The 144,179-nt window shown below is 35.3% G+C and overlaps 1 protein-coding gene across 1 annotated transcript; it reads right to left on the minus strand.

Annotated features, from left to right (window-relative positions):
* Window positions 1-7,385: 7,385 nt before the first annotated feature.
* On the minus strand, window positions 7,386-102,431 carry HSPA12A (heat shock protein family A (Hsp70) member 12A). The gene is made up of 12 exons (XM_031955925.1): window positions 102,208-102,431; window positions 43,927-44,012; window positions 41,319-41,446; window positions 37,412-37,598; window positions 35,288-35,392; window positions 32,874-32,990; window positions 19,171-19,342; window positions 15,392-15,478; window positions 14,727-14,831; window positions 13,807-14,065; window positions 11,476-11,579; window positions 7,386-9,367 (listed from the first exon to the last, which is right to left on the minus strand). The coding sequence occupies exons 1-12, from the start codon at window positions 102,245-102,247 to the stop codon at window positions 8,730-8,732; spliced, it is 2,028 nt and encodes a 675-aa protein (XP_031811785.1). The 5' UTR covers window positions 102,248-102,431; the 3' UTR covers window positions 7,386-8,729.
* Between the last annotated feature and the right edge of the window lie 41,748 nt (window positions 102,432-144,179).

The following is a 144,179-nucleotide window of genomic DNA, read 5'->3' on the forward strand; positions in this document are numbered from 1 at the left end:
GCCTGGAGAGACTTACACGAACTGATGCTGAGTGAAATGAGCAGGACCAGGAGATCATTATATACTTCAACAACAATACTATATGACGAACAGTTCTGATGGACCTGGCCATCCTCAGCAACGAGATCAACCAAATCATTTCCAGTGGAGCAGTAATGAACTGAACCAGCTACGCCCAAAGAAAGAACTCTGGGAGATGACTAAAAACCATTACATTGAATTCCCAATCCCTATATTTATGCCCACCTGCATTTTTTATTTCCTTCACAAGCTAATTGTACAATATTTCAAGAGTCTGATTCTTTTTGTACAGCAAAATAACGTTTTGGTCATGTATACTTATTGTGTATCTAATTTATATTTTAATATATTTAACATCTACTGGTCATCCTGCCATCTAGGGGAGGGGGTGGGGGGGTAAGAGGTGAAAAATTGGAACAAGAGGTTTGGCAATTGTTAATGCTGTAAAGTTACCCATGCATATATCCTGTAAATAAAAGGCTATTAAAAAAAAGAGAGAGAGAATGAGGGAAAAACAACAATAATAAATAACAACAGATTTCCTCCAAAAAAAAAAAAAAAAAGAAAAGAAAAAGCTTAAAAATAAATCAAGAAGAACAGTAAATTTTAAAAAAAGAAAAAATCATTTCCCCATTTGACAGCTTTCCTTCTTCACTGATTTTGTTCTTGCAAAAGCTTTTCAATTTATATGCTCAGAATTATCAATTGTATTTTTGGTGATCATTTTTATATCTCATTTGGTTAAAAATTCTCTTCTTAGCTGTAACTGAAAAAGGTGTATAATCTTACTCTTCAATTTTTTGTAATCTTTAATATTCTGATCATGTACATATTTGGTATAATTTAATTTATTTACTGATTCTCAGAATTTTCTAAGTAAACCAACCTGTAATCAATAAATAAAAGTTTTGTCTCTTTGATGATTTTTATGCTTTTAATTTCTTTCTCTTATCTTACTGTTTCTAGCATTCTTGACACTACATCAAATAATAGTGAGAAAAGGGACATCCTTGATTTATTCCTATATTACTGGCATTGTGTATTGCCATATTGATTGTAAGATGCTGGTCTAAATCAAATTTCTTTTCTATTTTCATAGTAGTTTTAGTAAAACTGAGAATTCTTTCCCAAACATTTTATGTTCTTAGGTTTATTGGACTCTTTTTGAGTTCAATTATATTTGATTCTTATTTGACCTACTAGTCTGCTTTTGTATTTTTAATGGTAATAAATAATTTTATTTATTACTGCTTTATAGTATAATTTGATGTTTGAAATTATTATTCAGCCTTTATCCCTATTTAAACATTTTTATTCCCTTCAAATTCTAAACCAGTTATTCTTAACCTATTGTGTGTCATGAACCCTTTTGGAAATCTGCCGAAGCTTTATAGACTTTCTCATAAAAAAAGTTTTTAAATACATAATTTTGTTCCATTATTTTAACATGTTATTTTCTTTACTTGATAAAATAATTTGGCAAAAGCCCTCAATATGTAAGTTAACTTTGGGAGTATCACAGTTTTTGTTATATTGCCACAGTCCAAATGTGAAAAATAAAAGTCTCTTCAATTTGCCATTCCTTATTTCTTTAAAGTGTTTTATATGACTGTATTTTTATAACTTCTGAACGTGTGCTGATAATTTGCCTCCAAAATACCTAATGCATCTTGTGTTACTTCTAATGGAATATTTTTCTTATTTCCTTCTAAGCTGCTATTATTTAGAGAGGCTTTGATGTTTTGTGTGAATTTGTTTTGTATTAATGGTATCATTTAAGCTTATCTGCTATGTAAAACAATGTGTCATCAGCAAATAAGAATAGTTTTGTCTCTTTGGTAATAGTTATGCCTTTAATGTTTTTCTTTTCTCTTATTATTATTTCCAGTATTCCTGGCACTTTGCCAAATAATAGTAAATAAAGGACATCCTTGATTGACACCTATATTTACTAGGCAATCTTCATGGTTTTCCCACAGCTAATTTTTGATTATCTATAGACACAAACTTTGAATTTTAAGAGGGCCTTTTCATGATTATACTGTAGAAAGTTTTTTTTAGAAGTTTTGCAATGTGTCAAGATTTTTTTAAATTAACTGTTGATATGATCAGATTGCTTTGGATGGTTTTAGTTTTTTAATATGATTAAGTTAAGGTTTCCTAATTTTGAACCCTCTTTTCATTACAGTATAAATTCAATTTAGAATGAATCATTTTGGGGGCATATTACTGTAGACTTTTTGCTATGATTTGATTTTATTTCTTTATTAATATGCCAGTAAACTAAATAACACGGTATGTAACTGTTTAACATTATATTAATAACATCCACTACTTTTCAAAAACTTTGAGAAAAAATAATTGGTGACATAAATGGATTGGAGGTATTGCAGTATCTAAATAATCTCACCACAGAATCATAGATAACAGAGTTACAAGAGATGAATTCTCAACCTCTGCATGGAAGAAACTGAGAATTGAGGAAGTTAAGTGGTTTGTTCAAGGTTATTTAACCTAGTAAGCATGAGGTAGAATTTGAACTCAGTTCCAATAGCTCTAGAGACAATATTCTTTTCACTGAACCATGATGCTACTCATATTTGGAAAGACATTGGAAGAACAACAGAGGAGATTACAGAAAGAATTAGTGACAAGAAATTATTGGTCAAAAGTCCCCAATTAGCAAGTACCAGTTCTGCTGTAAAATAGCTCTGAGGACATCTAAGATGGTTTTTTCCTTTGTCCAATGAGGAAACTGAGACCCAAAGCATTTAATTTGACTGATGTCATGAAGATGGTGAGTAGAAGACCAAAGATTAAAACCAGGTCCTCTGATTCAAACCTGGTGTTCTTTTCACTATTATCATCTAACCCTTGTAAATATTCAAATATGGATGGACTGGAATATTATGTTTACTAAGAAAAAATTAATGTAGTGAATTCAGAGAAACATGGAAAAGTTTTGTATGAACATATGCAGAGTGAAATCTTGGACCTTATAATTGAGATAAATGCACCTCAGTTTCTCAGCAGAGAGATATGGTATACTGTGAGTACAGAATGGTGCTTATATTGTCAAACACAGTAAGTAGCTTTTTTTGCCCAATTATTTTTCTTGTTTCTTAGGAAAGGTTCCATTCTCCAGGAAAGAGGCATCTCAGTGGTGTGATTTAAAAATATTAAGAGACACAAAAAACACTTTTTAAAAAAGGTACATACCAATTCTGAAAGACTTTCATCACATTCACAGATCATAAGAGTTTCTCAGCAGGGAATGAGTACTAACCCTGAAAATATGTGCTTTTTGCCCGTAATTGTCCAATTTATTTTTCTGGTAAACCAAAGACTTTTTTCATCTTATAGGATTTGGTGGCTATGATTAATAAATACCTATTCCTTCATTGCTAAATCTCATATGTTTGGGAAGAAATTAAAGCAGAAGGTTAAAAAGAGGATAATCTGGCCTAAATTTGCAAAACTATTTAGTCATTATTAGGATGAATACATAAAGTCTTGGTGTTATATATCTTTACTAATCTAAAGGTCTCAGGTACTATTCTACCACAAGATTAATAACCACCAAGATACCAATTGCATCGGCCAAGTAGAAGATTTGTTAAGAGCGAATCTCATTGCCTGACCATAAATTAGAAACCTTGGCTTTGAAGTGAATTACCATTGATAAATGTCTTTAATGATAATTAATGTATATGAAGATCAGTTTCAAATTTGGATCAACAAAAATTCAATGACATTTTGACAAGCACTGTTATATACTATCAATCAAAGGTGAATAGTGACATTGAACAGTTATATGCTCAGAGTGTATTTCTGGTCAGGAAATATCAATGGAGAGTCATATACTGTATCCCAACAGTTCTAAACATCTGCATCCATGGGGAGTCCATGTTTTGACATGTAGGGAACTGAGCTGTTAGTATTGAAGATGGTATTCTCTTTTCCCCTTTCTCTGTGTTTATGTATGTATGTACAATATATGTGTGTATATATCTCTATATATAGAGATATATATACACACATATAGATATAAATATAGCTATAGATATATATAAGGAGGACTGATTTTGATTACAAGGAAGTATTATTTACTTTCACACTTCATTTTGGTTATTTTTTCCCCTTGGAAGGCAGATTGAAGAGATGCGTCCAGCCTTCAAGTACTTTTATGATTAAAAAATCAGAGTTCAAGCTAAAAGTCATTCTAAGAAGCCATCAATTCTACCCTTTTCATTTTGCAAATGAGGAAACTGAGGCTTGAGGGAGTTAAGTATTTTGCCTATGGTCACATTACAGTAAATGGCAGGATTTGAACTCAGGTCTTGCTAACTCTTAGCCCAATACACTAACCATTATACGATCTAGCTGTTTCATTGAAGCAAGAAAAATCTTTAAGGATGTATCTTTGTCTATCTTAAATGCAGTAGGATAAATTGCAAAGTTAATTGTTTTGCTCTAAAATTTAAAAATCTATGATGTCAGTGTTAAAAAAAAAAAAACAAATCTAGTCATATTTTTAAAATCCTGTTTTCTGGACAACATGATCTGGAAAGGGAGATTCACTGGTAACAATATGAACATCATTGGAAATAGAAAGACCTAGGTTTGAATTCTGCCTCAGATACTTAACATGTGATCCTTGGCAAATCACTTAACCTCAGTTTGCCTCAGTTTCCTCATTTATAAAATGAGAATAATAGCACTTACCTCCCAGAATGGCTGTAAAAATAAAATGAGACCTTTGTAAAGAACTTTGCAAACTATGTAAATGGTAGTTATTATTGATATTACTAATTTGACTTTGAAATCCTGGAAAACATCAATAAAGACACATTTTGGGGCATACAAAATCAAGAGCTTTACTTTGCTTTATTAGACATCTGTGAAAGACATAGGAGTTTGCAGATACAGTCCTGATAAGTTGTGAGTTGCTGCCAAGTGAGATTCACATTTCCCTTGTGCACAATGATTGATATTTTATTATATTGTTTAGTACTCCAAGCGGGTAAGAAGTCTTACATTATGCTCAACAACTCTTTCTACCAGTCATCTGCTTAAGCCATTTCTAGCGTGAACCACCAGTGTTTTACAGCCTCCAAGTCTTTACAGCATGAAGTCCAACCTTCCCATATGAACATTATTGACTCCAGTTTATATCGGTGCATACAATTCCTTAACATATTGACAATAAGCAGCCTAATCTGGACCTGGACTCTTAACAGCTAAACTTGACCTAAATATTGAAGAGATAGGGTTTATTTGTAGTCTTTTCTCACAGTCATCACTGCAAAGTTGACTTGAACATTTTATGCCAACTTCCACTCAAGTTGAAATATATCTTAACATTTCCTATCAGTGTTATTTGTATACTCATTCAACAACATTTATTCATGCTTGGTGGGTGCGGAGTGGGGAAGTTGCAAAGAAAATTCTATACTCCCTACCTTCAAGATACTTTAAATTCAATTACCCAGATGACAATCAGAGGGGCAATTCAAAAAGTGGGTCAAGAAGACTCATCTTTTTCAAAACTTTCTATAAGATCAGAATATGTATCATTAAAGTATAGTGATCTAGTTCTAGGAAGTTTCAATATGAATTTTTTAAAACCTACTAGATATATGAAAATTCATAATGAATTTGTCTAATAGGGCTGCATTTCCAGAGTCCAATAGAATTTTAGGTCCTATTCAATCACATTTGCCCACACTACAGTTCATGGGGTTTGTGATCTAATCTACCTGATTTAAAGAGGAATATCTTGAATGCAAGGCAAGAGAATATTGACAACAGGAAAAGGAGAAAGGTCTGGATAAAGGGAAAGTCCCTTCAAAAGGCAATCCCACTTTTGAATAATTTATTCATACTTTGACTGAAGAAAAGATGGAGCAATCCACCTTTCTCTCCCCTCCTTTACATGCTAACACACTGAAAATGCCACTTGCATGGACTGGATTTTTACTTTTTCAGCCAATAAGCAGGGGCTTCAAGGATCATCCAAGTTTCCCACGTTAACCCAGGAGCTGAAAAATAAGTTTTATTTTATATGTAAAGTCAGACTGCCTACAGACATCAGAATGCTAAGCTTTCAAGTATGTAACAGAAGTAGTCATCTGAGATTAGTTCTCATTCTTTTTAAAGAAAATAGTGAAGTGTTTGAAAGAATGTAGGCTGCTGCTGTCTCTGACCTGTGTGCTGATCACTGATGGGTACAATTCACTCACAACAATATTTAGCCCTACCATCTCTCTCATTTCTTTGGTCAGCTTTCCTTCCATAAATATTGCATTGTTTATAATTTTAAAAGCCTGTTATTAACTAGAATGATTGAAATGATATCAGTAACAATTTGGAGTGAAATGCATTCAACAAAAAGCAAAGAGCATTTTTATACAAGAAAGAAGCCTTGTAGAAATAAAGATTCTGTACATTATTCAAATATTGTATGTACATACAATTATATTGTTCGTGGTTAAATTGCAAAGTCTTCCTTATTTGTAAACTGGTTGGTAACACCAAAGAAAAACCTGTAATATTTAGCTTTTTAAGCATAGCAGGCAGCAAGAGTTGAATGCTAGCAAGCATACCTCTATAATTGTAGAAGAAATCTTTATGCTGAGTTATGCGACTAGCATTCTTATTTATTACTAGTATTTCATGTTTCACTTCTATGTAGGAATTCTACAAAAAGATGTTAAAGTGAAAACAAGGACAAAATGTAAAATGTTCAATGAAATTTTGAAATGTCATTTAGAAGATCTATTAGCAATGATAATAGGTTTGTAGTTCTAAATTGCATTTAAATAAAATTTTCTATTCATTCATGAAACCTCCAGCAGCTTTAAAGCTTAATGAATTCCATCAGGTAGAAAATACAGCTTTGAAAAGTCAGATGGATTGTGACTCAGGTTCATACAATCAATCATTTTGGAGGTTTGGTCCTGGATTTTGTATGAGAGTGCCTTTGGAGAAATCATGAAGGAACATGTTAACTTTTTAAAAAAAATTTTAAATCACAAATGTATTTGGTAAGTATTACCAATTTGTCATACGTTTTTGTCCCTAATTCTTTTCTTTCCTTGTTCCTTAGTGTATATACACTAAAGACTAAAGGTAAGGTGAAAACTCAAGTAAGGCAGAGTCTGATCCCAACAAGTCTTCATGATAATGACTTTTTCTCTTTTTTCTTTCTCCCTCCCTTCCTCCCCCTCCCTTTCTTCCCTTCCTTCCTTCCTCCCTTTTTCCCCTTCCTTCTTTCTCCCCCTCCTTCCTTCCTCCCTCCCTCCCTCCGTTCCTTCCTTCCTTCCTTTCTTCCTTCCTTCTTTCCTTCCTTCCTTCTTTCTCTCCTTTCCTCCCTCCCTCCCTCCCTTCTTTTAAAATTTTGTATACCCTGCTTCTAAAAGCCTTTAACCTCCACAGAAAAAGAGACCTAGGGGCCTATTTTATACAGCACCTTTGTATTCAGTCTACAATTTAATCCATCATGTATATATTCAGAAAACCCCCTTCAATAAGGTAGAAAAACATTTTCAACTAAAGAACTTGATGAAACATTTCAAAGGAGAGCTTCAATTCTTACATGTCGCTTACTGTGTACTTATTTTATTCCTTCTCTAAATAGGGAAAATAATGGCCAACACTTTCATGAGAAAGTTTAGACCCCAAAATTTATTTTTTATCAAGTGTTACACACTTTAAAAGTGCTAGGATTAATTAATCCTGTGAAACATCATAAGTATTTTCTACTGAAATTCATCAGGACTCTAATATGAGTTACTTATGTTACTAATATGATGTTATTTAACATCAACATTCAAGTTGTGTATGACAGAGATACCAGCAGCTCACTGGTGTTACCTCTGAATTTTGTTTGGGCATATTAGCAGCTCCATCCATTTACATAAGAGCAAGCTTTGATACCGAATTAGTACAGGGTTTAACATCAGGTCTCCCTTCACCTATGTTATTATTTCTGAATTAGCAGAGTCCATGATATACAGTTTGTTAAATTAAAGACTTTTTGTTCACATGAAATTTAAAATCTTGTGTTGAACTTGGAATATCAGCGCACAGTATAGGCAATCTTTTCTTATTGATTATGAAACACTTCAAGCTTCCAATTAAGCACCACTTAAAAAACATGATGACAAAGAAAGAGAATACCTACCTTTCAAGACATTTTTTTAAATCACAAATATTTATGATAATAGACATCAGAGTATCCCTTGGAATCTGGAATCTCATTAAATCTAAAAAATATTATAATAAAAGTGCTTTAGTTCTACTTAACTTAGATCTGTTAAAAGATAAATGCTGCCAAAAAAAATCTTTTTCATTGTCTGAAGGAGTGTTTGACCACTTCTATTTATGTGAGAAGCAGCTGCCCTTCTCTGACTATCCCTGAATTTGTTTACTTCTATAGATCATACTTCGTTTCCTGACAATCTTATGGTGGCAAAATCCTTACTAAAACATATTTCAGCCCGCCCCTCCAAATTCCCAATGTCTCTTGGTTCTTTCTGTTTCCATCTATCCTGCTGAAATTCAAGGCATCAACCTGCCAAGGTGTGATGGCAAGTGTGAAAAGTAAAGAATGGAGCCCTCAAAACCAAAGCATTGCAGGTAAGTGAGTTAAGGTGAGGGGAGGGAGGAGGAAGGAAACGAGCCATGGAAGGGATGAAGGGTGAGAATTAGTAATTTAAGAAATCTATCCCAACTTTGACACTCTTAGAGGTGGGAATATCAATGGCGATGGCTTTGATTTCAGTGTCCCCAAACTGCATGAATGTTTGGATCTCCCTCCGAGTGGGCAGCGGGGTATCGCTGGTCCCGGTGAGATCCAGGCGGAGAGTGCCACACTTCTTCACCCCGGGATCGGTGATGAAGTTGACGTTGTCTTGTTCAGCACTATAGATGTTGATCACGATGAGCATCTGGGAGGGCTTGGCAGGGGTATAGCTACGTTTCACGGTTTCCCCGAGGGCCACAGACTGATCTGCTGAAATGAATTTATCGAAGACATCGGTGCACCATCGAGTGCCGTCTTTGACCAGCAGTTTGTCTGGTGGGTGCTTCCCTTCCACGTATCGGTTTAGGACTCCTACCCCGTAGGTCAGAGGCGAGCGCCGCACCTTTATGACAGCAGGGTCCAGCCCAAACAGGACCGCTCCTTTGAGGATGGTGAGCCCCACATCCTGAGGAATGATGATTCTGCACTTGTTCCCAAAGGCTGACTGGACTGCCTGCTGCAGGAGAGGAGCCTCTGCAAAGCCACCCACCAGGAAGAGAAATTTGACATCTGTCACCTCAGGCTTCTCAAACAGGTCCCCTGAAAGGGAAAAAACACAGCATGCTGGTTCAAAGAGAGAGAAGATCCTCAGGTGGTCTACCTGAGTAAGGGGAGACTTGATCTCATAAAAACTGAAAATAAAGAATCAGGAGGAATGGAGAACAGTCATTAAAATGTACAAACTAATAGAGTTAGGGAAAAATCTTATCTGCAAAATGATTTTTAAGAAAAAAGATCAAATTTCAGAAGATAAATGATGAAGGGTGTCACATATTCTGCAGAGAGGTGATGGATTCAGGGGAGGAATGAGACATTTTTGAAGATGACAAATGTGCAATTTTATTTTGTTTGACTATGTTAACAAGAATTGTTTTTGTTTTTTTTTTTTTTTTTTTTTTTTCGATGAGTTAATTTAATTTCCTCCACTTGGGTTCAGAGGTCCAAGGTTTGTTGTAAAAAAAAAAAAAAAAAAAAAAGACAAAAAAACCCCAGGCCATTAAAGTGTTTTTGAATATTCAATCAATCAATAAACACTGATTAAGCACCTACTATGTGAAAAGCAGTATTAAGCACTGGGAATACAAAAAGGGGCAAAAGATATCCCCTGTCCTCAAGAAGTTTACAGTCTAATAGTGGAAACAACATGTAAATAAATATATACAAAGCAAATTATCTACAGGAAAAATGAAAAGTAACAGAGAGAAGGTACTAGAATTAAGAAGGGTTGGAAAAGACTTCCTGCAAAAGGTGAGAAGTTAGTTAAGGCTTAAAAGGAAGGGAGAACATAAGTAAATCAGGAAACATAGACAAACCAGACAACTTTGAAAGTTGCATGTTTTTTTTTTTTTTTAAAGAAAAGAAACATAAAATTATATACTTTTAAAAAGATATGCGTACATAATAGTGTTTTTCAGTTTCACATAAAATCTTCCGTTCTACTTTGTCTATGGAAATTAGGATAGAACAAATTAGAAAAACTCAAACTCCTCTGTTAGCCATTCAACATTCTCCCCAAACTAGTACCATCTTTACCTTTCCAGATAAGTGGCAAAATGGCTAGAATGCCAGGCCTTGAGTAACAAAGATCTGAGTTCAAATCCAGATTCAGACACTTAATTATAAGGCCTCAGGCAAATCACTTAATCCCATTTTGCCTTACTTTCTTTATCTATGAAATGGAGATAATACTAGCATCTACCTCCCAGGGTTGTTGTAAAGATCAAATGAGATAATAATGGTAAAGGGGTTAGCACAGTACAGAGTACCTGCTTAATAAATGCTTGTTCCCTCTTTATCTCCCCCCAGGCCAATAAATTTGCAAGTCCAGTCTCTACTTATGGCCATGTACTGAGGATAAAAAAAGAGGGAGGAAAATGAAACCATCTCTGCTCTCAAGGACTTTATAATATAGTAGTGTAATGAAATATATACACAAATATAATTTGAATTAAAAGATGGTTAGCTGTCCAGGAGAAGTACAGCTTACTGAGAGCTTGGGAGAAATCAAGGAAGGCATGGAAGAATGGTGAAGGGAGTAAAACTTCTCTTTCTAATGGATTATAAAGACTTTAAACTCACATTTTCCTACTATGTTAAAGATTGCCACATTTTTTTTCCTACTTAAAATAAACTTAGGAAATAGACAGTAAAAGGATTACAAATGAGGAAAGAGAAATTTAATGACGTCATTGATCAAATGGTCAGTAAATTTCTGATGTGGGATTTGAAAAAAGCTTCCAAATTATATGCCATTTTCTTTCATATATTCTACAATTCGGCCAAACTGACCTTTTGCTATTCTTCACATGAAATATTCTGTATGGGCTATACCTACTTGTTTAAAAATATATATTCTCTCCTCATTTCTGCCTTTTAGAATTCCTACCCTCCTTTAAATCCCAACTCAAGGGCCCCTCCCCACATGAAGCCTTTCCTTATCTAGCTGCTAAAAAAGATCTGAATCTAACTCCAATCTTCTTCAGCTTGAGTACTACATTCTATCCATTGCAATTTCTTTGTCACACTACACTATAAATCTCTCAAAGATCCTGTGTGATATTTATTTCTAACTGGGCTGGTTAGTTTTACTGCACAGGGCAAAAACCAGTCTATTTCCCCTTGTGTTAAATAAATGAATCTCTACTCACGGAGATGATCGATGATGTTGTCAATTGTTGGTTTAAAAAGGGCATTCATTGCATCTGGGCTCATCCTTAGCATTCCCTGGGATGACCATTTCACAAAGTCTACACTGCAGCAACATCATACAGAACAAGAATGAAATCATAAATGTTTATCATATAATAATTTATATTTCTATAATACTTTGCATACATTATCTTGTACCTCATAACTGTGAGATAAGCAGTGCAAGGACATATATGGGTTATAGATGTATGTATATGTGGTTTTATATATATATATATATATGTTCAAATGTATTGTATCTACATCTATATATTTATACACACATATACATGTCACTCAAAAGGTCAAAAGAATGACCAATTCATTTTATGAAGATATTTTCCTTCTTAATCAAATTAATATATGACGAGTTTGAATTTAGGTCCCATTCCTGAGTCATAGTTCAAGGCAGTCAACTACACTGAGTTCCTTGCCACACAAGAAAATTGTCCTTATAAAGTTGTTACTGAGTCTTGAAACATTAGGAATATTTCCAGGCCTCCCAATTTTGTCTTCTCTCTTGCTCTTCTTAACTAAATTTATAATTAAGAATTCCACATAGAAATGCACCATAACTTACCATCAATTACTTTGAGAGAAAAAGATAAAATATCTTAGGCATAGCTAGTCTATGTTTAAGAATCAAGACTTGTACAGTATCTCTATATACAAAGAATCAAGACATGTTTAAGAATCAAGAGAAAAACAAATTATCTTACACATAGCTGGTCTATATTTAAGAATCAAGACATGTATAAGAATCAAGTCAATGGGGAGCATATTTAGTATCATCCTGCATAGAGATATTAAACAGACTACCTAATGACAACACCTTTTATTTATAGAATTGCCCTTATATAATTTATAAATATGTCCCTAATAACCATAAGCACCTGTGAGGTAGACAATCTATTTGCTAGCAGGCCAGCAAATGAGTCTTAAAGAATCACAGATTTGTAAGATGGAAGGGACTTCAATGGCCATCTTGGTCAACCCATATCTGAAAGGAATCCTCACTCAAACATATGCCAGACATAATGGTAATATAGCCTCTGTCTGAAGGCCTTCAAGGAGGGGAAAACATATTACTTCTTAAGGTAGCTCATTCTATTTTCTGATAGCTCTAATTGTTAGGATATCTCTCTGACCTCAAATCTAATAGGTCTTTTTGAAATTTCTACTCTCTGTTTCTGATTCTGCCCTCAGGGGTCTAACCAGTTTATAAAACAGAGAGCAAGTCTAAAGGTAATAGAATGGGGAATGGAGGAATAAATTGTGGTATGTGATTATGATGGAATATTATTGTTCTCTGGGAAATGATGACCAGGATGTTCTCAGAAAAAAAAAAAAAAAAAACAACCTGGAAAGTCCTCCATGAACTCGAGCAAAGTGAAATGTATTGTGTACAAAGTAATAGCAATGTTCTGGGATGTAAATGCCTTTGCTATTATCAACAGTACAATGATCTATGACTACTCTGATGTACTTATGATGATCCCATACATACTCAGAGAAGAAACTGACTGTGTCTAATTACAAATTGAAGCATATGCTCTCATTTTTAAAAAAAACTTCATTTTTCTTGAGGGTGGGAAATCTATGTTTTTTTTCACAACTTGACTTTTGTGGAAATGTTTTGTCTAACTTCACATGTGGTTTCTCAATGAATGCTAACAATAAGGGAGAAAATCTGGAACTCAAAAGTTTTAAAAAACAAATGTAAAAAATTTGTTTTAAATGTAACTGGGGAAAAATATGAAATTTTTTTAAAAAGAAAAAAAAACAAAAGAATGAAATATGGCTTGCCTATTCCTCTTTAGTTAAGTTTTTAAAACTTAAGATAAGTTCACTCTGTACCACAGGATTCCTTTTCCCTTACCTTCCCAGTTGCCTATTATAAACATACTCAGAATCTCTAGGAAATAGAAGCTACCACAAAAGCCTAGCAGGTTGTTGGGGGAAAGTTGCCTAATTTTCTCCCCAAAACAGCAACTTTTTGCCTTTGGGGAAGTCTTAGTCTAGCAAGGATAGAGTTCAACTTAGATGGAAAATTTGGCTAAGTTAGACAGAAAATAGCATCTGTGTATCATTTTCCAGTACTGTATTTCCTTGCTTTTCTCATTCTCTGTCTTATTCATTCACAGCAAGCAGCTTATCTCCATATCCATCATGATTCTTCTGAGGCTGCCACAGAATATTCCCTATCTTATTCCCCTGTCTAATTCTGAATTGTTTTTCAGTAAAGCATTGAATAGCTAATTTATTTGTCTAAAAAGGATCTATTTACTTACTTGCTTTTTCTCAAGGCATGTTCCACACTGTGACCTCGAAACTTCTTATAGTAGTCAATGAAGGAGAAAGGCAGGTTGATATTTAGGGGATTGGTTCTGTCTGGGGCAGCAGCCCGTTTGCGGGACTCAAAAGCAATCATTAAGTCTACCCAGGCTGCTGGACGTTTAATTTTAAATTGTTCAATAAAATCTTCTCCAAATATTTTACACAGAAGCTTTTCAAATTCATAATCTACTCCCAAGGAACCATATGGTCCACCTAAGTAAAAAAAAAATGCCCTTGCAAAGATTAGTGAGCAAACAATAAGCACAATGGATCTTTCTCAATAAGAATTATGATCATCAAGATGCTGTTCTAGAAAACTGTGATCAATAGAACTTTGGATGAGTAAGCAATACTGTCTTTGGTACATTTTTTAAACAAACAAAGCCAGAAGTCTCTTTAATAAACAAATTATAACATCATTCCTTAATTCCCAAGATCATCTCTTGAGATTTCTTCCAGCTCTAAAATTCTGAGACTATGATTTCAGAAAATCGACAACAGTTTTTGTTTTTCAAATGTTCTCATTTAATATAGAAGTGTACTAGAGTCTGTGAACTTTAAATATATATAATATGTGTACATACATATATATATAATCATTCATAAATAGTAAGACCAAGATCCTGAAATGAGAAGTTTTTAGCTCCGTTCATGTAGCCAGTAAGTAATAAATACCTGTTCTAAATAGACATGAGTAATCCCTGCTGTTAATGAGCCTAATCCCACATATTGTCACTCAAATAAATATGAATTTCTTATTGAGGACACATCTGAAAATAAGCTTATTTAAAATATTAGGTAACATTTCATTCTTAGGAGTGTTAAGCTGTAAATGGAGTTTAGAAGATCATTTGCTAAGGGGTAAGTAACTTACCTGTTGACTTGTACAATTCTTTAAGGTGTCCCTCAGGTAATCTGATCTGATGGACAGTGAGATCCACTGTGCCTCCTCCACTGTCCACAACCACATACCTGTCACCTGAAATAAAAAAGAAATGTCCACTTTTCACATGGGTATCATGATTAGAATACACTTGGCAGTTCACTGAAGGGAGATGAGCCTGATAGTCTAGCAGAAATTCATGGGAATATTCATGATTAGCAACAACAGGTTTTATATTTAGTAGCTCATATTTAGATTATTCATGATTAGAGTGTTTTCAATAATATCTACCAAATGGTAGAAGTTGATGGAAAGAAAAGGAAGAGAAAGAACGATTAGAATGCAGCATTATTATTAAGCAGAATCATATGCAATTTCTATACACATTCAGGAAATTTGTTGCTAGGTTAATGCTGCTGAAATGATGTTCTGGATTCATCTGAAGAAATTCAGGTCTTTTATAATTTCCTCTTAATCTCCTGGATTGTTATGTTTTTATAACATGCAGTCATACCCTCCTCCCTTATCTTCTCCCAAAAGACAGTCTATAATCTCAATTTATTTAGTTTTTTTTCTTCTGCAAATGCAAAACAAAGGAATGCATTTTTGTCAGGAGCAGCAAATCAGTAAGAGTAAAGGACATTCAAGGACTCTACCTTCCTCCAATTCAGACCAGATCTCTCCTATGACATTTTCCACCATAAAGGTCCGACTCTGCCGATTACGACGGATGTGTTCCTTAGCTAGTTGTCAATAGAAAGAAAATAACTATGTATAAGAAAGCATGAAAAAGGTGATAAGAGTTCCCTGTACTAAGTATAGACTAGTAGTACAAGAAAGTTTAGAGATGTAACATTTTATGTAACATTTGATCAAAATAAATAAATATAAGAGAATTATAAAACCAGTTCCCTTTAGATAAAGCCATTATTTCCTTCACTCTTATGCTATTTGTCTAATTAAAGCCTTCATCCTTGTTAAAAAGTTTACAGAAATTGGCTTATTTGAATGTTTGGTTGGATATTTTTGAGACTGAAAAATAGCGATTTTCCTGGCATTGTTGTACTGAGTAAACCCAGATAACACTGTCTGTAAATCAGCCCTGCTGTGCCCTCAATTAGGTAACTTCACCTCAATTGGTTATGTCTGGTGAAAGGAAGAATGAATGGGTTTTTCAAGACTAGCTCTGAAATGAAATAAAACTCAAGGGTCACATTGTCTCCTGGTCATTTTCCTGCCACTGACAGACCCATTGTCCACTGCCTTTAACCACTAGGTGGCACATTTAATACTTGACCAGACTCGGGTTTTGTTTCTCAATGAAAACTCAAGGAAAAGACTCAGAGTTCAATATTAGTTCATCTGTTGGGTTATGAACTATAACAACTCCTTATATTTTCATAGAAACACCTCCCTCTCTTATTATTATCTCTAGTGAACTCCAGCAAAACTTTTGAAACAAGTATGGGTAAATATTAAGTTCCCTACCTTATAGATGGAATTAGAGAGTTGGTAATTTGTCAAAGACCATATAGTTGGTTAGTGACATGGCCCCAAATATAATCCAGGTCTCCTGATTATCCATCCAGTGTATTTTTTTCCTGTACCCCAGTGCCTTGCTCTTTCTTTGAAAATCAAGCTTAACTTTTCTTTTAAATTTGAATAAAGCTAGAATAATTAAAAAAGATAATATTTACTGCAATTGTTTTTGTTCAGTCATTTTTAATAATGTTTGATTCTTCAAGACCCCATTGGAATTTTCTTGGAAGAGATACTATAGTGGTTTGTTGTTTCCTTCTCCAGCTCATTTTAGAGATGAGGAAACAGGCAAATAGGGTTAAGTGACTTACCCAAAATCACATCACTAATAAGTATCTGAGGTCAAATTTGAAAAACAGAAGATGAATCTTCTCAACTCTATCCATTGTGCTTTCTATTTATAAAATCCAAATTTAAAGTTGAAAGGGCCCTGAAAGGTCATCAAGTCCAATTGGTTCATTTCAAAAATGAGGAAACTTAAATGCCAATAAACTTAGTTTTATCAGGATCATTGTAAAATAGGTACATTTGGATCCTTAAGTTTCAGGTAATCTTAATCTCTGCTTACATGTTTATAATAAAGAACCAGTGTGATATAAGACAAAATGACTTCTGGGGAAAATAGTATTATGTGAAAATAAATGTTATGAAAATGCCTCTCAAACTCTTAAGATGTCATTTATTGGGTCACTGAAGGTCTCCTGTCTGGAGATGGGAAACATGAAAAGGTGCTCTGAACAAATGTGGTTATTCCAAAATTTAATATACCACAAGGTACAGAAATAGAACCAAGAAGTACAAAGTGAAAGTGAAAAATAAACAGAAAATAGAGGGTTTTTCCTGCTATTTTGTGGATTTATTTTCAGAAGCACTGAATCAAAATTACCTTGATATGGCATGAATTTATGCTAAAGAATAACTTGCTAAAGTGACTAATAAATCAGCAATGTGATTTTTAAGAAATTTAGTGTGGTTTCATAAATATCCAGGCTGTTCATGGCATGTTATTTTGACAATGCATTCATTTCTCCTTATATTTAGAGAAAGAAGCTTCTGGCATGCTTCTTAGCATTTGTCCTTTCATTACTAACTTCTAAACCAGGATTTCTTACTTAATCAGATACCTATTTTGATTAATTTTGACTAAATAATGTTTCAAAATCACATAAATATAAAGATGCTTATATGTATTGTTAAAAGTCTAGAAAAGCCCAGTAAAGATTTGATGTTTGTGATGAAAAACAAATGCTACCAATATTTATAAATTAAATGTACTTTTATGTACTGTGACATTTTTTCATAATGTTAGACATCGGATATAAAATAAAGATGGAGGCAGGACAGGCTCAGCTATCTCTTTGAATAGGGGGCAGCTTTGTTCCACCCTGATCTTATTGGAATTGCTTACACTTTAAGCCCATTATGTATGATACTTGCTGATGGTTTTATCTAGATGTTGCTTAGAATTTTAAAGAAAACTTCATTTATTCCTATGCTTTCTAGTGTTTTTAATAGGAATGGGTGTTGTATTTTTTCAAATACTTTTTTCTGCATCTATTGATATAATCTTATGATTTCTGTTCATTTGGTCAATTGGTTCATTATGCTAACTGTTTTCCTGATATTGAACTAGCTTTGTATTCCTGATATAAATCCTACTTGACCCTAGTGTTTTATCCTGGTGATAAGTTGCTGTAATCTTTGCTAATATTTTATTTAAGATTTTTGCATCAATATTAATTTCAGCTACCTTTTTGAAAAGGAATAAGAATACACTAGAAGTAACTATACTAGGCTAGTTTAGCCAAAGTATGATTGCCCCTTAATCTCCACCAGCAAATTTTTTTTGTTGTTGTTGCTTGAACAAAATTCAGAGTCCTTAAGGAGACTTGGGGGAGCATGGTCAGCCATGATCATGAGAATGTGTTGTGGAAACTCCTCATTATCAGTTCTAACTTCTCTGCTTTCTCCCCCGACCCTTATGAATGCAGTCTGGAATGGAATTGTAGCTTTTAGCATAGGCTTAATTCTTTCCAGTATATGAGAGGAACTTCTGAGATGGACTCAATGGGTTTCCTTTCATTTAAAAATTTAAGATTGTTTACACAAAGTCATTCATTTCCCTGAAACTCTTTCAAATAGTTCTCACATCCACACTAGCTGCTTAAGGAAGGAAACCTTATCAAGCTTTGTAGTCCTCAAGAACCCTTGATGAAGAAAGAGAAACTTTAGGGATAAAAAAAATAAATATCTAATTGACGTGAAGGCAGGTAATTATTAAAAAAAAAAAAAAAAGAATCGTTCATCTCAAACATGGTTCTACATTCCCCATAACTGTATGCTTTGTTTTTCTATTTTAAAAAATGGAAAGAAAACTTGTTGGGTTGGTTTTTCCCTCTAGTTTAACTAGATTTTCCAATAATGTGTGTTATAGGCCAATACTACATAAAAGAGTTCAGTTCATCCTAATAGATGAATTAAAAACAGGCAAATTATGTTAGATTATAAATCAGTTAAAAGACAAGATTAATAGTCAAGTGTAAAATAGAATTTAGAGCTCTCATGGCACTCTGAAGCAGTGTCCATGGAATATTCCTTCCCATTTATGTTATAATAACTATTTTGGAAAATGCTGAAAATGATCCTTTTCTTGACTCATTTGGTCCCTTCCATGGATCCAAAACAGGAAAAAAACAAAAGCATGGAAGCTGATTCAGGTTGACCACTAAGGAAAATGCTTCTTGTTCTAATGGAATATCTTGATTTCAAGAATCCCTTTTTGGATTAATAAATAAAAATAAACAAATAAAGGCAGAGAAAGGCAGACAGAGAGAAGGAAAGAGAGCGCCAGAGGAGAGAGAGAGAGGGAGAGGAAGAGACAGAGAGAGAGAGGTACCCTGTGCAAACCCAGCTCCTACAGTGTCACTGGAGGTGTAACCATTGACAGCTGCTTTGCTGCTCAGGTCTATCATCTGGTGGAGGCGAAGTTTCCTGCAGTAGATGGAGGCTGCTTCAGGTTCCAGGGCAATTATTAGCTGTTCTGAGTTTTCAGGGGTGGCCATCCCTGCCTGAAGAAAAGAGCCAATTAAGGGAATCAGTGGCAACCAACTTCATTGCCTATCTTTGGGATTGACACTGATGCTGGATTGGGGGATGGGGCATACTGCATGCTTTTCCCCCAAGATAGCTTCTTTGGAAACGCCTTAGAAAGCCTCCCTAGTGTGGATGCAGAAAAAGCCTCTGGCAGCGCTGAAATCAGGGTCTTGAGCCAGGCAACTCAAAAGTGGACAAATACATACTATATACGCTTCCTATTTCTTCTTTTTGGCCCGTTCATTACTTGGAGTTTACATATGGAGTGCAACAGATTTTGTGCAAGACACTCTTGTGTTCTTTCAGTCTATGAATTTTAAAGTCCCAGTTAGGTCAAGAATGAAATTTGTAAATGCAGATCGAGTCCACAAACAGTTAAAAAACTTTTGTACTTTAGTGATTTTTGAAAAAACAAAACAGTGAGAGCTTAGAGGTGACATAGTCCAATTTCTAATCTTATATAGCACTTTAAGGTTTATAAAATGCTTTACAAATATTATTTTATGTTGTCTTCACAACTCTCTAGGAATTATGTATCAATATTGTTATTATCCTCATTTTATAGTTAAGAAAAGTGAGGCAGAAATTAAATCTATCCAGGGTCACACAGCTAGTTAAGTCTATGAGTCAGGATATGTGTGACTCCAGGTCTGATGTTCTATCTACTGTACCACCTGGCTGATGAAGAAACCAAGGCTCAAATAGGTTAATAAACTTGCCCAAAGTAACAGATACCAAGTAGCAGAGTGGGGAACCAAAGGTAGTTTTTTCATTTCCAACAATTTCTGAGGGCACAATCTGCATCCTTTTGTTGCTCTGGCATCTTCTTCATATTGAATATTGCCTGGAAAAAAATGGGTCAACTGAAATTGGGGATTTGTTTAATTCAGAAATTTTTGTCGCAATGGACTTTGTTCTGTTATCTCCAGACCTTCCGTGGAAGAAAGTATTTGACCTTTTCATGCCAATAATGAGACGTGAACATGAGCTCCATGGAAGAGAAGAAGCACATCTGAAATATCAAAATTATTTGAAGACTCTTATGGATAATGACTGGATGGAATGATGGAATAAGTATTTCTATAATGTGCCAAGCATCGTGCTAAGTTCTTTAAAAAATATTACTCTTATCTGATCCTCATAACGACACCGACCTTAAAGGGAGCATTTCATAATTACCCTATTTGAGCAGAGGTATTTTCAATTAAAGGTTTTTTCCCTTCCTTGATCCCATAGTCAAACAATCATTTCCTTTTGACCTTCTGTTCCCTTTAGCACTCAGATTAAGGAACTTCTACTTGCATTTTACTTCCACCTTGAAAGAATTATAAATCATTTATCAGTCCTTAAAGTAAATGTAAGGGATTCAAGGACCATCTATAACCAAACATCTCATTCATTTCTCCTCTCTCTCTCTCTCTCTCTCTCTCTCTCTCTCTCTCTCTTTCTCTCTTCTCTCTCTCTGTGTCTCTCCTCACTTTTTCTGTATCTCTGTCTCTGTCCCCCTCTGTCTCTCCCTTCATGTCTGTCTCTGTCTCTCTCTGTCTCTGTCTCTCTCTGTCTCTGTCTCTCTCTGTCTCTCTCTTTCTCTCTCTCCCCTTCTTTCTCTTTCTCTCTCTGTCTCTCTCTCTCCCTCTCTCCTTCTCTCTCTTTCTCTCCCTGTCTCTGTCTCTGTGTGTCTCTCCTCACTTTTTCTGTATCTCTGTCTCTTTGTCTCTCTCCCTCTCTGTCCCCCTCTGTCTCTCCCTTTGTGCCTCTCTCTCTTTCTCTCTCCCTCTCTTGTTTCTTTTTCCTTCTGTCTCTAACTCTCTGTCTTCTCTCTCTCTCTTTCTTCTTCCCTCCCTCCACTATGAGTATCTAAACATAGGGCAAAGCTTTCTAATTGATGTTGTTTACCAGAATTAACTTGTCTGTTGGTGAGTAGAAAAATTAATTGGACCAGTCATTTATTTGTTGTCACTGTTGACATTTTCCTAAACTGCTCCCATTCATAACATTCCAACTTCTGAAAAAAGGATCTGAGAATGATCAAGTTCTATATTAGGCAACTGAATTTTAATGCTCTTTTTCATACACTGCAAACACAAAGAAAGTTCCTATAAATTATTTAAAACTCAAACAGAAAAAAGCTATTTCTATGTTTCCCTTCATGTGAGTTCAAATTTTTTAGAATTCTGTATAAATGAAAGTTAGAGAGAAAAACACTGGGAAATCACTTCATATAAGAATACTCTTGCCATACAAGAAAGAATACTTATGAAAGTGCGTATATTTGCTGTGTGTGTGTGTGTGTGTGTGTGTGTGTGTGTGTGTGAGTGTGTGTGTGTGTGTGTGTGTGTGTGTGTGTGTTGTGTGGAGATGCAACTGGTATATTTTTCTGCCTTCATTTGCTATAGAAATCTGTTAAATGAATATCTCTTTAAAAATTCTATTTTATATCTCAGTAGTAAGTCCCAGGGTCTATTATTTGTAAAGGTTTTTTGAATCAGAAAGTTCTACTTCCTATTCAATCTATATTTTTCAGTCAATGAAGGGCTGAAATATGGTATACCTCCAGAATACAGGGAGAAGGCCCCCTTATACTGGAGTATTAGAAACTGAATACTAGAGTGGTTTGCCATTTTCTTCTTCAGTGTGCCCCTATTTCATGGATGAAGAACTGAGACAAATAGGAGTTAAATGACTAAATGTCTGAGATCAGATCTGAATTATCTATTTCACCACCTAATTACCCCATAGAGATATGTTGAGACATGGTATGTGCCTATCTCATCAAACCCACTAATTTATTTAAATGATGAGTGTATTATAAACGGCGATCCTCACAATTATAATTACCAGATATTATGATCACAATAGAAGGGTGATCTAGTCAAGAAAACAAAAGCAGAGTCAGAATTTGCCTGTGTCATCTCTATGTACCCAGAGAGAAGGAATGCTCATTTTAATGCCTGGTATCAGTTATATAGGAAAAAAATCCTAAAATGGAAAAGAAAAATTCATCATGAAAGTTTTGGTTGATTGAAATATTCTTTAAGTCCAATTAATTCCATTTTCCAATCCAAAATGTGCTTACCTAAATAGGCTCATCCACACAGAGAACAGGACCAGTTACCTTGTTAAGTATTCTAATTCTAAACTAGGTATTCTGGTTTATAAACCAGTTTCTTTGGAGTTTGTTCATTAGTGTGAATTGGTTCTCCAGTATCTGATCATCCCTGAGTGAACAAATGAATTAGAATTTCTGGATCAACAATGCTATTTTATCTGACTCTTTTTGACCCCAAAAACCATGACATGCAAACACTGTTTATGTGGTTTTCTTGGCAAAGATATTGGAGTAGGCTGTGATTTCCTTTTCTAAGAGATTAAAGCAAATGGAGGTAAAATGACTTGCCTAAAATCATATAGCTAATAAGGGTCTGAAGCTGGATTTGAATTCAGGACTTCCTGACTCCAGGTCACAGAGTCACCTAGCTGCTTCCAGAAAGTTGAGGACTCATCAAAGATGCAGAAATCCCATAAAGCTCAGATCAAACAGGGAGACTGGTGCTTTCTCCCTCTGTCCTTATTTTTTAAACTGTAGCACAGTTACTGGGTTATAATTAGAGCTCCTTTCTTCTTATACAGTTTTCTTCCATAGAGATGGAAAGTGGGCTCTTTGTATCATATTTTACATTTTAGCTCTCCTTGCTTAAGATTATAGAAAGCCTGTTCACGAAACCTCCTCTGCGACATCCAGACCTTTCCATTCTTTGCATGATACTTCTTCAAAATGTCTTCAAGCATCCTGGAGTACTGAAATTTAAATAATTGCTTCTATCTAGATGTCTCATCTATTTTAAGATAAAGACTTTCCTGCCAGGAAAATGATGTCTCCATGATTACTGAATATTCATAGGGTATCTGGCACTATTCTTGAGTTTAAAAAAATAAAATTCAAAATTAAAAATTTAAGGAATTAAAAAAACTAGATATTTTTATGTTGAGATATATCCGTCTGCCTTAGATAGCAAGGTATAACAGCATCAGGGTTGTCTCTTCCTTATTCTCAACATTTTGTTATTGAGTCATTTCAGTCTTGCCTGATTCTTTGTGACCCCATTTGAAGTTTTCTTGGCAAAGATAGTGGAATGGTTTGTCACTTTATAGATGAGAACTGAGGCAAACAGGGTTAAGTGGTTTGCCCAGGACAAGGAAGTATCTGAGGCCAAATTTGAACTCAGGATGATGATTCTTCTTTATTCCAAGCCCAACCACTCTGTGTCATTTAGCTACCCACTTAACATTGGGCAGTCCGAGTGTTCAGACTCTTTAATCTCTACAAAGATAAAAATCTCTTCCTCATATAAATTAACTGTGATCCTCAAGTACACAAGACATTAAGAACAGTTAAATTAACAAAATAAACAAAAAAGTATCACAATCATCTATACCAGGGTTATAGATAAGACCAGAATCAGCATATGACAAATACTTAATAAATTGTCACTGGCAACAGTAGGATATTGAGAATGACATGTTGAAACCTCTTTGTAAAAAAAAGGCAGGGGAATAGAGTAAAACCTAACAAATTCTCTCCAAACCATTATTATCAGTGATAAAGTTCTTCACTTTGGCTGAAAGTTAAAAAAAAAAAAAAAAAAATCATTAATTAGGCCTTATCCTTCACCTTCCTCCATCCACTCTGTTGGGCCATCTGACCCTTTACCCCTTCCTCAACATAACAGAAGAGCAGCATGAGGAAGTGGGTGGGGATACTCTGAATTTAGAGTTCCACAGCCTGCCTTTGAATCCCATGCTATTTATTGATTTTGTGCCTTTGGGCAAAGTCACTTTTCTCTGGGTCACAGTATTCTCATTTATAAAATGAAAATTTTGGATCAGCTCTAAATCTATAATCTGGTATAACTCCAAGTTCAAAGTTCTCTTTATTGCTTGGATCCCATCTATTACCATGTCTGGTACATAGCAGGTGCTTTAATATATTTTTATTGACTAATGAACTAACACAACCAAATAAGCCTTTCTGAAAGATTATAGTAGCACCAGCTCCTAACAAACAGGTGATGGACTCAAGATGCAGAATAACATGAATCTTTTCAGACAATATTGTCAGGAATTTGTTGCTTGCCTATGCATATATTTTGCAATGTTTTCTTTTTTCTTCTTTCTTTGTTTTTGAAATTAGAGGAGGGGAGCCAGAGAAAGAAAAAAATAAAATTAATTTTGAAATATTTAATTTTATTTTTAAAAAATTTTAAATTAAAATTTAATTAAATTAATTAACTTTTATTAATATTTATTTAATTAAATTAAATTTAAAATGTTAAAGAAAAAATTTTAAAAGAAAAAGTTACATTTTTTAAAAAGATCATAGTAACATGCAGATAAGAATTTAAAATTACTTTACACATACAGATTATTAAGTCAAAGCTAGATAACCAAAGGTGAACATCCTTTTAGACTCCAAGGAGTCCAGAAAGCAGAGAGCTGATAGAAAGGAAAAAAAAAAACAGCTTTCTGTTCCCTTCACAATTATGTACATCACATTCTCAAGTATAAGTATTCTGTACCAGAAAGTGATATGCCAGTAAAATTAGAAGTCTTGGAGTAGAATCCTAGGTCTGAGAATTATAACCTAACTTTCCTGGACCTAAGATATCTTATGTGTGAAATTAAACTGAAGGAGTGGAGAAAAAAGGAAATGTATTAGTTGTACTTTGAGGCAGACAGATGGCACAGTGGATAGAGCCCTATACTTCAAATTAGGAAGACCTGAATTCAAATCCAGCCTCACACACTTATTAACTGTGTAACCTTAAACAAATCACTTAACCTCTGATTACCTCATTTTCCTCAACTGTAAATAGCAACTAAATCAGAGGGTTGTTGTGAGGATCAATAATTTGTAAAGCCCTTGGCACAGTGCCTAGAATATTTTTGCAGGTGTTGTTCACTCTGTGTGACACCATTTGGGGTTTTCTTGACAAAGACACTGGAGTAGTTTGTTATTTCCTTCGCCAGCTCATTTTTACAGATGAGGAAACTGAGGCAAACAGGGTTAAATGACTTGCCCAGGGGTACCCAGCTAGTTGTGTTTGAGGCCAGATTTTAACTAAGGAAGTTGTCTTTCTTCCTCCAGGTCTATGACCCTATCCACTGTGTCAATTAGCTTTTCCTGACTGGGATATTGTAGGTGCTTAATAAATACCTTTGCCTTCTTTTTCAACATTCTCCCCTTCCAGCTTTAGACTTAGGGTGTAAGAGCTACCCTTCTGTACTTTAGGAAATCATGCAATTTTCTCTTTTCCTCATTCAATATGTATGTCATGTTTTGTTTATTACTCTGGACTATTCCAAGCCAGAAGCCAGCATGCCCTCCTCTCTTTTGCATTAACTATAATTCTTATTCCCTCTTTGAGCTATTAAAAGCCCCCTCTAGTGTTCCCTTCATCAAACAAGACACATTAAGTCTACTTTGAAAATAGATGACTAAAGGATGCTAAGCTCAGTATAAAAATTATGAATTACCCTTGGAATTGTCCAACATCCTAGAATGATAAACCTATAAAAGAGAATGATAGCTACTGTTTCTGGGAGAAACACAGTAAAAACAAATTGAAGCAAAATGTGCTTGGAAAGTGACCCCTCACTAACAAGTTTTATCTTCATTTGTTTGTTAAATTAGAGGTGCTAGAGAAAGATGATAATGGTAACTGGCAGACCCCAACTTGACAGCCCTAAGTGTGAGATACAGAATAATATGCCGGGGGATGAAAATAAATCAGTAGTAATTTGTGAAGAGACCACTATCCACATGTGGAAAACAAAAAGAACATTTGGGAAATGGGTCTTTCAGAGAGGAATAAATACATCAGGTCAATGAACAGCTGCAAATTAACTCAACTATGCCTTGATTTACATATTAACTGAAATGATAGGCAGGAACTCAACGTTTTCATCGACGAAATATTAGCGTAGGAACTGTATTGAATGATCATTGGCACAAATTATCAGTTGGAAGATCTCCCTCCTCTCCCCACTGAAGTCTCAGTAAAACAAAGGAAAGTGAGCTGACTTCAAGCCAACCATGAAAAGTCATACACAGCACTAAATGAGGGGTTGGGGAGAGCTTGCTTTACAAGGCTGTAGCAACACCTTAAAAGGTCTGAGAGCCCTTCCCCAATCCTGTTTTCCTCTATTTGGAGAGCAGAAACTCTGGCAAATTTCAGTAAAAATTCACAACAGCCTAGGATTGTCTCAGCCAGAAAGAAACAGCTACTTAGTTCCTGATGTGTGAAAGGTCAAACTTTTTAAAAACCACAAACAGGCAAGGAAAAAAAAAATACAACAAATTATGTCCCATGGCTGCATTTTTTGGCCAGTTGAAACATCTGCATGTGCTCAAGGGCACTATATGGGAAATGTTCTGCAAACTGAATGAAGTGTAAGAAATGACATTTTGTTGTCTGAAGTAGAGGAATCATAGATTTAGAGCTGGAAGAAACTTAGAGGAAAGGAGATGGCGAGAAATAAGGTGATTTGTCAGTTCATTCCGACTTTCTAAGTCCATTGTCCTACCCAGAACATTCCTTTATCGCAATGGAATACAGCTATCTGAAAAGGGAGCCAAGCAGTTCTCATCAAATCTCAAAGTACACAACAGCAATAAGGAAGAAAAAAGAGAAGAAAAAAAAAAGCTTTCCCCATTAAATTCTTAATTAGGTTTCTTGCCTTCCCTCATACCCTACCCCTTTGGAATTTCATATTATTAAATAGATTTTTAGGGAGTATGGTAGGGGGAATAGGGTGTTCAGAATAATAATTCATATTTCTAGAAATAGCACTTTCAGACTTATAAAGTATTTCAATTACCATGACTCAGTGATTTATAGGAAAATGAATACCCTAAAACTAATTGTCATGCCCATGGTCACAGAGCAGGGATTTTGGACTTGGGATTCATAGCCAGAATTTCTGGCTTCAGGTTTCATCTTCTTTCAATAATACCACCCTATCTCTCATCATATCTCATATTTATGCAGTATTCTGAGTTTTACAAAGTATTTTCCTTCCAGGTTCTCACATGGAGTAAATAACACAAATTATATTTTCTCTATTGTCTATGGATGCAAAGAAAAGAAGGAAGTACAAGACGATCAATTGGTACAAAAATAAGGAGATGCTATTAACATTCCATTGAAAAACACAATGTGAGGAAAAGTGTACTGCTTCAGGATAAACACATTTCCATCACTCATTTTTCAGTTCCACAATGGCCTTAAAATGACCAAAAATTCTATTGAGCAGTATCCTAAGACTTGACATAGAAATATCCAGTTGTCTACGTGATTCAAACTAGTGTCATTTAGGCTGATGTTAACTATTTTTGTTGTTTTTTTTAATCACTGCTACTCTGAAAATCCTCAGCCATTTCTCTGTTGAACTTAAGAACTCCACAAATGTGACCTAGTGACTTTACAAACAGATGTCGGAGCAAAAAAATGTGCTGCCACATGTTTGACTCCTCCAGAAATCTGGGACAGCAAAAAGTTAACACCTTAATAGTTTTTAAAAACTTTTTTTTTTTTTTTTTGTTATTCATGAGTTCTAATTTGGGAAGGAGTAAAGTGGGTGGGGAAACGACGTTCAAAAAGGGCAAGGGAATATTTACAAAGACTGCTCGATTCCCTTCTCTACTTCCCTGAGACCTGCAAATTGCCACAGATTGCCAGTAAATCAATGATGGTTAATGTGTCTAAGGCTGAGGGGGAAAAAAACTCCAAAAAACAACAACAACAACAACAACAAAAAACCCGGCCAGCCAGCAGGAGTTAAGTGTTAGGCTGGCATGCCTTCGAGCTATTGAAAAAAAAGATTGCATTAGCACAAGTTCTGTCTCCCAGTATGTTAATTTTCTTTTTCCTCTGCAGTTAATTCAAAAAAGGAAAGCTGATGCAAAACGTGTCTGTATGGTAGATGAGATCACTGTACAAAGAGGAATCACTAATCCCCATTCTCTACAATACTATTCATTGAAAAGGAGACCAACAGCTAGGGATTGTCTGCACATTCTGTCATCGACAGGACTCACACATAGAGAGCATTTTAGGTCACAATGTTAATTTTTTTTTTTTTTTTTTTACTGGAGATATGTCTTGACGGCATCTTAGTATAATAGGAACTGCCTGCCAATTTTAGTCTTAAAGGGCCTCAAATAGTGATTTGTTTTTCTCTTTTCTTCAGTTTTCTATACTACAATACAGTATACTACAGTCTATATAATAGGAAGCATTCTTGAAGGAACTAAAGAATCCTAATGAGTATTTAGGTTATAGTTATACAGAATTAACTTATTTCATATCTTGGCACTTCACCTCAGAGATTTTCCAAAGCCTAACTGGATCCTCAGTGGGCAGTCTGGATCCATCTCACTTAAATTCGATCTGGCCAGACTGAGGATTCACAGTGTGGCTCTGCCACAGAGCAAGGTTTAATATTGGGTGAGCTGCTTTTCCTCTCTATATTTAGTTTTTCCTGATTTGTAAAATAAGGGACGTAAGCTAGATGATTTCTAAGGTTTATAAGCTTAAGATTCATTTAATAAATGATTTTGCTCAAGTAATCAAAGAAGCTGGGGGAATGAACAATTTCCAAATTATATACTCAGTTTAAGAACATTTCTTTGGCATTGAAATCAGGTAGAGCTGAAAATTTAAAAGCAGCAGACTCAATCATCTGTTCCAAGACAGAATATTTTAGTAAGGACTTGCTATCTTTAAAATGAAGCATATCATTTGGTACAGAAATGGCCTCTTATGGTCAAATTCTCATAGTAACAAGGGATCTAAAAGCTCAGCTGACACTATGTTTAGCCTGTATCTGACAACCAATGCAACAAGTGATGGTTTTTGCCTTTGCTCAAAGACCTCCAGTGAAAAGGGAACTTCTTTCCCCTGAAAACAGATTATAACACCTTTCAATAGCTCTAATTTTTACATTTTTTTCTCCTCATATCATCTAAATCTGCTTTTCTATGCAGCCTCTACCCAATTGTTGTTAAAATAAACCCAGTAAGTCTAATGTATTAGCCCTTCAAAAACTTGAATATTTCTAATTCACATCCATTCCACTCCACCCCCCTCATTTCCAGGCTAATAATCCCCAAATCCTTCAACTGATGCTGAAATAGCATGTTCTACAGTTCCCTTCCCTTCCCTACTAGTCATCATATTTTGGCCTTGCTCTGGCCTTGCTCTAGCCTTTCTAGGCTTTTCCTAAAATATGATGACCAGAATGATACACTATGCTCTTGATCTCAATTTATCCATGACCAGAACAATACAAATAGTGAGCTTGAAGATTTTTTTCAGAGTTAATTGACACCAAGCCTCATTTCCATTTCTCTGGATTTCTGAAGTTGATTCTTAGAATCTAAGTACAAAACTTTATTACTTAAAATTTCAGCTTATTCAAATCAAACCATTACTTTAGCTTCTCACTAACTTTTGGTGGGGAAGAATCTCAGCATTTCTGGCCAGAACAGAAATAACTCTGAACCAACAAAACTCAAAAGATAACCAACAGAGCCTGATTTTTTTTTTTTTTGATTAGTTAATAAACTCCACTCTTTATCTCATTTTTACCTAGCCTTAATAACTGAATGGGCCTTGCCTCAGACAAATGGAGACTTGGGAAAGAACTTAAAAAGTCAGGATGACACAGTGTATCTGGGGCCATCTCCAGTCATCCTGATCTATATCTTACCATTGGATTCAGATGCCTCTGGAGGAGAAAGTGAGGTTCCTGATCTTGTAAAGCCCTTTCTCGCTTAAATTCAATTCACTTGTAAGCCAACATCACCTTTCTGATGTCATTGGTTCTCTTCAGGAAGGAAGGACAAATAACAACAACTACTACTTTCAGTATCCAGAATGTCATCAAGTATGTTAGCTATAATCCCTCGAAGTTTTGGATCATCTGCAAATTTGACAAGCAAGTCATCTCTGACTTGTTCTGAGTCATTCGGTAAAAAAAAACATGTCTAACAATGGAGGGTCAGACATAAAACCTTTGGGCATTTTATTAGATGTGTCACCTTCTAAGGTGAACTTAAACTATTGATGACTACTCTTTGGCATCTGGCCATTCAACCTGTTGCAAATTCACCTAACGATCTTATCCTTTCATTTTATCCACATGCATCCCATACAAGGATGTGTCACTGATTCATGATGAGAGGCTCACCCTCAGGAAGGTCTGAGTTCAGGTCTGGTTTTTTGTTCATTTAATTAAATATCTTGCCAGTTCTTATACAATAAGTGAAAGATAGTATTTTTTTCATAGAGAAGTGACATTCACTTTCATATCACTCTTGATATACTTTTCCCATCATATTGGTAGGATAGAAATCTAATCTAATCTACAAAAAAAAACACTTTTTTTTTTTTTTTTTTTTTTTTTTTTTTTGCTGAAGCAATTGGTATTAAGTGACTTGCCCAGAGTCACACAGCTAGGAAGTGTTAAGTGTCTAAGACTAGATTTGAACTCAGGTCTTCCAAACTTGAGGGATAGTGCTCTATCCCCTGAGCCTCCTAGCTGCCCCCCAAATTTTTTAAAATTAGTTTTTATGGAGCTTTTTCATTTTCTTGAATTGAGACAGACATTTAATTATCCCCATCTCCACAGCAGAATAACTGAATAGTGCTTGCCAATGGTTCTATTGCACACATTGACATCAAATCACACTGCCTGGAATTCAGCCCAAAAAAGACATGTTGAGGAAGCATTCTGAATCAAGGGAGTGTTTCTTATATTTGCCTATAAAATCCGATTCTGTTCTTTAGAAACTATCCCCCATGTACATATGGTAGATGCAAATGGTTGCGAGCAAAAGTTCTTAACCTAGGATTTTGATTTTTAAAAACATTTTTGACAAATGTATTTCAATACAATTGCTATTCTTTGGAATCCTATGTATTTTGTTTCATACATTTAAAAACACAATTCTGAGAATTCACCAAAGGTGCCAAGATAACAAAAACGGTTAAGAAGCCCCACCTTGCTCTCTGTAATGGCATTCTCACTAGAGCTACTACATCTGGAAAGCTCTGCCAGTTTCCTTCCAGATGCATCCATTGTGTTTGGTTTCCTGTTTCTGTTCAATCTAAATGCCACAGAACACCCTCTAAGCCTTCTCTTTAGGATAGGATGTACTTTTCCAGGACTATTGTCCAGAGATAACTTAATGGGAAACAACAGTCATTTACCCATCTGTTCTTACCTAATTTACCAAGGCTAAAAATGGGAAATTACATTTTTTACTGGCTAAAGTTTATAGTTGTCTCATCATCTGGAAAATGAAAGTCAGAAGGATAACTTTTGTTTCCTATGATTTTTACTATTGCTTTCCCAGACAGCCATTTCCTGATTATCCCAGTTCATCAATCCCTACTGTTTCACATACTGGACAGCTTCTTTGGGCAAGAACTCAAATGGCCATGAAAATTGGAGAACTGGAGTTAACAAAGGGGGAGCAATGTAATGCATTCAAAAACATGCCCAGAATCTGAAGTCCTAATGAAATTTAAGGGTGTTTTAAAAACCAAACATTTTTCATCCTAAACTTCAACTGACCATAATAAAAACATTATGATGACAAAGAATATTTTTAATACCTGGAGTACACTCTCCTTTCTGATTTCTGCTTCCTGTCTTCCTAAATCTCGTCCCAGCTAAAATCCCATCCTCCATGTTTTTAGTGTTTTCCCTCTGCTGATTATTTTCATTTGTTTGAAATAGATCTTGTTTGTTGTATTTGCATGCTGTATCCCCCATTAAAGTATGAGAACTCCTTGAGAGTGAGGACTGACTGTCTTTTACTTTTCTTTGTATCCCCAACACTTAGCACAGTTCCTGGCACATAGCAATAGTGCTTAATAAATGTTTATTGACTGACTGACATGTGTTATCATCACTCACATCAGTCTTATTTAGATTACTTTTGCCCTTCTGCTTTTATCCTTATCCTTAGGTCTCACCATCCAGATGTTCCAATTTCACCAGTCTTTTTCATAAGTAGAACCCATCTAATCAGTCTGATACAGAAAGTCTCTAATTCTCTTTTCAGAATTTTGTTCCCAAACCATCTATGGCGAAACATGACTAAAGTAACTGATATAGCTAAAAATAAAAATTTAAAAATTACTATGCACAACAAAAAATTTAACTAAGTATGATTCCTTTTCTGTTGTGTCTGATGATCCAATTGTTAACTTTTTCACATCACTGAAAGTAGCTGGTTGGCTCAGCAGATGTTCAGTTTTGCTTTTGCCTTAGAAAATGATTTACTGCAATAGTTTTTGAAGAGTTCTAGATTCCATGGAGAACATATTGTGTTTTAGATCATTGCTCAGGAAACGTTATAATCACAGATTATAATGTCACTATTTCCAGGATCTGACTTCTCTTTCCCCCTTCCTTCTTCTCATTCCACCACCTTACCTGGTAGGCAGCCTGTCTCATGAACTGCTTGGCAGGCTGTTTCCAAATAGCAGGAACTGTGATGACCCATCTGACATCAGAATTTTCAAACTCAGAGCCCGCTTGATCACTCAGCTCCTAAACCAAAAGAAAACAGTAACATAAAATGAACAAAAGTCATCTCTCTAGAGTATTTTTCTTTTGACCACTACAATCTGAGATAATCTGCCATGAAGACTCATGTTGTACTTGTTTAACAATCTAGCCTGAACCTAACATTAATAACATTACCAAAGACTGATGCCAAAATTTATTTATTTTTGGTAAAATAAGAACATCTGGATGGTGAGACCTAATGATAAGGACAAAAGCAATCTAATAAAATCGAGATAGAAGATGATAACACATGTCAGTCAGGCAATAAGTATGAGTATGGAACTCTCAGCAAGATAAAAATTCACACCACTCAACAATTTACTAAGAAGAATTTCCTGTCAAAAAGGAGAAAGATGGGGGAGAAAAATAATCAAACAAAAGAAAAAAATAGACTTCTTTAGATTCTTTTACAGCATGACTCAGGTGCCATCTCCTATATCAAGCCTATTCCAATGCCCATTGTAATAACACTTTCTCCCTCTTGAAATGAACTTGTATTGATTTGTACATTTGATTTTTCTTCCTTGTGTAATAGAATGCAAGTTCCATCAGGACATCAGGAATATTTTGGTTTTTGTTCTTTTATGCTCAGAGTTTACCATAGTGCCTTGAACATGTCTGTGCCACTGAACTGAACTTTAGGATAAAATTAAGATAATCAAGATGGTCTGGCAATCCATTTGTATGATTGACAGATTGGTTTCATCAAAAGCTAAGGCTGTAGTTGTTCTTAGACATGTTTTATTGCCATATATGTAGACAAATTTGTACAAATATTAACTTATCTCTTCAGTCAATTTTGTTTTCAGCTTCTAGTTGCTATAAAGTACATTTCAAATGATTAATAAACTGGCAAATATTTACTTTCCTGCCAAGTATCTCATATTACTCAATAATTTAAATAGATGTATTATGCTTGTTCTACCTTCCCACTGAATTAATTTACTCTTAATGCTTGGCATTTGCCAATCCTTCCCCCTTAAAAAACATTTTGGAAATGTCTGCATTAAGCCAATATTAAGCTGTCATTAAAGTTCTTCATTTTGTAAAATTTTTCCTTTTATAAAGCCTGCTCTGTGTTTTGAAATCAGGTGAAATATGTGACATGTTTTAGGAGTAGATCCAAGAAAACTGTTATTACCTTATGTTTTATATAAAACTAGTTAAACAGGAAGAGTTTATGGATGTAAAGAAAAAAAATTTCTTAAGCTTCAAGGAAAGCTATTTAGAAATGCCCTTTGTTGGTGTTTTGTGATCATTCAGATATTACACAATTTGGGAAAAAAATAATTGAGCAATAATAAGGTTTATAATCAAATTACCATCATAATTTGGGCCACAATTTTCTACACAGAAAACACGAATGCTTTCTTTACTCTGTTTATTCTCTTTGGATATTGTAAATGCTGACTCAAACCTAGGTTATCATTCACTCACCCGTTGAGCTAATGAATACCTTAGTTTATAAATGTTCAGTCATGCCAAACATTAATCTGTCCTCTTGTTGGTTGACTAACTTCTCTCAACTTAAATTTCCTTAACATTAAAATGACAGAATTATGTCCCTTTCTGTCAATTCCAACTTTAGGTCTCATTTTCCTATGAGTAATATGAATTTCCAGACAAACTAGTCTATTTCTTAAAATATGTCATAAACTTTCTTGTAATGTTGCTTCTATCCAACATAATTTTACTTATCCTTCAAAGCTGAGTTCAAAGATCCACAAAGTGTTCCATGATAAACCCAATTAGGAATGATACTATGAAATACTTTTTTGAATAACTATTATTTATTTATATGCTTTAACTCTTCTACTGGACCATAAGTTGCTTAAAGGTACCTCACAAATGTTTCTTGGATTAATGCAATATTTAAAGTGTACTTCTCCATTATCTCCTGTCCTTCTCCTATTCCCTTCATTTCCAAGTAGCCAATCATTACAATTTTCTCCTTTAGGATGAATCATCAAAGAATCTGAAATGCATGCAACAATTACTTTCATTTGTCCTTATAAAGAAAAGAAGTAAGTAGAGGTAGTTACACTCCTCTTGGAATATTAGCAAAATGATTCACAATGGACAAATTCCTTAATCTTAACATAAAAAAAATACCTAGAATTGATTGGAGCATTTCAGCATTCTAAATTGGTTTAATGTTCTTACAAAAGATGACATGGTTAATCTCAAGCACAGTTCTTTCTAATCTTTAACTTATTTCAGGCCATCATGTACTTTCCTGAAAATACAATGTGGTAGATTATACTAGCATTCAGTCCTACCTTCAGTGCTTGTTCCTTAAAGTACTGTAGGGCATAAGCAAAGATTTCAAGTGCTTTGATTTTCTTCCCATTTGCTGCTGTCAGTTCTGTCTCCATGGTGAGATTCTAGAAAAAGGCAAGAAAATTTTATTGAAAGAATGACATAAAGGAAATATCTGCTTTTTGGGCATTGCAAAATTTATTCTACATGATAAAAACCTCTCAATGTAAAGAAAATGAAATGAGGGGATTCAGGATATGTTTTCTTTTGCTTTCCCTTCTTCCCTCCACATCCTTGTATTGAGGGAATAGATAAATTATTCTTAAAAAGCTGGATATTCTTCAAACTGTGCCTTAGAAATCTTTAGCAACTGCACTTTTTGTCTGGTAGCTTTTGTTGATCTGGATTGTGTCTGTTCTGATTATTTGTATGCCCATCTTTTGCAGATCAAAAGATATTTATAGAAGATTCATATTTCCAGTAGGGGTTGGATACTCTAACCTTTGAGACCCATGACCATTTTAAGAGTCATAATTCCATAACATAAGTCCATAGTGGAAGAGTAGGAAGAGGGGTCTGAGAAAAAGCACCAAAGAGAGCAATAATTAAAAAAGAAATCTCGAAAGGTAGTAATAGTAACATTTTAGCAACAATAAAAAGAAAAATACATATTATATAGTTATATGCTTCCCAGTTACAGTTTTAAAATGTAACTGCACATGTAATCTTCACACTTAATACAACTTGATTCAGCTCTTGGTAAAATCCCAGGGGGTGAGGGGTGGAGACTAGACAAAGAGAACAATAATCCTTAATAATGCAAATATGCTAGAGTATGCCTTCTGTGTGGACATGAGATTTCCATTCAAACTGAGTGACAAATTCAGGAACTGAAATAAAAAGGCAGTTATTTTAAGGCTTGAAGCTGTGTAATTTGTTGAGAACCCAGGGGTAAAAGTAGCATCACTTTCCCTGCCAGAGCTCTAGAGCAACAGGAAGCATTATTAAGTCATAGGAAGCTTTGTTGGCATGTAAAAGGTTTTGTGTCAAATGATGGGGGTGGACAATGGTCATTAAAAAATGATGGTGAAATTCCTTGGAGGATAGGAGTGGAGAGAAACAAAAGAAAGCAGAAATCCTACTTAACAAATGGACTTGTTATAGCTGATAAAATCAGTGGGGATTCATGATTGATTTGAGCTTTCTAATTAATGTTTGCCATTCATGTTTGAAAGAATTTCAATGACTGGCATCCCACATGGCCTGGAGTGTTACATATTACACTCCGAGGTACATTCAGCATCATACCATCACCTCCTACACTGCTGAAATAGTTTGTTTTCTGCGCACTTCAGTCTTTGTGTTTTTAGAAGCACCTTTCTCAACTTTGGTTGGGATGGGAGGGAATGAGGTTGTGATGTCCTCTCATTGACTGAATTCCCTGAAATCAGAGAATCTATTTTTTATGGACTCTAGGAAGAAGAGGAAGGGAATCTTTAAAATTAGCTGTTCTCTCTTTTAAAAATAAAGAAATTGAAATCCAGAGTTATTCAAAGTCACACAGATAGTTAAGCAGCAGTTCTGAATTCAAATCATGATTGATTCTTTCAAATGCCTTATTAATCTCTTTCCACTATTCTCATCACCCTGCTATACATACATGAAAATGAAAACAATATTATTTAATATCAAACAGATATGGGTATTCAAGAGTACTTAGAAGTCATCTGTCATCACTCATTACTGAACCCAGATACTTGACATCAGAATTAACAATCCTGCGCTCACCATTCCCATTTCTGTTCAGAGGATCAGATCATTGGCTCATCTTACTGAATTTAGGACTTGCAATTTATTGTCCTATGGAATCCACTCAATTAGTTGTGTAATCTACTGCCTGTCATTTTTTTTACATGATCTACCCAACATCTCCCATAATAAATTTCCTCTGTGGTATAGAATTTGAAATTCAAGGGAATTAATATTAAATTGAAGGTGAGTATTCTTTCTTTTGTGTTGCTCTTTAAGAAAACCAGATTCATTATGGTTTGAGAAATACTATTTGAAAGAACCAGTAATTCCCTCTTCCTTGGTTTCATTAAAAATTATTAATTCTAATGCATAAAAGAGCTATTATTACTTACACCAGTGGTATGCAGTTTCATTTTGAATTTTTCCAAGTAAAGCCATTGCTTGGCTTCAGTTGGGTCCAGATCATGGTAAAAATCTCTGGCTGCATAGCCAAAGCTATGAAATTTCCTCTCTGGAGTCAATAAAATTGTAGTTGGTGTTTTCTGATTAGACACACCAGGATCTCCACCTTCCCATCGCCTAGGAAATAAAGGAAGACACATTTTAACCTTTTGGCTATCAAATTTAATATCACATTTTCAAAAAAAGGGATAATTTTTGTCAAATAAATTCTCATTACTATTGGCTTCTATTATAGGCCTAAGTTCATCTACTTTAGGTAAAAATTAAAATAAGTGGGAGTGGTTTCCCAAACATTTCATAATATACTTCTGATCTATGAGTCCCTGTTCCTTAAAAGCAGGGACCATGCCTTATTACAGAACTAGAATGAACAATCCAACTCCCTTCCTGCCCTTTTTTTTAAACAAATGGAGAAACAGAACACTATAGAAATGAAGCTAATTTCCCCAGAGTTACACATTTTACTATCTGTATGACTTTACAGGAGCTGGCTCTTATAGCAGAAGTAGACCTAAAATCCACAATTTCTCACTTCCAAGCTAATGTTCTCTTTACTACATAAGCTCTAGTCTATAAGTGCTAATAATATACATGCTAATGTGCTTTGGTACTTGCATCCCCACAAAAAGCCCAAAGTAACTGCTCAAAATATAATTGCTAATGTTTGTAAAGCTATCAATTGTCTATTGTTAATCAACTGTCTCTAATGCTATCACCTCAAAGACTTAAACATACATTAAGTCAAGAAACTGGAGACACTAAGAGCTAAAACAAAACAGTTTTGCCCTCAGGGAACTTCCATTCTGCCCATTTCCCAAGCAATATGCTTTTTGCTAGGAATAATGAAAAACAGCAAACTGAACTTAATAAAAATCCAACTGATTTAAGGAGATTCTTAGAGAATCAGGCCACTAATATTTATAAACAAATATTATTTAAACTGTCTATTTTTCACCCCACAATTCCAGAGCCTTAGCATTAGAAGAGACATCAGAAACCATCTAATTCAACTCAAACCTGAATAAAAATTTCTCTACATATTATGTAGAGAAATTTATTTTGTATTTAGAGAAATGTATTTAGCATACTTGCTAACGAAGTACCAGTCTATCATTTTTGCTCAAAAACTGTTAAGTGAGGGGAACACAACTCCTTCTGAGGAAATCTATATCACTACTTGACAGCTTAATTCTTGGGAAATTTTGAGCCTAAAATTGCCATTCTGTACTTCCTACTTTTTATTACTAATTCTGTTCTCTCAAGTCACACAAAACAAGTTTAATCCTTTTCCCACATACAGCTATAAAATACTTTAACTTTAACATCATATTCCCTGCAAAACATCCCTTCTCTACGCTAAATATCCCCAGTTTCTTTGAACGATTCCTTCATAGACTGACAAACATTTGCTGAAATTGAACTGATCCTTTTAAAAATTTTGAAAAACAGACATCACTCTTTGTAGCATATTCAAAGTCCACAACTTATTAAAACAGCTTTCCATAAATGATTCAGACTAAAAATCTCTTTAGCTTTAGAGGTTGAAATGCTAATATGCTATTTAGCAAATGGTAGCGCTGGTGTGGGAGTCTGGGTGCATTTAATTGAAGCATTGTACATCTGTGATGCAATGCAGTGCAGTCTGGGAGGCTGTTGCCTTATGCTGTTGCCATAAATTTTTTGGCTCTCTGTATGAAAGTATATGCATTTCATCAAAGGAAACATAAGTAGGAAACAACAGAGAAGATGCATGAGACTAGATTGCAAGAGCAAAACATGAGAAAATGTAAACTGTTTGGATTATTAATAGGTTTTGTTTCTTTTTTTAAGCAAGGTTCAGCTGTAGATTGATAGCAGTCTGTTCTCATTTTCTTTCTTTCTTCCCATCTACAATTCTTTCCCTCCCCTAATTTTCCTAAAGCATTTTGTCTGGCATTTTTCTTTGACCCATGATATCTTAGCTTTTATTTAACTTATCTCCATGTGAGAGATATCCCCATGTAATCAACTAAGTTCTCTAAGATCAGGGACTATGTCATTTTTAGAGTTTAGCATTACCTACCTAGTGAATGCTTATTAATAAAATGTTTGCAAATGACTTTTCCTGTTGCTCTTCCTTTTCATGTGCTACATTAACAGTTATCAATTACATTAAGAAATGCAATTAACATTATTACATTAACAAATTAACAAATTTTACATTAACAAATATCACATCCCATTCTCCAATCATTTTTACATCAACTGAATACTAGTTGCCCCAAGATGTCATTCTCACTTTTACCTTTATTATTCAATATGTTCATTACCAAAAATATTTCTTGTTGGAATAAAATTCAGTTATAGACTTATCTCCAAGGTGAATAAATCTAGAAAAATAACACTGTGGAGCCAAAAATGGCCAAGAACATGTTTTAGACTTTTTCTTCTTAAAGCAATTTATGTTATTTCCCTCTCAGTGTCCTGTCCTCTGTTTTAGTGTATACTGTGAAAATAATACTTTGTTTTAAAACAAGTACCACCTGGAAAATTAAAAATATTTATCCCAACTTTAATAGAAATTAACTTAAGTAGAGTTCCCTCTCTACACAGTTTCTAGTTTTCCATTCATGTTGTAAACATGTAAGTAGTAAAACTAATATAACATTTGTTTAGCTAATTTGACTGTTTTCTTAGCAATATAGCATCACTTGTTATAACCTAGATTCTCCTTGAAAACAGGATTTTCACTTTTCTGGGCAAATTATGTTAACCAACATTTATTTGATTGTTTAAAGTGCAAGGCAGTTTGTATGCATTATCTCATTTGAGCTTCACAATGACTTGGATATACTGTGAAGAAAGTAAGAAAACAAGTGTTTATTAAATACTTGTCTCCATTTTATAGAAACTGAAACCCAGAGAGGTTTTAACTTGCACAAAATTATAGATCTTGTAAGTATCTGATATGGGTTTTGAACCCAGGTCTTCCTCTTTCCAAATCTAAGATTTCATTCAAAATTTCACCTTGGAAAGTGCTATTTTGTAATCTAGATAATATATGCCATCCTACTAAATTACATTTACTATTATAAGGAAAAAGAATATTAGTCAACATCAGAACAATCTAGAATTTGAGAAAATATCCATTTCATTAATATATCTCTAAAATTTCATTCAGGAAGACATAGCTAAGTTGAAAAGCAGTGTGACATAGTACATAGAGATTTTTCTTTAGAGCAAGGAACACTAGGTTTCAACATTTGCTTTAGATACATACTGGCTGCCTATAACCAGCATTTTACACCATCATCACCATCATCAACAGCAGAATCACCACTAGCATTTATATAATGTTACATGTGTGTGTTTATGTATATGTAGGTATGTATATTTATAGCTATGTCTGTATCTTTTATATTTACAAGGCTTAGCACAGTGTCTGGCATATAGTAAATAATTAATAAATGCTTGTTTCTTTCTTTCCTTCATACTAAATCATCTTTACTCTTTTTTCTCCTCTCATACAGCAGAGTCTGTTTTCAATAATGACAAAATAGGCTGAGGAGGAGATGAGAGGAAAGTGATAGTTATACACTTTAGTTTAACAAAGTTAAAATGAGAACACATTTCACTGATTATAGACGTTTTCTTTAGATTTAAGTCCAAGGCCAGTTCACTGCTTCTATTACTTCCGTGTATTTATTTAATATCCCAACCCATTTCCCAACTGGCCATCATACGCTGTCTTTTGTATGTGCTCAGGGCCATTAGAAGTGCCTTTCCAATTACTCTGAGTGACTTGTCATTATCCAGTCACTTTAGAAAGGTGTGACGAGACGGCACCCAAGTTCATACCTCATGACATGAATGCATTCTGGCTCCTTTGTGAAGCTGTAGGCATAGCCACTGGACGTAGTGCCAAAATCGATAGCAACGACCACGAGAAATGACTGCTCTTCAGAGACGTTTGCATCTGAGTCATTCTGGAAAGAAAGAGAGGGAGAGACCACTTGGCTGAGGAATGCTCCTTGCTACATGCTCTGCATTTCTTAAGGGTCCATTCTTTGCTAGGAAGGCTGCTCTGGGAACACTACAAGGAAAGATCAGGATGGGTCAGCAAAATCTAACTCCCATTAAGTATTCTTACTAGCCCCACACCAGGGGTAGTGACCTGGTCTAATGGATCTTCAGCACGAGTCAAGTATAAAGCTTAAGAAGGGTCAGCCAAAGAATAGTAAATGAGGATATTTTGCCAGAGTTAATTAGGAGAGCTGGCTTTCTGGCTTACTCCAATTAAAAGCTCCACTTGAGTATGGCTAATTATCAAAATGCTTGAAATAAAGATTAATTTCCAAATAGTTTTAAATTTCCTTTTCTATGAACATTTTAATTTATACATACATATCCCTTTTACCTGCTAAATCTTATTGAATTCCACAGAAGACAGAATTCAAGATATTGAAAGTATTAATATCTTGCATCTCTCCAGTACTTTATAATTCCTAGTATGTATGTATGTATATTCATATGTATGTGTATATATACATGCACATATCTATGTGCATAGATACATATGTATTGTGAGTATACTGTGTAATGTAAGATATGCATATACATTCGTATATACATATCAGATATGTACATTCATTTGTATATATATATATGTACATTCATATATAATATGCATATATATGGAAATATATATGTGCATGGATATACTTGTGATATACTTACCTTATAAGGTATGTGCATTATATACATATGTGTATATATGTATGCAAAATATATGTGTGTATATATACACATATTGTGTCTATGTAAATGCATGTGTACATATGCATATCATATATACCATACATATTTAATTGTGTGTGTATTAGATACATTAATGCCAGAGAACAATATATAGCAGTTGTCTATATATCGCACACATATACATATGGATGTAAACATGTGTATATATATATATATATATATATATATATATATACACATACACACATAAACATACATGGACACATGCTATTTATTGCTCCTGTCAGGTGAACTGGCTTTTTTGTCTCTATTTGACAAATCAGAAAGCCAAGGCATGAACTGGGTTGTTAAGACATTGCATTAATAATAATACCAAAACTGAACTTCACTGTTTCCCATCATTAACCAAAGCGTTTAAGGACAAATATAATAGAAAGAGGAAATTACTGAAAAGGTCAAAATAAATTCTTGTCCAAGTTCTTTCACTAACTAGCTATGCAACCCTGTTCAAAATGTTTTCACTTTTTTGCCACTCAGTTTCTTTCTTTTTTTTTTTTTTTTTTTTTTTTTTTATAAATTTAGGAAATTAGACCAGAACTTGAAGTCCCTTCCAGTTTTGTTCCTAGCATTTAAAAAAATTATCCTTTTCTCAGGTTCTTAATAATATAATCATTCCTTTTTTTTTATATCTGTCATATGTCTACAAAACCTTCAAAAAAGGGGTTATTGAAAAGATTTTTATTGCCTATTACAGCACAAAATCAATGGAGAATTCAGAAAAGACATAATTTGCTGTCACTATCATTGAAAATAGATCACTGAATCCTACCAGCAATATATTTTGACCATGATACAATCTCTCCCTACTATTTCCCCACAAAATATGCAAGTAACTGCAATTGACAGTCACAACTAAAAAAGATGGAACCTTAACTGGACATCCAGCTAGGTACTTTTTGTCAGTTGCCCAGGGATACTGTTGAATGTAGGGCAGGGGTATTAAGAGGACTTTGTAATTTAACTGGTCCAATTTTGTTCATATATTTCACCTGGGTTCAAGAAGACCTGGGTTCAAACCCTGTTACTAAAACACACTTACTCCTTGACTCCAGGAAGACCTGGGTTCAAGCCCTGTTACTAAAACCCACTGTTACTCCTAGACTCCAGGAAGACCATTTAACTTCTCAGTGATTTGGGCCGCTACCAAAGACTATAAATTGCAAAGAAGTTGCCAATCTGTATTGGTAGAGGGAATTTCTTCACTTGGGAGTGCCTTCTACCAATGAAATTACAGGTCCAGTGCCTATCTCAATCCCTGTTGGCCAAATAAATGTGTGCAGGAAAATCAAAAATCTTCTCTGAGGGCTTTAGGTCTATGGAAATTATGAATTTTTTTTTAAATTAGGCAGCAAGGATCAGAGACATTCTAGACACCTAAAAGATATAGAATGTTCATATGCACAAATTATTTGCAATATCCCACATACTATAAATGTGACTTTTGACTTTTTGAAGTCCCTCCAAAAAAATAAAGCAAAAGGGTTAGGTGCTAATACTTAGAATTAGAAAGTTATAGTGTTTTACATTTTTGAAAGATCCTAGAGTTCAGTTAGTCCAATCCTTTCATTTTAGAAATAAAGAAATGAAATCATAGAGAAGTGAAAGATATAGAAAACAATCATTTAATGAGAAAGAGGGCATTTCTTACCACAATATGGGAAGGAGATAGTGGTGTTATCCCTGTATCTCCCAGACTTCTTGCAGGAGATGAGTATGTTGATGTAGGGGCTGTCTCTGAAAAAGAAAATATTTTCCTTAAAATAGCCACCAATTTTCTTACAAACATATGCTCTATTTTTTTATTTTAAATAACTCATTCTTGTCATTGTTGATGCAGAATGTGTGCCAAGAACCTTCTAATTCCACCTCAATATTCACTGAAGAGAGGAAGTTAGTTGTGAACAGTAATTCTTAGAGTAACTCTCTCCCATAGGGTCTTCCCTAGTCCTTCTTTATAGTCTTGAATTAGCCCAGAAAGGTAATTTGACCCCAAATGGTTAACTCCACCTCCCTCATACATATTTTCTAATGGTTTTCTGAGATTCAAAAACCCACAGCAGACAGACCCAGCAGGAAGGAAGTATACTTATGCTAATAGTTTAAAATTAGAGTTTGGAAGTTCCCAGGGGCACAGGGCCATAACAAAAGATACAAGATCAAACAACACTACTTTCAATAGTTAAGGCAGCAGCTACCCTCATTTTGACAATTACACAGTAGCAAGTTGCAATTATTCTGCCATTGGTGTTTACTCTAAAACTTTCCCAGAACTCAATTCTTTTTGGTTTTTCTAGGCTCCACACACAAGGAGAATACACATTTCCATGAACAGGGCTGTTTGGGGTTAGATCCTGCTGGGAAGTTCAAAAAGTGTCATTTGTGTCCAAGGAAAGAATACTTTGACACCACATAATACTGAGAATGCCCTGGAAGCAAAAGATTAGGCTGCAATGAGGGAAGGGGGAGAGGCAAAAAACAACAACAACAACAAAAACTCCTTTCTTTTTGCTACTGGCTGCTTTGGGATGGAGTAAGGAGGGAGGAATAGTACATGGTCTCTAAGATGGGTGAAAGCAGGCAATTTGCCAAAACACAAATTAACAAAATACTTCTTGATAAATAAAACAAAAGTGTTTGAATCACTACAGAACCTCACATCTGCCTTTAGCAATTCATCCAAATTAATCAGATTTCCAAATGGATTGGAGAATTTTACTGCCTCTTTTTTAAATGATCATTTTCTTTAAATTAAGCCTGGAGAGTTCAACAACTTTTCCTGCAGAGTAGATGAGGAAATGAGTGATAAAACAGAGATTGTGAAAAGCATTGATAAGCAGATAATGAATCATAAAGAAGGATTTGTGCTATCTCAAATGGGACCCGTTATATCATTACCACTTTACATGTTTATAGCTTCTTGACTAATGTAGAGGCTTAGTTTAGGGCAGAGTATAGGATCAGATAATGAATGATAGATAAAATTTAACTTCTTTGGAGAGAAGACATTCCCAAATTCTAATCTTAGTGACTAACACTCTAAGAAGCCAACTGTACAAAGAGGCTGATCTAGTGTTCCACTAAAAAAAAATTTTTTTTCTCATTGTATCCTGCACCTAAGCTCTCAAACAAAGAGCAAAAAGTCAATAAGAAAATGGCAAGGTGAAAAATGTGTCGCTGTCCAAGGTAGTCAACCAGATGGTCCTTATACCTGCTGGAGATGAGAGTAAGCACCGCCAGGAAAACCCAATTCCTAGGAAGAAAGATGCCATCCAAATACTCAGTGTATCTCAGCCCACCTGCTGCAAGGAAGGATGGAGGCCATTTGTCCAGATTTGAACAGAAGAATCTAAGAGGAAAGTAGGTGACTAATTGCCCAGAAAATTAGGGATTGGCAATTAACAAAGAAGCCATTATCAGGCTTCACGCCATCCATCCTACTGTCTGCTTCTTTCTAATTATCTTTTCACTCTAACCTCCATGGAAGGTCATGGCACTGACAGATGAATAACATATGTTTTAAAAAATGCTGCATGAATATCTTCTTTCCCTAATGAGAGGCTGTACACTCCTTGAGGGCAGGGACTATATCCAACATTTTTTTTTTTAAATTTATTTTTGTCCCACAATGCATAGCATACACTGAAGACTGAGGAGGCATTGGCAAATTTCTGATTGAGGGATTGACTAGTCAGCCAGGGCTAGAAGCAACTTCATGAAATTCCTTCAGTGAAAATCAAATCCAAAAGACTTGGGAAAATATCTGTTTTTTTTTTTTAATATGATTGCCATTTTTTCCCTCATTACAAGGATTTGGAACACAAAAGTGGAATTTACAAACACTAAATTATTTTCATTTGCTGATTTTCGTTGAATAGATAATAGAAAAATATATGTTGTGTTTGTCATGTATATGCTTAATAGGCAAATTATGGCTGAAATCAGGCAGATAGGAAATATAGTGGATAGAGCATCAGACCTGGAATTGGGAGGATATGACAATTCTTCCACATTTGTCAGAGGAATCTGACAACTTGCCTCAGTTGTCAACTTGCCTCAGACAACTTGATATTTGCTATCTGTGTGATGCTGGGCAAGTTACTTAACCCCAACAGCCTTTCAAAAAGCCAAAAACAAATTTAAAAATGGCTAAAATTCATAGTTGTTGATCTTTGGAGAAGAAAAGAACAAGCAGAAATGAAATGAGTAGAACCAAGAAAACATTGTACACAGAAACAAGATTAAGCAATGATTATCTGTGATGGACTTGGCTCTTTTCAACAATAAGATGACTCAAGACAATTTCAACAGACTTGTGATGGAGAGATCCATCTGCATCTAGAGAGAGGACTATGGGTACTAAATGTAAATTACAACATAATATTTTCACCTGTTTTGTTGTTGGTTTGCTTTTTTTTTCTTTCCCATTTTTCCTCCATTTGATTTGATTTTTCTTATGCAGCATGATAAATATGGAAATGTGTTTAGAAGAATTGCAATGTTTAACCTATATTGGATTACTTGCTATCTAGGGGAGGAGAGTGGGGGGAAAGGAGGGAGAAAATTTTACAAGGTTGAATGATGAAAATTATCTTTGTATGTATTTTCAAAATAAAAAGCTATTATCAAAATAAAGAAAAGAGAAAAGAACAAGCAGGATATTTCAATTATGACTCTGAACTCTTATTGTTAAGGCTAATCATTTATTAATTTACCGCCCTATATTTTGAGTAAAAGAATCAGAATAAGAGTATTGTTTTAGTTGGAATCCCCACTGAGAAGCCAAAGATAAAAATCCATAAAATTCGATTCACATGCATTTTAAATTTATTCATAACATAGAAGTTGTGAATCTATGAGCCAGAATTTTTAAAAAATAGCTGACATTTATATACATACCTTATTTCATTTGGTCCTTACAATAATTCTGTGAGTTGGATATTATTTATCAATTAATCAATAAACATTTATTAAGTGCCTGTACCAAGCATTATGCTAGACTCTGGGATACAAATGTATCTAAGTATAAAATCCTTATTCATCAGAAGCTTATCATCTTCATTTTACATGTGAGGATACTGAGATAGAGAGATTAATAGCAAGTAGATGTCAGAAATTATCTCAAAGCAAGCTTTCCTTTCTTCAAGTCTAGCTCCTTTCCACTATGCCATATTAACTCTGAAAATGTCCAGTAGTGGTATAGTTGAGTCTTAGATTTAGGAAAAATATGCCTACATGTAGTCTTGACTTTGACACTTACTAGTGTGTGACCATGGACAATCAACACTTCAGAGCATCCCTAATTGTCTTATTTGAGAAAATCAAATGAGGTAATAAATTAATCAACAAGAATTCAATAACTTTTACTATGTTCTGTGCACAATGCTAGCACTAGAAAGGAGTCTACAACCTAATAGAGAAAATATAGTGTACCCAGGGACACAAACAAGCTATATATAAAATGAATGGAAGATAATTTTAGTTTAGGGAATATGAAAAGCCTTCTGCAGAGGATGATGTTTGAGCTGAGTCTTAAAGAAAGAAAGGGATTCTAAAAGACTAGTGCAAAGGCATGGAGATGAGTGATGAAGCATCATGTGAAAAGTAATGGCAAATTGGCCAGTATGATTGACCCAGAAAATATGTAGAGGAGAGAAAAGTCTAAAAATATGGAAAGATATAAAGGCACTTGTGGTGAAGAGCCCTTAAATGCCAAAAAAGACTATGTACTTGTTCATAAAGGTAAAGATGAGCCATTGAGATTTATTGAACAAGGGTGGGAGTGTGTGTGAGTCTGACAGGGTCAAACCTAAAATTTAGGAAACTCACCTTATAAAGTATACAATAAAATATAATGTGCTGAAATTATTAATATAACAGAAATATAAACAGAACCATGATTAATGGACTTTCTAACTATTCTTTCTTCCCATACATATATACTTCATGTTGAATATGTATCACCTCTGCCAGGTAAATTGAATATGTATTATTAGAATGCATATGTGACTCTCAAAGGTGAGGAGAACAGGAGAATGTTATGATTACTTTAGGTTACAGTAGTCTATTCCATTCTAACAATGTTGGATTTCCTTGTAACGTATTTCCCCCCAAAAGTTAACCTTTCATTTTCCCTTCAGCTGAGATGGGTTCTTCCAATGTTCATCCCTATCATTTAGCCTGAATAAGATGTCACTCTATGAAGCCTTCTCTAATTCTTCAATATGGATATAATCTCTTCATCTGAGTTCACAATGCTTTATTTTATGCATTGATTTCTAGTTGATCCTGTAGGTAATAGGGAACCACTGGGGTTTATTGAGTATAAAATTAGCCAATTGGTAATGGAGATGTACATAGTGGTCATATGCAGGCTACAGCACAAACAAGGACTTATGTAGAAACATTATAAAGGATTCAATAAAAAAAATTAGATTAAAAAAATAGGTTAGTCATGGAATGAGAGTGAAAGAAAACCAATGGATGGATGCCATGCTACATGAGCCTTACACATATTAAGTGTTTATTAAATATTTTCTGCCTGTCTCTTTATCTCTGGATCTCCATCTCTATCTCACTGTTCCTGCCCCTTTATTTTTCTGTGTTTATAAATCAAAAAATTGTAGGCATAGATGGGTGGCAATCTGCTAGCTACATGATTGGAAAGAATCCCCACAAAAAATTTATTTTGATTTAAATTTTTTTATTTTCAGTTCCACTCTCTCCCACTCAAAAATGTGAAAAGGTTTTTCACCCTTTCAACCCATTGAGAATGCAAGCAATAAAATACCCAATATACATATGAAGTCATGGAAAACATATTTTCACATTAGTCATATTCTGGGCAAGGAGGAGACAAGAAAAATAAAGAAAGGAAAAATATGCTTCAATTTTATTCTGAGACCATCAGGTCTCTATCTGGAAATTCTTTAGAATTGTGATAGTTCATTATGTTGATTAAAGTTACTAAGTCTTTCACAGAGAAATACTATATTAATGATATCAGACCCCTTGAAGCATTGGAAGTTGTATAGATTCTATTATTGTCCACTGGAATATAAGATCCTTCAGGTCAAGAATTCTTTGAAAAATATCTTTCTCACTCCTTCAGCTCTAAGCACAGTGTTTTTGCACATGGTTTCTTATAACAGATTCTGAGTGAATGGATGAATGGAATTTATTTATAACCTTCAAATTTATAGGTTGATATGGAAACAACCCTCAGTAGAAAGGGGGAATTTTATGTCCAAATGTCATCATGATGAAATAAATACAAAACACATATTAATGTTTTTCTCCTTCTAGACATTAGCCAAAATATTTGAAAATTACTAATGTTAAACTATTTGGGTAGATTAAATTTATTTTCTTATGCTCCTCTGAGCTTTCTTCTTTGAAAATATATTAAATCAAGGGCATATGGAGGTTAGAATTAACATTTTTAACAGAGAAAATAAAAATGTTTTATTACCCAATAAGAGTATTCATATCTTATTAAACTAATTTGATCATTACTGTAAGCTGAACTTGCATTTCAGTAAATAATTTATAGGGTTTTAAAATCAGTCTAGTTGGAGAAGGGAGCAAATGGAAATTTTATTGGCATGAACCAAGAAAAGACTTTTCTTAATGCAAAGAACATGGAGACTATAAAATGACTTCTCTCCAAATGTTAAATATTAGTAGATGGGATGATCATTTCTTATTCTATAAAACTATAGCTTCAAAAGTAAGGCCAGAGGTCAAGAACAACATTAAGCCCTTCCTGATACTTCCATCATTTTTTGATTATTGATTGCTCTAACAGTTCCAGTAATGGGTATCAGTGAAAATGAACCAACTACAGCTCTATATCCCGAGGGAACACAGAATGCTGAGTCACCAAAACCTCACTTAACCTCTCTAGATCTTAATTTTGTCATATATAAAATGAGGGGTTTGATTTAAATAACTTTTAAAGTACAATCCAGATCTAAATCTTTGATCCTATGAGCCAGTAATTTAGGAGAGGAGAGATTTTTTTGGAAGAATAAAATTTCTCATTGATACTTCAATGAAATGATATTTCATCGCCCTTTCTGTTTCCTATCTCCAGTCCTGTTTAGGCAGGCAAGTTTTCAACTACTGTAAACAGATGTATTTGCTAGGTATCTATTGTCAATAAAAAGAAAAAGTTCCTACATCACTAATACCACTGACTGAAAGTTTCATTGTTGAACATTCAATCATTTCTTATTAAGTTCAGTTTAACTTGGCAAACATTTGCAAAATATCTACTGTGAACAGAACACTGAGCTAGGTGCTAAATGAAACATAAAGTTTTCATAAGATACGGTTTCTGACTCAATTCATTCAACAAACATTCATTTTAGACCTACTATGCACAAGGCAATGGGGAAGCAAAGAAAGAAATGAAACACTTCCTACTATTAGCGAACTTGTATTCTTCTGGGAGGGAGGGGAACATATAGAGCATATATAAAAGCCGAAATAGGAAATAATGATGAATGCATTAGGTAAGTACAAACAAAATGTTATGTAAAATTGATGAACAAATAAAAAGAAAAGAGGGAAGATATTAACCATGTTGCCTTAATTAAGAGAATATTTGTATACATAATAGAGTCCAAATGGGAATTGTGCCCATATCCAACATATCCAACCCAATTGTGGAGAACAATTTAAGACAAGTTTGAACCAGCCAGAAAGACAGATCCCGTGGAACAATATTCATGGATTCAAAAAACATTTCAAGCTCTCAAATATTCCTTGGCTAAATTAGCATAAGCCTAGAATATGTTTAGGTAAGCAGGTTTCTGAATATAGACCTGGTACAGTCATTTTAGAAAATAATAATACAAAGATAAATTTTGGACATCATCATAGTCCAAGTCTCCCTTCATCAAAAAGGAATAGAAGGATTATCTTAAAGTCACAGAAGAATGCCACACCAATATCAATGAAGGCATATGCCTGTGCTTAATATCAAAGCCCATCTGCTATGTTCCTGTTCAGCTTCTTAGAGAAAAGGAATGCATACTTTAAAGTCTATTACATTTTAAAGATTAAAAAAATCCTGAATTTCCTTCTGGGTGGTTTGCCATAATTTCCAACTCTTTCAATGAGAGAGAAATCTCAATTAAGTAGCATTTAAAAAAGATATTTATAAATTTCCTCTACTTATCAGGAGAACATTTTATACAGTAGCAGTAATATTGCAAAACTACATTCAACAAAAAATTAGGGGAAAATAGACCAAAAAGTAATTGGAAACTAAACAATCTCATCTTAAAGAATGATTGGGTGAAGCAGCAAATTATAGATACAATTAATAATTTCACTCAAGATAATGACAATGATGAGACATCATACCAAAATTTGTGGGATGCAGCCAAAGCGGTAATAAGGGGGAATTTTATATCCTTAGAGGCTTACTTGAATAAAACAGAGAAATAAAAGATTAATGAATTGGGCTTGCAACTAAAAAAACTAAAAAAAGACCAAATTAAAAACCCCAATCAAATACTAAATTGGAAATTCTAAAATTAAAAGGAGAAATTAAAAATATTGAAAGTAAAAAAACTATTGAACTAATTAATAAAACTAAGAGTTGGTTCTATGAAAAAGCCAATAAAATAGATAAGCCTTTGGTAAATCTGATTAGAAAAAGGAGGGAGGAAAATGAAATTAGTAGTCTTAAAAATGAAAAGGGAGAACTTTCCACCAATGAAGAGGAAATTAGAGAAATAATAAGGAGTTATTTTGCTCAACTTTATGCCAATAAATTTGATAACCTAAGTGAAATGGATGACTACCTCCAAAAATATAGACTTCCCAGACTAACAGAGGAGGAAGTAAATTGCTTGAATAGTCCCATTTCAGAAAAAGAAATACAACAGGCATTTAAACAACTCCCTAAGAAAAAATCAGCAGGACCAGATGGATTTACATGTGAATTTTACCAAACATTTAAAGAACAATTGGCCCCAATGCTATATAAATTATTTGATAAAATAGGGAATGAAGGAGTCCACCAAATCCTTCTATGACCAGACATGGTACTGATACCTAAACCAGGTAGGCTTGAAACAGAGAAAGAAAATTATAGACCAATCTCCCTAATGAATATTGATGCTAAAATCTTAAATAAGATATTAGCAAAAAGACTACAGAAAATCATCTCCAAGATAATACACTATGATCAAGTAGGATTTATACCAGGAAATGTAGGGCTTGGTTCAATATTAGGAAAACTATCAATATAATTGGCCATGTTAATAACCAAATTAACAAAACCATATGATCATCTCAATAGATGCAGAAAAGCATTTGATAAAATCCAACATCCATTCCTATTAAAAACACTTGAGAGTATAGGAATAAATGGACTTTCCTTAAAATAATCAGCAGCATCTATTTAAAACCATCAGTAAGCATCATATGTAATGGAGACAAACTGCAACCATTCCCTAATAAGATCTGAGGAAACAAGGTTGCCTACTATCACTGTTACTATTTAATATTGTATTAGAAACGCTAGCTATAGCAATAAGAGCTGAGAAAGAGATTAAAGGAATAAGAATAGGCAATGAGGAAACCAAATTATCACTCTTTGGCGATGACATGATGGTATACTTAGAGAACCCCAGAGATTCTGCTAAAAATTATTAGAAATAATCCACAACTTTAGTAAAGTTTGGTTATAAAATAAACCCACATAAGTCATCAGCATTCTTATATATCACTAACAAAATCCAACAGTCAGAGTTACAAAGAGAATTCCATTTAAAGTAACTACTGATAATATAAAATATTTAGGAATCTATCTGCCAAGGGAAAATCAGAAACTTTATGAGCAAAATTACAGACCACTTTTCACACAAATTAAGTCTGATCTAACCAATTGAAAATATTAAATGCTCTTGGATAGGCGAGCAAATATAATAAAGATGACAATATTACCTAAACTAATCTATTTATTTAGCCTATAACAATCAGAATCCAAAAACTATTTTAATGACCTAGAAAAATAACAACAAAGTTCATATGGAAAACAAAAGGTCAAGAATTTCAAGGAATTAATGAAAAAAAATCAAATGAAGGTGGCTTATGTACCAGATCTAAAATTATATTATAGAGCAGCAGTTACCAAAACTATTTGGTATTGGCTAAGGAATAGATTAGTTGATCAGTGGAATAGATTAGGTCTAAGGATAAAACAGTCAACAAATATAGCAACCTAGTCTTTGACAAACCCAAAGATCCCAGCTTTGGGATAAGAACTTACTGTTTGATAAAATTGCTGGGAAAATTGGAAACTAATATGGCAGAAACTAGGCATTGATCCATACCTAACATCGTATACCAAGATAAGGTCAAATGGGTTCATGCCCTAGGCATAAAGAATGAAATTATTAATAAATTAGAGGAACACAGGATAGTTTACCTCTCAGACCTGTGGAAGGGGAAGGTCTTTATGACCAAAGCAGAACTAGAGATCATTACTGATCACAAAATAGAAAATTTAATTATACTAAACTGAAAAGTTTTGTACAAACAAAACTAATGCAGACAAGATTAGAAGGGAAGCACAAACTGGGAAAATATTTTTACAGTCAAAGGTTCTGATAAAGGCCTCATTTCCAAAATATATAGAGAATTAACTCTAATTATAAAAATCAAGCCATTCTCCAATTGAAAATGGTCAAAGGATATGAACAGACAATTCTCAGATGAAGAAATTGAAACTATTTCTAGTCATATGAAAAGATGCTCCAAGTCATTATTAATCAGAGAAATGCAAATTAAGACAACTCTAAGATACCACTGCACACCTGTCAGATTTGCTAAGATGACAGGAAAAAATAATGATGATTGTTGGAGGATGCGGAAAACTGGGACATTGATGCATTGTTGGTGGAGTTGTGAACGAATCCAACCATTTTGGAGAGTAGTTTGGAGCTATGCTCAAAAGTTATCAAACTGTGCATACCCTTTGATCCAGCAGTGTTACTACTGGGCTTATATCCCAAAGAGATTATAAAGAAGGAAAGGGACCTGTATGTGCCGAATGTTTGTGGCAGCCCTTTTCAGTAGTGGCTAAAACTGAAACTGAATGGATGTCCATCAGATGGAGAATGGCTGAATAAATTGTGGTATATGAATATTATGGAATATTACTGTTCTGTAAGAAATGACCAACAGGATAATTTCAGAAAGGCCTGGAGAGACTTAACGAACTGATGCTGAGTGAAATGAGCAGGACCAGGAGATCATTATATACTTCAACAACAATACTTATATGATGACCAGTTCTGATGGACCAGACCATCCTCAGCAACGAGATCAACCAAATCATTTCTAATGGAGCAGTAATGAACTGAACTAGCTATGCCCAGAAAAAGAACTCTGGAGATGACTAAAACCATTACATTGAATTCTAATCCCTATATTTATGCACACCTGCATTTTTGATTTCCTTCACAAGCTAATTGTACAATATTTCAGAGTCTGATTCTTTTTGTACAGCAAAATAACGTTTTGGTCATGTATACTTATTATGTATCTAATTTATATTTTAATATATTTAACATCTACTGGTCATCCTGCATCTAGGAGGGTGGGGGGTAAGAGGTGAAAAATTGGAACAAGAGGTTTGGCAATTGTTAATGCTGTAAAGTTACCCATGTATATATCCTGTAAATAAAAGGCTATTAAATTAAAAAAAAAGAAAAATTTAGCTAATTTTTCTGATTAAGATAATGAATGATCCAGGATAATTCCAAAGGACCCATGATGAAAAATGTTATCCATCTCCAGAGAGAAGTAGTGATCTCTGAGTACAGATTAAAGCATAGTTATTTACTCAATTTTTTTGTGGAGAGAGAGAGAGAGAGAGAGAGAGAGAGAGAGAGAGAGAGAGAGAGAGAGAGAGAGAGAGAGAAAGAGAGAGAGAGAGAGAGAGAAGAGAAGAGAAGAAGAGAAGACAAGAAGAGGAGAGATACAGAAGGATAGGAGAGAGAGAGAGAGGGAGAGGGAAAGCAAGAGGGAGGGGGGAGATTTTTTTTAATTGAATGCTTAAATTTTTTTTATTCTTAATTTGAATGTATGTAAGTATGTCTCTTTAAACAAATCTCCTCCTCAATCCTTGCCTTATTATTAATGTTGGGGAAAATACCTAAAACCTGATGTCAAATTTCACTCTATGACCTTTTGTTCTAGATGAGCATTTGTTTTCCTCCTGCCTAATAGCAGGCAGAATGTGGTCTTGTACAAGGCCACAGGTTGCTAGCTATGAAAATTTTCATTTTAATCACTTTGGGACAAGTTCAGCATATTTACCTATGGATAACTGTTGGATGGAATGCAAATCTGACCTATATCATCAATGAGTTAGAATCTCTTAATAAAACACTAAATAAAGGACATTTTTGGAAATGAATCATTGCTCCTCACTCATCCCATATTCCCATGCCTGGACTATACCTGTCTCACAGGATGAATACCTACATTTAAGAGAGCTTAATCACTGTCATCTGCAAGAATAATCCCCATAAATACAGTATTCTCCTCAAAGTATCTTGTATTTAATTACTTTTCATATATTTGTATTTATTTCCTTCATATTTATGCTATATATACATATGTGTATATTTTATACAAATATATACATATACAAATATATAAAATGTATGGTCTCTCCCATTGGAATGCATGTTCCTTGGAATTGTTTCTTCTTTTTTTTTTTTTTTAATTTGTAATCCTAATACAAAGCACAATGCCTGGCACATAACAGGAGTTTAACATTTGAATGACTAATTGATATCAATTGCTCTTCAATTACAGTTCATAATAGAGGAGCAGACTCTTCAGCATCCCCACTAGCTTCTCTTTTCACTCTTTCTCACTCCGTAGAGTCAATCAGTCGCCAGGTTTGTTGATTCTACTTCTACAATATCTTTCATGTTCATTCCTTTCTCTGCACCCATAGAGTCACAACTTCAATTTAGGGTCTCCTCACTCCTTGCCTGGACTGTGATGGCTTAGCCTCCCATATGACCTTCCTGTCTCAAGCTTCTCCTCTTTCTAAGCCATCTTCCCCATTAAAGGGATTCGAGGCAGGGAAACCAATTAGAAGAAAGGAAAAGCAGAGAATTCGTGCATGTTAAGAATTAAAAAGAAAATAAAACTCTGAAGATGTCTAAAAGTTCATAGGATCCTAGATTTGGAGTTCACTGAGTCCAATACCTTACATTTACAGATGAGAGAAAAGGACTAGAGAGGTTGAGTCATTTTTTTTTCTAAACTTCAGGCAGTGACATGATCACTCCTTGCTCAATACATTCCAGTGACTCCCTATTGCCTCCAGGAGCAACTACTAGCATCCAAAGTCCTTTATAACACAGCCTCCTCCTATCTTTCAAGTCCTCAAATATTCCAAATTAGAAATAAGCTTAGAATATGTTTAGGTAGGAAGTTTCTGAAAATAGACATGGTATGGTCATTTAAAAAAATAATAATACAAAGATATTTTTGGTCCTCATTACAGTGAGCCCAAGCCTCCTTTGATCAAAAAGGATCAGAAGGGCTATCTTGAAGTCACAAAAGTCACAGCAATGTTTTTCCGGTCTTTTCACACTTTATTCCCCAATTTGTACTCTTCAATCCAGTGACATTGAGCTCCTGACTTTTCCAAGAACCAGACATTCTATTGCCCCCACATTCTCTTAACTGTCCCTCAGATCTGGAACATTATGACTTTTCTGTTCGGACCACTAACCCTCCCTGATTTCCTTCAAGTCCCAACTAAAATCTAAAGGAAGGCTTTAACAACCCTTCTTAATTCCAATACCTCCCCTCGATTATTTCCCAATTATTCTATACATAGTTTGCTGTAGAGAGCAGCTATGTGGCAAAGTAGATAGTTTGCCAAGCCTGGAATCAGAAAGATTCATCCTGAATTCAAATATGGCCTCAGCAGCAGTTACCAAAACCATTTGGTATTGGCTAAGGAATAGATTAGTTGATCAGTGGAACAGGTTAGGTTCAAGGGATAAAACAGTCAACAACTATAGCAACCTAGTCTTTGACAAACCCAAAAGATCCCAGCTTTTGGGATAAGAACTTACTGTTTGATAAAAATTGCTGGGAAAATTGGAAACTAATATGGCAGAAACTAGGCATTGATCCACACTTAACACCATACACCAAGATAAGTCAAAAGGGGTTCATGACCTAGGCATAAAGAATGAAATTATTAATAAATTAGAGGAACACAGGATAGTTTATCTCTCAGACCTGTGGAAGGGGAAGGACTTATGACCAAAGAAGAACTAGAGATCATTACTGATCACAAAATAGAAAATTTTGATTATACTCAAACTGAAAAGTTTTGTACAAACAAAACTAATGCAGACAAGATTAGAAGGAAGCAATAAACTGAGAAAATATTTTTACAGTCAAAGGTTCTGATAAAGGCCTCATTTCCAAAATATATAGAGAATTAACTCTAATTTATAAAAAATCAAGCCATTCTCCAATTGAAAAATGGTCAAAGGATATGAACAGACAATTTTCAGATGAAGAAATTGAAACTATTTCTAGTCATATGAAAAGATGCTCCAAGTCATTATTAATCAGAGAAATGCAAATTAAGACAACTCTAAGATACTACTACACCCCTGTCAGATTGGCTAAGATGACAGGAAAAAATAATGATGATTGTTGGAGGGATGCGGAAAACTGGGACATTGATGCATTGTTAGGTCGAGCTGTGAAACGAATCCAACCATTCTGGAGAGAGTAGTTTGAACTATGCTCAAAAAGTTATCAAACTATGCATACCCTTTGATCCAGCAGTGTTACTACTGGGCTTATATCCCAAAGAGATTATAAAGAAGGGAAAGGGACCTCTATGTGCACGAATGTTTGTGGCAGCCCTTCCTTTTTGTAGTGGCAAGAAACTGGAAACTGAGTGGATGCCCATCAGTTGGAGAATGGCTGAATAAATTGTGGTATATGAATATTATGAAATATTATTGTTCTGTAAGAAATGACCAACAGGATGATTTCAGAAAGGCCTGGAGAGACTTACACAAACTGAGGCTGAGTGAAACGAGCAGGACCAGGAGATCATTATATACTTCAACAGCAATACTATATGATGACCATTATTAAATTCTGATGGACCTGGCCATCCTCAGCAATGAGATCAACCAAATCATTTCCAATGGAGCAGTAATGAACTGAACCAGCTACGCCCAGAGAAAGAACTCTGGGAGATGACTAAAAACCATTACATTGAATTCCCAATCCCTATATTTATGCCCACCTGCATTTTTGATTTCCTTCACAAGCTAATTGTACAATATTTCAGAGTCTGATTCTTTTTGTACAGCAAAATAATGGTCTGGTCACGTATGCTTATTGTATATCTAATTTATATTTTAATATATTTAACATCTACTGGTTATCCTGCCATCTGGGCGAGGGGGTGGGGGGTAAGAGATGAAAAATTGGAACAAGAGGTTTGGCAATTGTTAATGCTGTAAAGTTACCCATGCATAAAACCTGTAAACAAAAGGCTATTAAAAAAAATATGGCCTCAGCAAATAAGTGACTGAGATGTCACTTAAACTTGTTTGCCTCCAGTTCATCTGTAAAAAATTCTGTAGAAGAAAATGGTAAATCCTTCTAGTAGCTTTGCAAAGAAAACCATAAATGGGTTCAGAAAGAGTAGAATATAACAGAAAACAATACATTCAAGTCCAACTGTCTCCACCACACAAAGTTGTATGGCCAAAAACATATTAATAAGGCACCAAAGAGTGTCATTATTTCTCATAATTAAGAAAATTAAGGCAAAGAGAATCAAGTGATTTGCCTAGAATCACACAGCTAGGTAAGTTTCTGAGGCCAGATTTGAACTCAGATCTTTCTGACTCCAAGCCAATCACTTTATCTACTAAATTATTAGTTGTCTCTGCCTTAACTCACTCTCCAACTCAATAAATTTCTATAGCTCCTTATTATCTCTAGAACCAATCCAAACTCTTCTGTTTGATATTTGAACACCTTTGGAACCTGGTTCCACCCTCTCTTTCCAGTCTTCTTCATTTTTCTTTTCACAGTTTCACTTTTCACAATGTTCTTGTCATCCCTGAACAAAATATTCCATCTTTCATCTTTATACATCAGCCTAGGCTGATCCTCATGACTTTCTCACCTCTGCATCTTGAAGAAATCTTCAAAGATCATTGAATCCAGTCTCCTATCTGATATTGGAATCCTCTTCACAATCCTATCCAGTCTCTTCTTGAGTACTTCTAGTGATGGGAAGCCCACTAGGTCAGAGTATATTCTATTTTGCCACAGAAAAGCCCTGATTTTTATTAAGCTCTTTCTTATCTTGATCTGAGAGAAGCCTTCTCTCTCTCTCTTCTGTACTCAAAAGGACATGTTCATTTTGCTCCTTGTAACCGACTGGGCCTGACTCAGACTGGTACCCTTGTAGTTTACATCCAAAATTAGAGCAAAATGGAACATTTATAATCCTCCTCATAGTTAACAAAATCAATTTAGTTATCCATAGCAGGGGAAGAATGCTCAACACACCAAGCACTGACTATGTCTGTTGTTTATAGACTTAATTTCTATGAATCTACAGTTTGCCTATAGAGTGGGAGGGGACTGGAAAAGGAGATATAATCTGTCTTTGGTTCTGGTTAGAATGACACAGTGATGAAATGTAGTAATCTAGTTAGGTAAAAAGGGCTGAAGGGGAGGAGAAGTGTGAAAGGCTAGTAGGGACAGGGAAAGAAAATATAATATAAAATGGGAAGCATCAAGAGAGAAAAGGACATGCCATTGGGGAAACAAATAGACCATAATCTCAGTCCCAGTATTTAGCTTGTCTCTCTAAAATTTAGTATTATATAAGTCAAGCTGTTAATCTGAACAAGGCAAAGTATGTAAAAGATCATCTTGAAGTTGACTTTTGGCCAGCTTCAGAAGGTTCTTAATGTTTATAAATATCCCTCACAGAGGCCTAATTCTCAGGCTTGTGAAAGTGAAATTTGGTCTGATCAGTCTGGAGTAAAGGTTAGGATAGATGGAAAGAGATTTCTGATATAGTATCTGCTGTATGGATTTGGGCACAGTTTCTCAATGTTGTTCAGTAGAAGTCTCAGGCTGAAACCTCAGGGTAGTATTCCCGTCCTTTCAGCCCTGCCTATTTTGTATTCATATAATCAAGAAACCACATGAATTCCCCAAACCTTATTCCCCTAAACTGATCAAATCTCAAAGACAATATTAATAATAGCAAAGAAAAAACTAAAATAATTTTGAAAAGAGTAGGAACTACAGTAGTTTAAAATTTTTTTTCCACCCGTACCCCTCCAAGTCTACAAAGAACACAACTTTCTTATTTGAAAATCATCATTTCATAAATCCAAGGAAACTAAATCTGACTAATGTCTGAAAACTAGGGCACCTTCAGCAAAAGCTATGGCTCTTTACCAAAACAAACAGCAGCAGTCTCATCTATGGCCAAGGGTCAGCAAATGCATTTTCTCTGAAACTTAGTTTCCTGAATTTTTTACATTGAAAATAAAATATCCTTTGGTCAGAAACTTGGCATACCAAGCCTTTCATGAAAAGAAAAATCTTGGTGATAGAAAACTTTAAAGGAAACTCTTGTCAGTAGAATATAGTTTGAAAGTTTGAACTCTGTCTTGATGTTTTTATGTGATATTCTGGCAATTCTAGGGTAATTTTTTTCAGAGGAAAAATAATGAAAAGAAACTTGGAAGCCATGAGATTTTCTTCAGAACTTTTCTGATGGTTAATTTTATGTTTATTTGGAGTTTGCCCTAATTCTACCTGCCTGGTATTATAAATGAAGAACTTTTTTAGAAAAAAAAATAAAATCATCAAAACTTTTCTTCTAATAGTAAGAGATACCACACTTATTCTAGACTCCAATAAAATTATTTTAATGTTTCATAATTTTAATTATGAATATTCTGTTCATACTTTTTTTTTTTTAACAATACAACCAATGGTATTAAGGACAAAGTCAAAGGGTCAATCTCTGTACAGGCCAGTTAGCGTCACAAAGAGAAAAACATGCTATGTCATTGATATATGCCATCTGTTAAGAGGGAGAGGATGGTGAATTTGGATGGATAGCTTAATGTATCTTACGCATGCTTCCCCAAAAGCTCAAAACAAACAGAAATCTAAGCAAAACACAGAAGAGGTAACCAACATTGTGAAGGAATTAGAAGCTATGAAATTTGGGAAATCACTTGATCGAACTGGGGATGTTGATCTTAGGAAAGAAAAGATTTGGAAGAAACCAGCCTAGAGAGATCTCCAAGCATCTGAAAAATGTCACAGACAATAAAATAAATATGTTTTTCTTGGCTTCAGAAAATAGAGATTAAAACAATTTGTTGAAAGCCAGATGACAGCAAGGAAACATATCCAAGGAATTTTAAAGTGGGATGAGCCGCCTCTGTAGGTAATGAAGTTCTCATCAATTGAGGTCTTTAAGCAGAAGCTAGGTCATCACTGGTATTTCAAATAACATAAAAGGGCTCTATTCTCAGTCAAGAATGTGGTAACCCCTAGATTATGGCTGAGAATCCTTCCAACTCTGGGAGGCTACAATTTTAGAAGTGTATAAAGTCAAGGGCAAATTGGTATGGAGGGTACAATTCCACTTCTTATGAGATATCTGCTTGATCTTGGTAGAAAAATCAGTACTTGTTAATGTTAAGACTAAGTGCATAAATGTTTAAAATGCCCCTGGACAAAATGTTCTTCATATAGAAAAAAAACAGCCCTCCTCCAACCAGATTTTAGTAACTTATTGGCAATTTTTAGCAAAATGAGCAAATTCCTAGAACCAAATAATGTTCAAAATAGACAGAAGCTCAGGAATCATCTAATATAGAGATTAGCAAACTATAGCCCACAGGCCAAATCTGACCCACTATTTTTTAATATGTCTCAAAAGCTGACAATGGCTTCACCTTTTAAAAGAGTTTAAATATTTTAAATGATTTTAATCTAAAAAATAAAAATCATTCTTAGATAAAAGATTGTACAAGAACAATAGAGCAGATTTAGCTTATTGTTAACAGAGGGATGACTTCTGATAATCTAACTTCTTCATTTTACAGGGAAAAATTGAGCTCTCAAAATGGAAAGCTAATTTTCCAAGGATACACAGCTAGTTGGTGGTACATTAGACCAAGCTGAACCTAGAACCTGAGTGTCCTGATGACTGTTTTTCTCACAGCATCTAATTAAAAAATGCTCCTGGAAACTCCACTGGAGTGAGGGAGGTGGACAGACCACATCCATATGTTTCACTAACACATATATTTTATTTTATTTATTTTATTTTTTATTATTATGGAATATTATTGTTCTGTAAGAATAACACATATTTTAAAGAACACAATTGTTTTTCATAGATCTTCATAAAGAAGGTTTAAACACATCCATGTATCTAGTCAGCCACATTAAATAACTTCGCTTCCCCTCAAGAAGGGAGCCTGCCCCTATCAATTTAGCAACCCTCCACAGCAGCTCTTTGCTGCTTGCCAAGAGGTGAAATACAATGGTGAATCCAGCTGTGGGTCACAGGGATCACAGGATCACAGCTTCAGAGGAGGGAGGGGACTCAGAGACCATGTAGTCAAAGCCCCTCAGTTTATACGAGGAGCTCACAGAGCTACAGAAAATGATAGTGACTTGTCCAAAATGATGTAGGTCTTTAGTGACAGAGGCAGAATTTGAACATGGATATTCCAAAGTCGTGACAAAGTCAAGGTCTTTCCCATTACCTCTCTCACTCTAAGTACAGTATTTTTCTAAATACTTATATTTTTATAAACATCAAGATATTTGGTATTATGTCAGCAAGATGTCCAGTCCATTGATGGGATTTTAACTTTCAGATAGATGGGCTGAGTTTGTATACCCAGCTCTAGCTAGCCCTGTTATCCTGGTTACTATTGAAGGCAAGATAGCTTATGGCAGGCAAATTGAATGAATATTTGTTGGTACCTGCAGATTTCCCTGAATATAGCATTTTCTTGGCACATCCTAAGGAATCCCATAAGAAAATGGCTTATAAGTTTACAATTATAAATAATGGCTCTCAATCTGGAATAATGGCTATTAACATTTTAATACTTTATCTGTTCCTTTTTATATTCTAAATTGAGATGGAAAGATGTATCTGGACTGTTTGATTTTCATTCTTTGCAACAAGGCATGAACCTGAGAAATTACTGCTTCTAAAGAAAAAGAAAAAAAAGCTGAAAGTATACATTCAAAGATGGCAAATTTATTCATTCATTCATCAATCTTTTATTAAACCCCTACTAGGTAAATCATTATGTTAGATGCCTGGAATATAAAACCAAAACAAAAATAATTTTGGACCTCAGGGAGCTTACATTCTAATGTAAGGAATGCTAAATTACTATGGAGCCCTTATCTTCTTCTCCTCCTCCCTCCCCATCTCCAATCATAATCAAATCAATTCTATTATTGTACCCAGATGGAGTGTGCCAATCTACTCCCTTTCCTCACCTTTCATTTAACTTTTCAGAGGGATTCTTCCCAACCACCATTATCCACATGAGTTCTTTCTCTCATTAGAACATAAGCTCCTTGAAGGTAGAGCTAGTTTTTGCTTTTGTATTTGTATCCTCAACACAGCACAGTGGGAAGCGAAATAGTAAGTACTTCATGGGCATAGGGGATAGTGATAGATAGGACCTGAAAGGCCAGCCCTTCTACATATGCTTATGAATACCCCCAAAGGAAAGTGATGTGTCCAAGTCATAGGCAATGAGCAGCAGAAGCAGAATCTGGGCCCATACACTCTGATCCCAAATCCAGTGGTCATTCCACTATACTATTCTACTTCTAGCATAATACATGTCAACAGAAAATAATTTTATGATCATTTTAGTCAAAGGCACCTAGAACTCACCTGCTACCTACATATCTTCAGTTTCCTCCACTATAAAATGAGAGAGCTAGAATTAGCTAACCTCTTTCACCTCTAAATTTATGATCTTAGAAACTTGGTGGGCTGAGGAAGAGAAGTACAGGAACAGCTTCACACAGGTGTGGCTTCTGATTCTCGAAGGAAGGTAAAGATTTTGAGAGATGGGAATGGAGAGCAGCCTTCCAAATAAGGGGGACAGATGTGCAAAGGCAAGGAGACCAGAAATGTAGTGTTGTATCAAGGGAATGGCTAATAGGCCAGAATGGAGATTATAGGAAAGGAGGTAATAGAAAACAAAACTTTTAGAATAGGTGCCATCCAGATGGCGATATAAACAGGGCGACTTCAAATAGTGGGCTAAAGAATATGCATTTCATGCTAAAATTAGGAAACAATGAACAATTGGGAGACAGGCTATTATTAACAAGGTCAAACCAATGCACTAGGAATATTATTTTGGCAATTTTGGCATTATTGTGTGGAAAATGGATTGGAGAGTGAAAAGTCTAGAAGCTAGGAAACCAATTATGAAGCTGTTACAATAAACTAAGCCAGAGGTGATAAGGGTCAGAACCATGACAGAGACCATGTAAATGGAGAGAATGAAATAGATAAAGAGGGATAATGGGGAGGGGGATAAATTCAATAAGATTTGGCAAATGATTGGATGTAGGAAGTGAGGGAAAAAATAACTCCAAGAACATGAACTCTGGTAATAGGAAGGATGTCATTACCTTCAATAGAGAGAAATTTGAATAAGGGGCATGATGTAAGGGAAAGAACATCAGATTTAGAGTCACAGAACTTAATTCAAATGATGGCTTTTCATTTACAGTTTTGTGAAATTGGACAAGTCTGGGCCCAGGATCCTTACTAGTAAAATGAAGGAATTGGTCACCCTCACTTAATCTTTTGGCTAAGTCTATGATCTTACAAACCAGAATACATATAAGAGTTTTCAAGGGAAGCAGCTACATACTGAGGGAGCTGTCCAGAGTTGAACTGGTTCCACCAAAGCATGAGGTAAAGTCCCAGTGACTTGAAAGCAGTAGCTCTTCCATTTCCTTTACTAGGAAGGCATAGCAATTTTCTTTTACTTTGGATCCTTTCATTTCACTCTTTTAACTTCATTTCCCATTCCAGAGAAATAAATAGGAGCCAAAATCCTATGACTAGAACCATGGGGAGAGATGAGAGGTAAGGGACTAGGCAAGCCAAGTAAGAGGAAAGATAACTTTATCAATTCCTGCCTGTAAATGGGAAAGTAGATGGTATCAGAGCAACAAAGCACAAGTAACAAAGCAGGCAGGCAAATTATATGGATGGTATGATTGGCAGCTTTCTACAGGGCTCTTAGAAATGGGGGAAACATAAGGGTAGCTAGGTAGTGCAGTGGATAGAGCATCAGCCCTGAAGTCAGGAGGACCTGAGTTCAAATGTGACTCAGACACTTACTACTTTCTAGCTGTGTGACCCTGAGCAAGTCAGTTAACCCCAATTGCCTCAGCTAAAAGAAAAAGAAATGGGGAAACATATATTTTGGGTCTCAGAAGTCATCATATTCAGAAGTGTCAAACACACAGTTCACTGACTATATTGTGTCCCACAAAACTTTTGAATGAGATCCAAACCAGATCAAAATGTAATAAGAAATATTAACAAAATAAATAAAAATATAATAAAATATAGATAATATTAATATATAGTTTTCTAAGTTAATATGCACTTGTAGGGAACTTTACATTACAGATTATTGGCCTTCATTTCTATTTAATACTACTACTCATTTTAAAGGCCCAGAAGCCCTAAGGCACAGAGAGGTTGAGTCATTCACTCAAAATCACACATGTAGCAAATGGTAGAGCTGAGATTTGAACCCAGATTCTCTTGTTTTAATACAACAAGTAGGTCACACAGTAGTTTTAGGCCTGCTGTCCAGAAGACTAATCTTCCTGAGTTAAATCTGGTCTTGGACACTTACTAGCTGTGTAACCTGGATAAGTCACTTAACCATGTTTTCCTTAGTTTCTTCATCTTTAAAATGATCTGGAGAAGGAAATGACAAACTCTACCACCCTGCTGTCCAAACTACCATAGGACCAACAGGTGTAATGTTTCTGGGGACCTCACTTCCTCACAGAACTATTTATGTTAGATTTTTTGAAAAGGACCTCAGAACATTTTCTAGTTCTTTCCTTTCATTTAAGATTAGGAAGTTGAGAACTGAAAGATCAAAGGACTTGTACAATGTCATACAGAAGTTTAGCAGCAAAGCCAAGACTAGAACCCAGGTTTTCTGATTACTAATTCAATATCCATTCTATTAAAAACAAGATTTTTTTATCCAGAGTACTTCACGACCTGGTTTTTATTAAATCTGGGTCATGGATTATATAAGCCTCTTGCTCTCATCTATTCCTCTTTTGTGCCTAACTAATACATCTAAATGTTGGATCAACTCTTCCATCAAGAAACAAAAACATAAAAGAATAGCAAAGTGTAAATAGACAATATTTGCTCTGCTAAAAGATTTGGTAGAAGAGAGGACAAAAGGATTCTGAGTTTAGGATAAACTATGAACTTTCATCATCCATACTATTATTAAGGTCCTTTGTTAATCCAAAATATTTGAGATGATAAATAGGCAGATACAAAGGTTCAGAGTGAGAGTGAGTGAGTGAGCCAGCAAAGAGTGGAGAGAAGGGGAGAGAGAGACAGAGAGACAGAGAAAGAAAGACACAGAACTAACATTTATTAAATATTAACTATATGTTAGACACTGTGCTAAATGCTGGAAATATAAATACTAGCAAAAAAACCACAAAAAGACAGTTTCTCCTCTCAAAGGCTTGCACTTTGAAGGGAACAGAAATATAAGGTGAGGCACACCCTGACCACCCAAGCATACTATGAACTCTTCTATTTTAAACTCCCACTATCTCTTTTTCTTTTTAGATTATTAAGCATATTTTTATCTGTTTATCTTATTTTTGTAACAGACTCTGAGCTACTTGAGAGCAGGAGCCATTAAAAATAAATACCCTAACCTTATTCACAGTGATAGGTCTTCCAAAAATCCTTTTCTCACTCAGAACATTACTGAACTCCTCTTTTAGATATGCATTAAGAGCTAATTTATAAGTCACATAAGACTATTAGTCTATGAATTTATAGCTGCCTCATTTTGTATCTTAAAGTGATTGTACCCAAACTTGCTTGAACTGAATTGATTCTTTTCAATCTATTTTCAGATGATAAATACTTGTCAACACTGAAAATATTTAGGAAAAAAATGTCATCGCAGCTTTTGAAGGTAATCATCATAAAAAAAGGGAGCTCAGAAGACATTTTATCCAAATTCCTCATTTTTCAGATGAAACTAAGACACTGAGAGCACTTTCTCCCTTTCCCTAAGACACTGAGAACTGCCATGTTTTATCCAAAGTCAAATAGCTGGGGTTTGAGTCCCAAATGTTCATAAGTCCAACCATTTCCCATCTTTTTTTTTTTTTTACCATCAATTACTTTAATTCTTCTTTTCCTGCACTATTAAGGAATAAGAGAGGAAGTGCCATTAAAAAAGAGACAAGAAAAAGCTTTTACAATGGAGTGGAAAAAGGAGCGGAGAGGATTAGTGAGTGAACTTGACTCTCATAAGAATTGGCTTAAATAGGAAATAACATACATAATCATTCGGGTTATAGAAATCTACCTTATCCTCAGGAAAATAGAAAGGGTACAGGATATGGGAAGGGGGGAGGGTGATAAAAAGAGGTCATACTGGGAGATGGAAAGCTCGGTAGCAAAACACTTTTGAGGAGGGACAGGGTAAAAGGAGAGAGAATGAATGGGGGAAATACAATTAGCAACAGCAATGTTTTTTTCATTTCTATTTTTTATTTAATAGCCTTTTATTTACAGGTTATATGTATGGGTAACTTTACAGCATTAACAATTACCAAACCTTTTGTTCCAATTTTTCACCTCTTACCCCCCACCCCCTCCCCCAGATGGCAGGATGACCAGTAGATGTTAAATATATTAAAATATAAATTAGATACACAATAAGTATACATGACCAAACCGTTATTTTGCTGTACAAAAAGAATCAGACTCTGAAATATTGTACAATTAGCTTGTGAAGGAAATCAAAAGTGCAGGTGGGCATAAATATAGGGATTGGGAATTCAATGTAATGGTTTTTAGTCATCACCCAGAGTTCTTTCTCTGGGCATAGCCAACAGCAATTTTTAAAAAAAATTCAAAGCAAGTTTCTCTAATAAGGTCTCATTGCTCAAACATAGAGGGAACTGAATCAAATTTATAAAAAATAAGAGTCATGCCCCAATTAATAAATAATCAAAAGATATGATCTGTGCCCAAAGAGCTGCAAATTCATGTATATACTTTGATCTAACAATACCACTTCTAGAACATGAATACCAAAAGAGATTTGGAAAAAACAGAAAAGAAAAAAAATTAAATGGTTTTGTAGATAGAAAAGATCTGTCTAGTTTAAGTTCCTTTGCTGAATTCTGGCTATCAGATCCCAAATTAGCTATTTTTCAGTGCCCCAGGCAACTCTCTAAAATTAAAAGTCACTCATTCTCCTTGGTAGTTCCCTTTTACACTGAGGAGGTAAAGTCACAAATCCAGAATTCCTCTCCCTCAAATTAATGGAAAGAAGGTTTTTGTTATGTATATTTTCATATCAGTTTCCCCCCTGGATTTTTATACTTATAGTGAGGGATGGGTAATGGGTTTTTCACTGCCATTCAAGGCCAGGTTTTTAATTGAATACACTGGGTACATTTTAAGGGCCATTATTTGATTTATAGTATACATGATTCTGAATAAGAGCATGCTAGCTGCCCAAATCTTCATGTCCAGTGCCCATATCCAGAGTAGAGGGTCTTAAATGTTTAAAAGAAAAATAAAAACAATTTGTACTTGCTCCTATGCTAATGACCCTTTGTGGTTTTTGTTGAGTATGAATTTTCTGTGAACTCTGAACTTGGACAATGGCCTTCTCCTGGGGCAATTATAGTAAAAGAATTTTATTTTCTTTCCTCATGAGTCCATTTGGTAAAGAATGGACACCCATTAAAGTAATATACAGAAACTTTAAGACCTAGGGCTAGAATATAATAAAAGCAAAGAGCACAATTTTTCCAAAATCAAAAATCCCACTTATCCATTCTTAGGGAGAAAATCAGCTACATGCTATTTTGTTTTGTTTTGCTTTTGTATATGAAAATTTGGGAAAAAAATGGAAAAACTTCCCATTTTAATTTTTTAAAATTATAAAAAGTATAAAAGAGCTAAAAAAAAAATCCTCACCCCAGCCTTTGCTAAATAAAATTTCAAATTCTTCTCTACGCCCAACTTCTGAAAGCAGAGCCAGCAACCTGCAGGTCTCACCCATTTGTTCCACAGGAAATGCAGTGTTTACTATAAGAGAAACTGCACAGATGGCCACAGCTTTATAAATGTTTGCGCTTGACACATCCTAGATAATCTATGGGGTGTGAGGGTGGTTTGGCTGTCATTGGACTTAAGGAAACATTCTCACACAAGAACTTCTAGCTCGACCTTGAGTAACACAATCCCTGCAGTGCTTTGTTGGACTATATCAGGATGATGTCAATTAAAAGGATTTCTCTTCCTCCAATGAACTGCCGACTGTCCCAATGATCACTACAACCAGTGAAGTACATCGTTACAATCTTCAACAAGTCACAATGGAGCACTGGCTGGAATCAACCCCTAGCCTGTGTCTTCTTGGAGTACCAGCTCAATTCTTCTATTACTGTGTGTGATCTGGGTCTAGAGGGCTTCATTAAGCTTACCTGAGGGCAAGGAAAGTTTCTGACTTTATTGTTATTGCTAACAGCATCAGTGAGGATTCAATTAATCAGCTTGACAGCTTCTTCAAGTCTGGGACACAACAAACAAACCTTGACGGCCCTTAATGGCTTGTAGGTTCTGTCTAAACTGAACTTGAAATGTCTTAAGATTGAGAGCAATACGATTTGACAGAGCTGCATGTGGAAGCCTTTTGGCTATTTTGGTGACATTTGATTTACTGAAAAAAGTAAAAACTCTGAAAAATAAAAAGGTACCAAGTGTACACGGAGAGATGACCAGATATACTATATGGCTCTCTCATTTCACACATACATATATAAGTATGTATAATTTACATACACATATATATATAGATCTATAGATGTACACACATGTATATGTATTCGCAATATATACATATATGTATATAAGCATATGTATATGTCTTTACCTATCTATCTGTCCTATAAGTAATGAATAGAGTTCCAAATTTGGGAATTTAAAGACCCAAGTCCAAAACCTTTCCCGGATATACTTAATAATCATTTACCCACAAAATGGGGATAATAATGGTTCATTCTTCAGAAAATGCCTGTGAGGATGACATGAGACATTTTGATGTAAAGTTCTTTGTATAACTTAAAAATACAGTGTCTATGAGTGTGCACTATTCAAACTCTTTGTCACAAAGAGTCAGAGACAACTAATCCAATGAACAACAAATCTGTACCTATAGCTATATGTTTCTGGACCAGACCTTTTCAAGGATTTAGAGAATTCCCAGTGAGAAAACTCCCTCTATTCTTGCAAAGGGATTGGAACGTACTAGGCAATGTGTCAGCACACAATGATATGAGTGTGTTTTACACTCACATTGTGGTGTAGAAGAGAGAGTGTTTGGAGTCAGGAAGATTCAACTTGTGCTTTAGACACTGATTAGCTATGTAATCTTGAGCAGATAACTTCTCTGGATCTCAGTTTTTTCATCTGCAAAAGGACTGTTCAAATCATTGATTTCTAGGATCTTTTCCAGCTCTAAATCTCTGTTTCTGTGCCTCCTTAGGGTCACATAGTGGTGAGAAGGAAAGCATGGGTTTTTGAAGATCATGCTAGTGGAATGCAGACTCAGGTGGGTGCTACATGTATATATATATATATATATATATATATATATATATATGTACATATATAATGAATGACATCTAATCCACCTCTGTGTCTGTCTGTCTGTCTGTCTCTCTCTCTCTCTCTCTCTCTGTCTCTCTCTCTCTCTTTTTCTCTCTCTCTCTGTTTCTTTCTCTCTCTCTCTCTCTCTCTCTCTCTCTCTCTTTTGCTGAGGCAATTGGGAAGTGACTTGCCCAGGGTCACATAACTAGGAAATGTTAAGTGTCTGAGACAAGATTTGAGCTCAGATCCTCCTGACTTCAGGGCTGGTGCTCTATCCACTGGGCCACCTAGCTGGCCCTAATCCACATATCTCCTAAATTTACTGTGTAAATAATATATGTGAAAGGGCACTGTAAATTGCAAAATGCTATAGAAGGCAAAGAATATATTATTATGATATTATTTGCATATATGTTTTCAGAATGAGGATATCTAAATCATGGATATGCATTGTGTGTATTTATATGAATATATGTAAATATATATCCATATATGAATAAAATGCCTTCTCTTTGTAGAATGTTTTATAGTTTAGAAAGCACATTCACATACATTAGCTCACTTGAACCTGCACACACACACAGACAACTTGATGAGGTGTATGGAGTAGAAATTATTAGCCCCTTTTTACAGATAATGAAATAGAACTCAAGAGGATGGATTACTTACCTAAGATTACATAGCTAGAAAGCTATTACTTTTGTCATACACTATTCTGTAGATGTGTACATTTCTAATCAAAAAGTTAAATTCTCTTGGAGGTCAAAAAAGCAAATCTGATGCTACAGATTAATGAAAAGGCATTTCAGGGAGCTAGGAATAAATAATCAAAAATCCACAGCCTGTGAAGTGGAGAAACTATCCATGTAGGAAAAGGAATGTGGCCATTTCAGGGACCATTTTTTACTTTGAGAAAGAAATCAATCAACCAAAAACAAACAAAAAACCCAAATAAAAAAAAAAGCCAAAAAAACCCAACAAGAAGGGCCAAAGTTAAAATTCATTTAAATGAAGAATTCTCACCTTCTTGCAAAATTGTTTTTTGGTCCAACTGTAATAATTAACTTATTTCTGCTTGTTAGATTGATCCCAGTGCTCTAACCAGCAAAATCCTTTTAATCATGACTCTGAAACCCACTGGGTTAGCTATTCCTCCTAAGTATGTCACCTTCAGATATGATGAGAATACAATCCAAGTCATTGATAAAAATACTCAGTAACACAAGGCTAAACAGATTCCTGTACCCCAGTCCAGTTATTCACTGTCTCCAGTCAAAATTCCTCAATAGGCTGTTCTCCCTGATTAGAATCTTTCTCCTCCTCCCTTCCTCTGTAAATACTATTTCCAGATTTTCTGCTCCTCAAGCCATCAGTAGAATGATTTTATTCCCATCCTCAAGAACTTGTAGCCACCCTCCAATTCCCCCCCACTAACTACGAGTTCTTCAATGTAACTTTCAAAGTTCTCTCTCTACTGTCCACTCACTGCCACTACCAAACACCTCCAATCTCATTTCTCATTAATCCCAAAGTAGAATTTTCCCAATAATTTAATATTAATTACACTTGAGGAATACTAAGTCTTTTAACTCATCTTTGTGAACCTCCATATATACAACTATAATGGTTAGATCTGTGTACGAAGGCATGAATCACTGCATAACCCCAAACTTCCACTAAGCTCCAGTATGACTAACCACAATATGTCCCATATTGGGGTATGTCTGTCATAGGAAGGATACTTTCCAGTAGAAAATAGCCAGATTTCTTTGCATGGATTAAAAAACATAAAAACATAGAAGAATGGGAACAGCTTTTATCACTTGGACTTGGTTCTATATAAACATTAGCTGTGCAGGCAGAGGCAAATCTGGCTCCATCCATGCTCACTACTAGCAAAATAGTTATTCATCATGCTCAGATCAATGCTTTGCAAAGCCAAAAATTGCTTCTTAGTAGATAGTGTCTTGATGGCATCCAGAACATGAAGAAAACAGCCCAATGTTGATAAGACAGTTTGACAACACCAGGAAAAGGGAAAGAAACAAAAGGGTTAACATGAGGTGCTATTATTAGGACATCTTTCCCCTGGGTGTAGCTCTCTTGAATTGGACAGCCCCAGAAGCTTTGAATAAACTGCTCTTCCTGCTGTTTGGATTACAGTGTATTCATTCCATTAAGGTATCCATGGGAACTAGAAAGAGGAATGCTGTGTCTATGGAGCCTATGTGACATGGAAACATGATAATCAATTGGGGGCTACCATGATGACTTTAAGAGCCAAGATTATATTGGTGGTCCTGAATCTCAGTGATCCAATCAGAGGACATAGAAAATTGATCTCCAATGGCAAAACTAGATGGTGTGTTACAAAACACTATTGCTTAATTATGTATTATTGCTTTGATTACATGCGATGGAATACCAACATTCATTCATTTATTCATTCATTCAGCAAACATTTAACTGCTTGCTGTGTGTAAGGTAGATTTGAGTGGAGAAACAGATAAGATCCACCTCAAGGATTTCTAATAATAAAGGAGAATACAAAATGGGTATAGATAAATAGGTAGAAGGTAGAAGATGGCAAGTAAATAAAAATATAATATTTTGGGTTTTTTCAATCAGATGAGGGAGAAATCATTACTACTTCAGGGAGATCAGAGAATTATTCCTAGAGGAGGTAGCATTTAAGACAGACCTTCCCTGCATGCTTTCAAAACTCAGACTGAATCTTCTCTTACTAATCTTTCTTTTACTCCATACTCTACTCCCATTGTATTTCCCAAATATCATTTAGAGGGCAGCAAGCTGACCTAACCAAAGCAGAAAGGTATCCTAGAGAGAGAGACAAGACACAGCATGTGCTGGATGAGTCAAAGTACTTTCACCAACATAATTTCCACTCAGATTCCAACAAAGATGGCCCAGAACTCTGGGCCCAATTACCTTGAGAACAACATTATACCATTATCATCATCACTTCCAATTTTGCCATGAACAGTCATCAGTAGGAGAGTAACCCCTGTGGAGAAGGGGGTACCATCTTCACCAAAACCAATACCAACCACAGACCAGCTGCTACCAGGAAGAATGTAAACCTAAGAGCCCTGGGAATAGCGGCACTTTACCTCCCCCACCACTGTTCTATTCTAGCCCTACTCCCATAATGTTCGATCAAAGAAGCAACCCCTTGGAAGAAGGAGCCAGCTACCTTTGCCAACTGCTGGCCTATAATAGTCAGAATTATCCAGAATAGCTGGAGCAATATGGAAAGGGTTTGCAAGGGTCAATGTTGAAAAATTACCCATGCATATGTTTTGTAAATAAAAAAATAAATAAAATGATGGGGGGGGGGAAAGTAAAACAAAAAAAGAAAAGAAACTAGTACAGAGAGATGATAACATTGAGCTTAGGCAGGATATGATGAAAGTTAAGAGACAAAAGGGTGGAGGTGAGAGATACTGAAATGAGGGAATTGACATGACTTAGCAGAAGCAGAATGGCTATGGGATGGAGTAGAAAGGGGAAAAGCATAAAGAAAAAAATTCATATAATTTCTAGATTGTGAACCTGAGTGACTAGAAGAACAAAAGAAGTTTAAAAAGTGAAAAGAGGGAGTGGATTTAGGGGGAAAGATAATCAGCTCTGTCTAAGAACATGTCACATTTGAGATGTCTGTAGCAAATTCAGATAGTGATGGTCCGTAGGCAGAGTTTGGGACTACAGCTCAGGAGACAGATGACACCTAGCCAGATGAGTAGATTTGGGAGTCACCAGCATAAAGAAGCATAGATATGTCAGGGGTGAGTGTTGTTGGACTTGGTTCAAGTTTCACCTTTGATGGTTACAAGCTGTGTGAGTTTGGGTAAGTTATTCAACCTTTCTGCACCTCAGTTCCTCATTTGTGAAATGAGGGGATTGATTACATGGCCTTTAAAGGCTCTTTCAGTTCAGTTTTCTGTTTCTCTCCCTCCTCCCTATCTTTTTGATCCCTTTTTCACACTTCTTCCCCTTTCTCTTCTCCTTTCCTATGTTTCTTTCTCTTTCTTCCCTCTCTCCTCTACTCCCTCTCTATACATATGTACGTGTAAGCTGCACTGTATGTATGTGCATATATATATACATGTGTGTATATACACACATATACATATATCTATACGTGTCTGTGTACACAGGATGTTCCAAAAGTCTAACTGGGTTTTAAAATATTAAATAAAGATTATATCTATGTGTAAACATATATGTATAAGATGTTCCAAAAGTTTTAGTGTAGGTTTAAGATATAGTTTAATGGTTAGAATAGTGTTTTACAGTCTGGCATACCATATGGATAAATGAGATAGCTATCACCCATATAACCCAGGCAATTATAATATTCCTGTATGATTAAGATTTAATTAGTAAAATACTGGACTATTATACCTAGTTTAGGCCCATTATGGTTTGATGTGATAGTATAACTTTTAATAGTTTATAACTTCACTAAGATTTTTAGAATACCATATATATATATATATATATATATATATATATATATATACGTATGTATTTATGTGCAGACAAATGAGACACAGAAGGGAAAGAGAGACAGACACAGACACTGAGAGAGATACACATAGAAGGCCTTATAAATATGCCTGTGCATTTATCTATGTACATTTAGCAGCTCTCTCTTTCAAGAGATTTTTCCTAATCTTTCAACAGTGCTCCTCCCCCATTACCTGCTTTTATTTTGTAAATATCTCATATTATCTGTGAACATTATGCATCCCCTTACTAAAAAAAAATGGGTAAGTGGGCTCAATGGATAGAGCATTAGGCTTGGAATTAGAAAACTTTTCAGGAGTTTTCAAACCCAGCTTCACATGCTTAATGGCTCTGTAATCCTGATCAAGTCAAGGCACTCTATTTGCCTCAGGTTGCTCATCCATAAAAATAAGCTGGAGAAAGAAACGGCAAACAAAACCACTCCATTATGTCTGCCAAGAAAACCCCAAATGGGGTCATAAAGAATTAAACACAATTCAGCAGTACAAAAATTCTTTCTTTTCTGTCCCAGACCCCTCTGACATTCTAGTGAAACCTAGATTACAAAGGAAACTAAATATACTGAAAAATGATTATTAAAACATTGTCAAATGTAAAAAAAATGTTTTAACTTCACAGACTGCAAGATTACAAAAGAAACAATATGCTGAAAAATGATTATTAAAATATTGTCAAATGTAAAAAATGTTTTAACTTCACAGACTGCAAATAATATAAAAATGTTTTAACTTCACAGACTGCAAGATTACAAAGGAACCTAAATATACTGAAAAATGATTATTAAAATATTGTAAAATGTAAAAAATGTTTTAACTTCACAGTCTGCAAGTAATATAAAGATTTTTTAACTTCACAGACCTGAGTAAAATATAAGTTCTTTGACTATCTCACTACTGTATTTGTGTCTCCAGCACTTTAAGACAGTCCCTGGTACATAATAGGTACTTAGTTACAGTTCTCTGAACTGAGCAGAGCTGAACCATTCTGAGGACATACCCAGGAAGAAAAAGCTATACTTTCATTTCCAGTTTTCCCTCTGAGGTTTTTTATAGTTTAACACACCAAAGAACGGGGATGGAAATTTGACCTTTATCACCCATATTACAACCAGATATAATAGCAATCCTCTATGATGGGATTTGATTAGCAAACTACTAGAGTGTAACATCTACTTACAGATTGCATTATGACTCAACACTGGATTTTTTTCACAACCAAAAAGCTTCCTTAGAAGCAACCATTTGTTTGCCAAAATAAGGACATCTATCCAAATAATTGAGTAATCATAGTAATTTGAAGTCATAGACTTAAATGACCTCAAAGAGTTTTTCTTTTAAGTTATTTGGGTAACTTTGAAAAGTTCTTTTTAATATTTCTATGGCTAGGTATGGTACTAGCTCTTGGTATTTTTTCAGGGCCATGTTTTTGTGATTCATTCACTCATTCAACATTTATTAATATCTACCATGTGGAAAGGCAGTTAAGTACACCAGTGGATAGAATGCTGGGCCTGGAGTGAGAAAGATCTTTATTCAAAAATGGCCTCAGACACTTCTAGCTGTATGATCTTGGCCAAGTCACTTAACCCTGTTTGACTCAGATTCCTTATCTGTAAAATGAGCTGAAGAAATGGCAAAACATTCTAGCATCTTTGCCAAGAAAACTCTAAATGGAGTCATGAAGACACCATGAAGACATAACTGAACAACAATTATATGTAAGGCACTGACCATGGAAGGCTCTATGATAGATACAAACAGGGATTTTTTAATCTAATAAAATGATTATGCAAATAGATAGGAAATAAAATAGAATATAAATTCTTCCACTTAGGTCTAGAAAATATAGCTTTCTCAGCTTCAGTATCATCCCACTATAGAGTTTTATTAAGCTTGTAGATGACTAAAACCTTCCCAAATCTCTTTTGTTTTTCATTCAAAGTTATTGCCTTGCCAGTCAACTTGTGATATTTTAGACTTACTTTAAAAAAATCAACTTAGCTACTGGTACTCTAAATGTTTTGCCAATGACTAACATGAATACTTATTACTGAAAGAATGGAATTGTATCAGCCTTGACATTCTCAGCATCAGAGAAGGAAGTTAGAGTGAAATGGATAGATAACTGACAAGCTCTATTTGCAGACGTAAATAATGGCTTTGATTGGCTTTGAACATGCAGCCAAGGTCAACAAAAGACATCATTTCATGGAACATTTGACCATATCATATTGTAGAGCTTATGATAAATATATGCAAAAAGGGCTACTATGAAAATAGTCTAAGAACAACATCTACTAGAGAGTACAAAAATAGATGAATTATAAAAAGAACTCAATAAAATCCTCCATCCTGACTTTTAAAGCAAGGTAAAAATAGGCAGTTGACAAAAATATGCTTGAAAATAGGATTCCGGGCTAGAATGTGAGTGAGAACCAAAATCCAAGTCAAAGAATACTTTCTTTGGGGAAAAAAAAGAGAAAAACTAGAATACTCTGGACATGGCAAATATCAACTAACATTGCAAAAAAAGAAGAAATCAATTTCAATAGGTAGGTAGGTATAAATCAATATCTCACTAGATATACCCAGATAAGTTGTAAATGGAAACATGACAAACATAAAGGGTGAAAAAATAAATAAATGGAGGAGTAAGGAAGATACTCTTTCAAATCCATGGATAGAGGAAAATTCATTACCAAATAAATGGAAGTTAGAGAAGATTACAGGAAATAAAAGAGACAACTTTGAGTTGACAAAATTTGTTTTGCACCATTAGAACCAATAAAGCTAAATTTAATAGGAAAACAATTCATTGGAAAAGAATCTTTGTAACAAGTTTCTTTGATGAAGATTTTATTTCTAAAAATAACAGATTCAAATTTATAAGAAGATTCATTTTCCAATTGACGCATGGTCTATATATGAACTGACAGCTTTCAAAGGAAAATACTGAAATTATAAATATCCATGAGAAAAAATGTGCCAAATCATTAATAATTAATGAAATTCAAACTTAATTTGAATTAAACTGAGGTTCCATCTATCAGATTGGCTACGTTGATGAAAAAGGAAAATGACAACCATTGGATAGATTGAGAGAAAGTAGAGATATTCATATACTGTGGATGATGTTATCAATTGATCTAGACATTCTGGAAAGTTACTCAAGACAATGCCCCCAAAATTACTATACAATGAATACTCTTTAACCCAATGAAATCCCTACTTAGACACTCCAAAGAGATCAAAGAAAAAGGAAAATGACCCATAACCCTCTTTGTGTGGGAAAAAACAACAAGGAAACTAAAGGATGCCCATTAGTATGGGAACTGTTGAATAATTATGGCATATGGTTGTAATATAATAATTTCGTGTTATAAGAAATGAAGAAAAAGATGATTTCAGAGAAACTTGGGATGATTTGTATAAACTGATGTAAAAAAGTAGAACAATATATACAATAACAATATTGTAAAAACAAATAACTTTGAAAGATTTTTGAAGTCTTTAACCAAGACAATTACTTAATCCAAGACAATTACTATCTACAATTCCTCAGGACCCATGATGAAACATGAAACATCCTGATAAAAGATACTATAGACTGAGACATTTTTTGACTCGGTCAATGCAGGAATTTGTTTTACTTGAATGTGCCTATTTGTTACAATATTTCTGCATATGTGTGTATGTCTTTGTTTTACATCCACATATATATATATATGCATGCACATGCATATATGTATGTACATAATGCACACACACATATATAACTATAAATATATGTAGATGTTTCAAGACAGGTGAAAAAACTAGATTTACTAACCAAAATATTAAATTACATTTTTATAAAGATAACAAATGATATGCTAATAATATGAATCAACTGCCTATGTTCAGTCAGACCACTGATCTGTTAAAACAAATAAAAAATTAATACAAAGTCAGAAAAAAAATAAAAATAAGAAAAAAAAGCTATGGCATGCTATTAAAACAACTCCAATGACTTATTTAAATAGTTTTTTGTTCTTGAAAATCAGAAATTGATGAGAACCGAAATCAACAAAAATTACAATGATTTTATACAATATCATTTTCCTCATTATATGAAGAAAACAAAAAATCTCCACAAACACGTCACTCCATCTCTTAGTTACAGATGCTTTCTCTGGTTGTCCCCTATACCCAGTATGATGATCTCCTACCCCCTCTCTGCCTACGAGTTTCCCTAGCTTCCTTAAGTCCCAACTAAAATCTCATCTTTTACACAAGACTTTCCCTGTTCCTCTTAATTATGTTACCTTCCCTCTATTAATTATTTCCTGTTAATCTTGTATATAGTTTCCTTTGTACATATTCTTCATATATTGTATGTCTCCCTTCCTACCATCCCCCCATCATTAGATTTGTTCTCCCTATCTCCACCAGGCTTATCTCTCTTTAATCCATTGTCTTTGGAGCTCAGCTGTCTTGAATAGTGAGTGACTGAATGCAAACTCAGCTAGTTCTTTGAATCCAGCTCTCTTTAGCTCTGACCATGATTTACTTCCTATGTGGCCAGCATACTACTTTCCCATCCCCCAATTTCCACTTCTTGTTCTGGGCAAAGCTACCACTGATTCTGGAAAGGATGTGTCAGTCGATTGCATTATGGATCAAACCACTATCATCACTACCACTGTGACACCTCAGATGAAAACTCCCTTCATATTTAGATACATACACACATATGTATGTATATGTAGATATACAATATGTACACGCACATAAATGTTTTTAATAAGTGCTTTTTCATTCACTCACAATCATTTTTTCATTCACTCATTCCTTCATTCATTTACCTCCAATCTACTACTATCAAAGTAATTTTTTTCCCCTATGGCACAAATCTCATCCACATAAAAATCTTTAATGCTTCTTGTTTTTAGTGGGGAAAAAGTCATGTATAACCTATAACACATTGCTTGCTGTCTTAGGGAGGGGAGAGGTAAGGGAGGAAGGGAGAAAAAATTGAAACATAAAATCTTACAAAAATGAATGATGAAAATAATTTTACATGTATTTGAGAAAAATACTATTGAGAAACTATTTTAAATATAGATTCTTTATTATGGCATTTAAAGTCCTCCATGATCTAGTTCTAGTTGTGTGACTCTGGGCAAGTCAATTCACCCTGTTTGCCTCAGTTTCCTCATTTCTAAAATAACCTGGAGAAAGAAACAGTAAACCACTCCAGTATCTCTACCAACAGTACCCCAAATGGGGTTATAAAGAGGCAAATCTTACTGAAAACCGAATAGCAAAAGAAGGTAGTTCCACACTTACTTTCCAGAATTATTTCTTAGTCTTTATTCCATGAAACTGGATTATTTGAAGTCTTCTCCTGTCCTTTCTTATCTCTGTCTCCATATATAACATTCTCTTTCTGTGACATGCACTCCCTTCCTGAAATCTTTTCATTTTTTTAAAGTCCAAATCCTCTTTCAGGCCAGCCCTGATAGAGAAAAGATCCTCCCTACACTAATCTCTCACTGTATGACTGAACAAGTTCTTTAGTATCTCTAAATCTCAGTTTCTTCCTCTATGAAATCTCCAAACTTATCCCAATGTGTTGTTGGGAAGTTCAAATGAGATGACATATGTAAAATGCCTTGTAAATCTTATCTAGCTCTATAATACTAGTATTAACTGTGTACTTTAAGAGGAAAAAAAATCTCTTTTCATCTCCGGATCTCACCTTCCTCATGCATAAAATGAGTAGTTTGAACTACTGCATAAAAAAGTTTTCAAATTTACACATTTTCAAAATGTGGAATAAATCTGAAATAACATTAGCATGTCTTATTTTATGAATATTAACAACTGTAGCCATATCTGCCAATGCTTACTGAAAATGTCCCAGTTGTGAACATAAATAGTTTTTCCAAAAAGCTAATGCTGTGATTAGTTTTAGAGGAAACTCTCCAGGGAAAAGAGGAAACACAAAGAGGCTGCTATTTGGGGATGCCTCTTTGAAAAATGCAGGGTGTTCTTCACAACATGAGATAGGTGGTCCTCTTGCTACAGAAATTTGTACTACATGTTTTCAACCTAAGAATTTTCATTTTTAAATTGGATCACTCAAATTATTTTATTTGAAGAGAAGCTTTTGAAGTTTTGCTGCATTCACAAAATCTTGTGATCAGTTTCTCTAATGGGATACACCCTATTTTCATAATGTAAGGCAATGAAAAACTGGTAATTGATATGTAAATTTTTACTTAATACAATTTTTCCCCCAGGAATATATCAAATAAGGAAGAGTAAGTGTTTCTCTTCCCTTATAGTCTCAAGAATACCTGATTTCTGAGGAAGAGATTATCTACTTACTATCTCCTCTTGGGTATTTATTTTGGGGGACAACTTTAACATTTGTCCCTGAGCTTAAAATTTTAAATTTTTATTCTCTATCAAATGGAAGTATCTTTTATTTTTATCTTTATATCCCCAATGACCAAATATAATTCCTGGAATCAGCATTAACATCATCATCAGATCATTATTATCATCGTTGGTACTGTTATTGTTACTGATTTCATTGGAATTAGGAATTCCTATGAATTCTACAACACACTTTAACAACTATTCTGCAAGACAGAGTGTCAGAGAGTTACTAGGGGGCCTTAGAAGAAAAGTTGACTTGAAGTTGGACCACAGTTTAGCTTTTTATCCACTGTCACCTTCCTCTATTTCTACTAAATGTCTAACATATAGTAGGTGCTTGATAAATGCTAAATGAAATACTTATGGAACACCCATGTTCGTGGAACTAGACAACATGATTAAGAAAACATGGTGGCTACCTACCTTCATGGATTTTGCATTTAAATGAATAACAGAAAAGGACTTCTTAAAGGCCTTATGCAATCATTTCCAAATTTTATATAGCAATACTTTTTTTACACCTCCCTCTGGTCTTTCATAAAACAATCTACAAAAAATACTTTATATTTTAACTTAAGAAAAGAGGAAAATGAACTCTCTGGGGCAAGGTCAAAGGAACCAAAAAACATAAGGGAAAGATATGATTAGTGTTCTTGACAAGAAGTCATATAAGCTGGTGGTCCAATCAGATCAGGAAGAAGAAGGTGGGTCAGCCATGGTCATTCAAAGATTAGATTCAGCATACAGACCACAGTTGCTTCCTTGTCAATGGGGTGGGAGAGGGAGTGTATTGGATAGAAATCATCCTCAAACCAAGGCAACTTCCTGAGTCAGCAAAACATGGAAAAAGTTAGATTTTCAATCAAGCAACAATAAGTCAAGCAGGGTGACATTCAGGAATGCCAAAAGCAATGGACTCAGCTGAAATAAATGTGGAACATGATAACAGACAGGAAAAGAGAACATGTCAAATGTCTAGATAAGAGGCCCACAGATTTCAGGGATGGGTTCAAAAATACTTTTCTTAGTTTGAATTTTGTTTAAATAAAACTTTCAAAAAATGTACACTTTCATAAAAACAAAGAAATTTTAAGTAACAAATTAATGCATAAAACAGTTGCTGTCATAAGTCACTATCATAAAATCATAGGGTAATAGATTTAGAGAAGGAAGAAATCTTCAAAATTATCTAGTATCATAAATTTGAACTGGAAGAGGTTTCAGAGGGTAATGAGAAAACTGGAGCTCCAAATCCAGCATTATCTCTCTTATATCAAAGTGCCCCAAATCTCTTTCCTTTATATTCTGGAAAATTGAGTCTTCTAGAGATCAAGTGACTTGTCCAATGTCATACATGTAAATGGTATGCTTCCAAGTTTAATATATATTTTCCATTAAATCACAATGCCTCCCAAAGGTCAAAGGGGACAAGATAGTGATCAATAAGCTCTCCCAAGCCACCTCATCAGGATCTCAGACATTTAGTAGTAGGAATGAAGTTAAGTGTTCTTCCTGGGACCAAGACCCCTGTAGAACAACAGGAAAAAGTGTTGAGAAAGAGAAAGGGGAGAGGAGAGGAAAAGGAGGAACAGAAGGAGGAGGAGGAAAAAGAGGAGGTGGAAGAGAAGGAGGAAAGGAAGGAGGAGGAGGAGAAAGAGGAAAGGAGGAAGAGAAGAAGGAAAAGGAGGAGGAGGATAAGAAGGAGGAGGATGAAGAAGAAGGGAAGAAGGAGGAAGAGGAGAGGAGGAAGAGGAGGAAGAAGAGGAAAAGGAGAAGGAGAAGAATAAAAAGAACAAGAACAAGAAGAGGAAGAAGAAGGAGGAGGAGGAAGAGGAGCAGGAGGGGAAGGGGGAAGAAAAGGACAAAGAAAGAAGAAAAGGTCAAAGAAGAAGAAAAGAAGAAAAAGAAGAGATATAGAATGTGTGTGTGTGTGCGTGTGTGTGTGTGTGTGTGTGTGTGTGTGTGTGTATTGGCGGGAAGATGAGGGAGGAATGGCCGGTCATCAATCTATCTTTCTTCTGCTGCCTGCTCAGGGCCCTCTGCTCCCCTTCTTCTATCCCCATCTGGTCAGAGCAAACTCCCTGAGTTAGTTTTGCTTTTGTTGCCTTTGATCTAAAAAGTCTATGTATTTATGTTGGAACCGTACTTGGAAAATATCCAATAATTTTGGCCAATGCTTCATGTCCTCCCTGAAAGGACCTCTCTTTAATTGGAGAGAAAGAGGCCACGTTTTGGAAAATTCCTACCAAATTAGGGGTGGGTAGAGAGCAGCGTATAACAGAGAACTTTACTGTTGACTAGCTGTGACTTGAGATAAATCAGAGAATCAGATTCTGCATCTGTAAAATTAGGAGGTTGGATCTGATCATCGCTAACGTCCCAAGTGGACAAACATTGTCATATAGAAAACTGACAGACAAACTGGTAGCTTCCTGAGGCTGAACCACCTCGTTCTGAGACATGGCAGTGTTTGTGCCCATCATGTTCCCATTTGGGGTATTGTGAAATGATTTGCCACTTCCTTCTCCAGATCATTTTACACATAAGGAAACTAAGGCATGTCCAGTTAAGTGACTTGCCCAAGGGCATACGGTTTGTAAGTGTCTGAGGCCAGATTTGTATGCAGTGAAATGAGTCTTCCTGGCTCCAGGGTCTGCACTCTATCCATTGTACAACCCTGCTGCCTGATATGCTAAGTAGTTAAGCCCAGAAAGAACAGCAGAAAATGAAGATGGGTTGAGGTTCACTGCCTATTTCTATTTTAAGTTCTTCTTTTTAATTTTAAATTAAAATTTAAATTAATTAAATTATTATTTTTTTTAAATTTTAAGTAACTATTCTGAATAATTATTTGTAAAGATAAGCCGAGGCAATGGATTCTGTCCCAGGTAAAAATGTGAGAGACTGCACAGTGCTTGGCACATCATAAGCATTTAATATATGCTACTTGGCAGGTGACATCCTCCCAGCTCCCCTATAGAACTTCATCTTCTTAATCCTGGCAGCTCAGGCTTCCCAGAGCACCCCCACTTCTCTGTCCCCATCCTGGTTAATGTCTGGGTACTGCCACCCACCCCTTCCCTCAACATACACCTTCCCTACCCTCCTGCCTTCCTAATAAAAATGTTCTATTCCCTTGGTGCCAAAATCTCAGCTAAAAAGCAATCTAATAAAACAAACCCTGGATTGGAGACAGTTTAGAAAAATGCCTCAATTTCTAATCCTCCTCTTCTGGGCAAAAATCTTCAGCTTTTTGGTTCGGGGCTCTCTCTTCTGAAATAAGGAGGGTGGCTCCCCAGAGATCTTTTCCACATTTTGGTTCCTATGGGACTCTACTTCACACTAAAATAAGACTATTTCACACCAAGCCACTAAAAGCTTAATGTGTTACCCCCTCCTATTGTATTTGCATTTTTAAAGAGGACATCAGTGGGAAAGGGGATTTCTTAATCTCCTGATACAGACTCCTTCGTAATCTCATTAAGTCTAATACTGAGGGACCTCTTCTTAGAAAAAATGTTTTTAAATGAAGAAAGTAAATCATATAAATTTATAAAGGAAACCAATTATATTGAAATAATATGTGATTTTTTTTTTCTCATTGACGTTTACAGAGTCCAGGGAAAATTAAGAGCCCATGAAAAGAGCAATGAATCAAGTCAAAGGAACCAACTTCAAGTGTGGACTCTTGTTAACCTGGACCTCTCTGGGCTTTTATCTCTTAAATGATGGGTTGGATAAATCCACTATTCCTAGACTTCTTGTCTCTGGATCCTTTTACACTCTTAAAAATTATTCAGTTCCCCAAAGGCTTCTATATGGGATATGTATGTTCATAAATCATATATAATCTATATAAATGTTTTATCTTATTAGAAACTAAAACTTAGATATCCTAAGTAATTTATTTTAAAATAATAATAACCCCACAACATGTTAATATTTATGAAAAATTACTATCTTTCCTGGAAAAAAGATTTAGTAAGAAAAGTAGGATTCTTATACATACTTTTGCAAATCTCTCTAATGCCTGGCTTAATTGAAGACAGCTGAATTCTCATATCTACTTCTGTATTCAATATGTTGTGGTATGTTGTTTTGGTTGAAATATACAAAGGAAATCCGGCTTCACAGAGATATGTATTTGAGAAATTGAGGAGCATTTTATTAGGAAAATAACATTAAAGTGCTGTGATGAAATAGTTTGACATCACAGATCTCCTGAATGAGATATTTAATATATGCTAGTTGGCAGGTGATGGCCTCCCACCTCCTCAATGAGACTTGGAGACCTCCCTGGGGAGGGCAGATAGCACTTTGAGAAAAGTGATAGGAGATGATCTCTGAAGTCTTTTCCAATTTTAAACATTATGAAAAAAGAAATGTGTGTTTTTAAAAAATCCTAAATGAATGACTATCCTCTAAGATCATGTGGGCAAAAGAGAAATTTTTGGATGGTGTGATTTCTCCCTCCTTTATGCTTCAATTGTCCACCCATCAAAATTATATCATAATAGTAACCATCTATCTGCTCAAATCATAAGATTGGCTCTTCTGCACAATATCCTGTACAAAAGAGCATACTATACATACAGAGAAAAAAAGATTTGTTTAAACCAAGGTCATTAATAGTGAGTTAAAAGCAAAATAATCTTCTGCCCCAATTTTTATTCTTTTATCCATTTATTCATTCAACAAATATGTACAAGTCCCAGGGTACACATTGTTCTAGATACTAAGTTTAGATAAAATATGATTCCTGCCTTTAGGTATCTTCTAGTTTAGTAGGATTTAAGATACAAAGTCAGAGATAACTATGACAAATGATGAGCACTTTAGGAAGGGGCCAAATAAAGTGCTGTCTGAGATACAAGAAGAAAAGTGAGGAGATGGCTTTGCTATTGTTCAATTGTGCCTGACTCTTCATGATCCCATTTGGGGTTTTCTTGGCAGAAATCTTAAAGTGGTTTGCCATTTTCTTCTCCAGCCCATTTTGCAGATGAGGAAACTGAGGTAAGCAGGATTAAGTGTCTTTCCCAGCCAATAAGTTGAGGCTGAATCAGAACTTATACCTTCCTGACTCCAGGTCCAGGAATCTATTCATTGAGTCACCTAGCTGCCTAAGATAAAGCTTAGTATGGTCTTTAAAGGAATTTTTTTTAAAAAGGAATTCAAGAGGGAAAGAATGAGAAGTAAAAATCAGAGGAATGTGGATTGGCATTTTCTCTCCTTAATCCCCCACTTAATGTTTATAAGTAAATATAAACTACTCTCATTTTCAAAGAAAATTTTGCAAACCCTGAACACTGATGCAATCTCCAGTTTGGAAGAACAGGGTATTTTCCATCCTGCCTAACAAAAACAAGTTACCAAAGACCTATATAATCCAGACAACTTCTCACTGATTTCCTGTCAGCCCCGGTAAAAGATAAAGTCTTCCCTGGGAATCAGGCCTACTAGAATGTCGACTGCTTGAGACCAGAGTGTTTCTTATTCATCACTGCAGTCCCCTGCCTCCTGCCCAACTCCAGGGCTCTGCCCATAGCTGGCATTTAACAAATGTTGAACTGAATTGAATTGAAATGGAATTTATGACTAGCACCAAAAAACAAAGGAAAATATTCCCTGTTGAAAAACTAGAGGGAACCTAACGGAGGGAAAGGAGGTGAGGGGGGTGGAGGAGGTTTTTCCCAATGATCAAAATATTATAGTAATAATATTTTGTATGATATGGGAAAGGCATGAAAACTGCATTTAACTCTTGATATCCACTGAGTGTGTGTAGACACAGACACACACACACACAAAACCATACCATGTAATCCATGCTCTAGTCACCTACTAAAATAATCTTCAGTTATTTAGTTGCAGATAGAATTTATTTTGAAGCTTTATTTTGTGTTCTTTTGTTAGTAAAATGTACAACTTGCTATACCCTAGAAATGTGACCTATTGGATAAACAGGGCTATAACCACCCTAAAGCATCCATAGACATTCATGTTTCAGAAAATTAAAAGAGACCTAGGAGTTGAAAGATTAGCTTATGCATCTAACCTTTTACACCATCTCTAACAAATGATAATCCACTCTACTTGAACACTTCTAATGATGGGGAACTCACGACTTAATGAAGCAGTATATTCCATCTTGGACCTCTCATATTTGAGGGTATTTTAAAAATTATTAAACTATGCATATTCTTTACCTAAAAATAATATTACTAGGCTTAAATCCTAAAGACAGAGGGGAAAACACCCATATGTTTAAAAAATGGTTATAGTATCTCTTTTTGCAGTGGCAAAGATCTAGAAACTAGAAGGGTGGGAAAGGCATCCCTCAATGAGGAAATGGTTGAACAAATTATAGCATATAATCTAATAGAATACCAATATGCAATTAGATACAATGAAAGGAACAGCTTCAGAAAAATCTGCAAAGGCCTGAATGAATTGATTCAGAGTTAAGTAAACAAAATGAGGAAAATAATTTATATAACATCACCATAAAACAAATTTGAGATTATCATTCCATTTGTATCTGGCTAAATATATTCTTAAGTTACCTATATTTGTATTTGTTCCATAACTACTTCTGAGACCCCAGATAAAATTCGTAAAGAACTTAGAACAGCACCTGGCCCATAGTAGATGTTTTAAAAATGCTTATTCCCTTCCCCCCTTCACAATTAGCACAGATGTGAATATAGATGACATAACAATAATAATAATAATATTAATTTCAAATGAATAAGTAAGTGTCTGGTCATATCAATGCAAAAGTTATACTGCAAATATTTTATTCATGTTGGAAGGCCTAGTATGTGAGTGATCTCAATAGAAGATTAGAAGTTACCCTGAGTTACTATGAAGTTTGGATTTAGTTTATAGTCATAAGAAAAAATGTTCTAAATCCCTATTGATCAGAGAAATGCAAATTAAGACAACTCTAAGGTACCACAACACACCTCTCAGATTGGCTGAGATGACGGGAAAAGATAATGATGAATGTTGGAGAAGATGTTGGAAAACTGGGACACTATTGTGTTGATGGAGTTGTGAACTGATTTGACCATTCCGGAGCACAATATAGAACTATGGCCGAAGGGCTGTCAAACTGTGCATAGCCTTTGATCCAGCAGGGGCTCTACTGGGTCTGTATCCCAAAAAGATCTTAAAGAAGGGAAAAGGACCCACATGTGCAAAAATGTGTATGGCAGCACTTTTTGTAATGGCAAGGAACTGGAAACTGAGTGGATGCCCATCAGTTGGGGAATGGCTGAATAAATTATGGTATATGAATGTTATGGAATATCATTGTTCTGAAAGAAATGACCAGCAGGATGATTTTAGCGAGGTCTGGAGAGACTTACATGAACTAATGCCGAGTGAAATGAGCATAACCAGGATTGTATGTGGCAATAGCAATATTATACAATGATCAACTCTGATACACTTGGCTCTTCTTAACAGCTAGGGGATTCAAGGGAATTCCAATAGACTTGTGATGGGGAGAGCCATCTGCACCCAGAGAGAGGCCTGTGGGGACTGAGTGTGGACCACAACATAGCATTTTTACTTTTTTGTGTTGTTTGCTTGCATTTTGTTTTCTTTCTCATTTTTTTCCTTTTTGATCTGATTATTCTTGGGCAGCATAATAATTGTGGAAATATGTATAGAAAATCACACATGTTTAACATATATTGAATTACTTGTTGTTTAGGGAAGGGGTTGGGTTGGAGGAAGGAAAAAATTGGAACACAAAGTTTTGCAAGAGTGACTGTTGAAAATTTTCTATGTATATGTTTTGAAAATAAAAAAGCTTTAATAAAAAGTAAGTTTGGGGAGAAACATTTTCTTCTATTAAAAATGGTTGAATAAGAATTTGGACATGGTTTTTCACTCACCATATATATGTACATAAAAGCAACTCTGATACTATTATTGTCATTTTAAAAATAGACATTTTACTATGTATCAGGATACAGGAAACAAGAACAACTACTGTAGCAGTCAAAATGAAAGGAAACAAATCCAGCTGTATGAGTGATAAAGAAGAGATAGTATGGGGCTGTGGAAAGAGCAATGCCCTTGGGGGTCAGGAGAGCTGGGGTCTAGAAAGGGCAGTGGATAGAGTGCTAGACTTGGAATTCAGGAGACTTGTGTGCAAATGCTGCCTCAGATTCTTATGAGCTGTGTGACCCTGGGTAAGCCTCAACTTCTCCCAGCCTCATTTGACTCATCCATAAATGGGGATAATAGTATTTACTTCATGGCTGTTGTTGAGGATTAATTAAAATAATATTTGTAAAGTGCTATGTACAAAGTCTAGCACATAATGGGCACATAATCAGTCTTTTCCTCTTCTTCCTTCCTTCCTTCCTTCCTGTTCCACTCTCTCCCTCCTCTCTTCCTATCCTCTTTCCTCTCTGTCCCTCCTCATTATTCCTTCACTTCTATTCTCCCTTCCTTTATCCTTTATTGCCTCTTTCTTCCCTCTGATTTCCTTCCCTCCTCTCTTTCCTTCTTTCTTTCCTTCCTTTCTTCCTTCTTTTCTGTCTTCTTCCCCTCCCTTTCTTCCTTTCTCCTTCTTTCATTTCTTGCCTCTTTTCTATGTACAGCACTCTGAAGACCTTAAAATGCTATATAAATTCTAGCTTTAGTAAATCACATTGCTCTGGATCTTAATTTCTTAATTTTTAAATTGAAAGGTTAGAGTAGAACTCTGGCCTCTGTGATGCCTTACATCTCTAATGTTTCATATATATATATATATATATATATATATATATATATATATTATATGTATTAAGCTTCATATATATATTATATGTATATAAGCTTCATTTCACTTTTAAATCAACTTGGAGAATATGAATCAACATGCCAATAAACTGCTAACTGTTTTAGATAAGGAACAGCATGGAGAAGAATGAGGAAGAGGAGGAAGAGGAAGGAAAAAGGAGGTAGAAAAGGAGGAAGAAGAAAAAGGAGAGGAAGAGAAGAACTTGGTTATGTACAAAGAGACTAAGATATGAATTAGTCAGTCCATCAGTCAATAGGTATTTAATTAAGTGCATACTATGTACTAAGTGCTGGGGATAGAAAGAAAAGTAAAAAACAGTCACTACATTAATGACCTCACATTATATAAGGGAAGACAACATGCAAATATGTGCGTATATATGTCTATACATATATATGTATGTATAATGTATATTTGTGTATATATTATGTATATATATATATACGAATAAAATCATATAAGTACCTTTTAAGGGAAGGATAGATTTTCCTTTTCACTGGGATAGAGAAATTCTGGTAAAGGATAATAAACTAACCATCTAGCAAGTGAAGTTCTTTAAAAAGATTGAAACAAGAAGGAATCATTATGGGAGAGAGACAACTGAAAATTTTATAACTCTTGAAGAAATTGAACTTCTGTAACTGGATGAATACAGCAAATATGGGAAAAAAAAACCTTTCCAAGCCTGAAACAGGTTAAGGGCAACTAAAGAATCTCATTAAATGAAGATGTCAAGATAGCGTTCAATACTTATCAGTCTGGGTCAAGAATGCCCAACATGATCCCTGCAGTTATCATCCCACTTGAGGATTTTATGACTATGAGAAAGAGACGAGAAGGAGATGTAGGATGAAGGTTCAAACTTCAGCTGTATTTGGAGGTTCCCTGATGAGAAACACACAGCAAATGTCTGGCAAACATTCCATGCTCTACAGCTGCACCAAGACCTCATTTCACTTTAAAGGCAGGAAGTGTGAGCAGATGTGACAGAGCTGGAAATATCTGACAAGGAAGAAATTCAGAGAACACTCTTCTGAAAGATAAAAAGCACACTGTGAGCAATGTCTGAAGGAATTGGAGATGATTGGCTTGGAAAAGAAAAAAAACTGAGGCAGAACCATGATCAGTGTGTCTTCAGCTAGTTAAGGATTGCCCAAGTGAGGAAGAGGAATGAAACATACTTTGTACAGCTACAGATGGAAGAAGCAAGAGAAATTAATCAAAGTTTCAGGATGGCAGAATTCAGCTCAATATAAGATTTGGTATAATTTCTAGCAATTAGAGCTGTCCAAAGAAATAAATGACTGGTCCATTTCATTATTCAGACAGACCCTGAATAATTAGGAAAGAAGCCCTTCATGTGGTGGGATGCTGGTCTAGATAACATCTAACTTGTCTATTTAGTTTATTATTTTATGGGTTTATGTTGGGGGAATAAATATCCTGGGTTTGGGAGGGAGGAGAGGGAAATATCTAGAGCATTTCTAATTCTTGATACTAGGGGCTTAGACTTGGAATTAGTAGCAACCTGAGTTTATTTATAATCTCACATATTCTCATCTGTAAAATAGAGATAATATCTGTATACAGTGCTTATTTCATAAGGTTGTCGTGATGCTCAAAAAAGATGATGAATGCATCTGTTGTTCAGTCATGTCCAAATCTTCAAGACCCCATTTGAGATTTTATTGCCAAAGATACTGAATATTGCCATTTTCTACTTCATCTTATTTTGCAGAGAAGGAAACTGAGGCAAACAGGAATAAGTAACTTGTCCAAAGTCATACAGCTAGTAGGTGTATGAGGTCAAATTTGAATTCAGTTCTTCCTGACTTCAGTCCCAACTCTTCTATCTATTGTATCGCTAGCTACCCAGTAATGAAGGTCTAGTGCTATGCGCACAAGAAAGTGATATGTCAATGGATGATTAACTAACTGATGCTGAGTGAAATGAGCAGAACCAGGAGATCATTATATACAACAACAATACTGTATGAGGATGTTTTCTGATGGAAGTGGATATCTTCGACAAATAGAAGATCTAATTCAGTTCCAATTGATCAGTGATGGACAGAATCAGCTACACCTAGAGAATCAAAGTTGGGAAATGAGCGTAAACTGTTTGAATTTTTGTTTTTCTTCCCAGGTTATTTTTACCTTCTGAATCCAATTCTTCCTGTGCACTAAGATATGTTTGGTTCTGCACACATATATTGTATCTAGGATATACTATAACTTATTTAACATGTATAAGACTGCCTGCTATTTAGGGGAGGAGGTGGAGGGAGGAAAGGGAAAAAAAAATCAGAACAGATGTGAGTGCAAGGGATAATGTTGTAAAAAATTACCCATGCATATGTACTATGAATAAAAAGTTATAATAAAAAACAATAAAAAAAGAAAACTCCATGATTGATTCATGCAGCATGCATGGTATGTTGGATAAAGGGCTAGATTCTGAATGAATGGACTATATTTTAATTCAAATCAGTCATTCCTTTCTTCACTAAGTAAAAGGGGTCATTCTCTGCCTTTTTTCTTACCTGTCTTTTATCACTGATGGAGCACTGCCTCAGTTAAACTGAGATTAGCTGTTTACCTAAGGCAAGAAAGATCATCTTAACACCAGAAACAATTTTCTCCAACTCTGTAAGCTAAAGTTGACAACCAACAATTATCCACTTAAAAACCAAAGGATGGCAAGAGTCTTATGTTTTTGTTGGTGTAGAATCTTTTACTATGTCAATATTCCTCTCCTTTCTTTCCTTTTAATGAAGATCAAGAGATTCTCTTCATTTTTTTTTCACTTGAGCAGAGAGACCTTTGTTCACCTGGATGAATCCTATCAAGTCAACCTTTTCCAGCTATCACTGCAAAAACAAACAATAAAAACAAAAACCCAACAGAATTTATGAAAAGCCTGATAGGATGTCTAGTTAGCCTTTTAAATGTCACATGTAAATTACTGATATCACACAAAGCATGATTGCATTATAGAAAAACCATTAATATTTCACCACATCTACCTAAGGGTCATTGCTAAGACCATGAGTGATCAGAGACCATTCTTGGATTAAGCCAGATGTGTGTTTTACAGACACTAAGCTGAATTCTTCTGCAGTGTGCCTCCTGCCAACCCTTCTCTACTTATTTCTTACTACAGTGTCTTCCACCTCTGTTCTGCATATTGTTCCTTGAATTCACCTTCTGTTTCTAAGTCCACAATGTTGATCATTATGTTGCCTTTGGCTAAAATCCTTCTCTGTTCACTTCTGCCCTCAACAGGCAAAAGGAAATTCTATGATATTCACTTATAGATGATGGAGTGATCTTCAACTATCACTGCCATGCTTTTTAGGAGTAATGATAAGAAATCCAAGTAAATTATCCAAACCCACAATTAAGCAGATTCCAGAGAAGGACATGAGAGAAAGAAGAGAAGATGGAATCCTATACTTGCACTATCCCAAAGAAAGTAGACCAAAGATATTTATAATGAACAAAGTCAACAGAATTGGGTATTACCTTTTGACTCTGAGTGGCAAAGGAAATTAATTCAGGCAACAAGAGTTATCTGAATAATTCATAGAAATGTAGGCTCAGAGATCTGAGCTATCCAAATAATTACAGTTTTAAGTAACTAGTTTAAATGTTTATAAATGATATTTTTAAATTGAGTTCATCTACTTTTGAACCTGTGTTGTGTTGTTCAACATTTTTATCCATGACTCCAAGGAAGTCATAGGTTGTGTGCTTATCAAATTTGCATATGATAAAGTTGGGAGGGGCAGCCAATGCTGATTGACAAGCTGAATCCATAAATAACACAACAGGAAAGAATCTTAATTTAATCCTTATAACATGAAGAAATAAGTGAAAAATCTTATACTTTGGGTTCAAAAAAATTCAACTTCACAAATATAATGGATAAGGCATGATTAGGCAATAATTCATATAAAAACAACATTGGAGTTTGGGGGCAGGGTATAATAAGCTCAATTTAAATCAACAGCACTACATGGGAGCCAAAAAAGATAATGGAATCTTAGGCTACATTGAAGGTCAAAGTGTCCAGAACACAATGGGTGATCATAAACCTGGGTCAAATCACATCTGCAGTGATATGTTTTTTGGTCTGGAACATTTTAGGAGGAACAAAGACAAACAGGAGTGCAGCTAGAGAAAGACCTTTCTCTCTATATATATATAGAGTGGTGAAGGACCTTAGGATTATGCTTAAAAAAAAGAAACAATTAAAGGAACTAGGGATTTTTTATCCTTAAGAAGACAGACAGGTGAGATGAGGAAAATATCTTCAAGTGATTGAAGGTTTGTCACAAGAAAGAGGGACTAGATTTGTTTTGTTTGGCTCCTGAAGGCTGAATTAAGATCAAAGGGTAGAAGTTGAAGAAAAATAGATTTCAAATAGATATAATGAAATATTTATTAATAATTATGAGCTTTTCAAAACTGGCATGGATACCTTAGGAGGTAATGTGTTCTTTCTCACTAGATGTCTTCAAAGGAAGAATAGAGAACTACTTGGGGATAGTATAGAGAGTTTTCAAACAAGTATGAGTGGAACTCGATTGACTCTCTAAGATCCTTTTTAACTCTGAAATTTTGTAATTCTCTAAATCAAAGAATTGAAGGAACTTGTAGAAAAAAATAAGAACGAGCCATACACATTTCAATATGATCAGTTTTATTTCTAAACTTTGTTCTTGACTTCCTTAATCTTTTCATTCTCAACCTTCTAACCCAACAACTGAACTACTGCCATAATCACTAGCATATTAAGATTACACTTGGAAAGAACACTCAGCTATGACATTACTTCATTAAGAGTTACTTACTCAACCCTGTGATCTTAATTATTTGCAACTTTAATAAATAGAAGGGTACATTTTGCCTTACTGAGTTTGAAGTTTTCACTTAAGCACTTTTGGAATCAAAATAGCATCTCCTAAAGGATTACTGATACACACATCATTTTTAGTACTACAGCTATTCTTTGCCAAAAATAATGTCAATTCCTAAGTGCCTGTATTTACAAAAATTACAGGTTAGTTTGACCATAGTCTAAAGGTCTGTCATTTCTCTCTGACCCAAGTAGTGATGTAGCCTCAGAATATTTAAGTGGCTAGGAGTCAGTCTGCAGGTCACTAATGGATGGATAAAAAAATCCTGATAAACTGAAATATGTTCCCAGATAAATGCAACTTTGTGAAAATGTTCCAGTAGTTTCCTTCATTCTCCTCATTATGGGTGTGCCAGGTTTCATTGTTCTCTCTTCTGCGGTTCTTATTATATACTTTCATGAAGAGCCACTATTATAACTATCTATCCTACCTATATTAATGATGCCCCAGTTTCTAATCTAGAACTTGCTCCAATTCTGCATTTCTGACTGCTTGCAGGACCTAACTGGGTATTCAAAAGTCAATTCAAATTTAACAGGTCTGACATGGAACACATTATCTTTATCTATAACTAGTTTTCCCTCCTATTATCCATATTTTATTTAATGATACCATCACTTTCTAGGCAGAGAGTCTTACAGTTTTACTTAATTTTTCCTTTTATTCTCTTCACATAGTCAATATAAACAAATGTTGCCTATTTCTTCTCATTGTCTTCCATATTCATTTTTTCTTTCTATTCTCACTTCCTCACCCTCATCCTATCCTTAATCTTACACCCAAAGAAGCCTCCTAACTAGATGCTCTGACTCCTTGACCTGTACGCCATCACTAAATAAGCTTCCTAAAATATTACTTACATCACATCACTTCTCTGCATAGAAATCTTCAATGGCTGCCCAATTATCAATATAAAATCTAACCTTCTATATCTGATTTTCAAGACCACAATCATTTTATATTCACCTATCTTTCTAACTTTATCTTCAACGATCTTAAATGAACCCTCCACTCAAGTAAGGTTGTTGGATATACTTTCCCTAGATTATTTTTACTTATTCTCAACTCCAATGATCATTTTGTTTCTACTATCTGAAGTGTCCATCTTCCCTCATTATCCCCAATTCAAACCTTTTCATGTCTTTAAATTTCAGTTCAAACCACACCTTTTGTTCATGAATTGAAAAGAACACTGGAATTGAATTCAAGGAACCTAAAGTATATCCCAACTCTGAAGTTCACTAGCTTTGTGACCTCAAGCCAGTCCCAAAGTTCAGTTTACTCATCTGTTAAATGAGTGGTTCATTCTGAAACATCTCTAAAGTCTCTCTGAATGATCCTAAACATACCCAACTTGACAAGAGTAATACTTTTCTCCTCTAAAAACTATTCACTGGATACTTCTCACATTTCAACTTGTATTATTGCTTAACTTTTCAAAGTAGAATGTATGATCCTCCTCAGCTATTCTACAGATTCCTTGATGATAAGGATTCCTGATTTATCACTGCATTCCTCAAAGTGCACACAAGTGTTCTGTGTAGAGGGCCGAAACTCTTGAGTTCATGCACTGAGGTCCGGACAACTGAGCACTTAAGGCTAATTACCGATTGGACAATACTCTATAAGCATATGCTTGGAAAATGTCCCTTCCCACTATTTTGTGCTGGCTCAATAATTGGTGTATACAGAGAATTGTAGGAGGGACTAGGGGGTGGAGTAAAACTACCCAGAGTCACTTTGGCAGTAGACAAGGAAGAAGGAAGGTCACTGAGATTCTGCTTCCATCCAATTCAATCCTACCTCTAAAGACCAAGACTAAAGACCGAGGACTTTTGCTTATCCTGACTCCGGCTGATTCTCAGTTATCCAGGGTGGTAACGCTGTCATCACAGTTCTGTAGCAGTAGTTATTAATAAACTTTGTTGATTAAATGAACATAGACTGCAGAAACAGAGAAGTCAAGGGATAATGGATTTCTTAATCCTACCACAGTGTTTCCTTAGATGTTTCTAACTCTAAATGATGTAACTAAGCCATAGGTTGGCAGGGAGTGAATAGACAACTACAACTAGAGGTGTAATTTGCAATAGTTGGGTGGGATTGACATCTCTTCCACTTCCATTGTTGACTTGAACTGGTGTGAATTGTGGTCCCCCATCCACCATTCCAGTTGGCTTACATTCTTTTCATAACACTTAGCACAAGCCTTTTCTGGACAGAGTCAGTTTGATTCCTCACTGCCATACTCTGTCCCATAATCCTTCTTTTTCTTCACATCTTCAATCCATTAAAGAACCAATTCCTTGCCTAGCAAACTCATCCTTCCATTGTCCTCAAAATTTATAGTTATTATTCCTTTCCCCGAATTCAATCACTTCAATCCTAGCCCTATTTATCAACAGCCTCTATTCTAAAAGTCATTATTACTAATACCAACTTGATACCTGATTTGTAAAAGCCATCTGATAAGCAATTTTCTTTGTTCATGCCCATTACTTTATTTAGCTTCATCTAAACATTCACCCACTCATTCAATAAGTATTTAAGTGCTCAACTCATTGTGCTATGTACTGAAGGTGAATACAAATATACAAAAGAGTGTCCTTGAAGAGCTTATGAGCTAGTAAAGAAGAATCATAAATACATAACCTCTTCAAACTGGAATATGAAAAAGTTTAACAAGCAGCAGAGAGTGCTAGGAAATCTGATGAGGAAATAAATGATACCTTTATGAAAATTCTTTAGACAACACTGGATATTAAATGATATGAAAAATGCTTAGGGACTATTATTTTTTTTCCTGGCATATCTATCTCATGACTCTAGCACAGCAGAAAGGACATTGGGCCTTTGGAGTCAAGAGGATCTAGATTCAAATTCTACCACAGATGCTTACCACCAGTGTGACACTAGTCATATCATTTACCTTTTCTTGGCATCAGTGTCCTAATCTTCAAAATGAAGAGTTTAAATTAAATGGCCTCTGAGGACCATCTTAATCTATAAGCTCAAAAATTTATGATTCAAAGAACGTAAAGGCAGTCAGATAAAATAAATTCTGGAATGGATGGAATCTGTTGCAAAATTATATGCAAGGAAAAACTGGCTATACATCATTATGTCTTTCATTGTCTTTATAATATTCATCTTTGGTAAAAGGAGTTTATAGGCAAGACAAACAACTTTTTCACATATGAAAATTCAAGTTATTTGTATATGATTTCCCCAAAATCAGCTTATTCTGTCAAAAGGAAGTTGAGGGAAAATTTCCCAAACTAGTTTTTAGTGGTGGTCAGGTAAACACAACTTGGTATATTGCCTCAGCTATATTCCTTTCCATTTGAACTGGAGTTGAAGAATAGAATAACACTGTAGAGAACTCACTTAGGTTAGTTAAATTAAATTCAACAAGCACTTAGTTTGTGCAAAGCAATGGATTTCTGGGATGTTTCTTCTTTGGACCAAATTCCAGTTGCTCTATGCAAACCATTTCTCATCAGAGTTGGTGCCGGGATCCTCCCATTCCTACTACATCAGCTACTGCAATGCTGTGCTACTTCTTCCATTTGCAGGAACAATGGGCTGGGGTGGCAGGTGTGAGCAAGCTTGGGGTAGGCAGAATGCCTGCCATGAGGTTTTATTTATAGATTGAAGGTGTTCTCTGCTGTTAACCAATCATTAAGTCAGGATATTAATCTATTTCCTTCAGCCTCCTATCTTCCTGACAGGTTGAGTGCTCCTGGGAGAATAGGAAAGATGACAGCATTTGGGAGTTTGACAGATCTGTCACTTTCTTGGTAGCTAGTGTGTGTCCTTTTAAAGTATAACTATTTCCTGGTTGGATTTTCTTTAAATCATAGTCATTGAATTTCATCATTACACAATAATAAACTTGCAATTAACTGTATAAAAATATGCACTATCCCTTCCATGAGGCATCTGGATAGTTTTTTTTTTCCTCCAGAAAGAAAGAGAAGAAGGAAGGAAGGAAGGGGGGAAGGAAATAAATAAGGAGGGAAGGAAGGAAGGAAGGAAGGAAGGAAGGAAGGAAGGAAGGAAGGAAGGAAGGAAGGAAGGAAAGAAGGAAAGAAGGAACAAACGAATAGAAAAGAAGAGAAAACTGTAGTTACTTTGCATTTTGGCAGCTCGGTCAAGTCAACAAGACTGATCTCAAGCATGAGACCTGAAATGAGTTTTCTTCCCCTGAAAAGTGTTTAAATACATACATACATATATATATATATATATATTTAAATATATTTACATAAAGGCTAGTATGCAAGTCTAGTTCCTGTCCAAGTATTCCCAAAGAGTAAGACTTTTCACTTTGAATACAGTAAGCTAAAAGAAAAAAAGTTCTTAATCCTCACCAAATCTCCCATTTTTATCATCTCCCCTCCAATAAAATGTGGTATTCGTTGGGAGACAAAGATCAGTATCTGTGATTTTAATGTTAACTGAGAGGGAGCTCCCTTTACCAATGCAAGTGAGTACTTTCATTGCAATTTTTAATCTCGAGTGAGCTTTGTGAGACTAAGTAATTTGTCCAAGGTAATGCAGACAACATATGTCAAGAGATTCATCTTGAACCCTTTGCTTCCTGGCTTTGAGGCTAGTTCTCCATCTACTATGCCAAAAGACCTCTTCCACTGTATATCATCTTTTCAAAATGGAAGCCGTCTGCCTTTTTTTGCTGAATGAGCACTGCAGTCCGGCAATCACTCTATCCCTCCAGCATCTAGCTACATATAAGTTATAGTCCCACCCTCACACCAAGGACTCCCCTCCCCCCACCACACACACTTAGACCTATTCAGGAAAGGGTCGAATCATTACAACGTTCTCAGAACTGCCCAGAACAGATCAGGCACATATGGAAACAGATCTCTGGTACACTCAAAGTGTGCAGGTACATGGGGAAGGGGGGAAGGAGGATACAGTGAGGGGAGAGGAAAAGAAAGAAAGTGTTACAAAGAAAAGAGGATGTAAAGTAACACAGTTTTCCTTTCACAGTTTAGATTTCTAACGTTTCTTGACTGTCCCTTGCTGCACTACCCTCCCCGATCCTCCTTTTTTAATCTTCTGGAAGATGGATCTGAAAAAAAAAAAAAGTGCGGCTAACGGTAACTAGAATTTGCTACAAACTGTTATTGATGCCCGGGAGAGAGTATGTTATTGGGTCTTTCCTCCAGTAAATTCTACAGACACTTCCCTAGGCTCCTGGGAGGTTAATGAGCCCAGAGGTGCGTGTAGGGGTGGGTGAAGGGTGAATAAGAGAGCTGTCACGAATCACTGAAAACGCCCATTCGGGGCAAGGTTCTCTACTCGCGCTAGTGTATTGCCAGGAATGGAGCCCCCACCCAGGGAGGACGCGCGGGAACAACACGGACTTAGGGGTGAGGAACTGGGCGCGGGATCTTCCCTCCCTCATTCCCCCCCACCCCCTTATCCTGGATCTCTTCGCGTCTGCTGCATTGCCTCCCTTAGGGAGTCGCATGTGCTGTGTGCAATCCCGTGGCGTCAGGAAAAGCAGAGTGGAGCAGGCTAGGGCAGGGAGGAAGAGTGCACGGGGAGGAAGCCCCAGGGCTCTCGCGTGGGAGGAGGGGGGCGGGTGGGGGACTGCGGTCCCTGCTGCAGAGTCTCCTCAGAAGGGAAAAGAGCACGTGACAGGCCGGGGATCCTGACAGTCCTGGCCTCTGCTTCCCAGAGCCGGGCTCCCCCGTCCCAGCCCCAAAGCTTGGAGACTGGCCTGAGCGTCTCCTTTTTCAGCGCCTCCAAGTCGAGGCTCCAGGAAGAGCCCAGGGGAACTGGCAGGATAGAAAAGGAGGATAACGGTACGTTTCTATTTTCCCACGCTAGCAGGAACCCCAGCCTGAATTAGGGCTAGGCTCCCAATCCCCGTCCACAACCTCTCCAAGCCTTCAACCTGAATAGAAGGATGGCGAGCCAGAGGACCGAGTGTGGGACCCCGAGGTGCGGACGCTGGGGGCCTCCAATCCGAAGGGGATGCTGACAATGCTCCAGCTCCACCCACTACGCCCCTGAGGGCTGGCCGGCCGCAGGCAGCTCCCTCCGTTCTTCCCTCCCACCCACTCGTGCCCTTGCGGCAGCGCTCGCCTAGGTGAGATTCTTCTCCCCATCTGCTTGGCCAAGTAAGAGAGCGAATGAGCGAGCTCACCTCGGGGCCCCGCATCGCTCCCGGTTTCTTTCTCCGACATGGTTGCGCCTGTTCCGCACAGCCCAGAACGAAAAGCTCCCCTGCCAGTCCCGCCGTTGGTCCGCGGCTTCGCTCCTCTGCTAGCAGCTCACGCTGGGGTCTGAGCCATTGGGCAGTGCGAGGCTTCTCTGACGCGGAGGCAGCGGCTCCTCCTCCCAGCCTCCTTCCTCCTCCTCCTCCTGCCTTCCCTCCCCCTTTCCTCTCTTCACTTCCCCCGCCTTCAGCTCCTGATACTGAAACCTCCTCGTCGGTCCAGAGGAGCGGTCCCCCAAAAGTGTTCGCTCTTTCTCTTCTCACCTCAAGCTCGCTACCTGCCTCCCTCCACCCAATGCGCCCAGTCAAAAGAAAGTCTCAGTATGAGCTTTAAGTCCTTTTCCCTCCTTTTTCTCTCTTCCCCCTTCTCCCCTTTCCCTCCTTCATCCCCCTTTCTTTCCTCCTCCTCTCACCTCCTTCTCCCTATGATTCCCCTCCTCTCTGCAGGGCCCCTCCCTTTCAAGATTCTTTTTCTCTACGCAGCTCACCCCCCTCATCCTTGTTCCCACCCCGGGCCGGGTCCTTGACCAAGACATTACCTCTGACTTCCAGATCCCACCCTGGGCGTAGAGTTCCTAACCGGATGAAGAGAGAGGATTTCATACTTTGGTTCTGATGTCAGAACTTAAAACTCTTAAAGATAACTGGGCGCCCGACATTCTAGTTCTGGTTCTCTGACGCTTGCTGTTTTTCAACCCTGACTGTTGTCTTAAGTTCAGTTTCCCCTCAAGCAGTTCCAATTACGTTTTTCCCTCACTTTGGGAACCCCAGCATTGTCGAAAGCCAGAGGGCCTTGGAATTTTAAATTAAACGGTTCCCAAAGAGTAGATCTAAGTAAGTAGATCTAAGAGTAGTCTAAGGCAAACAGATGACTTTTGGCTCCGGTGCTTCATAGAGGATGTGGGAAAAGAGAAATATTATGTAAACAGAAAACAAAAGTGAAGGAGATAAAATAAAAAAAAATACATGGAAATTTAAGCTGCAGGTCAAGGTTGGGGTAGATCTTTTAAGGGATCCTTCTGACTTTTAAGATTCTATAGAATGAAAACGTACTTTCCTGAAATCATGGGACTATGCAGCTACTTTGAGCTACCCAATAGTCGTCCAGAAATAGAAGCCTCTTTCTGAATGTCAAGGCAGTGTCTGCAGTACTCAATCTGGTGCTAGGCTGCCTGAATATAGCTTTGACTGTAGGTGTTGTGAATAATCCAGAATAAAAAACTCCATAGCAACTGTTTCCCTAAGTTTTCTTGGATGCCGTATGCTTCTTTCCATATGAGGATTCAGATTCGGTCCCTTTTTAAGCTCCAAGAATAATGATAATATTAGTAATACTAGGCTTCCACAATGAATTTATTAATTTATATGAACTGCTCCTCCCATCCAATTTCTTCACAAATTTATAGCTGTTGCTCCTATTTTGGAGCTTTTTGGACCAGTCACCTTATAATGTTAGTTCCTGAACTTTTCTATAAGTATCAACTTTCCGAGGTAAAATCCAAACATATGTTTTCTTAGGATCCTGTTCTTTAATTTTGAACTAATGGGATCCTCGGCATACTTATGGAGCAAGTAGGCCTCCGGGGGAAGAGAGAGATTTTTAGCAGTAACTCAGCTCTCCTTCTTTAAATTGATGCCTGAAAGTAGAAAGAATGATTCCCCTGAGATAGAGAAGCTGGAAATAAAACAATTGACTTGCATAGGTCTTTATGTGCTTTAATATGGAAAGAGTAGGAGTGTTTTCCTCACTTTCTTTTTCCGACTATGAATATAAATGGTGTGATCCTCTGGATTTGATGTCCATAGACAGACATTCAAGTCTTGCCTCTCACTTAGCAGTTACCTGGTTTCAGAAAAATAGTTTTACTTCTCTTGGCCTCAGTTTCTCCTAATGGTAAAAAAAAAAAAAGAAAATTGAAGATCACCATTTAGGAGATCCTTTTCCAGCTCTAAATTTCGGATCCATGTATTGTGGTTAAGTCAGTATTCTCCTTGACATGTAAAATGGAACCTATTGCACCTGTAGTTTTCAGCAGTCAATGACATCTATTGATCACTGCTATCTACAGAGTAAGGTTGACAAAAATCATTCACTCTTGCTGAAGCACTCAGGGTCTTCAGAGACAAAAACTAAAGAAATATTGAACCAGAAAGGAGCCTAACTACCAGAATACTGTTGAGTATCTGAAAGTGACCTAAGATGGGAAAAGGTGCAGAAAATGTTACAGACAGAGCCCTAAAGGGGGGGAGAGGATTGTAGTAGAAGGAAAGGGGGAAAAAAGCATTTCATTAATGTTCAATTTCCCTTTGAAAAGGAAACTTGAGTATGAAAAAAAAATCATTAGATTTTTAGAGTACCCGGATTCAAGTTTATCATGTAAGTACAAGCTTACTAGCAGAGTGAAGACATAGGCCTGGATCATAGGGCCAATTCTAAAATGGTGAGAAGGAAAAGGATGATGAGTGCAATTGAGGATAATACAATGTTAATAGATACTAGTGCTAAGGCAGCGGAGCTAATTAGGTGGATTAATAGATGGCCAGCAGTGATGTTAGCTGTTAGTCGTACTGCTAATGCTAATGGTTGGATAAGGAGGCTAATTGTTTCGATGACAATTAGTATAGGAACAAGAGGTGTTGGAGTTCCTTGTGGTAGGAAGTGGGCAAATGAAGCTTTTGGTTTATTTCGGAAGCCTAAAACCACAGTGCCTATTCAAAGGGGGATAGCTATGCTAATATTTATAGAGAGCTTGTGTTGTTGGGGTGAATGAGTAAGGTAAGAGACCTAGAAGGTTTGTGGTAGCAATAAATAGGATAAGGGTTATAAGTATAAGGGCTCATGTTCGACCCAGATTATTATGTATTGTTATTATTTGTTTGGTAATGAGTCAGATAAGCCAAATTTGTAGGATTTGGATTCGATTGGGGAGTCAACGTTTAGGCATTGTGAAAATAAGACAAGGGAAAATTATGATAACGGGTAGGGTAGAGATGCCTATAATAGTAGGGCAGATGAAAGGGGCAAATAGATTTTCGTTCATTTTTTTCTCTCAGAGGAACGGAATTTCTGGGAGTTTGAGGATTTCTTCTGGATGCTATAGCAGTTTGATACATATCAATGGTATTTGAATTGGAAGCAGGAATATGTAACTTCAAATCCCAGCTCAGATAATTACTAAATGTGTGAACCTGGGCAAGTCACTTAACTTCTCTTCACCTCAGTTTCCTTATTTTCAAAATGAGAATCTACCCTACAAGACTGTTTTAAGGATCAAATGAGATAACGTATATAAACTTTTTATTTTTTTGCTTTGCAGACCTTAAGGCATTAATTGATGATGATAATTCTTCTTATAGGTAATTCTGAGAAAAAAAAACCCTTACAAATTATCTAACTCAGCCCCTTCATTTTACAGAGCAGGAAAATGAGGTCCAGAGAATTTAAATGACTGACACAGCTATTAAGTGACTAAGCTACTAAGGGAACTCAAACCCATATTTTCTCATTTCAAATCTAGTACTCTTTCCATTATATTTTGGTTAAGTCATTAAATTTTTCTGAGCCTTAGTTTCCCATCTGCAGAAGCTGGGGAAAATAGACAAGATCAATCTCATATCATTATTAAACATTTAGTGAGTGCCTACTTTGTGCAGAGCCCTCGATGTGCTGGGCAGTGAGGCTTAGATGATCTCATCGGCTCTTTCCAGCACTAAAATTCTATGATTTTACCCTAAAGTATAGCACTTTCTGCCTAGCACAGCCATTTTATATTTGGCAGCCTCTAAATACGCTGGGATAGTCAAGAGTTTGACTCTCTGCGACAACACATGCAAACATAAAGGAAGTCTGTTTGACTGCTGCCTAAATGATGTCCAACTGGAAATAGTGCTGCCCATCTCCAGCTTGACTCCCAAATGCCAGCGGCAGGGTTCCATCCTCACTAAGTGCTTACAACTCCTATTAATGTCAAGAGAAACAAGAGTGAATGGAGGCTTGGAGGTGGGGGATGGGGGAGCAATGGATGACCTTTGGTCCTCAGGAGAGTAAAAACCGACAGATTCATTTATAGTAAAACAGGAGAGACAATGCCTATTCTGTTTTTGATTTACAATATGCAGGCTTCGTGTATGTTCTCATACATCAAAGCATATAAGTCAACCTTTCATTTTCTCTCTGCATCCTTCGCATCAACCACAGTACCTTCTGTATAAGAGACAGTTAATAATTAATTTCAATCTCATGTTTTTTTATTTTATTTTAAGCTTTTCTTATATCGGAGTTGATTTAATACATTGGACATAGAAGCAAATGACCACCTCTCATTTTTAGATAGTTCCCTCCAGAAAACAGTTATAGAACCAAATGACTGAAGTAGGGGAGAAAAGACCTGGATTCTATTCTCAGTTCTTCTGTCATATGACATTAGGCAAATCACTTCATCTATCTTTGCTTTGGTTCTCACTTGTAGAAGGAAGATTATGATACCTGCTCTACTTGTCACAGGGTCATTGTGAAGCTCAAATGAGATATCCCAAGTGAAACTACGAAGGACTATGCAATATACATTATAGTCATTGTGGCTAAGAGAGCTTTTTTCTGGCCAGCTGCTGAGCCACATGTTAAGCAAGAGGAACCTCAATAATACCAGTTATTCTGCTGTTGAGGGTCCCTCTACTGAAGAATTAAGTGTAGGTCAAATGCTGAATTTCAATAGAGGAAATTTTAGGTTGTCTGATAAATCAAAGTGATTTGTACTCTGAGATATACAGTAATTGGAGTTTTGAATATAAACTAATATCATGAGTGACCATTTATAAAAGACCTAATAAAATGAGTTTTTTTTTTAATAAAATAAGCTGATTTAGAAGGAATGGGATATGATCACAACATGTATACACACAAAACCTTTCAAGGAAAAAACAGTTCATATTTACATAAAAGTTTAAAATTGAGAAAGTATTCTTTTAATAACTTATGGGTAAAATAAAAAATGCTATTATATTGCCATTTTTCACTTACAGAAACTGAGACTACATGTCTGTAATGGCTTGCTAATTGCAGATCAAAATTCTAAAAATAAAGAGGAGCTGATAAATTTTTGACTTGTCTTGATGATTGTTTCATTATTCAAAAGCTTGAGCAAACCATGAGGAGAAGAATTATTCTGAACCTGATACTGACCACTGTGAAAGAATTGGTTGCCAAAGTGAAAATAGAAGGTTTTTTGGGAGGAAGTGATCACAGAATCTTATCGTTTATGATAGAGAAGAGAAGACTATGCGCAATCAGACATATGCACTAAATCTGGGAATGGTAGATTTCAAAGATTTCAGGAAAAGAACAGGTAGAATCCCATGGGTTGAAATTATTAATGGAAAATCAAAAAGATGGAATGCTCTGAAGAACAGAAAAACAGAAATTTCAAACAGAAGAACAGAAATTTCTCCAATGATCACTAAAGAGCAGAAGCTTTCTAAAGACACAATGGGAGTTCAATAACCCAGTTAAATTCTTAAAAACTACTAACCCAGTTAGATTCTTAAAAACTTAAAAAGTAGAAGCAAAAGAAAGATTAAAAATGGCCCAATATTATAATGTAATAGATGCTAAGGCCCCAAATTAACTTAGAAATTAACATACATTACAATACATTAGGCTAAGAAAAGGAATTTTTCAGTCATATCAAGGATAAGAGAGATCAAATAAGACACAAGATTGATGCTTAGGAGGAATAAATGACATAGAAATAGAAGACAGAACTTTTTTGGGGCAGGGGAAAATTAGTTTATTTAATAATAGCTTTTTATTTACAAAATACATACAAAGATAATTTTCAGCATTCACCCTTATAAAACCTTGTGTTCCAAATTTTTCTCCCTTCCTTTCCCTATACTGTCCACTAGACAATAATCCAACATATGTTAAACATGTACAATTCTTCTATACATATTTCCACATTTATGCTGCACAAGAAAAGTTAGATCAAAAAGGAAAAAATGAGAAAGAAAAAAAGCAAGCAAACAACAACAAAAAAGGTAAAAATACTATGTTGTGATCTACATTCAGTCCCCACAGTCCTGTTTTTGGGTACAATTCTATTACATAATTCTTTTTTTTCTCCTGAGGCAATCGAGGTTAAGTGACTTGCTCAGGGTCACACAACTAAGAAGTGTCAGAGGGCAGATTTGAATTCAGGTTCTCCTGACTTCAGGGCAGGTGCTCTATCCCCTAGCTGCCCCGAAGACAGAACTTTTCAATGCTTGTTTGCTTGCATTATTATTGCTGCAGAGAATGGTTTTCAGAATGAGAATTATAAACTGAACTGGTAAATAATGGAAACCCATATAAACTCCTGAGTCAGCTTGATTTAAGAATGATTAGTGAGAACCTTAAAAATTGGGGAGCAAAGATCATTAAGAGCAATGGATTCAGTCACAAGAGATACCAAACTAATCTTGTCACTCCCTCCTCAATCCCAGCCATGTTACTAAACATTTAGATTAGGGAATGCCATAAATAAATTATATAACAAGACATTTCTAATCTTTTATAGTTGTTGTTCAGTCACTTTAGTCATGGCTCACCATTTGGGGTTTTCTTGGCAAAGACACTGCAGTGGTTTGCCATTTCCTTCTTCAGTTCATTTTACAAATGAGGAAACTGAGGCAAACAAGGTGAACTGACTTGCCCAAGATCACACAGTTAGTAAGTGTATAGGGTTGAATTTGAACTCAGATTTTGCTGACACCAAACCCAGGGCTCTGTGTCACTTAAATACCCTTAGTGAGGGAGAGTTGCATGAATTTTTTGACATAAATCAAAAGACATCACTCATTACTCACACCAGTTTACCATTTCTAGCTATCTCCAAGTCCTATGACAATGGGCAAGTGATGAAGCAGCAGGTGCAGATACACTGGGAGCTAAAGTCACAACCCTGTACACAGATGGATCAGGACATAGAGTCTTCTCACTGAAAGCAGCAGTGGGACTCAGGAGTCACCTAGGTGTCTGAGCAGCTTCTTAAGGATCGATCACACAGCTTATCTCTAGATGTGAGGAAGGAGCTAGAAAAGATGCCTTAAAATTGTCAGCCTGATTATTGCAGCAAGCAGGGATTCCACTCTGCAGTCAATACACACACACACAATACAAAAACTTTCACAAAAGTTGCTTCCACTTAAATGCCATGAGAGACACTGGCACAAGACCACTCAGCATGGCATGCATGCCCTCATCAGAGAAGATGCTGTACTCTATAAGCAAAGCAGAGTTGAAGTAATTCCAAAAACCCCTGCAGGATGTGCAAAATTAGAGAATCTGCCCCAACTGTTCATATAAACTATTTATTCCCGACCTGTGGCAAAATATTCCAAGTTAATGTTAAGTCTGATCAGCCACAGTTGTACACAGTTGACTCTAACATTGTGATGTTATTTTGGTCTTCTTTAAGAACAAAGGACAACAACCAACTAGATGCCCTTATCTTTTATGGTAGTCTTGAGAAAAACACATCGAGATATAGACTGGGTGACAAGATAGTTGGATGGGTCACCTGGTTGGATGACCAGACCCCCAAAATTTGATTAATAGACTGAGTTAAACCTAGGAGACCTCTAGTGAAAAACTCCAGGAATCTGGTTTTTTGTCCTGTATTATTTAGTATTATTACAATCTTTAGTGAAGGCATAGATTGGATGTTCACCAAATGTTTTGATGAAATAAAGCTGGAATTGATAATTAGCACAATAGACAAGATCAGCCTACTAAAACAAATTAAAAGACTAAAACAATGGACAAATCTATTAACATTAAGTTTCACAGGAATATTTGCAAAATTTTATGCTTGGGTTACAAATCAACTATAGAAATGTAGGATGGAGGAGATGGACCCAAACAATAGTATATGTGAAAAGATTTCAAGATTTTAGTAGATAAGGAGCTTGGTGTGAATCAACATTATGACCCCCAAAGTTAACACTATTTTTAGCTGCATTGACAGAAACATAATGAACAGATTGAAAATTGACAATCTTATTGTTGTCTCAGGTCAAATCTTTAATATGGTGTTTAATTATGAAAGGCATGTTTTAGAAAAGAAAATCAAGGTGGTATGAAGAGGAAGACGACCAATAAGATGAGGGGCACTCAAAACCATAACATTCAAGTGTAAAGGGCAAAGGGGCTGTCTGGTTCCCCTGCTCCAGCAGTGTTACTACAGTCACAAATGATAGAGATATGGATTGTTGAGGAAATTTAGAAGTTAGAGTTAGCTGAAGAGTGAGCCAGCAGTTCAAGAAGAACCCAACTTCTTACCCTTCTTAAAAATGGAGTTGGAAAAAATAATTTTTTTCCTCTCCCTTTTCTCCATCAATCTGGCATCTGGCAGCATAGCTACTTGCTCAGAGAGACTTATTTGCTTTGACTTGGAAGGCAAAACTAGAAGCAATGACCAGAAACCCTAAAGGGACAAAATTTGAATTCATATAAGGGACAACTTACACATAATTAGAGCTGCCCCAAAGTAAAATGGGCTGCCTCAGTGGGTAGTGAATTCCTTATCACTATAGTTCTTCACAAAAAGAATGAATGAACATTGATTAGACATACTATATGAAGGATCAGTGTTCATCTTGGAATAGACAACCTCTAAGACCTCTTGCAATTCTAAGATTCTATGATCCTCTTATTGTTTAAAAGGGCACAGCTGGCAAATGACTTTTGACCATTCCAAGTCCAATGATCTTAACACCATACATGCTTCTTAAAATGCTAAACATGTCCAAATTCCTTAATCTTTATGATTTATAAAAGTTTTTTGAAATTTTGAAAATCTTAGTTCCACCACAATTTTCAGGACTAATTTTACTTCTCCTCTTTCCCTCAATTTGTCTTCCCCAGCTGGTAGAAATCACTTTATCCTTTCAAAATACACTTTGTATATATATTATTTGCGTAATGTTGACATTCAGGGAGAAATAGAAATCATTTTGAGAGGGAAGTTACATTCTCAAATATTACACTGCCATGAAACGTAAACTTTACACATATCAATTGAATTAATGGAGGGTTAGCCAAATGTTTTCATCAGAATCTTAAACAATCCAGTGGTTAGTATCACTTCAGAGAAGTACTTGCTTAATAAATATTTGTTGAATGAATGAATGGTTAAACATCCCTGAGTAGATTGCCCTACCAATTTCTAGATTAAATTTAAAAGATATGCTATGTGGACAGTATTTGTTCATATAGTATTTGATGACGAACTGGCTACAGTCCTTTCTGCGTTATCTCAAGAAAGACACAACCAAGTTAGAAGCAGTTCAGAAAGAGGACTAGATGTCTCTTGATCTAAAGGACTAGAATGTTTCTTGAATCTCAGTTTCCTCATCTCTAAAATGAGAATCATAATATTTAAACTACTTGCATTCCTGGAAATTTTAAGTCCGTAACATTCATTTTTATTTGTGATAGTGACATCTTTAATGTATAAGACCATTATCTTCTTTCCTTTCCCCTTTTCTCTACTGAAACCTCTTTAATTTTATTCCAAGGTAGCAACTCTTTTAGGCTTTTAGGCTTTAAGGCTAGTCCATCACTTAGAGTCTTACTTAGTTCCCCCCATTTTCATTTAATAGATAAGAAAACTGAAACATAGGAAGGTGGGGGGGGGGCGGAAATCCCCTCCACAGTCACAGAAATAGTGAATGACAGATTTGAGATTTGAACCTACTCTGACAAAAAAAATCTAATGATGATTTGGTCTCTTGAGTCTCAAACTAAACTTCTGCTAAACTTCTATTTATCTCTCTTGTAGTCAAAGTATACTAGACAATTTGACCTGTGGTCTTTATGACCAAAGCAGAACTAGAGATCATTACTGATCACAAAATAGAAAATTTCGATTATACCAAACTGAAAAGTTTTTGTACAAACAAAATTAATGCAGACAAGATTAGAAGGGAAGCAATAAACTGGGAAAATATTTTTACAGTCAATGGTTCTGATAAAGGCCTCATTTCCAAAATATATAGAGAATTAACTCTAATTTATAAAAAATCAAGCCATTCTCCAATTGAAAAATGGTCAAAGGATATGAACAGACAATTCTCAGATGAAGAAATTGAAACAATTTCTAGTCATATGAAAAGATGCTCCAAGTCATTATTAATCAGAGAAATGCAAATTAAGACAACTCTAAGATACCACTACACACCTGTCAGATTGGCTAAGATGACAGGAAAAAATAATGATGATTGTTGGAGGGATCGGGAAAACTGGGACATTGATGCATTGTTGGTGGAGTTGTGAACAATCCAACCATTTTGAGAGTAGTTTGGAACTATGCTCAAAAAGTTATCAAACTGTGCATACCCTTTGATCCAGCAGTGTTACTACTGGGATTATATCCCAAAGAGATTATAAAGAAGGGAAAGGGACCTGTATGTGCACGAATGTTTGTGGCAGCCCTTTTTGTAGTGGCTAAAAACTGGAAACTGAATGGATGCCCATCAGTTGGAGAATGGCTGAATAAATTGTGGTATATGAATATTGTGGAATATTACTGTTCTGTAAGAAATGACCAACAGGATGATTTCAGAAAGGCCTGGAGAGACTTACACGAACTGATGCTGAGTGAAATGAGCAGGACCAGGAGATCATTATATACTTCAACAACAATACTATATGATGACCAGTTCTGATGAACCAGGCCATCCTCAGCAACGAGATCAACCAAATCATTTCCAATGGAGCAGTAATGAACTGAACCAGCTATGCCCAGAAAAAGAACTCTGGGAGATGACTAAAAACCATTACATTGAATTCCCAATCCCTATATTTATGCACACCTGCATTTTTGATTTCCTTCACAAGCTAATTGTACAATATTTCAGAGTCTGATTCTTTTTGTACAGCAAAATAACGTTTTGGTCATGTATACTTATTGTGTATCTAATTTATATTTTAATATATTTAACATCTACTGGTCATCCTGCCATCTGGGGAGGGTGGGAGGGTAAGAGGTGAAAAATTGGAACAAGAGGTTTGGCAATTGTTAATGCTGTAAAGTTACCCATGCATATATCCTGTAAATAAAAGGCTATTAAATAAAAAAAAAGAAAAACATAAAATAAAATGCTTAGGATATCAGTGATTTTTTTCTATCCAACTCCACAGACTCTTTGAAATCTCTTCATAGATACTTTAGGATGTTGTGAATCCCTAGTTAAGAGCTCCTGACCAGAGACACTTGTTAACTTGTTTTTCAATTATGTCTGACTCTTTGGGAACCCATTTTGGGTTTTCTGGGTAAAGATGCTGGAGATTTGCCATTTTCTTTTCCATCTCATTTTACAGATGGGGAAACTGAGGCTAACAGGGTTAAGTTACTTGCTCAACATCATACAGCTAGTAAGACCAGATTGAACTCAGGAAGATGAGTTTTCATGACTCCGGGCCAGGCACTCTATACACTCTCTACAGGCTATATACTACACTATCTAGCTGCCTGACTAATCTCCTTAAATTTATATCAGACAAGAGATGAATTTACATCTTCTAGTTCTCATTTCAATGTTCTTTCCACTTCATATCACCTCTGAATAAGTACTTATAGAGTTATTTTTCAAGGAATAACGACAAGGAATGTTCTATCATAGCCATTTTATCCTCTCTAAAAAATGAAATTCTTTCCATACTTCAATTCCCATCCCTATTCATCTAATTTTTTTTGGCCATAGAATCTTCCCTTTTTTATTGAAGATAAAATAGATATGTGATGATTTATTTACTTATTTTCTTTATCAAGTGGTTGATGTGGGCATTTCTTACATCAGAGGGATCAAATTCGGGTAATCAGAAAAATTCCCCAGGAAGGCTAAAACAGATTAAAATGTTATTGGGAAATCTTTACCAAAATAAAAACAAATAAAATGCAATGTAGATAACACTAATGTATGGCTTTCTGACCTAATATATCACCTGCAAGAATCCTTTACTATTTGTTTGATCCTATCATTTTATACCACCATGAGGCTGGGCTTGAATGGTAAAGCAAATTCAGCTAGCCCACCCTAGACCAAGTTATGAGACCGGAATATGTTTCCCATACCATCTACCACTGCATGATATTTTCCTCTACTCCCTCCCCTCATCTTTTTACCTATTGCTCTGAACTTATTAATCAAATTTGGACTATATTGCTACCATTATTCCTGGAAAAAGTATGTCATTGATTACATTATGAATTAACTCACTATCCTACATGACTCCCTAAACTTCAACTTTTACCAGTCCACCACTGCTAATGTTGTCTTTCCCTATTAGAATATGAACTCCCTAAAGGTATTTATTGGTTACTTTTGTATTTGTACTTAATATAAGTGCTTAACAAATAAATTTTCATTTATTTGTTTTATTTAGTGAAATTTCCTCATGGGATACCACTAATTGAATAATGTCTTATCTATGTATTAGGTCTAGATTACTAGAAAGAAGGGAATCTCAATACCCACAGGAAACATAGGAATTCTGAATAGTTAATTATGCCATCAGTGACTCTTTACCTGCTCAGAAATGATCATCATTATTATGTTTTCTCATTTTCATTCAGTTTTCTGTTTTTTCTTCTTTAGTGAGTATTAAATTTGGTGTCAGAAGAATTGGGTTCGATTCCTGAGTTTTCTCATGTATAAGTGAGAGAATTGCCCTAGATCACTGCAGTTCCCTTCTAGCTCAACATTGTGTGAATTTTGCACATTGAATTCTTGCAAAGGGAAAGCAAACTCAGTCATTGATACCTATTTCCTTTCCAGAATACTGCTTGCTGTGATCAAGTGATTTGATGGAGGTCAATACAAGATTGGTCTATCAAAGTCTTCCCAATCTATTCCCTTAACTTTAAACCCCGACTATTCAATAACATAACAGTGTTTGTCTAAAGTGTTTTATGTGATCCCAGAAATGTATGCCCAGCTTGTCTCTGCTGATGCAGAATCACATATAGTCTTCAAGAACTGCCTACTTCCCTCCCCCTCCCAACTGAACCACTGTTTATAACATTTATATTTCAACAGGAATTTGATTGTGGAGCTGAGAGAAGACTAAACAAGGGGGGAGATATTATTTTTAACAGCAAGCTGATAATATTGCGACAGATGAAAGACATGTCACAAGATTTCTCAAGAAAAAGAGTGTATCTTCCAAGCACAGATCTGACTTACGAAAACTGAGCTTAAAGGAAACCTATAATTGTCATAATTTTCATCATTACCAGCTACCTAAACTGAAAGTGGCTTGTATTGAAGTTTCTGCTTTCCTCAATTGATAAGCAGATAATCTCTCACTATATGAAACTCAGTACTTCTTTTCTACACCCTCAAGAAATGGGATAGACATCATCAGACTGCAAGAAGGTCAGTTACTAGGGTAATTATTTCCTCTGGAGTACTACTCCCAAATCCAGAAGTAACTTTAAAGATAGAGAAACTATTCCTACCCAAACTGGGGTTGATATGCAGAGATAACAATATTTCTTCTTTTTGGAAGCTGTGATGACAAAGCAGATTTGTCTAAAGCTGGCATCACTTGTAAATGAATGACCAGACAATAAAGCTGCCAGGAATAGGGAAAAAGCCTTGCTTCCTTCACCCTCCCACTCTTAGAGCCAGGTTTTTCTCTTTAGTCTTTTTATTATGCAAATCACAGAATCCTAGCTGGAGATTTCCAAGCAAGGCCATAAAACATCTTAGATAGATGAGCATCTGGTCTATTAAATTCTCTTGGGCCAAGTACCTCAGATCTTCAGTAATATTAGAACAAAGAAAAAGCAACTTAACAGAGGGAGGCAAGGTAAAAGCATTTTTGTTTTTAAAAATAAGGGGAAAAAACTAACATCCCAATAAGTATCTTCAGTGTTCTGCCGTCTTTTCTCTCCAATTCTACTCGGATTTATTTCCTCCGTGGTTAGTATCACCATAATTAAAAAAAAAGAACTACATGAAAATAATAATAATAATTCATTTCTATAGCACTATAACTTTTTAAAAGCACTTGACTATGAGGCAGGTAATTCAAATGTTATTATCCACATTTTACAAATGAGGAAATGAAGCCTCTTAGAAATCAAATGGCTTGTTTACATCACACATACACAAAGAATTACAGTTATAGTCAGTTCTTCCAATTCTGAGATTAGTATACTTTCCACTTCACTGAATTATTTCCCAAATATTGAGTGTCTGATGTGTTCCCTGCCTATGCAGGATATGATCTTGAACTTAGGAAGATGATACGGATACAAATAACAAAACAGAATGGGATAAGTGTTAAATTCTTAGCAAAGATAAGTGCTAGTGTTCAGCACCCATAAGTATTTCTCTCATAATATAAAAACTCCTATCACAAAATTATATCTCAAATCACTTATGTCTAGATAGTCAGAGATCAGTAGATGGATGAAGCATTTATTAAGGGCTCACTATATGCCAGATCTGTGCTAAATTTGGGATGAAAGTCCTAGAAATCATCTGAAACAAGAGAGAAGTGGCTTATCCCAGTTTGTAAACATCCATTTGTTCTGATCTGGCCACTGGATCCAGATGTCTCTGGAGGGGAAAGTGAAGCAGGGGACCTTGCCCAGCTCTCACTTAAATCCAAATCACTTGCATGTCATAGAATCATCATCTTGATGTCCTGGTCCTGTTCTAGAATGAAGGATAAACAAAAAGATACATACATCTTGGATATTCAGATACAAATTTAAGCCAAACTGTTCCTGGCTGAAATTCAGCATTTTGCTATACTGAACTACCTCTTATATATATGCATTAAATTAAATTAATATTAATTAATTGCTTACTATATATAAGGTTCAGTGGTAGAAAATGGAAATATAATGACAAAAGTAATAGTTCCTGTTCCCAAGAACTCACAGCCTCTTGGGAAGAGAGGGATATACACAGATAAGTAATTACAATTTTTTTTGTAGTGGAACCTCTTATTAATTGGATGATTTTCCCCAAAAACCTGATGAGATTACAAGGAATAGATCTTTGTCTACAGGCATCCAAAGGCCATTTTCCATAAGAAGTAAATGGGCACGCTGCCTCTTTGCTGACAAGAAACAAAGAAACCCTTTGATTTGTCCCAATGACCAAGATCCAATGACACAGACTCAGTGACTACTCTGCTCCATGGTCTATTAAATCAAGAGATCAGCAGATACTGCTCTTTTGCTTTTCAAAATTCCTTCTTTCCCTTCTGCTGCCTTTTGGAGTAAAAGAAGGGAGAGAGAATTTTTTTTTCCTTTCCTTTACAGAGCAATCATGGTGTCTTAACACAGACGTGTCAGTGATAGATGTGAAATTATATATGGTCTGAGAAGAATGGACCTGGAATATAACTAGTTTTCTAAGCAGAGAAAGGATATTTACTAAGTAGTACCAGTTTTGTAGTTATTTCATGGGTGTTCACAAGTTTATGAGTTGCTGAATTAGAGCATTTGGGCAATAGGCCTAAAAAGGGAGAAAATTTTCCCAACTACGTGATTCTAAGGGCATCATCCTGAAATTGAACGACAGCCATACTATGAGAAGGCAAGAAAATGTAAACTTTTCTAACCCCATTCCTATTATTTCCACGAGTTACTTAGAGAGTATGGATTTTAATTGATTGGAAAGAATTAGTTCAGCAGACCTCTATAGTATATATTCCTTCTGGGGAGTGTAATGGAATGAATATTTTATGCTTCTTGATTTGTTTATGGGCTTCTGTGAGTCCTTTGTGTCTTTTACAATTTGTAAAAAAAAAAAGATTTTATTGCTATGTTTTGTTTTTAACATCATCATCATCCTTTTATGTTTCCTCCCCGAGAAAATCATCTTTTGCAACAAAGATTTTTTTAAAGAAGACAAAAAACATTCAGCAATATCAACCAATACACTAAAAAATTTAATGTGTGTGTATATATATTATATATTATATATATATTATGTATATGTATATATATATGCAATGTTTCATACCCATGACTATGCAAAAGATTGGTAGGGGAGGTATCCTCTTATGTATTTTTAACGGGATTTGTTTTTTCTTTTATCATTTCAAAACATTAATTTTCAGTTATTTTGTGATAGTTGTTGCTTTTTTAAAAATTTTTTTCTAAATAAAACAAACATTTCCAAAACACAGTATAATAAAAATATTGCACATGAAACTGTAAATCTATCATGTACAACTTTCTATTACTTCAAAATGCCTAATAAAATTACAATGTAGATTTCTTTTCTTTCCTAAGACAGACAGAGGTTATGTGACTTTCCAAGGGTCATACAGCTTTAATTGTCTGAGTTCACATTTGAATTCACATCTTTCTGACTCCAGGTCCAGTGCTCTATCCACTATGATGTTATATTGCTTTCTGAAAAAGCAAACTATTTTGTTGTAACAAGTGTTTTTTTTTTTTTTTTTTCCTTTTTGATGACCATCTCCTTATATACCTAGATCTTTGGGTCTAAGAGTATAGAAATTTGCATTACTTTTTTATTATGCATAATTACTTTATTATTATACATAATTCCAAATGGCTTTCCAGAACAGTTACATCAATTCATGGCTCCAAAAATTCATTTTTGTACTTTCTCTTCACAATTCCTCCAAATGGGACAATTTCCATCTTTGGTTGTCCCTACCATTGTATTCGGTATGTGATGTAACCTTACAGTTATTTTTTTTTTCTTAGCAGTGACCTATATATTCTTTCACATGGTTGTTAATTCTTTTGAGAACTGATCATTCTTATCTTTTGACTACTTTACTATTGGGGAATGGCCTTTGGGCTTATATTTATACAAATTTATTAGTTGTCTATGTGTCTTGGATCAGAAATCCTTATCAGAGATATTTTATATAAAGATTTTCCCTACTCAATTGCTTTCTTTCCTATCTTAGATGCATTGATTTAGTTTGTACAAAAACTTTTCAATTTCATCTACTCAAATTTATCTCATTTTATCTTTCATAATTGTCTCTCTCTTATTTGGTTAAGAATTCATCTCTTAGAGGTTTAAAAGTTATGTTATATGTTTCTCTACTAATTTTAAAAATTATATAATCTTTAATGTTACACATGTTTTGTGAGGAGTAAAATAAAGGATGTCCCACACAGAAAACTTATAAATATATTGAGTGTTTATATGGGAATTGATGACCCTATTACCTGCATTTGGGGAAATCCAGATGTTTGCTGAACCAGGTGATTTCCCTGGAATTAAAGTGCATGATGGAAACAAAAGTCAAAGTTAGAAATTAATTCTTTGGATCGTCCTCTAGGGTCAGATTGAATCCATTTCATGTGAGCCCAGAGTCCTTGTAGTGGTAGTACTGGGGCCACACATTACATACATAAAGTTATTCAAAGAAATTTCAATAGAAAGAGATTACTAAAAAATAGGTGGGCTGATAAAGATTAATATAGGAAGTTGTGCTTGAACTGATCTTTGAAGAAAGCTAAGGATTCTTTGGCGCAAAGATGACCAAGAAGGGAGTGAATTCCTGACTCATGGTACTACCTATAAGAGATCACAAAAGGAAAAGGTGAAATTCTCTTTATGATTCACTGAAGCAGATTTGTTTTGTATATGATACATATGTATACTGGTACATATATATAGGTAGGGTATGTATATATATATATATATATATATATATATATATATATATATATGTGTGTGTGTGTGTGTGTGTGTGTGTGTATGTGTGTACATATTTGCACACATATAAGCATGGAGACATGTGTGTGTATGTTGTTATCTCTCCTTTCTTAATAAAACAACCCAAACTGGGTTAAGTGACTTACCCAGGACCCCTCAATTAGTAAGTATCGGAGGCAGGATTTGAACTCATGAAGATGAGTTTTCTTGCTTCAGGTCCAGCACTCTGTGTACTATGGTGCCATCTAGCTGTCCTTGTATCATGTTGGTGATAAACATTCAGAAATATATAAATATTAAGTTCTACTAACATTCAAAGAGATCCACACACATCAGAAAATATTTAAGTCCCTACAACATTCTAAGCACTGTATGGAGCATCGAGGGTACAGAAAATAACCACAGCTCTCATGTAATTTTACATTTTATCAAAGGAAAGAAAAGTAAGAGTGTACAGAATGAATACAAATTAAAAGCGATGCTTAAATCAAGCTAGTTTAAGAGAGAAGTCATGAGTAGCTGGGGGAATCAGGAAAGATTTTGTTCAGAAGGTGGTACTTGAGCAGGATCTTAAGGGGGAAGAGATATTTTAGAAGGCAAAGATGAGGAAGAAGGAAATTTGGGGTGTGGAAGACTGAATATAGAGGTACAGAGATAGGAGATACATAAGGAATAGAGAGAAGGATAGAGGGACAAGGAAGTCTAAGAAAGGAAGGAAGGAATGCACAACAAGGTTCAAAGAGAGATTGCAGTAGAGAAAGATTAAAAGATTAGAGAGGTTATAATTGAGGCGACAATCTACCAGAAAAGATAGGAGGGCACAGGTAGAGAGGATGACTTTGAAAAGGAGGAAGAGCCTCCTAACTATAAGAAACTACAAATATAGAGGCAAGGAAGGGAGGACACCGTTTATGAGATGAAGAGACAGCTGGAATGTCATTAGCATTTGTAACAGTTTGTACAGTAGCAATTTATGTACCATCCATCCCTGTACAAAATAAGATTACAATTGTTCCCTCTGTTTTCACTACTCCTCTGTTTCCTGTCCATAAAGACAAACATTTAGGAGGAAATAGTTTTTTCCCCTCTACCTCTATTTAATTCCTTTCTAAAATTACAGAGTGTTAAGAGCAGAAGAGACCTTCAAAAACATAATTTGATAGAAAAGGAAATTGAAGCCTACAGATACAGAATATCTCCAGAGTTTACTTGGTCCCCCATATTCCCTTTCTCATTTAAGTAAATTAGGTAGGTGGGAATTGCTAAAGTCAATATACTTCATTCCCTATGTATTTCTAATAGGGGTATGATATACCCATGGAGAGATGTAAAAAGTATTTTATGCCCCCATTAAATGGATAGATCTTTTTTCATTTGATTATACTTATTAATTGAATTACTACTTCTTAAAATTGACTTCTTATAATTCTGTACACAACTTCAACTGAATGCATGGGAGAACAGACAATAGAGAAGCTCAAAAGAAATCTTCTAGTGGCAGAATAGACACCATGTGTTAGTGAGCTATCCCAATGGAGATTTCAGGTGCTCCCCTATCTATCGCAAAAATGAGAGGGACACTGGCTCCTTTAGGGTCCTAGAGTGTAGCCAAGAAGGGGGAGAGGCTATTATCTCCATGGCACCCAAGAAACCCTTACAAAGATTGTACCATGGATGGTAGAAAGACAGGACAAGGTGTTTTTTCTTTTAACTATGATTTTTTAAAACAATTTGATTTTATGAAATTAACATATTTATACACTTATTATAACATACTTATTATACACTTATTATACATCTAAACACACCCAAAATATGAGTGGTTTTCTTTGGGTGTTATTTACAGGTTATTCAATTTGGGGATAATTTTATTCAAGATAAGAATATTGATGGGATGAGGAAAAATATATATATCAATGTATAATATTTATAAAATACTACATGTGAATAATTTAATATTTTTATTTTTAATTTATTTTTAAAGCTTTTTTAAATTCACAACTACACCAACAATGTATTAGTGTCCCAGTTTTCCCACATCCCCTCCAACATTCCTTAGTATCTTATCCTGTCATCTTAACCAATCTGAGAGCTATGTAGAATAATTTAGAATTTTTAAATACTCTACCAAGCAGAGAGAAACTTGGACCAAAGTAAATGTAGTCCAAAGGAAATCCTCTCATTGGTATTCATTCTTTCTATACCCATATATAGGGTATAGGGAATAGGCTCTCCTACACACATGAAACCTTCTTATATTGCTTGATACTATTCCTTTACAAGAAGAAATAAGGTAAAAACATATCTGGATAAGTCTCTCATTTGGTCTTAAGATTTCAGTGATTCACATACAATGGACTTTAGTGAGTAGAATGCTAAATATGGAGTGATTGGTAAAGTACCAATGGGATAGAGTTGTAAATTTCACCTTTTCAATGAAACCTTCCCAGATTCATAAGATTTACCAGTCCCATAGGACTTGGTGTCTGAGACTCACCTTATTGTTGTTTGCCCTTCATTCTGGAAGAGAGCATGACATTAGGAAGGGGAATGCCATGATACGTAAGTGAACTGGATTTCAGTGAGGGAGGGCTGGGCAAGGTCATCTGCCTCAGATTCCCCTACAGATCTAAATCAGGAAGACTGGAAATGACCCTGGAAAAAATTGGAGACCTTGGCCTTTTCAAGTTAAGGGTTTAAATATTTATCAAATACTTCTTTAGTCTTTTATTATCAAGCAACTTCACATGTATTTGCTCTTGTATATCCATTTATTTTGAAAACTTGAAGCCATAGTCATTTGCAATTGTTATAATACCTATCATAATACCTGTTCGTGGCTCAATTGATATGGTTTTAATGAATGTTTTATGACACTAGTATTAGATGAATGAATGAAAGAATGAGTGGAAAAAAAAAAGCATTTGTTAAATGCTTACTTTATGCTGAGCATGTACCACAATTTGGGGGAGAGGATTAGGGAGACACATACAGACAAGATTTCCCTGGTGTGGTATACCCACAGTGTGGAAACTACTTCACTTGATATAGACCAGTGGTTCTCAAAGTATGGTCTAGAGAATCCTGGGGATCTCTGAAACCCTTTTAGAGGGTCTACAAATTCAAAAATAGTTTTATTTCCAATATGGTAAATGTTTATAAATATAATCCAGATAAACAAAAACACTTTGGAGAGATCCTCAATAATTTTTAATAGGATAAAGATACTGAAAACAAAAGTTTGAGAACCACTGATATAGACTGTCCACTCTTTTATAAATTATAATGTTCAAGAATAGCATGGTAAGTCAACTAGCTAAGTGACTTGCCCATAGTCACATAGCCAGTGGCAGAGATAGGATGTCATCTCAAGTATTCCTGATTCTAAAAGCCACCATTTTTCACTGTGGACACCATGCCTCTCACTCAAATAATTTTAGCCAACAAATAATTGTTGATCAAGAAAGAAAAAGTCTATAGGTTTACTTCTGATCCCCAAGGCTAATGTTTTTGAAGGGCCCCATCCCATTCAGACTGTACTTCTCGAAGGCGGTCTGGTAGCATTCTTCGGCTAAAGCATTCCTCCTAAAGGATGGCATTTTCTTGGGTTCTGCTTCAAGGAATACCCTTTACTCATCTTTGAAAAGCCATTGTAATGAGCTGTTGGAATTGGTGACTAATTCTCCTCATCTAATTTGCCATCATTGTTCATTTGAATTTGTTTTTGAGATCTCTAGAATTGATTCCATATAGACAAAGCCATCTTCTTCAGGCACCCTAATTACAGAGTCAGAGTGACCTTGAGTAAGCCTATTAAACGTTTGACCTTGAATGTCAGGGCCAAGAGAGACAATTTCTCAGGTTACATAAGGCTAATGAAATGTGACTGATATATGTGAAATGAAATGAAAACAGAATGGAAAAAATGCCTAGCCAGATAATATCAATGATCTTTTAGGTGAATGTTCTCAGATATAAGTGTGAAAAAAAATACATGCACTGAAAGGTTTGTTTTTATTTCTTCTTATATTTTCAATCAATTTCTTTTGTTTTTACACCATTTTTTCTGAATATGTTTTTTTGGTCCATCCCCACTAGATCATTAAAAGATAGAGAAATAAAAGTTAAGCAAAACCAATCCATTATTAATGTTTGACATTTTATGTACTATTCTACACTCAAAATTCCACTCTTTCCCCCACATACACTCTTCTACATTCTAGGAAAAGAGGTACACTTTCTCATCTCTTCTCTGGGGAGCAACCTTAATCATTATAATTCAAAACATTTATTTTGAGGTTCTAGTTGTTATATTTTCCATTTACATAGTGTAGTAATATTCAGTCAATCAACAAGGACTATCCTTACTTTATATCAAATCATAAAGCAGTAAGATACAAAGAAAGATAGGAATATAGTTCCCACTTACAAAGAAATCAAGAAGGATGGAAATTCAGAAAAGGCGATTAGATCTGGCAATTAAGAGATCATTGCCAGTATTGAAGATTGTAGCTGCAGTTGAGTAATGCAGTTTAAAGCCAGATTGCAAAGAGATTAAAAGGAAGAGAAAAGTAAAAGCTCTTAGAGGAGACTGATTTTTTTTTCACATTTAGCTGAGAAGGGAAAAAGATATATAGGATGTCAGCCAGCAGGAATGGTTGATAACCGGATGAAGTGAGTCGGATTTTTTATTTTTATTTTTAAGGATTAAGGAGGTGAGTATATTTATAGGTAGCAGAGAAGGATGTAGTAGATAGGGAGAGATTAAAGATCAAAGAAAGAGAGAGAGGAGATAATAGCAATCTCTAGGAAAAGACAGAAGGGGATAGAATTACAGGTATGTGTTGAAGGGTTTGGCTGAAGAAGGAGAAGAGCCATCTCTTTATATTATATTGGAATGAAGGAAAATATGGTGGGAGAAGATACCTAAGTGATATGAGAGAAGAAAGAGAGAAGAAGAAACTCTTGACAAATGGCCTCATTTTTTTTTCCAGTGAAGTAAAACGAAAGCGAGATACTCAATTGAGGCTGGTAGGTAAACAGAGATTCTGTAGAATTGAGGAGAGATGAAAAAATTGGTAATTTGTGGTAAAGAGGATAGCAAATTGATTAGGAAATTATAAACGAATCTCCTTGCTACAGTGAGAACTCATTTACAATTACATAGTGAGATGAGAAATCATTTCAAAATTACAAAAGAACATAAATTTGTTGTGGATCCAATCAACACAATTGAAGCTTAGCAAGATAGTATTAGAGATAGTACAAAAGGCAAAGGATTTAAACATAGAGGTATTCATAACCAAGCTTTTGTTGCTTTGACAAATAAAATTGCATCATAATCTTTTTTTTAAAGTGCTATCATTAAATCTGATATGTGATCTATTTTTAAACTATTTATTTCCCTGGTAAACATTACCTTCATTACACTGAAATTTCTTTCAGTTTTGGCAGTACTAACTTAATAGTGCTGACTATTATTTTTAACTTTTTTGTATAGTTTCAGGGATTGGAAGAGTATTTTTTGTTATTATTAACAAAATCTTGAAAATCATTCAAATAATTTCATGTTTTAAAACTCACTTCAGTGAAATATTTTTTCACCACCATTTATGGTGAAAATTAGTTTTTCATAAGGTCAAGCTTCTCATAAATCAGAATGATCTTTAAAAACACTTTCATCATTATTTCTGTCTGATAAAAGAGGTAAGTTCATGTGTTGAATTATATCTTGTAGCAATATATTGCTAGGAAAAGCATTAAGCTTGCTAATTTTTTTTCTTTTATTAAATGGAAAATTTTTAAACATTTGATTTGATCAAATTTTCAATTTGAGATTTTGCTTCCCAAGACCATTTTTTAAAAATTTAGAAAACTTTTATGGTGTGTTGATTAGTTTTTTTTTTATACTTTTGAATGTTGGTTAATCTTGACTTCAATGCAGTTGAAAATAATGAAAATTCACTGAGGACACCAATCGTTGCAAGGTTTTGAAAGAAATTAACATTAGCTAATTTCTTTGCCAAACCAGATAGGACTTACTGAGAAGAGGCAATATTGCAGGTATTGTTTTCCCAGTTTTTCTTACTTTATTCTGGATCTGTTCATTTAAGTTCATATAGGAAACTATGTCCCTTAAAATTCTTCCTATTTGTTTTTTCTTGTTATGCAATAATATTCCATTTTATTTAGTTCCTATTATTTGTTTATACCCAATTGATGGATACTATTTTCTTTCTAGTTCTTTGTCATCATAAAAGTGTAGTCATGAGTATTTTGCCTTATATGGGTCTGCCTGTCTATCTTTGAACCCTTTTGGAAAGGGTGTGGACATTGGGGTTCTTTTTTTTAAAACACATAATTTCAAATCATTCCATAATGATTGAATAAATACTTATTTTATCAAGAGTATGCCTATTTTCATGAAGCAACTCCAGTATTGACTATTTCCATCTTTTATCACCTTTGTCAAAATGTTGGGTTGAAGTGAAACCTCAGAGTTGTTTTGATGTGTATTTTTCATTTAGTAGCAGTTTAGAAAATTTTCATATGTTTGTCAATAGTTTGGAATAGTTTCTTCTGAAAATTGTTTATGCATGGTTTTTTTAAAAACTATTAGTCATAAGAGTTCTTGGTCTTTATTTTGTATTAATTAGTGATATATTTCAGATATCAGATTCTTATCCCAGATAATTGATTTTTTCCCAGTCAAGAATTTCTCTTGTCATCCTGGTTCCAAAAACTTTGTTCGCAAAAAGTTTTTCAGTTTCACATATTTGATTTTTTTTTATCTTTTGTAGTAGCCTTTAATACCTATTTGATTAAGATTCTCCAGGAAGTATTGTTTGTTAATGGTGAAGATGTTATAAGTGCTATTCTACAATAAATTAATTCTTAAGATAATTGAAGCTTATCTTTCAAAATTAAAATTGTTTTGTTTAAGTATAAAATTTAAAATCACAAACCAAAAATCCCATATGAAACAAAGGGCAAAATCTTATCTTATTTCAAATCCTTAGGTTCTAACAAGGCAGAAATAAGTACATTAATAAACAAACAATGGTTTTATAAATTTGAATTATTCCTTATGTACCTTGAAATGAGACCTCTATCAGAGAAAAGTTGTTGCAAAGATTTTTCCTTAGATGCCTGTTTCTCTTTTAATTTTCACTACATGATACATGGTTGCTCATATACTTTAAAATTTTATATAATCAAAATTGTCTTTTTATTTTGTGTGACCTTCACCATCATTTATTTAGTCACATTTATTTAGTTCCCAATCCATATGTCCAAAAGATCATTTCTTCCTTCTTTAATCTGTTTATGATATGATCTTTTATATATAGCCCATATACCCTTTGGAGTTTATCTTGTTGGTATATGATATAAGATATTGATTTAAACCTATTTTCTGTCAGATTGCTATCTAGTTTCACAGGACTTATTGTAAATAGTGAGTCCTTCCCCCCAGTAACTGGGGCTTTTATATTATGTAATACCACACTAATGTGTTTGTTTACTTTGGTATGCTGTATACCTAATCCACTCCACTGACTTACCTCTATTTTTCAAAACATTTTAATGATTACTGTCTTGTAGACAGTTTGAGATATGCTACTGAAGACTTCTCTCTTTTCTACTTTTGTATTATTATCATTGAGATTCTTAACTTTTAAACCTCCATATGAATTTCACTATTTTTGCTAGCAACGTAAAATATTCTTTTGAGAATTTGATTGGTACATTGTGCTCCTCTTATTAATTAGCATAGAAGTTCACATGAGGTTAAAGGAAATGATATTTGGGGAGAGACTTATTGGACTCAGTTCTCAAGATAAAAAAAGTGGAAATCTTTTTTCAGTTGTGCCATCTTAATTAACTGATACAATCCCTATTTTATGGTTTCCAAATTGTTTGAAAATAAATGTTGTGGTTATTGTTCATTTGTTTTTTATAATTAGACGGGGAACTCTGGTTCAGAATAGGGGAATGGAGTTTTTTAAACCAATTTTAAATAACATAATTCCATTTGTTTACCCACCATCTGCTTTCCCATTCACCCATGCTAGTGTCAAATTTGAACTTCCACTTGGGAGGTTGGGCCTCAGAGGACCTTGATGTTTGGAGATAAAGCTGGAGCAAGTTATTTGGCACCATTTTCAAGTTGGGGAGTGCCTCAGGCTGAAACAAGGAAACTGTTTTTCTTTCACTAATGAACAAAATCTGCTTTGGGGCCAGGGAATTTTTCCAGGTTGTAAGATTGAACCCAAGTAGAAAACTCAGCTGATGTTTCCTACAGAAGTCAGATTTAAGACTACATAGACTAATTTAGTTTTTACTATTTCTTTTCTTTCCATGATCATTATGAATAAAAAAAAAAAAAAACCAGTTAGCTTGAAACTGGAAGAACAAGAGGCTTTTGTGTGGGAAGAAATGCATGGTAAGATGCAGTCTCTGATAGCCTTGACTCAAAAGACTATTGAGCCCCAGGAAAGAATATGTAATGAGTTTTACTGACCACTTTCTGTATATTTGACTGTCAGTTGGACATTTACTCTGCAAAGTCTGGGAGTAGACAAAGAAGTAGGTTGTGGTAAGGATTCCATTTCCTCAAGGCAAGTGAATGGCAAGTTGAGAAGGAATCATTAGTAACAGCTAGGAGCCTTATGATGAGCTCTACTAGAAATGGCATTTTCTATGAAACTTTTCTGGGTGGTAGGCCCTTTCTATTTCCATTTTTAAAATAATTATTGATATGTTTTCTTTTCCCAGCAAATTGCCCTTTACAATGACACTCACTCCTTCCAGTTAAGCAACTATTATCAAAATTAAAAGGTTAAGTCTCACAGAATCATAGAATTTTTGAGTTGGAGGGATCATAGCCACTATCTAGTCCAACCTGTACCTATAGAGAAATCCCCACAGCCCAAAGCAACATTTTCCAACTTCTGTGTAAAAAAAAATTGTAATTGGGGAATGACTGAACAAGTTGTGGTTTATGACTGTAATGGAATACTACTATTCTATGAGAAATTATGGGTTCAATGATCTTAGAAAAACATGGAAAGACTTGCCCAAAGTAATGAAGAGCAAAATGAGTAGAATCAAGAAAAAATATATAGAGACAGCAATATTGTTTCACGAAAAACTTTGAGCAATAAGTAATTTTGAGTATTATAAATACCCAAATTAATTATAAAGCACATATGAAGAAAGACACTATCTGTATCCAGAGAAAGAACTGATAAATAGAAGTATATATAGAATGATATTTATGTATATATATGTATACACATACACACACATACACACACATGCACGCACATACCCCTATTTGTGTTTAATGGTTGGTAGCCATCTTTAAAATAGAAGGAAAGGAAAAAAGAAAAAAAGTGATCATGTCCCTAGTGAATTTTCTTTTCTCTAAACCAAATACTCCTAATTTCTTCAACTTCTGCTAATAAAACATGGACTAGAGGCTCTTCAACATCCCAACTGATCTCCGTTGTATCTTTCCCAGCTTATCAATGTCTATTCTACACTGTTGATCCCAGAGCTGAATGCAAACCTCTAGACATATGTATTTATAATGGGTCACACATGTACATATGTGTCTATATGTATATATATCTACACGTGACACATGTGATACACTTTTAAATTTAATCTTCATCATTAACATTTTCCCTAGCACTTTCCTAAATCTAGGCCAGAGATACTTAAACTTTTCCCACTCATGACCCTTTTCCCCTGAGAAACTTTTATATGATCCTGGTCCAAATCTGAGCTGAAGTGTTTATGGCATTCTTTGTGCCATTCATTCACAGTGCCAAATGTGCATGTTGTATGTTCAGAACCAAGGTTTCACTGAAATTGCATGAAGAAACACAGGCAAGCACTTCCAGAAAAACCTCAGATTCATTAGGTGTTTGATTTTGAATTTTTTGTTTATTGCATTCTAAAATCTTTTACTATTAAATTCTTTGTGACCCTCACATTTGGTTATACCACCCCATATGGGATTTTAACCCACAGTTTAAGAAGCTTTGATCTAAGTATTGAAGGAGATAACAAATTAAGCCCTAAAAGTATAAATGGTGACATTGATTATTTAACAATCAGGTCTTCAAGCCAGTTTGAGTATTCATATTCACTTTCACCTTACTAGATTCTGCCTGTTATTGTAGTCTGTTATTATGTTTTTTAATCCTAAGAAATTCATTTCTTTTTCTCCCCATCCAATACTGACTATTCTCGCTACCTTGATATCCTCTGAAAAACCAATAAACATTCCATCTATGCAATTTGTCCAAGTCATTGATAAAAAAAAATGTTAAATAACCTAAGGTCAAGCATACATTCCATGGATATGCCAATGAAAACCTCTTGCCAAGGTGACATCAAATCATCAATAACTATTCTTTGAGTCTAGCCATTTAAATAGTTAGTTCCAACTCTAACTATACTATCTTTCAATGAGTGTTCTCTATCATTCTTCTAGTTTGAGATATCTTATCAAATGCTTTGCTAAAATCTAAGTTACAATGTTGACAACTCCCCCCTTTTTGATATTCCAATATGATGCCATATTTTTGTATCCAACTTATGATTTTTTTCTCTTGTTTCTTTCCATCCTTTGTACATATCTTTTCTCTTTTTAAAAATTTTTAATAAAGCTTTTTATTTCCAAAACATATGCATGGATAATTTGACAACATTGACCCTTGCATAGCCTTATGTATGTGTACAGATTTTCCCCTCTTCCCCACCCCCTCCTCTAGATGGCAAGCAATTCAATATATGTTAAACATTGTACATATCTTTTAAAAACCTATCTTAGTTGATGAATTCCTTATGTATCTACAACATTCATCAGTCACCTACTGTCTCTCTCTTCAGATGTTTCCCTTTGTGATTTCATAATTCCACATATTTTTAAAGTTATTTTTGTTATGAATTTAACAAACACCAAAAAAGGAGAATATTTCCATATACAAAGTAGAATGGAAAAAGAACATTACAGATGAAATCACAAATCCCTATTTTAGTAAATTCAACATGTGACATCCAAAGCTGTTTTTATCTGATTTCTTCTGAACTTCTCTCTGTTCTCTTCTATGTATTTTGAAAAATCCTTCAAAGATACTCTTTTGTTTATTCTTTTATCTTGGCAGCACTTTTTCTTCCTTTCTTTTCCCTTCCAAGCCTCTACTCCTCTCCCACCCCCCCAAAAAAAAAGAAAAATAGAAAAAGAAAGAAGGAAAAAAATCCTTAAAACAAATAAGCATATTCAAGCATAATCAACCCACTCATTTGCCATGTCCAAAATACTCATTCTGTCTCTTGGGACCTTCAGTCCATTCTCAAGAGATAGGTAATATGCTTCATCATCAATCCTCTGTAGTCTTAATTATTCACTGCATGTTCTCTTAATTGTTTAAGCAAAATTTAATTTTTGAAAGTTTCTCAAGTCTTCCTTAGCCCCTGGAATTTAAAACCCATCCATTCCCTGAATCTTTCAATATCTATCTTCTAAAAATCTAGTGTTCATGTCTGACTTTGCCTGGCTTTATTCTGTTTCAATCATAAACTCTAGGAGAAAGTAGTCACTTCCCTCTAAGAATCTCATTTCTTTTTCATCCCAGCAACTAAGTAAACATCAGTCCCAGAATGGAATCTACCCTATTCCTATCCCTACTTAGTTCTTCTCCCTTTAAAATAATAAAATCATCACCAAACTAAGTCAAAACACAATCATCTATTCTGATTTTGTTACGCTCCAAGAGATGTCTGGATAACTGAAGTCCCCCATCATTACTACATCATTCCTTCATTCCAGGTTTGCCCTCTTTTCCTAGAATTTTTCACTTATATCATCTTTCTGTCTGTGTGGTCTGTAGTATAATCCAATAACAAAAAATATTTCCATTATTTCTTCTTTTATTATGATCAACAGTTTTCCATCATGCCTTGCCCAAGCTCCTAGTTTGTCTTATATGAATATACTTTTTAAATATAAATGCTATACCATTCCTCTTTTATCTATCCTGTTTCTTTTGAATAACATATAACTGATTCCATATTCCTGCCATGGATTCCCTCCCAATAAAGTCTCAGTGATATCTATGAGATTAAAATTGCCTCTCTGATTCAAGACTCTACTTCATCCTGTAACTTAAGGTTGAGCATTTGTGCCAAGAGATCTTAAGTCATAGGTTTCATTAATGACTTTTTTGTTTGAATTTTGTCTTCTGAGAATTGGAATTTTCAATCGCTATTCATCGAAACTATTTTCTATGGTATCTACTTTGGTGTTAAATAAGCCATTTTTCCCCTTCCCCCAAAACTTTGTGAAGGAGAGCTAATTTTCATTTCCTTGAAGACTTGAAACTATTAAAATGAGAGTGGGATTGAAATGGTATGACTGATTTAGAACTCCCAGAATCAAAGGAAGGTTGCTACAAGCCACTTGTGGCACTTTTCTTCACTCTCCTGAAAATCAGTTGATGGAATCCTAAAATTGCATAACAGGTAGTTAATGAACGCTTGTTGATGATTGGTTGATTAATCAAAGATCAGAAGATTACTGGTGAGACAGTGAATTGGTTTCCTGCTCAGTTGTCTTTTTCTTTCCCAAAACAAACAAATGAAATCCCACAGAACTTTCCATTTCTTATTTCATACTCCATTTTATTTTCTCCCCTTTTCCCTTATATGATCTTTAGCTTTACCTTAAGCACTTTAGTGGAGCCTAGTGTTATTCATAGGCATTTGCCTCCCATTATAGGGCTTAAGAGATTGTTATATATGAATCACACTATTGTTGAACCCTGGATAATAAGCCATAACTAACCCCCCCCCTTGCAATTAGAACTGAGAAAATTTAGTTTAAAAAAGAGCCCAGAAAATCTTGAAGTTCCAACCCCCCTTTACATACCATTGTTTAGTAAACATCCAGGTGCATTATCTTGATCCTTGCTAGGATAATTCCCCCTCCTTTTGAGTAATCGCCCCACTCCTTGCTGTCTTCTGTCCTTGACCTTCTTATCTTGACCCTTATCCAGTCAGGTTTAAGTTATGATCCTTTCTTGGAATTATGACTTGTTCATCTTCCCAGCGTCCTTTCCCCACACCCCCTCATCTGCCTTTGTTTCCCCTAAAGCTGCAATATTTTAGGATAAAATTGTATACTCAGGTTATATATTCTGTTTACAAACCCTAGTTAGCTAAAACCCTAAATAAACTCTCTGCCTCTGTTTATCTGCACTGGATGTTTTGGACAATAATCCCATTTGATTAGCTAACTTAAACTCTCCACATTAAAAATTAAAACCAATTTCTACTTGCCTCAATTTCTCTGGTATTACATTATAACATGCTCCCAAGTAAATAACACTAACAATTCTAATAATAATATTTCAATATTTAACAAAGCACTTCATTCACAACAATCCCAGGAGGATGGTATTTTGATGAAACTTCTATAGTTGATGAGATCATTGATTCCATCCAATAATGCAAATTGCAATCCATCTATAGCTGCCATTCTATGCAATTTATATGTTCTTCCTTATATTATCAATAGGACCGACCCAAACATCCTTGTAGATCTCTTGACATGGTGTGGACGTCAATACACAAGTATTATTATCATTTCTATTTTACAAATTTGAGGCTCAGAAAGTAAAATGACCTGGCCATAATCATACTAGTAGGTAATTGGGGTAGAATTCTAACTCAGATCTTTCTTGATTCCAAATTCAGAGCTGATTATATGACACTGCCTTTTCTAAATATCTTATTTACTAGCATAGCATTCCGTAAATAGTATATACTCTACTCAGATCTCTAACAGAACAGGGCAAAAAGGAACCTTGTCTCTGGGTGTCAATGTGTTGGGGGAGGCTAGAAAAGGTAAGAACCTTCTTCCTAGTGGTGAGGAATGTTTCCATGTTTTTGTTTGTTTTTGCCTGAAGAATCACGTCCTATTCTGACTGCCTCCCAATTCCCCCCCTTCAAAAAAAATCATTCCTGAGGCTCACCTTGCAGACTTTTGGAGGCATATGGGCCAAGCACCTACTCTTAAGGAGGGGACAGTACATTCACAATATAAACTATGTACTGCATCCATAGGGATGGGACTATTGTCTGCTCTGTGGCACCTTTCTTCCTCCCCTTCTCCTCATGCCCAATGAAATCTGTCTAAAAGTCTGCTTCAATTAGTTATATCTGATTCTGCTTAAAGTCCTGAAAAGTGAAACTTGTACACTGGAATGGAATTGGATGCAAGTCTGCATCTTAAGATGAGAAAGTAACACCCTTTTTGGCTAGAGGGCTGGACTCCAGCCTCCCTCTGCAGCAGCATGCCAGTAAAATTTCTATTTAGATAAAAGCCTATTATTTCACCAAAGACTTTAAGAGATGATAAAATGACATCTAAAAACAAATTAGCCTTAACCTATCCTCTTCTACCTCCCCCACCTCTCACTCTACACACACACACACACACACACACTTAAATCAGCTGAGCTTGGCTCCTGAGAATACCAGACTTTTAATCATGTTTCTTTTTAATCCCACATGCCAGGAACAAAGAATTCTGTTTACATATCTTTTAGTTGGAATTATCACTAACCCACTTTGCTCTACTAATTGAATAAGCTAGTAGTTTAATTACAGCTAAATACATAGATAGAAAGATAAACAAACAAACAAACAAATAAATGAATAAATAAATGGGAGTGCTCAAGTAAGAAGCCTGGAATTTAAAAGAAAAAAGCTAATGGGAGATGGTACTGATCCCCTGTGAATTCCAGGCAGTCATCAAGTCCATATGCTTCTTCATCAGGAATCAATGTGTGACAGCTGACTGCTGGAGAGGCAGCCACTGCAGTCTTGGAAAGGGCTCTATGGCAGAGCAGGAAGGATAAGCTCTGGGATGCCATAAAAAGCAGTGAAAGTCTGAAGTTCATGAATAACGTATGAGCCACTGCAGTAAGGTAAAGGAAATGCTCTGCTCAGCCCAGTGTATACTCTTACAATGTATAGCTCAGGAAATGAGCATTATCCCATGGTCTAGGGCTAGACCCAAGAAAGTTCTTATTTGGGTAATGGAGGTACAATTTCTGACTTTGAAAGCATCATGCTCTTATTTCTTCAGGGTTGTTTCACAATTTATTCCTTTTCCAGAAACTACAAACAGGCATGAGCCAACCATGAGTGAACTGTAACAAGTCATGAAGGGCTTACATTTATACAGTGTTTTAGGTTACAAAGAGCTTTTATATTTATTATCTTGTAAGTTCCTCTCCTGTCCTCAAGGCCTCCACTGTGTTCTCTCTCTGACTTCTTAATATAGAGAACAAATGGATGAAAAGCTTATATTAAGCACTTGCTATGTGTAAAAACAATGATGATGTTCAGTCATTTTCAGTTGTGTCCGACTTTTTGTAACCCCCAAAATAATGGAACGGTTTGCTATTTCTTTCTCTAGCTCATTTTACAGATGAGAAAATTGAGGCAAACAGAATTAAATGGCCCTCCCAGGATCACACAGCTATTAAGTATCTGGGAGGACCCAATTTGAATTTAGGAAGATGAGCCCTCTTATTTCATCTATTCATTTTGCCACTTACTGCCCATGCTTTAGATAGGGATCCACTAACAGGAAGATAATTGAGCCTCCTACTTAATCAAGATGGAAGTCATCTATAAGAAGCTCCCTAAATTTCCCTCCTATCTCATTCCCTCCCTTCTCAGTATCATCCCTCCTTCTTTCCTATTGGTTCACAGAGGAAGATTCCTAATCTTGACTAAGACTATTTCTTCTTCTTCTTCCCCTCCCCTCCAATTTAATTGTGATTTTTTCCAATTACATGTAAAGATAATTCTAAACATTCATTTTTTGTAAGATTTTGAGTTCCAAACTTTTCCCCCTCTTCTCCCCCTTCCCCAAGCAATCTGATATAGGTTAAATTACAGTCATTTTAAACTTATTTCCATATTAGTCATATTGTGAAAGAAAAATCAAAACAAAAGGGAAAAACCACAAAAAAAAGTGAAAATAGTATGCTTCAATATATAGTTCTTTCTCTGGATGCAGCTGGCATTTCTATTCCAAATCTATTGGAATTATCTCAGATATTGCTGAGAAGAGCTTTATCTCTCCTAGCTGATCATCACACAGTCTTGCAATTGCTGTATGCAATGTTCTCCTGGTTCTGCTCACTTCTCTCAGACACTCATTTCATGTATGTCTTTCCAGGTTTTTCTGATTGGATCCTTCATCTCTCAAAGATTCACATAAAACCCCCAACTATGTCATTTAGTTGTGTGATGTTATACTTATTTTACTCCTCTTTTCTCAATTTTCTCAAAAGGGTTAGACTAATGATTTTAAAAATCTTTTCCAGTTTCAAACATAACTCCATGTTAATGGAATGTGAGGGTCATAAGAAATTTGGCAACAATAAAAGTTTTCTGAATGCAATGATGAACAATTAATTCAAAATCAAATGCAAAATGAATCCAAGGTGTTTCTTGTAGTGCTACCTTGTGTTCTATCTTGCAATTTCACTGCAAGTTCTGAACACACAATACGCATAATTTGCATTGTACATGCATGAACACTACCAGAAACACATTGACTCACATTGAAGAAGGGAGCATGTAAAAATTTCTCAGGTGAAAAAGGGTCATGAATGGAAAAAGAAAGAATACCTTATCCTAGAGTACCTTGTTCCAGCAGTCATTCCTTTTCTTGTACAATTTCAATTTCTTTCTTATACGTGCATTTAGTGAGTTATCTCTCTGTTTAAAAAAATTTACTGTAATCTCCTAAACAATCTTTTCTGTTTCTGTTCCCCAATTCCTCCCAATCTTCCACCCCACCAATTTTCCCTTTGCTTTGCTACTAGAATATAATCTTTCTTAAATGTCAATGTGGATATGTTACTTCTCTGCACAACAATCTTCAGTAGCTCCCTTTTGATTAGTGATTAAATCCCTACCCTTTTGACTATCATTAAAAACTCTCAAATCCAGCACAAACTACCTTTCCAGTTTTAATATTCCCATCCATATATACTAGTATCAAACTTAGCTATTCTATGCCCTTCCTCTTCATTTTCCTAAATGTCCTTCATTTGCTTATACTATTATTTATGTCTAAAATATCTTTTCTTCTCTATACTTGTTATGCCTTAAACACTTGTATTTTAAACATTTAAACTCTACTACTCCTTCTTGAAAACACTTAAGCACTCAATGGATCTGAGATTTCACCAAAATGGGTCTATCTTCTGCCCTTTGAAGATTGAAATTCATTTTGAGTGGTTTTTGTCCCTGTCTTTCATCTTTTTATAAAACCTATGTAGATCTCCTCAGTGCATTGAGATATTTTGACATGTGAAGTATAGTTCATGACTCCAAGCTCTGGGCTAACCCAAACCAAGTTCTATCTTGGGGGGTAAAGAGGTCATTCCTCAAAAAAGTAACTCATTTAGTTCAAGTTTCCCTCCCCGGAGTTTCCTCTGGATAATTTCAGAATACAGTTTGAATATGGGTCATGAATAGATCTCCACAGATGTGGGTTAAAAGATTTCTATATTCCAGATAAATACTCAAGGAAAAAATACATACATTAGATAGAAAATATTCTTTATTTTACCCCAACCCCTGAAAATACAAGAAACAGAAAAAAAAAAAAACAAAAAACCTCACAATTCAGCTCCCCATCCCCCTATTCCTATGTTCATAAATAATCAATACCTTTTCTTCTTTCTTTCTTCTCTCATTTTCTTCAGGGTCTTAAAGTCCTCCATATTTATAAAACTATTCTGTAGTACCTTTAGAAGGGAAACAAAAGAAATTTCTAGAGGAAACTTCTTCCTGACATGTGCCTTTTTACCAAAGAGATACAATAAACAAGCATTCAGCCAAGGTTGGAATCAGGAACCTGGGATCTAAGAATAGAGGACTGCCAAAAACCTCTGCTACCAGGGAAGTTATTCATATCTCCTGGGTGCTAGAAACTCATTGTACACCCCTGACCTTTAAAATCTAATCCATGCTTTGCTCTGTCCTCCAAATAGGGGGAAAAGAAAAAAAAGCTTCAAAGGGTAAAAGTTACAAAGGCCTGAGTCTATGATAGACTTCCTTCTAAAGGCTAGGACTAAGGAGTATATTCTCTCATAACAGTTCATCCCACAGAAATATAATTCAAACAATTAATTTATAACATTGAGATCCATCTTCCAGAAGGAATTAAGGATTTCCATACCATGTGTCAGAGCTCAAAAATCAGAAAGACCCATCACCTGTTAGTTCATCAAGTTGATCAGGACATTCTTCTGTTCAAACCTCAGAAGATGTCCATAATCCCTTTTAGGGAGATGGCCCAAAGCCCTAAATAAGAGCTCACTACCTTGTATTTCATTGTTTCATCAAGAAATTCCTCTTTTCTATTTCCCCTCCTAATATCTTATGAATTCTTGTACAAAACTTGGGTTGTACATCTATTTTTCCTCATTCATGCTACATGACAAGTATACTTCCTTTCCCCATAGTGCACATTCTCAATTATCTTTCATTCTCCTTTTTTATTAATTGAATATATTTTGAAAATAAAAAGCTAAGATAGTTTTCAACATTACTCCTGCAAAACCCTATATTCCAAATTTTTCTTCCTTCCTTCCCCATCCCCTCTCCTACACAGCAAACAATCTAGTATATGTTAAACATGTGCAGTTCAGTTCTTCTATACATATTTCCATTTTTATCAAACAGCACAAGAAAAAATCAAAAGGGAAAAAATGAGAAAAAACAAAAAAGCAAGCAAAAAACAACAAAAAGGTGAAAATACTATGTTGTGATCCACATTCAGTCCATACAGTCCTCCTTCTGGATGCAAATTTCATTCTTCTTCTTGAAAATAAATCATGATTGGTAATATTCTATAGACTACTTATACTTACTATGCATTTCTTTCCTGCCTTTGGAGTCATGTAAAAGTACAGTCTTGATCCTTTGGAGAATCCATTCCATTATTATATACTATATATAACGTTCCATTATTCTATACTATAGGCTTTGAGATGCTTGACATTGAAGACAATGCACACTTTTCCTCATGAAGAGGCTTCTCTATTGCTTCTACTCAATTTAGGTCCCAGTTCATTGTCCATTTGTAGTAACAACTCAAGATATATGTATCAATGGACCAATTCAATGCACTGTCCATTGTATATTTTTCACATAAACTGCTTCTTCTATTTCACTCTTCAAAATCCTTTAGCAACATTGTCTATTCTCCCCTCCTTTGCTTACATCTTTGATGAAAAGATAGCTCTTTTCCTCATGATAAACTTTTTTTTTTTTTTAACCAAATTATCCCTATCAAGATATTAGGACACATGCTGTTTTCCAGAGCTAAGACTCAGCAAGCAGGCTGAGCTTGACAAAATAACAATCCTTTGTGCTCACCTTCTGAATGATTTCAGCCACAGCAAAATCCCAATTGTTTCTGCTCATGAAGTCCTTCTATGATTCAAACTTGTCACATTGTTGCTGTTACCCCTTATTGTCATGGGGACTACAGTTCACTGTGTAGTAAGTATTGAGATCTCTCCATACTGTCTCTGGCCCCTTATCTAGAGACTAGAATCTGACCCATGTGTCCTTGCTTACAAGCCATTTTTCTTACTTTGAAATTAAGCTTCTGTTTGATCCCTGAGTCTCCTGTCTCTAATCTGCTTTGTTTATCTCTGGCCACCCACAGAGCTGGTTCTTGTCTAGTTAACATTCCCATCCTTGATCCTAGTTCTCTTCCTATCTAGTTGTTCATGTCCTACTGCTCACAACATAGTTCTTATGCTAAACCCCCTCACAAAAAAACCCTACCTGCTTGAGTCTATAATCCCCTTTAAACTTCCATCCTAGAATCTTCTTTCATTTCACATTATGTATCCCTCTTTTGGGGACAGCTCAGTGTTGCAAAGGATAAAGCACCTGGTCCGGCATTAGGAAGACTCCTCTCTGAGTTCAAATCTGATCTTAGATACTTACTGACTGCATGATCCTGGGCAAGTCACTTAACCCTATTTGCCTTAGTTCCTCCAAGAATAAAATGAGCTGAAGAAGGAAATGGCAAGGCACTTTAGTATCCTTGTCAAGAAAATCACAATGGGGTTAGGGAGAGCCTGACACTACTTTAAAAATGATAAAGCAATAATAGAAAACAACATACATTGTTTACCTCCACTTTCCTATCATTTCTCAATGCTTTGCAATCCAACTTGCAATTGCTTGCCTAAACTGAAATTGCTTTCTCCAAAATTATCAATAATCTCTTAAATGCTGATTTCATTGGATTTTCCTTAATTCTTATTCTTCTGGACCTTTCTGTGGTATTTGGCAGTGTAGCACATTGTCTCTGAGGTCATTAAGGTAATTTGATGGAATTCTAGATTGGGATTCATGGCTATCTGACCTAAAATCTCACCTTAGATATTATTTGTGTTACCTTGGATGATTCAATTAACGATTCTCTGCTCATTTTCTTCCTGTATAAAAAAGAGGGAGGCTGGAATTGTTGACCCCCAAATTTCTGTCCAACTCTAAATATTGATATTTCTATCAGACAGCTACGTGGTACATTTGATAGAGCTCTAAACCTGAATAGGAAGATCTGCCTCCAAATCTGGCCCCAGACATTCACTAGCTATGTGATCATGGGCAGGTCACTTAATCTTGTTTGCCTCAGTTTCCTCATCTGTAAAATAAAGTGGAGAAGAAAATGGCAAATCACTCTAGTATCTTTGCCAGGAAAGCCTTACATGGGGTCACAAAGAGTCAGACATGATTGAAAAACAAATAATTCTATACTCTTTCCTCTCTATTTTTGTAACACTCGTTTCTCTTGGCTCTCTTCCTAACAAGTAATTCCTTCTCCATCTTTGTTGAATGTATCTTAAGGTTTTCTCCTAGTCTCTTTTCTCTTCCTTCTTTTTAATCTCTCTTAGTGACCTTATCAACTCCTTTAAATTCAATTTTCTTCTCAATATAGACAATAGTCACATTTATATATCCAGTCCCAATCTCTTTACAAAAGACAAGTCTCACATTATCAAATGCTTTCTACATGTCCAAAAGAGAACTCATTGTCTTTTCCTCAAACTCATTTTTCTTCTTAACTTTCCAGTCACCCAGATTTGCAAACTTTTATCCAGTCAGTTCCCTAGTCTTGTGAATTCTGTCTCTAAATTATTTTGCATCAGTCTCCTCTTCATTCACAAAACCACTGCCATAATTCAAGCCTTTCTTACCTCTCATCTCGACTTTTGAAATTTCCTCATAATTAATCCTTCTGATTCAAGACTTTCCCTATTCCCATTTATGATTTCTGGACAGTGATTTTCCTAAAACACAAGTCTGACCAAGTTATTTGCCTTCTTAGTAAATTTCAGAGCACTGACCCTGAATTCAGGAGGAGCTGAGTTGAAATCCAGCCTCAGACGCTTAACACTTCCTAACTGTGTATGATGGACAACTCACTTAATCCCAATTACCTCAAAAACAAAATAAAAAATAAATTTCAGGACTCACTATTACTTTTAGAAACAAATATAAACTGCTTTGCTGGGAATTTTAAGTTCTTTATAATCTGACTACAATCTATATTTGTAATTTTATTATACCTTACTGCCTATTACATATATTACTGTTCAAGCAAATAGATCTTTTTTTTTTTTTTAAGAAACCCTATCTCCTGTCTCCATGCTTTTTGTTCTCTATCTTTCATATCTATACTTCACTCCTGCTTCTTACCTGTTTTCTTAGGATCTCTAGTTTTCTTCAAGTATCACTTTCTACATGAAAATTTTTTTTATTTTTCCAGTTGCTAGTACTTCCTTCTACCTATTTATATAGTATCTATTTTGTATATAACAGTATAGGATCATATTATCTCTCCTGGCTAGATTGTAAATCACTTATGGGTAGAACTGTTTTATTCTTATCTTTGTATATCTACTACCTAGGGTGCTCCTGGCACATAGTAGGCACTTTGTAATAATCAATAGATATAGACTTATTGATTGATTGTCTACAGTGGAAGTAGAGAATGATTGCCTTGAATTGAAATGTTCTTGTATTCTCTTCTCTAACTTACATAGTCGTGGCCATAGAATGTTTTACCCAATTGCCAATGTGTTGGTGACAAGTTTCTCCATATAGAATCAGATGACTCTGGAGAAGGAATAGATAAATAGAAATATGTATAGAATTGTTTTACACACATACACACATTTGTGTTTAATGGTTAGTCATGTGGGATCAAAGATCAAGGGGAAGAAAAATAAAGAAAAAAATTTACATGATAACTTTATTATATATTTAAAAGAAACTGCAAGTTTTACATGATAATTTACAGTTTCATATGCAATCATTTTTTATTATATTAAAATAGAAATGCTTATTTTAGTTCAAAAGTTAAATAAGTAAAATTTAAAAAAAGAATTAGCATGACCCTGTGACAGTTGGTGCAATCTGTTGCTAGTCTTATACTTGAAACTGTTCTAGTTTGTAGAACTTGTATAACATAGCCTTCAACACACAAAGATTCTTCCATGCTTATTGAAATAGGACTTTTTTTTAATACCCCAGTTCAAATATCGTCATCTCCATGAAGCCTTGTCCAGTCTCCTCAGATGATAAAAAGAACCAGAATGACATAATGGAAAGAGTCTTGCTTGTGAAATCAGAGGAACTGAGTACAAATCCTCCTAAAATGCTTATTAGCTAGGTAGCCATGGGGCAATTCACTTATAAAACAGGCACAATATTACTTTTTGATCTAGCCTTTTTTTTTATTTTACAAAAATGTATGTGAGCTACATATTCTTTCCTAAGCAGTATTATAGGTACAGTCAGTCAGTTCATATTGACTCACAGAATCTTTCATTTGCTTTTTAGGACCAGGTCTCTGATTAACTCTATTAAAAAGCCATTGTCTACAGTGGACCTTAAACTCAACAGAGAAATAGTAAAAAGAAATAGTAAATGTAGATTTTCCTATTCATGGTCTTCTTCTCCTCCCTTCCTCATCTACAAAAATGAAGAGTTGCCTGTAATTAGTGGACTTTCCAAATTGCTAATCTGGGGCATTTTAGAGGAAATTGGTTCTTAATGAAAAATGGTTCCAATTCAGCATGACTAGTGTATTAGTTATAATGGCAAGCATTCATACATTTCCATTTATTTCATTACTTATGTATTTAATTATTAGAACATTGCCTTCTAATGTTTTGGTTTTCTGTCCTACATGTCCCTTTTATTTCAAGAGATATTAAGTCAGCAGAATCCAAATGTCCTATTCATATTCCCCATATACATACATATATGTCCTTTGTCATTCTCTCCACCCTTACCTCCATCCTTACCCTCAGCCTTAGTCCTCAATAACTGGAAACAAAGTTGGCTTGGAGAGAGACTCCTGCATGGTTATGAAGAGCTAGCCATGAGGTACCAGGAATTGATTTGCCCATTTTCAGAAAATACTCACAAGTCACACACAGTTCTAAAACACACTAATTAGGTTTAGGCAATAGGTCCCAATAAATTAGAGAAAATAGCTATTGATCCAAATATTGATTCTCTCAGAGACTCACAAAGAACTAATGCAAAGGTATGGAGAAAGAAAAAAATACCTCAAGTGCTCCCACTTTCTGAACATTTTATTTTGGCATTGGGGTGAAGGGAGGATTTTTCTTTCAAGACAGACTGCAGTTTCCAGTGCTAAAAATGAAAAAAAATTTCCAGCCTCAAACTAGACTAATGCCCACTGGCTTCCAAATGAGAAATAAATTACATAAGGGACTTCTTTAAAGCTGGAAAGAAGTGGCCTCCAGGAGTTATCCCCCATTCTCTTATTCGAGTTGGATAAAATCACAGAAGCACAGAATCTCAACACTGAAAAGAATCTCAAAGTCACCTAATCAGTATATCAGCAAATATTTATTAAACCCTTATTACAGTGTTAAATTATTATAGTATTAAACACCTATCATCACTGTGCTAGGCAAACCAAAGAAAGACAAAAATACTATCCCTGGCTTCAAAGAATGCATATTTTAATGGGGGAAAAAAGACAGCATGGAAATAGCTTTTGTATACAAGCTATATGCAAA

The sequence above is a fragment of the Sarcophilus harrisii genome, chromosome 2 (genome assembly GCF_902635505.1).
Source record: "Sarcophilus harrisii chromosome 2, mSarHar1.11, whole genome shotgun sequence".
In the NCBI taxonomy this organism is placed as follows: domain Eukaryota; kingdom Metazoa; phylum Chordata; class Mammalia; order Dasyuromorphia; family Dasyuridae; genus Sarcophilus; species Sarcophilus harrisii.

Excerpts from the sequence above, each read along its gene's own strand:
- HSPA12A (XM_031955925.1), bottom strand. The coding sequence starts at position 102,247 with ATGTCGGAGAAAGAAACCGGGAGCGATGCGGGGCCCCGAG. Across the intron at positions 37,599-41,318 it reads GAATGCATTCATGTCATGAG|GCGATGGGAAGGTGGAGATC; the intron begins GTATGAACTTGG and ends TTTATTTCCTAG. Across the intron at positions 14,832-15,391 it reads CTGGTCTGAATTGGAGGAAG|GTGACAGGTATGTGGTTGTG; the intron begins GTAGAGTCCTTG and ends TTTTTATTTCAG.